Source organism: Pelobates fuscus, chromosome 6 (genome assembly GCF_036172605.1).
Source record: "Pelobates fuscus isolate aPelFus1 chromosome 6, aPelFus1.pri, whole genome shotgun sequence".
Classification (NCBI taxonomy): domain Eukaryota; kingdom Metazoa; phylum Chordata; class Amphibia; order Anura; family Pelobatidae; genus Pelobates; species Pelobates fuscus.
Genome location: NC_086322.1, coordinates 233,296,434 through 233,440,612, shown reverse-complemented (window position 1 = coordinate 233,440,612; position 144,179 = coordinate 233,296,434). Strand labels below are relative to the sequence as shown.

General features: G+C 43.6%; 3 protein-coding genes across 4 annotated transcripts; 2 read left to right on the top strand and 1 right to left on the bottom strand.

The window, feature by feature from the left end:
• The first annotated feature begins 8,690 nt into the window (after positions 1–8,690).
• On the top strand, positions 8,691–11,209 carry PRR15L (proline rich 15 like). The gene is made up of 2 exons (XM_063425374.1): positions 8,691–9,003; positions 10,464–11,209. The coding sequence occupies exon 2, from the start codon at positions 10,480–10,482 to the stop codon at positions 10,768–10,770; it is 291 nt and encodes a 96-aa protein (XP_063281444.1). The 5' UTR covers positions 8,691–9,003; positions 10,464–10,479; the 3' UTR covers positions 10,771–11,209.
• Positions 11,210–28,933: 17,724 nt separating this feature from the next.
• PNPO (pyridoxamine 5'-phosphate oxidase) lies at positions 28,934–110,604 on the bottom strand. Its single transcript, XM_063458854.1, has 7 exons — positions 110,381–110,604; positions 53,984–54,108; positions 53,736–53,835; positions 37,496–37,549; positions 30,561–30,689; positions 29,894–29,964; positions 28,934–29,818 (listed from the first exon to the last, which is right to left on the bottom strand). The coding sequence occupies exons 1-7, from the start codon at positions 110,522–110,524 to the stop codon at positions 29,659–29,661; spliced, it is 783 nt and encodes a 260-aa protein (XP_063314924.1). The 5' UTR covers positions 110,525–110,604; the 3' UTR covers positions 28,934–29,658.
• A 14-nt stretch (positions 110,605–110,618) lies between these two features.
• LOC134614740 (uncharacterized) lies at positions 110,619–122,788 on the top strand. Of its 2 annotated transcripts, none has more exons than XM_063458852.1 (7): positions 110,619–110,847; positions 111,286–111,451; positions 111,552–112,024; positions 114,824–114,897; positions 115,273–115,581; positions 117,908–118,154; positions 122,317–122,788. In XM_063458852.1, exons 2-7 carry the CDS (start codon positions 111,336–111,338, stop codon positions 122,571–122,573), a joined length of 1,476 nt encoding a protein of 491 aa, XP_063314922.1. In that variant the 5' UTR covers positions 110,619–110,847; positions 111,286–111,335; the 3' UTR covers positions 122,574–122,788. The 2 variants fall into 2 exon arrangements, with proteins under 2 accessions (XP_063314922.1, XP_063314921.1); XM_063458851.1 differs by having other exon boundaries at positions 111,275–111,451.
• The last annotated feature ends 21,391 nt before the right edge of the window (positions 122,789–144,179 follow it).

Here is a 144,179-nt window from a genome sequence, read left to right as displayed (position 1 = left end):
CAGGCTCCTTATATAGGCATATAACTCCTCCCATATTAAGCTCCACCCGCACATTCTCTTAACCAATCAACACAAATAAGAATTAACTTCCTGTTTGACCGCATGGCCTGTCCAGCACAATGGAGGAGGGGAATACTACATCCTGTATTCTCGCACATGCTCCGTACACTACTGATCGTATCTTGCCTCGTGCAACCAACTGATCGATACGTCAGCATATGCACGTACACATGCCACGTGGTAATCTCGGCCTACTAAATTTATTTTTACCGAGATTCCACCACACTAACTTAGAGGAAAGTTTATCCTACACTAGTAAAAGAAAAAGTATTACTGGTGAAAAAGCTTACATAATATAGTATAGAACACAGTCTGAAGACAGACTGAAAGTAAACAGGAAAAGACACAGGTCAAGGAGTACAGAAATATGGTAAATAAGAAGACAGAGCTAAGGTATAGGATTCCAGGGATCAAGTTAGTCAAAAACAGAGCAGAGTCAAAACCAGAAAACACACACACCACATAACAATAACACACTCTCTCTAGAAACTCAGACTATGCCAAAATGGAGTGGTCGGAGTGGCCTTAAATAGCCACAGGGATGTTCAATTGGCTCACACCAATTATGGCTCCAAAAGACACACAAACGTTGTCAATGACTGGACACAGACTAGTGTGCAGGCAAAAAACTAAGTGAGCATTCGAGCATATATGAGTTGTGTAAGTGGAGCGCTCAGTGTAAATTACGTCAGAATAATGCACAACGTCAATACGAGTTAACCAGTGGGGGGCTTTAGCCATGACTGCAGTGAAGGAATATGAAATGATTACGAGCAAAGCACAATAAAAGAAAATAATCATTATACTATGAACCGTGAGCATAAATACACCCATCTATTGGCTTATTGCCATGTATTGAAACACTAGCAAGTGAGAAAAAAATTAAAAAGGGGAAAGGGAGTATAATTTACTGCATTGCATAGGAGTCAGAGTAACGAAAGAAGGACCACAGGGAAGGTGGGAAGTCTGAAGAAAGGTGAAAATTAAGAGAAAATGATGGGCCAGGATGTGGAGTATATATTTATTCATTTATTTGATACTACATCTGTAACGGAATGCAATGTATCAGCATACGATATCCGTTGGTACATCTAGGAAATCCACAGTCAGAGTAGAAAGCAAGGCAATATCCCCAATCCTCCCAATAACCGGACGAAACACAGTTTGGGAGTCAACTAACTCTGTTTATTCACAGGCAGCGTATTTATGCAGTTCCCCATGCAAGGGGTTTCCATACAGATATTCCAGGGGATTTCTCCCAACATGCATTGTGACTTTCCCAACAGGCATCGCTGCACGAGAAGGATACTCCCACTAAAATGGACGATTAAGTGGATTATCCCCTCGTGCAGCAAAACCGACAATTGACATTAAAATACATAATTCCCGTAATATTCGGCCCTTTAGAATAACCGAACGTTCGGTAGATAGCTGGGGTCGGGGCGCACACTTTGTGAGAATACCGCTCCGATCCCAGCTGAATTGACCGAACGCCGCACATAATACATTTAAACATCAAGGTGAGTTTAAAAGTACCGAATAAGTACGGGACACATAATGTACCGAACGCGGTACTCCCGAACGCTCTGGAAGTCCAGCGGTGTTCGGATCACTGAGTAGCCGTTTCCAGTTCCAGGCTCTCGACGACCGAACACCGCTGCAGAGACAAAGGATCCAAGATGGCCGACCGCCGCATGGTCGGTAGTGGATCGACGGCCACCTAGGAGAGCCCTTAATTACCGATTGCAACAATGTTGCAACCGGTTAATTGGTGCCACACGACCTGTGAATGTGTGGTCTACCTGGGGAGTCCACATTCGTACGGCGAACGGCCAGGATAGCCGTGTTTCGTCGTACGAATGCTTTGTATGCTGGCGGCATACGGCTGCCAGCATGCGAACGGTCACAATACAATACACATACAGTCAACGGAACACGTTATACATTCAGCCTACGGACAACCTGCAATGAATATAGTTCAGAAGTGGCTAGGTTTGCCACAATGCTCCCCCAGAACCAAGCCGGCATACACAGTCTGATCCCAACGGATCGGCTTGGGGATGTCCGGGAGAGTACTCACAGATCACTTCTCGAGTTCAGTCTGTCTGGATAACCCGTCAGCGTTACCGTTTTGTTTTCCTGGCCGGTAATGGATGGTAAAGTCAAAGGGCTGCAGCGCCAAACTCCAGCGCAGCAGCCGGGCATTGTCTCCGGACACACGGTTTAGCCACACTAACGGGTTGTGATCTGTGAGTAAGGAAAAAGGTTGTCCGTACAGATATGGCTGCAACTTTTTAAGGGCCCACACCACGGCCAGGCATTCCTTCTCGATGGCGGCGTAGCTCACTTCCCGGGGTAGTAGCTTGCGGCTTAGATAGGCTACGGGGTGTTCTCCGCCATCGGCTCCCACTTGGCTCAGTACTGCCCCCAATCCAAACATGGAAGCGTCTGTGTGAACAAGAAATCTTTTAGTTGGATCAGGAGCAGTTAACACAGGAGCATTGGTGAGAGCTGTTTTGAGTTGTTGGAATGCCTGCTCACACTCTGGGGCCCAGACAACCAGTCGGGGAAGGTTCTTTTTGGTCAGGTCCGTTAGGGGTTTGGCCAGGGTGCTATAGTCGGGGACGAACTTCCTGTAATAGCCTGCCGTCCCTAAGAACGCCAGCACCTGGGTCTTAGTCCTGGGGGTAGGCCACTTTGCTACGGCCTCAATCTTGGCTGGCTCAGGCCTCTGCTGCCCACATCCTACACGGTGGCCCAGATACTGTACCTCGGCCATACCTATGTGGCACTTGCTAGGTTTTAGGGTTAACCCAGCCTCCCCAATGCGATCTAGGATCGCCCCTATGTGGTGTAGGTGGTCTTCCCAGGTCTGGCTGAAGATGGCTATATCATCTAGATAAGCACAGGCATACTCCTGAAAACCGTCCAGTAGCCGATCTACCATCCGCTGAAAGGTAGCCGGAGCGTTTTTCATCCCGAAAGGCATGACCTTGAATTGGTACAGGCCAAACGGGGTGACAAACGCCGACTTGGGGATGGCGTCATCGGCTAGAGGAATCTGCCAGTACCCCTTACACAGATCAATGGTAGTGAGGTACTGGCCCCGTGCCATCTTATCTAACAGCTCGTCTATCCGGGGCATCGGGTAGGCATCAGACACCGTTTTGTCATTTAGCCTCCGGTAGTCGACACAGAATCGGGTGGTGCCATCCTTTTTAGGTACCAGGACTACCGGCGATGCCCAGGGGCTATCGGAGGGTTCGATAACCCCTAGCTGCAGCATTTCGTCTAGTTCGGCTTTCATATGGGTACGGACTGATTCCGGAACCCTATATGGAGCTTGGCGCATAGGTAGCTGTCCCGGGGTCTCTACTCGGTGAGTGGCTAAAGGAGTGTACCCAGGTAAATTGGAGAAGGTAGTCCCTTTGGCTACAATCAGCGCCTGTACCTGGGCACGCTCCTGGGGGCTTAGCCGCTCCCCCAGCTGGACTCCCCGGGAAGGCTCTATCTGTTCCTCGGGTTCTAGTAGGTCAGGTAAGGGTAGGTTCTCCTGATCCTCCAAGGAGGAGGCACAGATTGCCGTCACATCCTCGATCCTCTCATGGTAGGGTTTGAGCATGTTCACGTGGAGCATGCGTCTCTTCCCTACCCCTGAGCAGGGGCCGATCACATAGGTAGTGTCGCATCGCTGCTCCACTACCTGGTATGGGCCTTGCCAGATGGCCTGCAGCTTATCGGTGCGGACGGGCTTTAAGATCAAGACCTTCTGTCCCACCTGAAAGCTGCGGTCCCTGGCTCCTCTATCGTACCAGCGCCGCTGGCGTTGCTGGGCCGCCTGGAGGTTGGTGTGTACAGCCTGGGTTAGCGCCTCCAGACGGTCCCTGAACTCCAGGACGTATGATATGATAGGGGTTTCGTTAGTGGGACTCTCTCCCTCCCAGTGTTCCCTAATCAAATTCAAGGGTCCTCGCACCCTCCTCCCAAATAGTAGCTCAAACGGGGAGAATCCTGTTGACTCCTGTGGAACCTCTCTATAAGCAAAAAGTAGGTGAGGCAGGAACCTCTCCCAGTCTTTGTGGGTCTCCCCGAACGTCCGAAGCATCTGCTTCAGCGTCCCGTTGAACCGCTCACATAGCCCATTGGACTGGGGGTGGTAGGCGGAATTAACTATTGGCTTAATGCCACACACCTTCCACAGATGTTGGGTAACTTCGGCCGTAAATTGGGTACCTCGGTCTGAGATGATCTCTTGGGGAAACCCTACCCGGGAAAATACCTTCATTAAGGCTTCCGCTACGGTCTCAGCGTGGATATTAGAGAGAGCTACAGCTTCGGGGTACCTGGTGGCGTAATCCACTATAGTCAGAATATATCTTTTGCCAGAGGGACTGGGTTTTGGCAAGGGCCCTACGATATCCACCGCTACTCGGCTGAAGGGTTCCGCAATGATGGGTAGGGGACATAGCCTGGCCTTGTGGCGATCCCCTCTTTTACCTACACGCTGGCAGACGTCGCAGGAGGTGCAATACTGGCGCACATCCTGAGAGATCCCGGGCCAGAAGAAGGCATGGGTCAAACGGTATCGGGTACGGGTCATCCCTAGGTGTCCTGACAAGGGAATGTCATGCGCAATTCTCAGCAACTCCTGTCTATATTTCTGGGGTACCACTAGCTGTTTATTAGTTAAGGTGACAGACCCCCCCACATCTTTTGCCGTGACCCGGTATAGCAACTCTTTCTCCCAGATGAACCGCTCCCCCTCTAGCCCTGCTTGGTCTGTTTGGGCCCTGTCCCTATATACTTGGAGGGTGGGATCGGTCTGGACTGCGGTCGCAAAAGTCGTCGGGGTATCCCAGGACATGGGGGTCAGTTGGGAAACAGGGTCTCTTACCTGAGCCTCAGAGTGTAACGGTGTAGCCGTGGTGCGAGCCTGTTGTCGGGTGGTTACGGGGTGTGCCTCCTGGTACGGAGTCTGGGGAATAAAAGCGGAAGTCATTTGGCCCAAGTCATTCCCCAGCACAACATCTGCAGGTAAATTCTGCATCAGCCCCACTTCCACAGTTCCCTCTCCCACACCCCAATCCAAATGAACCTTGGCAGTAGGTAGCCGGTATACTGCTCCCCCTGCCACCCGTACTGCCACTGAGCCGCCAGTGTGGGTTGTGCCTGGTACCAAATGTGGCGCAACCAAAGTTAGAGTGGCTCCTGAATCCCGGAGCCCTTGTACCTCCTTCCCCTCCAGGGTTACCAGCTGCCGGTGATGTTGTCGGTTGTCGGTGGCCCTGACCGACATTACCTCATGCAGCACCCCAAGAGGCTCCTCAATTTGAGCACTCAGCAATTCTTGGGTGGCGGGGGCTACCTGGTAATGGTGCGCAGCAGCCCTGGGTGCCAAATTTTGTCGCACTTGATTCCAAGCTTGCCTGCTCCTGTTTTGGGTGCACTCTCGAGAAATGTGCCCCCACTGTTTGCATGTGTGACACTGAATGTTCGCCCGACCGTTGTATCGGGAGGGGGGTGGTGGAGTATTCAGTGCTGGCCGGTGCAGGGGTACGGTGGGGCTGGTAGGGATAAAAGTATTGGGTGTCCCTGGAATCCTAGTGAGAGTCTTATTTTGGGCACCGTGATGCCTCCTGGCATCAAAATGCTGATCCGCCAATTTAGCGGCTTCGGGTAGGGTGAGTGGTTTACGGTCCCTCACCCATTCTTGTGCTTCCGGGGACAAACCATTAAAAAACTGTTCCAGCAGCATTAACTGCCTCAACTCCTCCATGTTTGTAGCGTTGCTGGCCTGTATCCAGCCTAGTGATGCTTGGTCCAGCTTGTGCGCCCATTCTGCATGTGAATCTTTCTCAGGCTTGCGCAAGCCCCGGAATTTCCGCCGGTACGCCTCTGGGGTAATAGCATACCTCTCTAAGATCGCCCTCTTTACCTTAGGGTAATCTTTGCTGTCCTCTCGGGGTACAGCACGGTAGGCTTCAGCTGCCCTACCGGATAATTTGCCTGCCAGCAGCGGCACCCATGTGGCGGGTTCCAAATCGTGCAAATCGCACAGCCGCTCAAAGTCCTGCAAATACCCATCAATTTCGTCCTTTTCTTCACAAAACGCTTTAAATGCGTGATGTGGGACTTTGGGCTTTACCTGTCCGTAGGTGGAGGCAGTAACAGACTCTGCCCTAGGCGGTGTTGCTGGTGTGCTGGTTGCCATCAGATAATCTTGTACATCCGATATCATCACGGTCATTATTTCCAGCGGTAATGGTTGTGGTAGGAACGCCAACCTGGTTCGTAGCTCTTTTTGGAATGGGGTCTCTTCCATGGCTGGTGGGGGTGTAGCGCTGCGGGCTTGGTCTCCCTCCATCAGTTCTGCGATCAGCACAGCCTTAGATTTGTTGCTGGCTATCTTACCCCTGGCTTCCAATAGTTCTTTTAAAGTCTGTCGTTTCAGTATGGTATAGTCAATCTCCATACGAATTGCCCTTGCTTTCCTTGTTCGGTAGTTCCAGTTTACACGAACGCTGCTTTTCGGCTGTAAGGTTCGGATCCCGTCGCTTGCCACCAATTGTAACGGAATGCAATGTATCAGCATACGATATCCGTTGGTACATCTAGGAAATCCACAGTCAGAGTAGAAAGCAAGGCAATATCCCCAATCCTCCCAATAACCGGACGAAACACAGTTTGGGAGTCAACTAACTCTGTTTATTCACAGGCAGCGTATTTATGCAGTTCCCCATGCAAGGGGTTTCCATACAGATATTCCAGGGGATTTCTCCCAACATGCATTGTGACTTTCCCAACAGGCATCGCTGCACGAGAAGGATACTCCCACTAAAATGGACGATTAAGTGGATTATCCCCTCGTGCAGCAAAACCGACAATTGACATTAAAATACATAATTCCCGTAATATTCGGCCCTTTAGAATAACCGAACGTTCGGTAGATAGCTGGGGTCGGGGCGCACACTTTGTGAGAATACCGCTCCGATCCCAGCTGAATTGACCGAACGCCGCACATAATACATTTAAACATCAAGGTGAGTTTAAAAGTACCGAATAAGTACGGGACACATAATGTACCGAACGCGGTACTCCCGAACGCTCTGGAAGTCCAGCGGTGTTCGGATCACTGAGTAGCCGTTTCCAGTTCCAGGCTCTCGACGACCGAACACCGCTGCAGAGACAAAGGATCCAAGATGGCCGACCGCCGCATGGTCGGTAGTGGATCGACGGCCACCTAGGAGAGCCCTTAATTACCGATTGCAACAATGTTGCAACCGGTTAATTGGTGCCACACGACCTGTGAATGTGTGGTCTACCTGGGGAGTCCACATTCGTACGGCGAACGGCCAGGATAGCCGTGTTTCGTCGTACGAATGCTTTGTATGCTGGCGGCATACGGCTGCCAGCATGCGAACGGTCACAATACAATACACATACAGTCAACGGAACACGTTATACATTCAGCCTACGGACAACCTGCAATGAATATAGTTCAGAAGTGGCTAGGTTTGCCACAACATCAATGTAAGTTGCTTGACAAAAGTTACCAAGGGGGACCAGGCAGAGAGATATTTTGAATATTTCTAGTTACATGTGGAACATTTTCCAACTCGTTTTTTTTGTAGTTTGGCTCACAGGCCTGAAATTTGCAAATCTCCCATTAATAATCTCCAACATATAGTTAAGAGAATAAATTTCTTATTAGTGATCACAAGTTGTACTATCAGTACTATCAAGGCTATTCATTAAAGTGTGAATTGTTGGGATGTCATAACAAAATTCATATTGTGTCTAATAAAATATTGGAGTTGTTTGCTGACACTTTTATCCTTCAGTAGGACCCAATCGACTATGTTCTGAGAATATTTAAAGGAAGAAAATAAATGAAACGTGGTTGAAATCAGCAGTGCTTTGGTTCTGTGATGAAGAGCTGGCCTTTCAGCCTGCTACACCTCTGCCCTTAGGCAAATCTTTTAATCTGTACATTTAGTGATGAAATCACCAACAAAATGAGGATGACAGTGTCTCTCTTAACCCTTTCATGACAAATTACATGTTAGAGCTGTAATTATAGGACAGACTTTGCCTAACCCTTTGTCCTGCAGGGGTTCAATATCAGAGAAACATTTTTCTGTGCAATGGTATGCAAATGTTTTTTTTCAACCCACATACGTATACAGTGTATACAATGTTTAGGCCACTACCTGACTGTTCTTTTTTGATTTATAACATGCTTAACCCCTTAAGGACACATGACATGTGTGACATGCCATGATTCCCTTTTATTCCAGAATTTTGGTCCTTAATGGGTTAAGGGGATTCCTAAGGTAGCAGTGCCAGACTCTATAGTGCAGCCATTTTGTGTCTTCGCATTGTTTAAGTTCTTTCCTCAGAACCTACATAAATAGATAATAAAGATTACAGATTATCCATATTGTTTTACATCTAAATTAAGTGAGGGTACAAAGTCTTAATTTACAATGTAATGCATTTCAGTGACAATCACTTGCCTGCTGAACTCTGTTACAATGTGACAGGTGTGTCCCTTCGTATAAATATTCATATTCTAGTTCCTGCTCTCTCCTGTTTGTTGAGTTGGGAGGGTCAGGTTTAACCTTCAGACAGCGAGATAGAGAGAGAGAGAGAAAAGAAAGAGACACCTGTACCAGGCTCAGATAGTCTTGTACGTGTGTGAGAGAAAATGTCTCAGGAAGACTGAGTAATATAAACAAAAAAATACCCTCTGCAATTCAAAGAGAAAGAGGGAGAACGAGAGACATACACCTGTAGAACTGGAAAAAGAGCCTGCTCTGTACCTGACAAGAGAGATAAAAGTCATCACAATACCTTTAGGAGACTACATGACACCTATCTTTGGAGAAACGACGTGGGGACCATAACAATTTGCAGAGTAAAAAAAGAAAACATTTAAATAAGGTAATGGTCCATATCTGCATTTTAGATCAATATACACATTCTAATTTGTTTTCCTTTAAATTTAACTCTGGTAAGATACAGGTTCAGCATGCTTAATAATTAATAAGTAAAAGGTAATAGGGTCATCAGGTATGGTGTAAAAATATCTCCATTCGTCCCTTATCCTGTTTTGTTATGCATGCCTTGATAACATAACCTATTTAAAGTTGGGCTTTCTATCATATGGTGATTAAATAAATATTATACTCGATACACTTTAAACCAGAATATTCACAGTCACAAAATGTAGATTTGGTAATTTTTTACAAAATACTAAATGTGTTAATTGATAAAGCAATGGGTTTTGGAACCAAGACAACTGGTAGATTACAAAAAGATCCGATTTAATGAGAATGTGAACTACTTAACGTATCAATGGTTTACTATAAAATAATGCTTCCAGTAAGGACAAGTGGGAGCAGAGAATTTATTAACCACATTATTATATTGTAAAGTGTACAAATTAGATAAAGCGAAATAAAATAAATAAATAAAGAAGTCCTACAGTAAGGCTGGATTGTAAGGTGCATGTAAGAAACAGGGAAGAGAAAGTCAATTATTCTACATTTTAGCGATTTTATTATGGCGATTCATTTGTATAATGACCACAGGTCACTTAACGCCTCAATGAGTACTCGGAGAGTATAACCAACTAAATGTTAGAGGCAGTGAAACCAAAACATAAGTTATAGAGGGCTCTTGCTTGCAAGATCATTTACAAATGGAAGCCAAGGATGGCCATTTGGAGAAAATGACGCAGTAATGCTGTCTTTCACCGTGTGAGATATTAGTTATTTTCATGTTCTACAAATCGTCAAAATATTCTTTTAGTTTTTATACATGAAGTAATAATTATACATATATTATCTTCATTGTTTTTTCCAATACAGATTATCTTCTGCCATCAATTTTTCAACTATTTTTTATTTCCCTCATCAATTCAACTTTTTTCCTTTCTTCCCTGCAATCGTCCAGTCCCATAAATAATTTTATCATTGCAAAATAGGCTACACTTAAAGATTATTACAGAGTACTGAGTCCTTAAAATATTTGTTTACAAGTGTATTGTAGAGGACTCATGACTCTTTGCATCTGATTATTCTATATTGTCTAGTTTCTTCATTCTCTGCTTAATATGTGTCTACAGTTTTCCTATTAATCAACAGTACACAACGTTTTACAAATAGATGTGGAATTTAGTAACCAAGCACATGTATGCATATTGATTTTAGGTTTCAGATATGTGGTACAAAGAATTTATGTTATAATTTGGAAATCCAGATGAAATCAGAGGGTTCATGGACATCTTTCTCAATGAGTCATATTGTGTTATTTCTCACTCATGAACAATGTAGAACTCTTTGTAATGAGAAGCTTCAGTTTATGCCTATCACCTCTCTATCATTTGTTTTTCTTCTCAGTCACTTGACTTTCCCAATGGAGGAGACTTCCAATAGCTGGTGGAAGCTCACATTTTTACGCAAGAAGAAATCCACTCCAAAAACTGTTTATGAATCCGTAGGGGAACATGCAGGAACCGAAAAAGGAGCAGAGGGAAACAATGGAGACAGCAACTACACTCAACGCCTGGAAAAAATAGTGGATAAAAACTCAAAGGGGAAACACGTAAAAGTGTCCAACTCAGGGAGGTTTAAGGAGAGGAAGAAAGTTCGGCCTGCACTAAATGATACTCCTGGAATTTGTCCAGAGCCTCCACCAGGCCAATAAGGAAGTGGAATCCCTGGACTGTCCATCAGGTGCTACTCTGGGCAACATGGCAAACCATCAAACTGTGCACTAAGCCCCATTCTACTTATCCATATGGCAGCTGGAAGATGATTGTCCTCAGCACTGGGAGGTATGCGTGTAAACCTTTTTGAAGGCCATAATATCCATTGAGGAAAAGCAGCCTTTAACCCGCTTTTTAAGGCAATATTATACTGATTTCGACACTGTTTACAGACGTTAACCTCCAGCACAAATATATAAAATATGTCAATTTTTCCCTTTGCACTTATATGGATGTATGGCTTTGGCCCAACATGCTCCTGCACATGGCCTTGTCTTCTTCAACATGTATCACTAATTAGCAGCTTTCTACTAAATCTTGTGTTTGCTGCTTATCAACAACCGTGTGTGCAGTAGTACAGTCTGACACACCAACACAAGGCAATCACTAACTCTTGAGTGTCCAAGAGAGGCCGGGCAGGAGAAGTTGGACTTCAACTCATAACTCTGCCAGTTGAAGCCACTTATTTCTCAGGAAGAGACATTTACATATGTCTGTGTGCATAACAGCATGTACAGTGTCCATGTGTGAGTACACGTGATTAAGATATACTGTGTTTAGTAGTGAATACTCAGTATATTACATATTCACATACTGAACCTCTGTGTCATATGTGTGTATCCAATATACATGTGGTGACTTAAGTCGATTATATGCTAATTGGCATGATAAGTGGCCAAACCTTTGTATAAATCTGAGTGTAAACTTATCATATGAAGAGAATTCAATTTTAAACCAAAAATGCAAGATTTCCTAAATTAAAAAAACAAACCAAAACATTTTTATTTCCTATTTTGACCTCTGTCCTTGTGTTAATGTATTTGATCTGTAAGTGGTTTCTAGAAGGGTCTGTAATATATTTCACAATTGTGAGGCACTGATTACTTTGTTAGCAATTATGTCTATCATTTCTAATATTAAAACAAACAGCGGGTTAATAATTAACTACCAATTCTTTTTGCTAGCAGTGGTTGTTTATTGATGTACGAACAGAGATTTAACTGACATCAATGACCTACCAGTATCTACATCACTTTAGAGTTAATGTTTTTACAAGTTAACACATATAATGTCTCCAAGGAACTAAGATGGCAGTCCGTAGTAAAAAACAAAAACGAAAATGTCTCTGATATATATCAAAGATGGCTACAATGTAAAAGAATGTTGTTGACATTTGAGTTATATCTTACAATTTTTTTTTTTATACAACTGTGGTGATGCATATTGAATACATCTACTGTATTTATGTGCGCATTTCCAGTACATAATTTAAGTATGTATACCGCCATGCTTCAAAAAGGATACCTGCGGGCAAGAAGCCATTGTTTTTTCTGCATAATATGTATGGGTGTATGTATATAGTTGTTTTGTATTTGCTTGTACAAGAAGCTGGGATAATTGTCCAGCTTTCTGGTTTTTAACATTTCTACTAGTAAATAAATTACACAGAATTGTATTGTTGCCTAGGTGAATGGTTCACATGTGTCTGTACGTTCTTCTTTTGGACATAATTGCTCTGCAAATTTCATATTCGTACCTGTAACTAGGCCAGACATATTTATTGATGACACCATTATGGGAATCCCTTTTTCCTGTCCAACACGTATGCCAACTACTGGTGCACATTAAATCTGGATATAGCTTGCGTGTAATCCAGATTCCTGCATGACTCATGCCTCAACTATTAATCTCCGTGCCATTTTTGGTTTTAAGCTTTTGCATGTACCCACGCCTGTTTTCATTTCTGTTTTCCTGTCGTTAATCTGTGTGGCACATTCCTGTAGTCCTATTATTGTTCAGTATACCTCATTACGGACAGTGCCCTTTCCTATGTATTCCTGTATGTCATGTTCCTTTTAAACAGATTCCATCAAGAACATTCTGTTTTAATTCTGACATGCAGTTTGGTTACAAAATTCAGATTGTAGATTATGATAACTGCAGACCACGTTGTGGCACATTTTTGAATATTTGAGTTTACTAATAAAAGTCAAATGGTCGACTAATAGGTTGCTTGACCTGAACCACAACTGTATTGTCTGTAAAGGCAATAATCCACAAATTTTCCACATGAGATAAACTAGGGCAGACTCTGCTCAGGAACACCATTCCACTTTACATGATTTCCCATGTTATTTCTAGGTTCTCATGTTCTGATGTGGCAGGATATCAGTGCACATAGTCTTGAACTGCAAATCGAAAGGACATTAAATCCATCGTCTTATGACATATCCCCTTTCCCAACCTCTTTCAGTATTACATGGTACTGTTTATGGACACTGTTAGAATACTGTGGGTTTTATTCTCTAAACTGCAATCTACAATAGTTTCCCCTTGCAAATTTGATTTTATCCTTAAGTTTATTTTAAATTAATGTTTTTTTCCATTCTAAGTCTTAAATACCTCCAACAAAATTATGTTCTCCTATAATAGGGACTCCAGATGTTGTGGACTACTTGCTTTGCCAGCATTATGGCTGTTAGAGCATTATGGGAGATGTAGTCCACAACATCTGGAGTGCATATACCAAAAAGAGGAAAAGTGTTTGCTCACTTGCTAGCTAAAGGAATCTTCGCTATATGTGCACTGAAAAAATTTACACATAGTACTTGCTATATATGCACAGAAAAAAGTTACACAAAGTACTTCTTGCACATATGCAGAAATTTAAAAAAAAAATGAACATCAATATAAAGGAGAACTGAGTGCACACACTGTAGAGAATGAATGCACACAGTGGAAAAGGCTGAATTGCAATGCAAAATATACTGGACGGGTACTGTGTGACCATTTGAATAACCCAGGGCATTTTAAATCGTGTATTGCACAGAAGTTCCTTAAGTAAATTAATTGGGTTGCAGAGTCAAAAACGTACAGTTTTATCACAAAGTTACCACAGTGCCCTGGTACAATTCCAGGATTTATATATCTTGACTTGCAGATTGTTAAACAGAGCAAGAATCAGGTAAGTAAAATGTGATCCTAACTTCCTACTAACATATAATCCGTTGACATAACGTGGTGCCTTTAAGTTGGCTGAGACTGTTAGCCAGATATTGAATTACCTCTGCAGACAGGAGCTGTATGCCAAACAGGTCAACTGCAAAGCTAGGAAGGTCTAGAAATTTGAAGCAGCGATATAGAGAAGGACAATCCTCCCTACCCCTTTCAGTATCTATGATGACAAGTTCTGGTTTATTCGCTAAAGTGTGAACTGTTATATATTTTAGGACATGACGTGACGTGGAGATTTTTAAAATTTTTTGGCTAATGTGGCATAAAATTCAAAATTACAGTTCACATTGAATATCCAGAATTAAAGGAACACCCCCAACACCATAAACACGACAGGCCGCTCTCAAACCATTCTTAAACAAAGTGCTCAAAATACAAAAAAAATACTACACAGGCCTGATAGTTACCGGCACAGTCACCAGGATAAATTTCTATTCGCCATTGCAGGATTTAGCACTGCTAAAACCGTTTGACTACTCATTAAAAAAGGGTACCATGGCTCTTCTGTTACAATAAACACTACAGTGTAGGAGGAAGTATAGGAGGAAACTTTCCCAATCTGAGATTCAAGGTGGTTTTTAGGGCTATATTAATAGGACACTCCGGGAAGCATAACCAGTTCATCTCACTGTGTTGCTTAGAGTCCCCTGGTGCTGTCCTACAGTTTAGTGTGCAACCATTTATGAATGGTTTGACATGAAATTCAGGTGCCCACAGGCCGGCCCATGTCTGTTGCTCAGGGTATTGCTTTCTCATTAACCCTGAGTAGCAATGGGTGGTAAGTCTTGGTATTGCTAAGGTTGAATACTGTTATACCCCTAGGAGACAGAGCCATAGGCACCAATGAACCCTCTTTAATGTCATAAGTTTTGAGCATTGTTTGATACTGAACAGTGGGACAATGTTGAAGCGATAGGGAGAACTTTGTTAGTTTGTAAATCACCTGTTTTATATTTTCCCAAAATGGGCGTATTAGCCTGCAGTGCCAGAACATATGGCCGGTCGTCCCCACCTGTACTTCACATCTCCAGCTGTAAGAAGTTGCATTAGTAAAAATATGAGGTAGCCTGTGTGGAGTCAAATACCACCTCATCCATATTTTGTATGTATTCTTAAAATGGTCTAGGCATTTTGTCGCCCCATTGTTCGGTAGAGAATTGTGTGTTTGGTTCCTCCTCCCATTTGAGCATATAGGAGAATTTGGATGGTTTGGTGTGTTCTAGCAAGGCTTTGTAGCAGAGTGCCAATGGTTTTGTGCCTTTCTTTAATCCCCTGTATAATTGGGTGATAACACTTCTGTCATTAGTAAGTGATGTCTGTATAATTACATAGTTACATAGCTGAAAAGAGACTTGCGTCCCTCAAGTTCAGCCTTCCTCACATATGTTTTTGCTGTTGATCCACAAGAAGGCAAAAAAACCTAGTCTGAAGCGCTTCCAATTTTGAAACAAACTAGGAAAAAATTCCTTCTTGACCCCAAAATAGCTGTCAGATGTCTCCTTCGATCAAGCAGCTATTACCCCACTAATTAGAAATTATATCCTTGTATGTTATGTTTTTGTAAATATTTATCCAATTGCAGTTTAAACATCTGTATGTACTCTGATAAAACCACCTCTTCAGGCAGAGAATTCCATATCCTTATTGCTCTTACTGTAAAAAAACTTTTCTTTGCCTTAGATGAAATCTCCTTTCTTCCAGCCTAAATGTGTGACCTTGTGTCCTATGTATAGCCCGGTTTATGAATAGATTTCCAGATAATGGTTTGTACTGGCCCCGAATATATTTGTATAATGTTATTGTAACGGATCAACTGGCACCCCGACTTGGTACCTCCGTTAATGGATGCTCCTAGTGCTTCCTGAGGACTCCAAGCACTCTGGCAGACACCACAATCACCGAATCCGAGAAACCTTTTAAATTCTCCCAAGCATATGAATGCTGTAGACCATTGAATAGGAACCATACGAATAGGCTTGTACTCCTAGCAGTCAACTGGAACAGCACTCAATAAATCCTTCCCCCCAATAATGAGACGACACATCACTTTGAGGGTAAAACAGGAACTCTGGACTGGCTCATCCAGCCTGGCTTTTATTACACTAATCCACATACAGGCCACACCCAGGGGGAGGCATAAAATAACCAATCACATACATGGTTCAGCCCACACATCCCCTCCCCTCAGATAACATTAAACTCAATTATCCGGTACACTTTTTCAGCCAAGTTCTGGATGTACCCCAAAACCCGGGGGTACACCTTTAAATCCAGCATCGCTGGATAGCCCTTATTCAGGGGGACAACATATTCAAAATTCAAGTAATTCGGATGAATGGTTCGTGAGATATGGGGTTCCAAAGATTTGACCGACCGCATGGGTAAAGTATCCGAAAACAGTTCCATGCATTTTGGCCCTGCGGTCGGTCACAAACAAGGGAATGAAAACAGGCGAATTGCCTGTGTTATAGAGCCTGGAGAGGGTTTGAATGAATTCCCTTGTTTATTTGGCTCTTTCTACCGAACGGCGGGTCATTCGGTAGTTTCCATACGAATTTCTGGAAGTATGGAGGTCTCAGCGGTGTTTGCCTAGTCAAGTGTCCGATTTTAGTTCCAGACACTCGACGGCAAAACACCGCTGTTCGGTAGTTTAAGATGGCCGCCGCCACGTGTTTGTTTCCCGAATGGCGGCCACCCAGAGGACAAAGACCACACTGCACTGATTGCCAATTACCTGTTTGCAACATTGTTGCAAACGGTAATTGGAGGCACACTCATTCCTGGGTGGTCTGGTTGTTCGGTAGTTTCACTCAATATACTGAATGGAGTGATTCTACCGAACAATCAGAATGCTGCATACAAATCACCCAGGATAAACTTAACACATCTATAAATACATATATAATATTACAGGCAGTACACTTGAATATGCTTCACAATCTTAAAAGGACAGTAGTCCCAAAAGTCCCAATATGTCCATAGATGCTGTTAAAAGGGCCAGTAGCAGCAATATACAGTACAATATGCCCCAAATAACCCAGGGGCCATAGTCAGTAGGTAGGAGGCTAGCAAACAGGCTTCTCCAGGGCCCAGTGGCGAGGTTGGTTTCGCCACATTTCTCCCCTTTTCCAAACAGACTAACAGGGTACCTGACCTCTTGCCGGTCAGTGCCCTTGTTAGTCCAGCAGCCCACCCACAAAACAGAAACAGCAGTACAGCCCACCCACAATAAATGGTTACTACACCTGAGTAATGGAAAAACTTGTCCAGGTCCAGGTGTCTCACCCCGGCTGTGTGGGGGACTGGTAGGCTGTTTTGGTGGGTTGCTGAGTGGGCAGAGACCAGCGGTACTCTGCCCTGGTGCCAGCACTACTACAGGAGTAGTCTGGTTGGAGCCTGGTTGCTGGAGACCGACTGTCTCCCCTTTGGCTAAACAGCCCTGTTGTGGGGGGGCAGGACCGACCGTCCCTACCCCCTGTGCTGGAAGTGCAGAGACCACGGTCCCATCTGCACAGGTGTGGGGCTTACAGTCTCCCCCTGGTACATTAAGCTGCCGCTGGGGAGAGGTGGTAACCAGCTCCTCTCCCATTAGAACACTCTGCCCATTGATGATCTGCCGCTGGGGAGAGGAGGTAACAATCTCCTCTCCCATGCCTACTTTCAGTCTTTGTGGAGGGAGACCGACTGTCTCTCCTCCCAATTCAGTGTCCTGCTGCTGGGGAATAGAGACTGGGCTCTCTATTCCCAAAAAATCACGCTGCTGCTGGGGGGTAGGACCAACTACCTCTGCCCCCTGTAACTCAGCCTTCCGCTGGGGAGGGAGGACGCTGCTCTCCTCTCCCTGCACTTCACACTGCCTTCCCGGCATATCACTCTGCTGCTGGGGGGTAGGACCAACTACCTCTGCCCCCTGTAACTCAGCCTGCCGCTGGGGAATGGAGACTGGGCTCCCAATTCCCAACAAATCACACTGCCGCTGGGGAGGGAGGACGGCCCCTTCAGCTCCCTGTAGCTTGGGCGCAGAGACCACGGTCCCATCTGCGCTGGTGTGGGGCTTACTGTCTCCCCTTGGTGTGCTAAGCTGCTGCTGGGGAGAGGGGGTAACAAACTCCTCTCCCTTACACACTTTCAGCCGCTGGGGAGCAGGGCTGACCCTCTGTACTCCCTGTAGGCAGGGCGCAGAGACCACGGTCCCATCTGCGCTGGTGAGGGGCTTACTGTCTCCCCTTGGTGAGCTGTGCTGCCGCTGGGGAGAGGGAATAACAAACTCCTCTCCCTTACACACCTTCAACCGCTGGGGAGAGGGGATAACAGGCTCCTCTCCCTGCACCGTAGACTGCCGCTGGGGAGCCAGAACGGCACCTTCAGCTCCCTGTAACGCACACTGCCGCTGGGGATCTGGGCCGACTGCCCAGCATCCCTGTAGGGCCGGTAGAGAGACCGCAGTCCCATCTCCACCTGCCATTGGTGGGTCTTCCCAGGACCAATCCGTGAGGCCCCTCAACATTTGTGAGTAAGGGCCACCTGCTTCCCCACCTGGCAACTCTGGTTGCTGCTGGGGATCTGGGCCGGCTGCCCAGCATCCCGGTGGAGTGACCTTGGTCCCATCTCTACCTGCCTGTTGTGGTTCCTCACAGGACCAGTCTATGAGGACCCCCACTTCGGGTTCCTCCCGCCGCCTCAGGGAAAGACGGCTAACCTCCTCGGATGCAGCCTCTACCCGGCTGCTGTAACGCTCCTGCTGCTGAGCATACTTCCTCTCTTTTGCCAACCGGAATTCTCGGTCCAGCCTTGTGTTTCGCTCGGCCATGACCTGGTTCCAGATCACCCGGCGTGTCTCCATGGGTATATCATCCCCATACTCAGCCACACGCTGCCTCACCTCGGCCAGCCAATCATCTCCAGAGCCAGAACCTTCCATACTTGTCTGCTCCCAGGGGTGCTGCACGACTGCTAGCGTTGCCCTCAATTGTAAATCCAAATGCACTGTGTCTCCGAGCTGCTTTACCTTGCACTAGGACGCCATCCCACCGCTGCCACCAATGTAACGGATCGCCTGGCACCCCGACTTGGTACCTCCGTTAATGGATGCTCCTAGTGCTTCCTGAGGACTCCAAGCACTCTGGCAGACACCACAATCACCGAATCCGAGAAACCTTTTAAATTCTCCCAAGCATATGAATGCTTTAGACCATTGAATAGGAACCATACGAATAGGCTTGTACTCCTAGCAGTCAACTGGAACAGCACTCAATAAATCCTTCCCCCCAATAATGAGACGACACATCACTTTGAGGGTAAAACAGGAACTCTGGACTGGCTACACACTAATCCACATACAGGCCACACCCAGGGGGAGGCATAAAATAACCAATCACATACATGGTTCAGCCCACACATCCCCTCCCCTCAGATAACATTAAACTCAATTATCCGGTACACTTTTTCAGCCAAGTTCTGGATGTACCCCAAAACCCGGGGGTACACCTTTAAATCCAGCATCGCTGGATAGCCCTTATTCAGGGGGACAACATATTCAAAATTCAAGTAATTCGGATGAATGGTTCGTGAGATATGGGGTTCCAAAGATTTGACCGACCGCATGGGTAAAGTATCCGAAAACAGTTCCATGCATTTTGGCCCTGCGGTCGGTCACAAACAAGGGAATGAAAACAGGCGAATTGCCTGTGTTATAGAGCCTGGAGAGGGTTTGAATGAATTCCCTTGTTTATTTGGCTCTTTCTACCGAACGGCGGGTCATTCGGTAGTTTCCATACGAATTTCTGGAAGTATGGAGGTCTCAGCGGTGTTTGCCTAGTCAAGTGTCCGATTTTAGTTCCAGACACTCGACGGCAAAACACCGCTGTTCGGTAGTTTAAGATGGCCGCCGCCACGTGTTTGTTTCCCGAATGGCGGCCACCCAGAGGACAAAGACCACACTGCACTGATTGCCAATTACCTGTTTGCAACATTGTTGCAAACGGTAATTGGAGGCACACTCATTCCTGGGTGGTCTGGTTGTTCGGTAGTTTCACTCAATATACTGAATGGAGTGATTCTACCGAACAATCAGAATGCTGCATACAAATCACCCAGGATAAACTTAACACATCTATAAATACATATATAATATTACAGGCAGTACACTTGAATATGCTTCACAATCTTAAAAGGACAGTAGTCCCAAAAGTCCCAATATGTCCATAGATGCTGTTAAAAGGGCCAGTAACAGCAATATACAGTACAATATGCCCCAAATAACCCAGGGGCCATAGTCAGTAGGTAGGAGGCTAGCAAACAGGCTTCTCCAGGGCCCAGTGGCGAGGTTGGTTTCGCCACAGTTATCATATCCCCTCTGAGGCGCCATTTTTCCAAACTAAAGAGATTTAAATTGTTTAACCTTTCTTCATAACTAAAATGCTCCATGTGGATGCTATGGGGTGGTTTACGCTTCAGAATCAAACATTTTCATGCTTCTTATAGTTTTTTTTCCCCCAACTTGTATTTTTTTTATATTTTCAAAGCAAGGTGGGGGTAAAGAAGGAAAAAGAGGGGGTTTAAGGAGGACATAAAAGTTTACATTCCAAGAATAGTATCACATATCCTTTAGAACAATACAGTAATGGAAATAACATCAGTTAACCAACACTGTGCAAAGCTTCCAGAAGTATCTCTGTCTGTCTGAATTCTTTATGGAGACAGAGACTTCATGTTTCTGCTTTGGTCGTTGTGGTGTTTTTTTTTTCTTTGTAGTCAAAGTAGTGGAGAGATATAGCTGTGACAGTCTATGTCATATACTGTATGGGATGTTCTAAACCATGTGACACCTATTGGCGTAGAAACGCACTTTGAGAATATAGGTGAATAAAGTGATGGTAGTAACCAAAAATAAATAACAAACCAAAGAAATAAAAACAGGGTATAAGACATCAAAAGTACCACTCGTCAGACAATAGCAGGTTCTAATGTCGAATACGGCTCCACCTCAATCACAAGCCTCTGTTCTGAATTTACTCTTTCCTTTTTTTTTTTTTTGACAATCAATTTTTATTGATATTTTCTTTTTTGTTATGTCAGCACATGGTTGGGTACAGAAACAAAGAGGGGACATGGGGCATATAAGATATATCACAGGTGACAACTTAAGTCTTGAGATGACAAACTGGTCAAGAGTGTGACAACCAAACATTGACATTGGAACATGAGAGCATAGTAGCTTTGGGAGAACAGCAGCATAGCTAATGTACATTTTATTGTGACTAAGGGTCAGGTGAGTGGTACAGCTGCCTTCTAAAAGTACCCCTAACCAAGGGGGCAGCGGGGGGGGGGGGGGGGAAACGGGATTGTGGGTGTTAGTGCAATCCCCGTACAAAATGGGTGAGTGCCCTGTCTACTAGAAACCGGAGCTTCTATCAACGGGTGGATGGGCTCCATTTAACTAGCTGAGCTAGATCAGATCCATGTATTATGTCTAGCCATACAACAGTCTAAAATATGGATAATGAAACAGAATATGAAAATTAGTAAGCACAGTTAAACTACACACAAAGAGTTCGGACTACAGCTTCACAGCTGTCCATATCCTCTGTATTCAAGTCCCAGGTGAGGAGGTCGGGATCTTCCCAGAAGTGGAGGGGACAGTTCTCTGTGGGTTTCGTGCCTGCGGGTTGGTTCGTTGTGCAGGGTCCGTATTCGGGTCAGTCAGTCCCAGTTTCAGTAAAAATTGTGGAGCTTCGGCCGGTGTAGATATTTTGTGTATAGTCCCCTCATGCGACACTACCAGGAACCTGGGTGATCTCCAGTGATATTCCATTCCGGCCGGTCGGAGCCGGTTGGTTACAGGATTCAAGGATCTTCTCCATTGCAGAGTAGCCCTGGTAAGATCTTGGTAGGAGGAGAGTGAGGAGCCTTCAAATGTTAGAGGTGACTTGCCCCGTAGTGCTGTCAGCAGGGATTGTTTATCTTGTGCTGTAGAGCAGCGGACTATGACGTCTCTTGTCACTGGCGCCTGAGCTTTGCCCGAGATTGGCAGTCGGTATATACCATCTAGGGAAAACTTCTTTGCTTGGTTTGGTGGAAGCACTGTGGCCACCATCCTCCGTATATAGTGAGGGAGCTCTTCGGGTGTGATCGGGCCGGGTATGCCCCTTATTTTCAGGTGATTGCGCCATGACCTGTCGTCTAGGGCCGTGTAGTGGAGTTCTAGGGCTTGTTGCGTCGCTTGTAGGGTGAAGACAGTGTCCGATAGGGTCGACAGGCCCCTCTTGAGGTCAGTGATGTCGCCCTCAGATGTTGCTACCCTGTCTATTACAGCTTGTAGGTCCGCTTTTATCCCTGCCACATCGGCTGCTAGTATGCCTTTTATCTCCGTGATCAGGTTACGAAAGTCACGTTGTGTGCCCAGGGCCGATCCCTCCGTGTCCCCTGCAGAGTGAAGTACCTGTTCAGAGGTCTGGGCAGGTTGTGTCCCTTCTGAGCAGTCAGGCACATTCTCGGGTCCCGCCGTCGCCGCCATTTTGGTCAGTGGCTGCTGCTGGAGCATGGGCCCTATATCTCTGGTCCCAGAGGGTCTTTCCTGGTTCTGCCTCTGTGTCCGTCGCCCCATGATTGGTGTCCGGTTATGGAGGGCAGTGGGCAGGTAAGCCTCACTGTCTGAGTCCTCCAGGGGCTCCAGCTAGTCAATTAATGCAGATAGGTCTAGGCTTGTGGGTGATCTGTAGGCCCCAGGCCTCCGCTTTTGTCGTTTTGCTTTAGCGGTGTGTAGAAACGGCATGTGGTGTCTCTTGGTGTGCTCCGTAGAGTGTGCCGGTGTTTATGCAAGCATTTGTGGGGTGAGTACCCCGAAAACCCGCAGTTTTTTCAGTTTTGCGATCAGAGCGATGCGAGATGGCGTCCACTTCAGCTCAAGGTTAGGCTCTGCCCCCCTACTCTTTCTATCCCCACTTTGTGATCTTAGTATGTGGACTCAAGGTATAGCATGGTCTTATCGCGGGTTTTGTTTGACCCCGAGTGGTATCGTTTTGGGAATTTCTCACACCAAGACGCCCATATGGCTTCTACTCTTTGTTGTTGAGATTTTGTAAATAAAGCCATGAATTCGTATGTGCAGTTGGTATGTCATTATCTATTAATTCTTGTGAGGTAGGACGTTTCTGACTTTTCCATTTGAGAGCTATTAAGTGTTTAGCTGCGAGAATTACATGTATGGCTAGGTCCCAATGAAACCAGGGAAATGTATTGGGGAACTCCATGCACACAGTGGCGTACATACCAGGGTCGCAGGGGTCGCGGCTGCGACCGGGCCCGGCCCACCAGGGGGCCCGGCCGCCCTGCGACCCGGTATGTACCCACTGTGGCCAGCCTCTTCCCCTGGGGGGCCCAGGAGCCGGCCACCTCAGGGCCCCCAGAGGCTGGCCGTGTTATCACCGGGCTGGCGCGCGCGCGAGGGAGCACTTTCCCCTGAGTGCTCCCTCTTCAGCTCCCTCGCGCGCCGCGTACTGATACCGGAGCCGGAAGATGACGTCATCTTCCGGCTCCGGTATCAGTACGCGGCGCGCGAGGGAGCTGAAGAGGGAGCACTCAGGGGAAAGTGCTCCCTCGCGCGCCCGCCAGCCAGATAACCCGCCCAGCAGCAGCACCACCACCACTGGACCCCAGGGAATCCCCTCTGCACTTCTAAAGGTAGGGCGGCTGGGGGGATTACATTTAAAAAAAAAAGTGTGTGTGAGTGTTTGTGAGTGTTAGTGAGTGTGTGTGTGAGTGTGTGTGTGTGTGTGAGCGTGTTAGTGAGTGTGTGTGTGTTAGTGAGTGTGTGTGTGTTAGTGAGTGTGTGTTAGTGAGTGTGTGTGTGAGTGTGTTAGTGAGTGTGTGTGTGTTAGTGAGTGTGTGTGTGAGTGTGTTAGTGAGTTTTAGTGAGTGTGTGTGTTAGTGAGTGTGTGTTAGTGTGTTAGAGAGTGTGTGTTAGAGAGTGTGTGTGTGTTAGAGAGTGTGTGTGTGTGTGTTAGTGTTAGAGTGTGTGTGTGTTAGTGTTAGTGTGTCAGTGAGTGTGTTACTGTGTGTGTGTGTGTTTTGTAAGTGAGTGAGTGTGTATGTCACTGAGTGTGTGTGTCTGTTAGCTAGTGTGTATGCGTCTGTTCATGAGTGTGTGTATGTCTTAAACACTTACCTTTCTCCAGCGCCGGACACCCTTGGCGCTGGGGATCTCTCAGCTCCGAATGCGCATGCAAACCGCCCATAGGAAAGCATTACTCAATGCTTTCCTATGGACGTTCAGCGTCTTCTCACTGTGATTTTCACAGTGAGAATCGCAGAAGCTCCTCTAGCGGCTGTCAATGAGACAGCCACTAGAGGCTGGATTAACCCTCAGTGAAACATAGCAGTTTTTCTGAAACTGCTATGTTTTCAGCTGCAGGGTTACAACTAGAGGGACCTGGCACCCAGACCACTTCATTGAGCTGATGTGTTCTGGGTGTCTGTAGTGGTCCTTTAAGTGTGTGTGCATCTGTATGCACTGGCGTACATACAGGGGTCGCAGCCCTGCAACCCCTGCAACCAGGTGCCCGCCGCCATGTGTTGCGGCCCTGGCCCTTGCTAAGTAAGCGCGGGAGGGGGGGAGCCACGGATAAATTTTCGCACCGGGGCCCATGGGTCGCGTGTACGCCACTGCATGCACACATATGTGAATGCTTCTTGTTGAATAGCACCGGTTGTTAAAATTTTCAGTAGAACCTGAACCTGGGTCCAAAACGGTTGGACAAATGAGCACACTCACCAGATATGTATGGGCATGCCTAGGGAGTGCATATATCTCCAGCGGTGATGGTCAATGGAGGGGTTAATCGTATGTAATCTATCTGGTGTCTAATAGCACCTGTACAGGAATTTTCTGTGTGCTTCAACATGATTGTAGCACCAGGTGACCTCTTTTAGACCATTCAGTAGCTTGATCCACACCTCCACATTACAGTCCACTCCACAGCCCCTCTCCTACAGCAACATGTACTTCTGTTTTATACTCTCATGTTCAGTTCTCAATTGGAGTGCATGGTAAAACAAAGACAATGCTTTGGGTTTGGTAGGAGTAGACCAGCATCCTAAATGCATACGATGGAGATCTGGAAATGAAGTGTCGTGTGTGTCCCAGCCCCGTTCTACCGGTTTAAAAGGGCACTGTTAAACTGGAGATAGTAGAAGATATAGCGGCACAGTAATGGGAAGGAAGCTTGTAGTTCAGGGAATGGCGTTATTTTATTGCCCTTTATGATTTGTGATGTGTATTGAATGCCCTGTTCTAGCCATGGGGTCATGTTGAGTTCGGGTATCAGTGCTAAAGGCAAATAAAGTGTAGGCGACTTTAGGGGATGCATGACTGAGTCCCATGTCTTAATGGCCAAGGATGTAATTGGGTAACAACGATGGGACGATCCTCTGAAACAATCGCCATGTCTCGGAGTGTGGTATGATTCCATGTCCACCCACTGAAGAGTACCCTCATCACTGTGTAGTGCTATGGCTTGTACCAATATTGTGGCTCTAAAATAAGCTTCTATGTTCGGGGCACCCATACTTCCCTGGTCATCAGATTGTTTTATCAGTTTGTAGGATAGTCTTGCCCTCTTTTTTCCCAAATAATTGACTGAATAGCATTTTGAGCATCTTTGTGAAAAAATTGTGAAACTTCTTATAGTTTAATGTCATCCCCACAATGCTTCTGTAATGGAATGCTATACACCACTGGAAAGTATGTTTAAAAAAACAAAAAACAAACAAAAAAAGCCCCCAGGGATTTAGGGCTCAGTCACAAATGCACCCTCTGTAACTCATTTTGTTAAGCCACTGAATCATATCCTGGTACAATGCATCACTAAAACGCTGCATATATGTAAAACGGTAACTGAGCTTTTCTTTGCAGTTTAAATTGATAATAAAGAAAAAAGGCGGGTCATTTTGTGACATTAATTCCTAACCCGCACTACGTTTTAGTCACAAAACTCTGAATTGTAGCCAACTAAAATCTGAATGGAAAAAAAGCTTGTCAAAATTTTACTATTTTGCATAAATGTTGCTATTCGAATATCAATTTGCTGAGATTCTGACTTTAGTGAATTACCTTGCGATTGCTGCTTTGGTTGTTGCAGAGAGCTCCAGGGAAGATCTTTAAATCCATGCTAGATTTGTCTATTAAAACAAATCACGCAGTAGGTGAAAGCTAACACCAAATACAATGAATACTACCACTTTAAATCTTGGAGGTAGTAGATGCTTTCACTTATAATCTGTAATAAAAGCATAAAACACAGACCATAGTGTAATATGTATGATCCAAGTATAATAAATAAGAACAAATCGGTCAAACTCACATGTTGCTGAGCCTATTAGTTAGCAGGCTCAGACTGTCAGCGCTATTTACAGGTATTAACCTCAGGCTCTCTGCTCCCAACAAGAATTATTCCTCCAAATCCTTTTCGACCACCTCAATGATCCAAACTAGATCAGGCATAAAACAATTTATTTAGGGAAAGAGTATTTCCAGAAAATGGTTAAAAAGAGTATAAAACATATGTAAAACAGCAGCACCAACGCATTTCAACCTTCAGCAGGTCTTTTTCAAAGTGCATGCTTTTTCGGACTTCTGGGTTCATCTATGTGTCATTTCTGCCTCTTTTGTCATGATGCTAGGTGTCCCGACATGATAACACATCTTAATTAAGGTAAGATCATAAAGTCTGCCCTTAATTCCGACATAGTCCATAAATAAGTCCATTTACACATATTAAAAATATCTAAAATGATCTAAACAAGATACCTACAAAGAGAGATCGATATTCAACACATAATTAAACACAATACTATGTATAACTATAAAAACTTTTCAGAAGAGAAAAATATGGGAGATAATGGTGATTAGTAAAAGAAAATATCTTTATATTGTCTAGAAAGACTAGATGGTTAGCATTTCGAAAAGAGGGTAAAATTATAAAATATATGTATATAAAACATATATAATACTTAAATATATATGTACATAAAAAATTATGTATTAAATATTTGTATATAGAATGAGAAATTTCAAAGTACACATTTAATCCTTTGGGGGTTATGGTGTCAAGGTTAAAAATCCATTCCATTTCTTTTCTATGCAGTTATTAAAGTCATAGAATGGCCATATTTTGGCCAAATGGACTCATTGGTGTTATGTTATTCACCACTTAGCATAATTATTTTACATTCACTTCTGTACTATAAACAACAAAAACAATTGACTGGAATGTGCCACTTCAGCCTGATAATAAAGTTCTTGACATCAGAAATGGAATTTCACATTGAGGAATATTGGTTCTTAAAAGGTTCTTGTGGGGGGAAAAAACAATACCAGATATAAATTCAGATTGACAAAAAAATGATCACATCAGCAGCTATAAGCTTCCCTATGTCTGTTAAAGTACTTTTACTATCCCGAGAGTCTGTACTGCAGGGTTCTCACAGTAGAAAGCTGACATCTAGAGGGCAACTCCCAGAGACCTCTGGTGTTACTATAGATCACTACTGTGTAATAAATTCTGTACTGCCATTGAAGTTTCTAAAAGCATCAAGATTTCATGAGTTCCTCCGTGGATTGGTGTTAGCTGATTGGAGAAGTTGCAATGCCTCGGAATTTTCAGCAACTGCAGGAACATTATGTGTGACCATTACCTGTCCATATGTGGCATTACCTATGTAACAATAAAAATAAATTTGTCAACTGCAGCCTGCGGTGCCCCTTTAATAGTAAACAATAATATTATATATATTCCCTCTGTATGTTTGCGTTCTCAGTCATTGAAATCTGCTTGCCATCTCTGACAGGGTTATTTTCGAAGGTGAGAATTGCTGGGTATTCAAAGCGAATTCAATATGAATTTAAAATTCTAAACCATAATTTCCAAATTAGGTATGTTGGCCCTAAAGGCTAGAATTTGCATTGAATTCCCACTTAAATGTATAACACTATAAGCATATGTACCTGCCACTTTTCTGGAGCCACAATCTTGTGTCAAAACTGTTTCATGTTTCTGATAAGAGCTTCCCAGGTTTATGAAAGTCTTGCATGAATGTTAATTAATGCTTACTTTAAGTGTGACCCACTTTTTCTAACCATATTATGTATATCACTTTTTTGACCGGTGCCAGTTAACTGATTTTGCTTCTTAGCTTAAGTTTCTGTATAGTCCTTTGTGAACCTTCTTTTGTGGCCTATTTTGTCACATTTGACTGCTAGGTCACTGGTGCAGCCGCTCCCTCAGAGAGCTTTATTACTGCCATATTCTACCTTCTCTGTTTGTACAAGGTGTTCCCAGTGACTCAGTCTCTCGACACGTGACTGCCATATTCAGTCTCTCTATTCAGTTGTCATGTTTCCTAAATGACAGTGATTCATAGATCAAAGGTCACGTCACCTGCAGTTTCTCTCTGTAGTTTAATGTAGTTTTCCATAGCATGTTAATGTAAAGTATCTAAGTGTTCACGTGCAACCAGTATGTATCGGAGATAATAATCTTCTGGGATTTATCTGCAGCACACACAAAAAAAAAAAACCCCAAAAAACCCTTCAACTTGTTATTTCTTTATTTTTACATTCAGGCCAGATATACCTAGCTTGTCTTGTAAATGTAGTTCTTTTAATCCATCTACTAATTCATCATTTGGACAAAATGCACTAGCTTATATTGTCCATAATCAAATTACTAATATTATGGCTTACAGGCTCCATAATGAGGACAGCTATTCTGATGGTAAATGTATCCCTTTGCCAAATATACATGTAGGGTTAATCACTAAAGTGAGAATTTAATGTGAATTCCAAATGTAAGGTCAACGTAGCTGAACAGGAAACATAGCAAGAGAATGATTACTGATAGCTATTTTTACCTTGAATTTGAAATTCACTTTGAATTCTCAATTTAGTGAATACTCCTAAGAATCAGCTATGTGTCCAGTTTGGTTACTTTGCCCTTAACCCCTTAAGGACACATGACATGTGTGACATGTCATGATTCCCTTTTATTCCAGAAGTTTGGTCCTTAAGGGGTTAAATGTGAAAAAAATGTTAAAGCCACTTTAAACTCTCAATTGAGTGAATGACCATGATGATGTGGGGTATCCCTTAAATGTTGTGTACCTTGTTATATCAGTACACCATAGTGGCTAAAAATAATGCTATGCATGCTCACCTATTATAGAACTACAACACCCATGATTCTTTGCTGGCCTTAAAACTTCAAAAACATGAAGAGAGTTATAGTTCTGCACCGCTGAAGTAATGTTAATATATAAGCTATTACAAGCCAGAGCACATTCTGTTCAAAGGTAAAAAAAATAATAGAAAGGCAACACACAATATTGTGTTCTCCATTTATTTTAACAAGTTCCTCTATGTGACAAGTGTTTTTTTTAACAGTTGGTTTACCAAAGCTTATTCAATATAACCTTTATCTTTTAGATATCTGTTCCCTATATAAACTGATTGCATGTATCCATTCACATACCATAACATCTAATTACACCATGTCAGTTTAAAGTACATTCTCAACGGCACAATATGAGGGTGGAGATACAGGGCCAATGTCACGTACAATGGTGGTTATGGCACATTGGCTCACATCACGTGAGGCACCACCAAGACTCAGCCCACAGAGGAGTTGATAGGTGTATATTCACTGTACAGGACAATCAAACACAATCATTTCGAGGTAGACACATCAGCGATGGGCACAGTGGAATCTCTCAAAATGGTCATCAATGGAATAAGTAGAATAACTTATGTATCCATGACATTATGGAGCAAGACGCTCATAAACCCAACCCCCTTCCCCTTTGTGTGTCCAGGGACTGTGCTCTTCTCCGTTTTGGCGGCGAAAAACAATACGATCATGCAGACGATTGGTCTGTCCCTGCCAAAATTCCATCACAGATGGGCGAATAATGTATCCTCCCCTGAGGAATAAGTGGGAAACACATTAGTATCTCTAAAGGAGATTTCCAGCCCAATAAAACAATTGTTAAACTCACCACTCAGGAGGTCTGGGCACCTCTTTCTCCTTGTACTCTTCCTCTAGCTCAGCATTCTTTGTGCGCAGATACTGTGGTAAACAAGTTATGTACAAGAAATTTGAAATTGCATGATGGGGGGGTATTCATTCTGAAAGGGGAATCTATTTCATTTTGACAGAAAAAAACAGCAAAAGGGAAGCGTGTCAGGTCAGTAAGTATGTGACTTTTGATGATGTAAAGGCATCTTATGTAATGGTGGAAGATCTTAATGATTTTAAAGTGCTGCAAACATACATTATTACTAACTTCCATTAAAAAAAATAAAAAAATAAAAATTACTTGCAAAATAGTGTGTAACACAGGGTGCCAATATGAGAATATGCGAGAATCCTAGTGGTGCACTGGAGTATGTAGAGGGAGCAGTGACTGTATTTGGACATATGCAGAGAGACTAAAGACAAGCGTATGGTATACGGAATATAGAAAAGTGACTGGGTGAATGGAGAGGAAGAGGTATGAGCATCTGAGAGAATGCAATGAAATGTGACTATATGAGTCTATGTAGAAAGAGATACTAGAGCACCTGATAAAATGAAGAGAGAGGAGTATCTGTAAGTAAATATGGTGAGAGGTGGTGTCTTGGAAAGCAATGACTTATAGAACCTGTATTACGTTGCCCACAAACCTCTCTGTCTGGAATAACTTGACTCTGTCTGCTCACAGCTGCTCCAATCTGGCTACTTTTGGGACGAGAGTGAAAATATTTGTTAGATTCCTCATCTGAAAGCTGCTCCACAGAACCCTCAATCCGAACCTAAATGAAAGCAAAACCTCATGAAAACCATATACTTTGAGTGATGGAAACCAGTGTGCATGATGCCTATGGGTGCACCTTATACTGTACTGTCTGTTGTTAATTCTTGCTTATGAACAGTTTGCTGCTATTTTGCACTCAATGAAGTTTTCAAAATATTAATAAAAAAAAATAAAAAAAAAATAGAATAAAAATATACTTTATCGTTATCAAGATGTACAATGTCTGTATTATCCTTGTTCTGAGAAATATAAAGAATGGAAAAAAGTGCACAACATATATACACCTGTTAAGAGAAGCTTTATGTACAAAACTGTATGTGTATTAGTGTATAGGGCTGTAATTTTGTCACCGCTGCACTTAACAAAAATAAAGAATTTCTTAAAAAAAAAAAAAAGTATACTTTAAAACGATTGTGATCATATTTAGTTGCGGTCCATAAATTAAGGGTATTTATGATCCTGATGATATCTTTATGATATACATGATAATATCTTTATTACATGTCTATTCAAACTTCAGTACTTGCTTCAGGGCCAGACATAAATAAAACAAAGTTCATCTTTTTTTTTTTTTTTTTTTAAACATTCCTCTTTCTGATAACCCATTCATTTCAAAGGCGACTGTTTAAGAAGTGTCGTGTTCTGGCTGATGTGATAGCACATTGTACCTTAACATGTGGTTTAAAATAGTTATCATAAATTAGCTTTGTTTAATAGAACAGCTCTGTGAGATGATAATAAAGTTAGCCAGCAGAATACTCCAAATAAAATACTCACTGGAAACTAGCTTTAACTGATACCTGAAAAGTGTATGTAAGAATTTCACAAGCATGCAGCACAATATGTCTTTAATTGTCATGGTTACATTATTTGGGTCACGTATGTAATATATCAGGTTTTCTTCTCTGGGTAAATTAGGGCATTTTATTCTGCAATCTTCTGTATGCTCCATGAAAATCCCTTAATTTTATTTAGATAATCACGGTTTCTCCATGTACCTTGGACACTTTTGATAAGAAAAAATCCATGTGGATTATCTTTATTTATTAACCACAGCTTCCTCCTGGGATATGAAACTCCCTCTTTAAGCTTGATCAGGAATGGTCTTTGTGGAAGGGTATACATGCCAATCTTTGCATATCGTAGCCTTTCCACCCTGCTCCCAAAGTGGTTTCTTGGCTGCTACCCTTCCGCAAAGAGCATTCCTGATCAAGCTTCTACAGACTGTAGAATGCTCAACTTGGCTTCCCAATGAAGCTGCTAGATGCTGAGCCAGGTCCTTGCTGGACTTCTTTTAGTCTCTCAAAGAAGTAACTCAGACGCTTCTCATCACATATTGAAAGTTTTCTTGGCCTTCCAGTCCTTTTTTGTCCATGACCTCTCCTGATTCTTCAAATTTATTTATAACAGCTTGAACACCACATCTTGAGTATCCAGTTTGTTTGCTCGTTTCCCTTCGAGAGTGGTCTTATATACATAATACATACAAATTTCCTGTATTTTTCTGGTTGTATTCTTTTTTTTTTTTTATCTTTAATTTTTAGGTGCGTAGGGATACAAACTGGCATGTGTTGCCACAACAGCAGGCACACACAAATAAAACAAACAGGGTAAACAGTGTCATTGCAAGCAAATACGGCACCAATGTTTTGCTAGTTTGTTAGTAGATTCAAGCTAGATACACATGTCTAGCTCAGATATAATAAGATAACAATGCATATTAAACCACTAGTGTTAGTAGTGATAGGCCTGTCTAGTTGTAAGGGATTTAGAGGCGAGTCAGGTATCACGCTACGTGTTGTGTTACAGGCTTTCCTAGTTAAAGGAATTTCTATATGGTTACGGATGCTTACGCCTAGAACTGTAGGTGGCAAGAAATTAAATTAAGATTAGTCAAATAGGAAGCAGGCTAGTCTAGCAATATAAATGCTATTTGTGCTGATCTAGATCGCAAATTTTAAATTTACAGCTCCAAGTGGGTTGCATACAGTAATAAAAGAATACCAGCAATAAGCGGGTGGTTGAGCAACGAAATAAGGAGGGATGACTTAAAGCATGATAGTATTGCTTTTGACTCTCTCACTAGGCTAAATGCACGGGTATCAGGCCTGTTTTCATTGAGGTTAAGGCGTCAGCCCACTCCCATTATAGGTAGGCCCAGTGTGGAATTCGGCAGTCCGTAGGGGGTTGCGGCCTGGCTTTGTCGGATTAGGGCCCCATCACTCTGGACTTGTAGGTCTATCTTACTGGTTCAGGCGCTAAAAGTTTGGGTCGGAAAAGCCCACATATGCCGTTGCTGGTGCAGGTGGCTTGCAGTTTTCTGTTCAAGCAGAAGTTGGGGCACGGCATCCTGTCGCCGTCTGTGTTGGAGCGTGGTTTCCCGCCACGGGTGAGGAAGCATGGCTATGTGCCGTTGCAGCTGTTGGAGTGCAACCCTCCGCCTTCTCGTGAGTTGGAAAGGGGTCGAGTCCCTGGTAATCCACGGCTTGAGTGTGTGTGCTGGGAGAGGGACAGGATGCTGCCGAAACTTGTGTCCCTAGGGCGGCCTGTCAGGTAGGCTGGTTTGTCTGCGAGCTTGAACTGTAGGCCGCAGCAAGGTTGTCACCAGTCCCCTTTCTAGTTGGGCCCAGAAATTCTGGAATATTGCCTCTAGTCTCTGCAAGGGGCACACCGTATCGTTGCTTTCTGCAGCAAAGGGCAGAGTTAGGCTCTGCGCCGGGAGGGAAGGCCATTTTGACATGCGTGGGTATGCACTCTGTGGTTGCAGGAGCTGTCCTAAAATGCTTCAGGATTGCGAGATTCAGCCCAGCAGGGACGGGATAACCCTCGCCGGTCCAGAGGGAGTGGGAGGGGTTGGAGCGAGGGTGGCTCGCATGGCGAACTTGAGAGCGGGGAAGTTGGCTGTCCTTCCCCTGTCCTGTCACCCTTAGGCCTCAGTGAGCTTCCCCTGTCTCCCCGGCGTCGGAGGGTTTCAAGAGAGGTATTGGCGGATTCTCCATGGCACCCCCACTGTAGGCAGCGTGAGATCACCCCGATTTTGCTGCGGCTTGCAACTACCCCCAACAATCAGTGAGCCAAGCGGGAGCTCGCCCTATATATATATATATATATATATTGTAGATATTGTAGCCATATGAGTCCAGTAATGCAGATGTAAAAAACAGATAAAATTTGTATCTTGTAGGGGCTGGGCCAAACTGCTGAACAAGCCAACCGCATGTCAGCCGAGCTCCGTATATTGCCGCTGTATTTTAGCAATTCCAAGCCGTTTTCACTGCCCAATAGATGGGATACCGCTGCAGCCAGCAGCAATGGGATGTAAGCTGAAAAAACAGAAACCCGATCGGGCACGAATATCGAAGACCTCTTCAGGCAAACACACGGAGCATGCAGGCCCAAGATGGCCGCCGTCATAGATGGGTTTTCACACTCTTCGGAGGAGTCGATGCTGTGGATGGGTGCTCCCAACCAACCTCCCCTTCCACGACCCCAAACAGCACCACAGAATGCAGACTCTAATCCAGTGACAAATGCCACTCTGAAGGAGCTGCTACATGGCCTCCAGCTCACCGTACAGGCTGACACGGCCTCTCTTCCGGCTAAACTAACTGGCTTGGTGAGCAGATTGGGGACAGTGGAGACAGCAGCAGACCAAGCTCAAAAACTTACCACTCTCTCCAACGAAGTGCAGACTCTAAAGGCACAGCAAACAGCCTTTGAACACCGCTTTGCACTGATTGAGGATGCCAGACGCCAAAATAACCTCAAGGTCCGAGGTATCCCAGAGGAGATCCCAGCTGCGGAGCTCCCGCATTTAATGAGCTGAAACAAGCTAAGAGCATCAGGTTTGATGGGATACTCAGAATACCGAAGCATCGGAAAGCTCCAGGTACCGCTTCCAGAGATCTGGTGGTCACATTCAGCAATGGTAGGGAGAAGGCAGCAGTACAGGCAGCAATTAAGGGGGCTTCTCCACTCTCTTTCGAGAATATTGCGCTCACGTTTTACGCCAACCTATCTGGGGACACCATGAAATGCAGAAAATCCCTACAGTCCTTCACCACACTGCTACGCACTCACAATATTCCATACTGCTGGAGATCACCGCGGCTACTCCACATATCGAAAGGGGACTCTGCCCACACTGTCCGAAACCTGAAGGAAGCTGCAGCCATCTTTGAGACCCTCTGCCTTCCACGAGATTTGCTAACCCGGCCTGGATCAAGCAGCGCCACGACAACAGCACACATCTGGGACCCCGCGAGAGTTATCCCGTTTGTACTATAGAGGGCCCACTCGGAAGCATATGCTGCAGCCACAACCTCAGGCGGTACTGGACTTTCCTTTCCTGGTGGTATAGTGGATGTGAGTAAGTATAAAACAGAGGAGGGTGCAGGATTGGGGGGAGGGAGTATTGGCAGGGGTAGGAGAGGTTGGTGACACCTATGACTAGGAAAAGAAAATTATGGGTAGTAGGAACACACACACCTATATTAGAAGGGTCCTGCCAATTCATACAATGACTTACTCACTAAACGCCAACCTCAAAATGTAAAGTTTGATTAAAAAAAACATCTGACTTACAGGTGCCTTATTCCAGGACCATATTTAACCTTGCACCACAGAGAGCCAGGAAAGGAAGGATTTCTCAAGTAAGTGCGTTAATCTCATATGAGCAAAAAAATATAAATATACAGGCACTCTTTTATCCGTATTTATGCAAAGTATCAAGGTGGCCCATTAACCTCCTAATAATAGAATACGATAATTGATACTGCATTCAAAATAAAGTAGAACAATAGTGTTGTATTTAATTATTGATAATGAATCAATTTCATAGATATTTAAATATATACAAAAAACGTGAAAAAATAGATACTGTAAATCACATGTAACCTATAGCAACCAATGAAATATCATGAAAAAAAACACAGAATCCTTACAAGAGTTAATTCATAAATGTCTAATGAACGTTATAGTAGCATGAGGAATTCCCAATCTGGAATATTGACCAATGTTGACAGAAAAATATGTACAATATATACAATAGTGTAAAAAATTGAGAAAAAATAGAAAAAATTAAAAAATCCAGAAAAAGAAGAAAAAAAGAGAAAAAAAGAAAAAATGAAGAAAAAATGTATATACAGTCACCAGTGTGTACACACTATTGTATATGGGTGGATCTCACCAATATGTCCTGTTGTAAAAAAGGGGAAGATCCAATTCCAAATGAAGCTGTCATGCTGTATGTTGTAGACTGTTCCTCCTCTGTTAGTATAAAGTTGTGCTTGGCAGGTACTTGGCAGGTCCTGGTCAAATATATCCAGACTGCAGACTCTTTTAAAGGATGGACGGGCTTCGCGCTCGGGACCCTTCAATGGCTGAAGGGCCATTGAAGGGGCCATTGAAGGGGCTGAAGGGTCCCGAGCGCGCAACCCGTCCATCCTTTAACCCCTTAAGGACACATGACATGTGTGACATGTCATGATTCCCTTTTATTCCAAAAGTTTGGTCCTTAAGGGGTTAAAAGAGTCTGCAGTCTGGATATATTTGACCAGGACCTGCCAAGTACCTGCAAAGTACCTGCCAAGCACAACTTTATACTAACAGAGGAGGAACAGTCTACAACATACAGCATGACAGCTTCATTTGGAATTGGATCTTCCCCTTTTTTACAACAGGACATATTGGTGAGATCCACCCATATACAATAGTGTGTACACACTGGTGACTGTATATACATTTTTTTCTTCATTTTTTTCTCTTTTTTTCTTCTTTTTCTGGATTTTTTCATTTTTTCTATTTTTTCTCATTTTTTCCACAATTTCTTCCACTATTGTATATATTGTACATATTTTTCTGTCAACATTGGTCAATATTCCAGATTGGGAATTGCTCATGCTACTATAACGTTCATTAGACATTTATGAATTAATTGTTTCCACTATTGTATATATTGTACATATTTTTCTGTCAACATTGGTCAATATTCCAGATTGGGAATTCCTCATGCTACTATAACGTTCATTAGACATTTATGAATTAACTCTTGTAAGGATTCTGTGTTTTTTTGCATGATATTTCATTGGTTGCTATAGGATACATGTGATTTACAGTATCTATTTTTTCACGTTTTTTGTATATATTTAAATATCTATGAAATTGATTCATTATCAATAATTAAATACAACACTATTTTTCTACTTTATTTTGAGTGCAGTATCAATTATTGTAATCTCATATGAGCAGGCATCAGGTTGCTAGAGTAGAACCTACCAAAAAAGGGGTACACTGGCTCAAGCAATGCAAAGTCCTTTACTGTTACAATATCCCCATTATTTTTGCCCAAAACAGGTGCTTTAAAAACAAAACAAAACAAAAAAAAAACTATTGCATTTTGTGAGCTTTGGAGTTGGTGTTTAGTGAGTGAGTTTACTAGATCTTGTATGTACCTCATAATAAACCATAAAGTGGAACCATAACCATACTGAAGGTGGAATCATCTATAAGTATCTCCAGAACCCCGAGATTGCGTTATTTTCCCTTATCTCTTCACCAGTACCTACACCCAGCATTCTTGAATTTTTTGTAGAAGGCATAAATAAGGAAAATCCACCCACACACAGAAGCAATCCTTGCATTCACATGATCAAAAACAAACATGGAGATTGATACTTTAGGCAAAGCAATTAGGCTAGATACATACAAGTGTGTGCATTATTATTAAGTCAAATTAACAGACTTATGAGGCAAGGATCTTCATCAGGTCAAATAAAACAACTGATGAAACAGAAATCATTTTACCTGTCGATTCAAGGGCTCCCAGAAAAAGAGAAGAGAGGCAACAGGGTTTTCTTCCTGCAGAGACAAACATACAACTCTGAAATATACACAGAGAAAACCCAACAAGTGATGCAAAATATTCATAAAACATAAATACATCAAGTATACCTGTGATACAATTATAAATTCCTACCAATAGAATATGCAGAAGTGGAATCCTGAACATATTTACACAACTGATGATTTCACAATTTAGGTATTCAGATGGCAAAATTGGTAGATGTACACCAGTTCACATTGACAATCAGAGGCTTGCTGCCAAGTGGGGCATAGGACCAGATGTCATCTCAGTGTTGGTGATAACTTTTAAAAAAAAGTGCATTGAAGTAGGGCTGAATGCAAAATATGTTGTTGACTTCTTGCTCTGAGCTAGAAATTATTGTATCCTAATGAGCTGCCTGCAATAAGTCAGGTTTCAAACTCTAAAGTCAAGGTAGTGAACTTTATACATACTGACATCCTCAACTACGGTATATAACATTACAAATATCTGGTCGGTTAAATGGACACTTTAAGCAACAAAGCTTAAAGTGTCTTCTCCAGGGCTGCACCTTTTCTGTGGAACTCCCTTCCCTTCTCCGTTAGACTTTCACCCAGTCTCCACTTCTTCAAAAACATCTTTGAAAACACACTTCTTCAGGACAGCATATCATCTAAACTGGTAGCGGGTTTTCATCCCCCCATGACTCCTCTCCTGCAACTGTAAAAAATAACCTACTAAGTTCTCAGTGAATACTTTTCTAGCAAACTATTTCATTACCCCTACTTATACTCTTTGTGTCACTATACCCCACTCCCTTTAGCATGTAAGCTCATTGGGCAGGGCCCTCAACCCCTTTGTTCCTGTGCGTCCATTTGTCTGGTTACAATTACGTGTCTGTTAGCCCACCCATTGTACAGAGCTGCGGAATTTGCAGGCGCTATATAAATAATAATAATAATAATAATAATGTGGTGATTTTGGTGCTAAGACTCTGTCCCAGCAGTCTGACAATTGTAAACAGTGATACATGGAAATGTTTAAATTTTTCAGTCAATATTCCTGTCAATCAGCAAGTCACTAGAGGCACTTCCTAGAGTTTGTCATCTTTGTCATCTAGACCGTCAACAAAGGCACATTTAAATAATTGAAAGTCTTCACATGTGTTCTTATCAAGCATAGCATAGTCTTGCAAAAGGTTGTAAATGCTTCTCATGAGAAGCAACTGATTGGCTGAACATGGTGACTGCTAAGCATGCCTGGTAGGTCCCCAATGCTTCTCTATAAAAGTACTAGATTGGGAATAAGATAACAAGCTAAATGCAAGGAAAATTAACATTAAAAACAAATCTATTTATTTTTAATGTTGGATTATCCCTCATTCTTTACTAATGAACTCATTACACACAACTGGGTTAAGATTACCTTTTCAGCATGAAAAGTTAACATGCCCCTTACCATTTTTATTCTGCAAGGTGTTGTCCTAAACCTGCCAAAGAGCTTATTTGCATAAAAATTTGGTTTTCATTCCATTCAATGTTTACTTTGTAATCCTTGAGTCTTACTATTTTTATACTTTTTTTTGTGTGTGTGCTACGATTTACTCAGGTTTTCTGTACCACTACATAGCTACATTTTGTACTATGAATGGTCTACTTGAGATACAAGTGAATAATCTGGAATGTAATGAGCTCAGCTGCTAGAGTAGTGTTTCAATAAAAAAATAATAGTCGTGTTGAGTGCTCTTATATACTTTCTTTGTAGTATAAGGGCCTCCAAAACCATAGTCCAGTATATAGCAAAAGTAAAAATGATGGTCCATCACACTTTCAAGAGGATATGTATCCTACTCAATTTTCCCAACTGAGAACTCAGAATTCTATTCCCAGAATCATCCTTTAAATAATCATCCTCTCACTTTACATACTAGGATAAAAATTAGTTTGCAACATGGATGCTGAGAAATGAACCCACTGCAACGATTTTTAACCCATCTGTGTGTAAACTAAATATATATGCAAATTCACAGACTACAGGTGAATTAGCAACTGATTTGCATTTTGTGACCAGACAAAAATGATGTTTTTTATTTAATGTGGCGAAACCAACCTCGCCACTGTGAACTGGAGAAGCCTGGTTGCTCGCCTGCTCCCTTTGGACTATGGCCCTGCAGGTTAAACCGTTTATTTTCCCTGCAGAAAGGCTTATTCATGCCTTTCTGCCGGGGTGTTCGGTAGATTCCAACTACCGAACGGGGGGACCACCGGGGAGCTGGAGTGTGCCGCCAATTGACCGCCCAGAAGCTGCGGTTAACCGCAGCTTAATTGATGAACGCTGGGTGGCCTTTATTAGTTTGCCGAACATGTGGCAGTGGCCATTTTAAGTCCCGAAAGGCCAGCGGTGTTCAGCACTAACACTGTGGAACTGAAAACGGAAACTTACTTGCGCGAACACAGCTGAGTCGTCCGCCCCCTGGTTCCAATTCGTGCCCTTGGTGTCGAACACCAGTTCAGTCGGTACTTTGGGATATGTGGATATGTTTTAACCCAGATAGCTATGCCATGGAGCCTATTCGTGTAATTATAGACTTTGGCTCCATGGCAATTAAACTGATCTGATCTGAGTGCCATTCACCTAATAATGCGCGCTCAGATCTAAGCTATCTGGGGATATGTAGAAATGTGTGTTTTGTGTGTTAAATGTATCAGTATGTAATTTTATGTATTTTACTGTCCTTTTGTCTGCCATGTTGGTAATGGAGTTTTGCCTCTGTCCTTGGAGATAATTAGATTCTTTCCCCAATTATCTCCAGGCCAGAGGGGAGGGATTGTGAGGCATTGTGTGAGGTAACTCATGTGTGATTGGTGTATTGTGTAATTGTTGTAAATCCCTCCCTTGCATGGGAGAATCCTTTAAGACAGTTGTGTGAATAAATCAGGGAGTTCCTGCTTAACCCTCAAAGTGAAGTGTTGTCTCATTCTGGGGGGGAATTTGACTGTATGCCGATTGCCAGGAGTGTAAGCTGTTCGTATTGCTTTTCCTGTTCGCCTGCTTCCAGGGTTCGTGTGTCTCTTGTTCGAGAGTTGGGGGATTCGTGCAGTTTGGAGTTCGGGAGGTTGGTGATTGCAGTAGCTGCTGGTCTATCTGAAAGGGGATTATCGCCTAAACGGTTTTTATCCCCTTTTAAAAGAAACGGTCCGCAACATTTAACACAGCAAGTGTAATTACATATCAACAATTCAATTCCTAATTCAGGGCTTGGTAAATTATTATTAGGCAAACATGGTATCATGTTTCTATAAATGAGGAATGTTGTTGGCACTGTCTCTCCATATAACACAGTGAGTGAGAAGAGCTTACACCTCCTGCAAACCTTAGACAGTCAGGCAGAGTTTTAGTGAGACAGACCTAGGGCCTTCTCTCCAGTGCTGCCTTGCAGAAACCATCACCATGCGGTAAGTCCAACCACAGTAATTACAGGTAATTGGAAAATTGCTGCTGGAATAAAAGTGTCATTTATTAAGTCCTCGGAGTAGGGGGAGAATTGATCGCTGAGTGGCATCTTCACTAGCTGCCAGGAACTTTAAAAAGTCATTATGGCCTAGCATGTCCTTGTTAGAGATCTGTATTGATGAGATGTCAATGATTACATTTGCAGTGAATACCTAACTTCACATTCTGTCTGTATCACCACCTGGAACCAGCCAGTGTCAAAATCACAGAAGAGTGCCACCCACATTTTATTGTCATCTGGTGGGGGTATGAGATGCTAACTATTCTATAGCCCTGACCAAGAAGCCTAACTAGCCATCCCTATCCTTACCGCACCCTAATACACTACTATTATTATTATTATTGGCATTTATTTGGCGCCAACAGATTTACAATATTATAAAAGGGGGAGATTTTACAATAAATAAGACAATTACAAAAAACTTACAAGAACGATAGAGTGAAGAGGACCCTGCTCAAATGAGCTTACAGTCTATAGGAAGTAAATAAAGCCTGGGCCTTATTTTCTCTGCAGGGGCATTGAGGAAAATCTCTCTCACTGAAGGAATCAAAGGAAAGGTGTATCATACTGTTTTTATTAGCTAAAAATCCTGTAGAACTGGAATTAGGACAGATGACCTCTCACACACAGTAAGATTTTCAAGAGCTGATATTAGATTGCGTAAGTTATTATAGCTGGTATTATTATAATGTCCCATTATTATAGTACATATAACAATTAAAGGTATCAGGGAACACAACAACAGATGTGTAATATAAGGCTTTGTTAAGCAATAATAAATAATATGAGTATATGAAGCAATAAAACCATTTAGAAAAAGAAAAACCACTAATGAAAATAAAGAATGACTAATGCACCATTTAGGGGGCTTACCCACCTTCCTTACAACTAAAGTAGAGATTCCAGTACTGAAAGATACTAGACAAACAAAAGTCCGAATAGAGGGTTCTGAAATAGGAATGGCCCAGTGTAATTCCAAGTGTAGGTGAAATCACTTGACATTATCCTACAGGATACACCTTGCAACCTCCAGATGTTGCAGCCCCCTACAGAGTAGTAGACCAGTCAAGCACAAGTTGATTATTTCAAAATCCTCTTTTCAAATTCATGAACTTCTCGATCTTGCATGGGGCTCTCTTTCTCCACAATAGTCAGGTACCTGATTGAGGTTCCACTTTGGAGTTACATCTTGCAGATAGACGACTTCTTGTGAGGACTCTGTGGGCTGCCCTATTCAGACTTTTGTTTGTCTAGTATCATTCCCTACTAGCCCTTTAGATGTAAGGAAGGGGGATAAGCCCTTAAAATGGTGCTTAAGCTACCATTGAAGGGACTCTTGGACTAGACCTATGCCAGTTATGCACACTGTGTGCCTAATACGAGGCTAGAAACAGTTTCAGTTCATTTAATTGTTTAATTTTGTTTGAGGTTTTCTCTACTTTTCTGTTGCACTCACCAAGCCCTGCACTACCTCCATACATCCCCGAGTGACAACACATATGCGCGCCCCGGGCGGGGGCACCCCGGATGGCCTCTTATGGGCCGGTGGCAACGGGCGCGGAGAAGCGGCACCACCTGACCCCCCCCCCAACAGCAAACTTCAGCCACACTAACCCACACCAGCAAGTAACTCACCATCAGCCACCAGATCATAGGGGACACATAGCCTGCATGCTGCCCTAACATCCGGACTGCCCCCCACAGGGAGCACTCCGTGGCACTCCTATAGACCCGAGACCGAGGGTCCACAGTGGACACCCACTCCACTCCCCCTCCCCCTCCCTCGAGACCGGGGGTACCCACCCCACCACTACGACTAACCGAGGAACAGAAACCCCATACTTAGTGGGCAACCGAAAGTCACTACGAATCCTCAGACCACCCCACTGTAGACCGTCAGTCCACCCTGGCACACAAACTCTAGGGTTTACCATGCCAAAGTTGTGGCAACATAATTTAACCCACCGCGGTATTCGAGCATGCGGTTGCCTAATGCTTACTAATACTTGGGCAGCCCTTAAAATAAAAATAAATAAATAAATAAAAACAGTGGCGGCTCTAGACTTTGTGAGGCCTTAGGCGAAACTCAAACTTGAGGCCCCCACTAACACCTAAAGTTAAAAATAGGGGTTGCATTGTGTGTATAAGGTGCTGTTGTTGTATTTAAGGACGAGCTTGCAGCGCTGGATACAGAGAGCTAGTCTCTGTATTCATCGTTCAGAGGCTTGCAGTGTAGCGGCTCCCTGTGCCGCCGCATTATGATCTCTCTGACTGTAGTTATGGCATAATATGCAAACTAACTTAATTTGCAATAAACAAATTTAATTAGCAATTATGCCAATCGTTTATACATGACTGAGGGGTATGGTTACATAGCCTTGCAGTCGTGTATACATAAGTGCCGGAATATGTATATATGAGTGTATCTGGCATTGTCTACCTATGTGTGACAGGGTTTGGGGTGAGTGTTGCACAGTTGGAGTACAGGATTGTAAGGGTTTATGTAATAGGGTGAGTGTGGCAGGGTGAAGGGGGTGAGTGGGACAGACTGATAGAGGATGAGTGACAGGGTCGGGGGGTGAGTGTGACAGTGCAAGAGAAGGTGAGTCTGACAGGGTTGATGGGGGGGTTAATGCAATAGGGTAGGTGTGGCAAAGCAAGGAGTATTGCAGTGGGTGAGAGTGACAGGATTAGGAGGGGTTATGTAAGTTTGGCTGGGTGTAGGGGGCGGCAGTGTGTGGGGTCTGAACTGTTTGGGAATGGTGATAGTGTATGTGAAGGGGATGTCAGTGTGTGTGGTAATGATAGGGTCCGGTTGGGGAATGACAAGGTGTGCGGTGGAAAGTTGTGACAGTGCGTGTGTGTGGGAAGGCTGTGATTGGGTGGGTGTGGGGTGACAGGGTAGAGGAGCTGTGAGAGGGTAGGAGACTTTGACAGGACAAGGGGTAGTGGGGGGGCTGGAGCAGGGGGTGGTGGGGCAGGTGGTGGTAGGGGGGCTGTGACAAGGTAGTGAGGTGGTAGGAGGACAGTAGGAGGGCAGAGGGTGGCTGGGGCAGAGGGTGGTAGGGTTCCCCTGGGGCAGGGGGGTTATGACAAAGCACGGGGTGGTAGGACGGCAGTGACAGGGTACGGGGTGGTAGGGTGGCTGTGACAGGGGGTTGCAGGAGGGCAGTGACAGGGTACGGGGTGGTAGGGAGCAGAAGGTGGTAGGGTGGCTGTGACAGGGCAGGGGATGGTAGGGGGCATAGGATGGTAGGAGGGCAGAGGGTGGTAGGAGTACAGTGACAGGGTAGTGGGGTGGTAGGAGGGCAGAGGGTGGCTGGGGCATAGGGTGGTAGGAGGACAGTGACAGGGTAGTGGGGAGGTAGGAGGGCAGAGGGTGGCTTGGGCAGGGGGTGGTAGGAGGGCAGTGACAGGGTGCAGGTAGTAGGGAGCAGAGGTTGGTATGGTGGCTGTGACAGGGCAGGGGATGGTAGGGGGCATAGGATAGTAGGACGGCAGAGGGTGGTAGGGTGGCTGGGGCAGGGGGTGGTAAGAGGGCAGAGGGTGGCTGGGCCAGGGGTTGGTAGGAGGACAGAGGGTGGCTGGGATGGTAGGGGGGGCTATGACAGGGCAGGGGGTGCTAGGAGGACAGTGACAGGGTAGTAGGAGGGCAGAGGGTGGCTGGGGCAGTGGTGGTAGGGTGGCTGGGGCAGTGGGGGGCTGGGGTGGCTGGGGCAGTGGGTGGCTGGGGCAGAGGGTGGTGGGGGGGCTGGGGTGGTAAGAGGACAGAGGGTGGCTGGGGCGGTAGGTGGGACTATGACAGGGCAGGGGGTGGTAGGAGGACAGTGACAGGGTAGTGGTGGGGTGGCTGGGGCAGTGGTGGTAGGGTGGCTGAGGGTGGCTGGGGCAGAGGGTGGTGGGGTGGCTGGGGCAGAAGGTGGTGGGGTGGCTGGGGCAGAGGGTGGTGGGGTGGCTGGGGCAGAGGGTGGCGGAGTGGCTGGGGCAGTGGTGGTGGGGTGGCTGGGGCAGAGGGTGGCTGGGACAGTGGTGGTGGGGTGGCAGTGGTGGTGGGCTGGCTGGGGCAAAGGGTGGCTGGGGCAGTGGTGATGGGGTGGCTGGGTCATTGGTGGTGGGGTGGTTAGGGCAGAGGATGGCTGGGGCAGAGGGTGGCTGGGGCAGTGGTGGTGGGGTGGCTGGGGCGGTGGTGGGGTGGCAATGGTGGTGGGGTGGCTGGGGCAGTGGTGGTGGGGTGGCTGGGGCAATGGTGGTGGGGTGGCTGGGGTGGTGGTGTGGTGGCTGGGACAGAGGGTGGTAGGAGGGCAGGGTGGGGAGCGGAGGCATACCGTAGGATCCCTGGTGGTCCAGTGGGCGGCCAGGCTGTTTCCCTGGTGGTCCGGTGGGCTCCCTTTACGGTCTGCAGCTCCGCCGGGTGCAGAGCTGCAGACCACGTGGTAAGTTTAGTCTCGCGATCTCAGCCAGTCAGAGCGTTGCCGTGGTAACCCGCGGCAACGCTCTGATTGGCTGAGATCGCGAGAGCCACTCGGTCTGCAGCTCTGCGCTCGGCGGAGCTGCAGACAGGCTGGCTCTCCCGGGCAGGCATAGGAGGGGCCTCGCACCCGGCGGCATTAAGGGCAAGCCGCCGGGCACCCTCCTGTGTCGGGTCCTCGGTCTCTGACCGAGGACCCGACCTGTCACACTGCCCTAAGGCGATTTAGGCGGCCGCGAGGCCCCCATAAATCGCCTAATTAGAGAGCCGCCTCTGAATAAAAAGGCAACCTACCACACATACAACCTAAAATGTAAACTCTGTAAACAGCGCTGCTCTACCAACATACTAGGCTGTTGCTTGCATGTAAGTACCTCTTCTCATATTTAACCCCTTAAGGACCAAACTTCTGGAATAAAATGGAATCATGACGTGTCACACACGTCATGTGTCCTTAAGGGGTTAATTATAACAAAAACTAATCTTCATGTCATCACAAAAAAAACATAAAATGTGCTTTATGTTACCATGTCGTGCCTTACTGAACCGTTGTTTACTGTTAGATTGTGAGTACATGCTCTTGGGGCATGACAAACGCATATGTAACTGCTCTTTTCTTGCAAGCAAAAATAAAGAATTGAAAAAAAAAAAAAGGTGCATAAGGTGTTCTTTCCTTTTAATAGTGGCCTGTCTTTTTCTATATGTTTTATTACTTTATATACTAATATTATTTATTAATGTTTAATAGAGCACTATATTATACATCTATTGTTGTGCTCCCTGATACATTTTACTATTATATGTACTATTCTCAAGAAATCCTAATTATCAGAGGAATCTACAAGTCTTATAAAATACAAACCTATAGTTTGAATTATCTTACTACTCCTCTACAGGAATATTGGTGTACAGTACATATGTGGTGGAATCTCGGTAAAAATAAATGTAGTAGGCCGAGATTACCACGTGGCATGTGTACGTGCATATACTGGTGTATCGGTCGGTTGGTTGCACGTGGCAAAGATACAATCAGTAGTGTACGGAGCATGTGCGAGACTACCGGATGTAGTATTCCCCTCCTCCATTGTGCTGGGCAAGCCATGTGGTCAAACAGGAAGTTAGTTCTTGTTCGATTGATTGGGTAAGAGTATGTGTGGGTGGAGCTAATTATGGGTGGAGTTACACGCCTATACAAGGAGCCTACACTATTGTCCGGGGCTCAAATCTTGTTGTATTTTGGTGACATTAGTCCCTCTGAGTCCCGTTCGGTGAATCGAATAAAGAATCTCTTCCTTCCTGAAGAAACCTGTGTCCATCTCTCTGTGCTTGGCTTCCGTCAGTTTCTCCGGTATCATTTGGTGCATTGGCCGGGAAGCTCATCGTTCAACGGTAGCTGAGAAGCAGAGGCGTGAGACGGTCTATCTTTGCCCACGTTCTCTACGGCTGCACCCCTGAACTTCTGCGTGGACCTCCCTTCGTCTCGGCGCCACTGGTTTGTTGTCCAGGAGATCATCGGCCTCTACGTAGTAAGTGCTGGGGTGTCCCCGTCGATGAGTGTGAACTCAGGTTCAGGAACGAGGAGGTAAGACGACCGCTGTTTTAGACGGTGGACCCACTAGGGGTATTGGATACCGATTGTGCGGTAGGCCCATAAGGGGTTATTTGGAATCTGCCCCCTCCAGTGGAGGGAAGGAGCGACGGCGCACCGCTCAATTAAACGCCCTGTAGTCAGCCCGTTTAATTTTGGTTTGGAGTCAGGCGGGGTTCTGGTGTAAATAGCCCTAGCCGGACACCGGTGTCTTGTCTAGACTAGCGTTCTAGGGTGTATATTACGTTCGCTAGGTCGGAGGGACCGGGAGACTAAGCGGCGCCTGTTTAAATGTGGTTCGCTAGATCTCAATCTATCTTGGCTAAGTGGGAAGGCGTGTAAATTTGGAACCCACTAGACTATTGATAGAGTAGATAGACTAAGAGGGTACTGTTGTAAATTCCGCCCCCTATTTCTCTATATGTGGTGCTTGGGCAGTGTGGCTAACCAAAACATATGTAGATAGTTTTAGTTAGTCCATCAAGGTACTGGCCAATAGATTAGTTGGGAATTGTATATGTGTTAAAGATTGTTGTAGTAGCGTGTATATCTTGCTAGATAGCGTGAGCTCTGCCGTCTAGCGAGAGTGTGAATAGTGTGTAACTGTATTATAGCGCACGGTACCATAACCATGTATAATTACTGATACTGTAAATAAGTACTAATAACTGTCGTCTATGTTGTATGTTTAACACCATAACCACTACTAATTGAACTGTGACTTTAAATTGTACTTTAACCACTGCTAACCGTACTATAACTACTGTTTGTAAAGACGATGTTACTGGGGTATGTTATAGACGGGTAATTCAGATATAGGGAATTATAGCGTGGGTGACCGTATAGTTTCGCCAAAGGGCACAGTATTAGTTACTTAGTGACTGGTGTAACAGCTGTGTGTGTACGGGAATTCCCTGAGTGTTTTGTTGTGTGCGTTTCGCTTAGTAACTGTACCACGTGGTGCTGTTGCCGAGGGAACGGGTGTGACCGTTGGAAGAGTGTTTCTTTAGTTTCTGTTGGAGACGACGCTTCATTGTTAAGTATGGGCGCGTCAGATCCAACGATTTTGGATCCCTTAGGATGTATGTTAAAAAACTTCAAAAAGGGATATACTGTATGTGATTTTGGGGTCTCCAGCACGCCTGACTACTTTGTGTAGTAGGGAATGGCCTACGTTGCCGCATGGCCACCACGTGGCAGTTTGGATCCAAATCTGATACAGCGTGTACACGTGGCTTTATCGGGTAGGCCTGAACTTTACGGCCAGTTTCCATATATTGATTGTTGGAGGCAGGCCGTAAATGACTCGCCAAAATGGATCAGAGTATGCCACGAGGAACAATGTCGCCTCATGGTGGCCAGGACTTGCTTGTCCACTAAGGCCGTAATCACGCCCATTTTGGACACGCCCCCTGAGTCTGAGATCCCCATGCCGCCCCCTTACTCCTCCTCCACCGGAAGAGGAGGTGCTGTTGGAAACGCTCCTCCCCTTGCCCCGTTGTCCCCACCTACTCCCTCCTCTAGCTCAGAGCCCAGCCCTCTTGTTTCAAACCCTCCCCTTCCGATACCTACTTCCGTTAACTCCACTTACCCAGATCTGGCGCCATATCTAGTTTCCGGTCAGGCTCCTCCTAGCCCGACCCGGAATATTCTACTCACTAACCTTCCCCTTAGTAAAGCGTCCCCATCCCCTTGTCTTACTACCCCTCAACCGGAACCCCTAACTGACGTATCTCAACGAAGCCCCATACTAACCCGACAAAAGACTGGTACCCTACAACCCCGACATTATCAGATGCCTCTTCGATTGACTCCTGGCCCGACACACATTAACGGTGACGGCCAGATACAATATGCTGATCCAGTCTTCGTCTATGTCCCTTTTACAACCACCGATCTCTTTAATTGGAAGACCCATAACTCCTCTTACACCGAAAAGCCTCAAGCCATGACGGATTTGTTTACCTCAATAGTCCAGACACACAATCCCACTTGGGCTGATTGCCAGCAATTGTTGATGACATTGTTTAATAATGAGGAAAGGACAAGGATAAATCAAGCGGCAATTAAAGCGCTGGAAGAAGTGGCCCGTGCACAAAATCAGGCCAACCCGGCAGCATGGGCCGCAGCCCATTATCCAAACACCGATCCAAATTGGAATGCCAATGGCGCAGATATGGTCCATTTAAAAGCTTACAGGGACGCTATTATTGCTGGTATGAAAGCTGGAGGAAAGAAGGCGATTAATATGTCTAAGACGGCTGAGGTATTACAGAAATGTGATGAATCGCCCAGTGTCTTTTATGACCGATTATTGGAGGCATACCGTTTGTATACCCCCTTTAATCCAGAGGCTCCTGAGAATTCCCGGATGGTTAACTCTGCCTTTGTCAGCCAAGCCTACGGAGATATAAAGCGCAAGCTACAAAAGTTAGAAGGGTTTGTAGGGATGTCCATAACACAACTAATGGAGGTAGCAAATAAGGTATACATAAATAAGGAGACAGAGACAAAGAAGGAGGAAGAGCGTAAGATGCGTAGAAAAGCAGATATGCTAGCGGTGGCCATCGCAGGCGTAGATAGAAGGGAAAAGGAAGTGTATAGGGGAGCGGATAAAGGCGAGAGTAAATGGAATAGGGAACACTTGAGTAGGAACCAATGCGCATATTGTAGGGAAGAAGGGCATTGGAGAAGTGAGTGTCCACAAAGGGAACAGTATGAGAGAGACAGACCTAGGGCAGGATATAGTAATTATAGAGGCAGAGCGAGAGGTAGAGGAGGTCCTGGAGGGAATAGTGGTAACAATAGAGGAAGTGTTAGTGGAGATAGGTACTACCCAGCAGCGCAGAGACCCCGCGATAGAGAAGATAGGGACTTTGTGGGGTTGGCTGACACAGTCATGGAGGACTATTGATACCGACCGGGCTCCATCCCCCTTGGCCGAGCGGAGCCTATGGTCGATGTAGCAATAGGGGGAAAAAGGAGTGCTTTCATGATTGATCCTGGTGCTGAACATTCGTGGTGACTGACCTAGTTGCTCCTCCATCTGGAAGAACTACCACCGTAATAGGAGCAACTGGAAGGAGTGCTGCTAAACCGGTTCTTAAAAGTCGACTCTGTACATTGGGAGGCCACGTAGTGAAACATCAATTCCTTTATATGCCTGAATGTCCAGTCCAACTGCTAGGACATGATTTGTTGTCAAAATTACAAGCACAGATAACGTTTCTACCTAATGGAACAACATCTTTAAAGTTCAATGGACCTTCAGGTATAATGACAATATCCGTAGAGTGGAGGAAGAAGAGTGGCGACTTTATACAGTGTTGACTAGCCAAAACCCTAAGAGTGATGAATCCTTGTTCAATATACCAGGAGTGTGGGCAGAAAACAGCCCACCAGGACTTGCTCGCAATATTCCACCAATTCGAATTGAACTGAAACTTGGGGTTTATCCAGTGAGCTTAAGGCAATATCATATCCCACAAAAGGCCAAGAAGAACATACAATCTTATTTGGATAAGTTCATAAGCTATAAAGGTGGCCGAAGTGACTCCGTGGATTCATCACTCCAGGGTTAAACCAGCATCAGTAGATTCTTGGCAAGCTACACCAGATCCAGAGAATCCCTGCAAGATCCGGTTAAAGCGCACGACTCAGTCGGAGTGACGAGGAGATATTGGGATTTCAAGTGTGTTTAAAGAGATCAGCAAGTAAGTGTTTTGACGCCCATAATAAAGCCTGACCACTTACCCACGTGACATAGCCAGGGTGTCTTGAAGGGACCTCTGTGAAGAGACCTCTGTGAAGGGAAGAGAGGACCTGCAGAACTCCATTCCTTGCAGCCCTTACATCCTGGAAGCTGAGGTGCCATCGCACGGACGAAGAATGAGGATGAAGACGTCGAAAGAAATGCTCTTGATAATGTATATATTTGTGATTTTAATTATTCAGGAAGGTAGAGGTACCGACACACCTGGCTGTGAGGTTTGCATTAAGACTACTATAACAGGTAATCATATTTCCCAGACCCTTATTTGGCACTCACAATATGAGTGTAAAGGATATGTATCTAGGTGTAGATACTTAGGTATAGATTATAGTGTATGCCATTTAGGAGTAGGAGAACCTAAGTGCTTCAATCCAGAGTATCAACCCCGTACAATTTGGTTGACCCTCCGGAATGGAGACCCACAGGGGACCCTAATAAATAAAACAGTATTAGAAACCGTACATTCTTCGGGTGTTCTGCTATTTGATGCATGTAAAGCGATATCAAGTGGTAGAAAACCGTGGAATGTATGCGGGGATCTTAAATGGGAAAGAACGTACGGGTCCAATGATAAGTATATTTGTCCCAGTAGTAAAAACAAGTATGTAAATCCAAACTGCCCAGATAGGGATTATAATTATTGTCCATATTGGTCTTGTGTGGGGTGGGCAACTTGGGGACAGACAGTAGATAGGGATATGATTGTTACTAAGTTGCCTACCAAACCATATTGTAAGTCCATGGAGTGTAACCCAGTCCATATACTTATTAATAATCCCGAACAATTTATAGATAGGTTCGGAAACTTATTTGGGTTCCAGATATATGAGACGGGTTTGGATCCTGGGACAATGTTATTTATAGGGATAGAGACCGATGCCATGGCATCCCAGACTCGTCAGGTTTTTCATTCTTTTTATGAGGAGATGGGTGTGGAGGATAAGGTCCCCCATGATGCTGGAGACCTGTTTGTTGATCTAGCTGAGAGTGTTGCTGGTGGTCTTGGTGTGACCGGCTGCTGTGTGTGTGGAGGTGCTGGCGTGGGAGACCAGTGGCCCTGGGAGGCAGGGGAGGTGGTGTATTCTGGTTCTGAGACAGTTGGACAGATGGTATCTTCTCGGGCCGATTGTCGGGTGAGTGTTGGAGGTAGATCTGAGTGGCGATTGGGGACCTCCATTGTAGGTTGTGTTTGCAGGGCAGGGAGGGGAATGATGTTTGATACATCTGTGGGAGAGTTGACTTGTCTAGGGCAGGGAGCTTGTGATGATGGTGCAGGGAGTGCAACCTGGTGGTCGGCTTCAGGTGTCCCAGAACCACCTAACCCGTTTGCAAGTTATACCAATTTAAAGGACGTATGGTTTGATCTATCACATCTAGTTGGAAAGCCCCGGCAAATTTGTACTGGATCTGTGGTAAGAAAGCCTATTCGGAGTTACCACAGGACTGGGAAGGGGCATGTGTGTTAGGTATGCTCAAACCATCCTTCTTCTTGTTGCCTATTGAAACAGGAGAGACTTTGGGAGTTAAAGTATATGATGTGAATCATAGGAAGAAAAGGGGGCCCCTAGAGGTAGGTACCTGGGAAGATAATGAATGGCCTCCTCAGCGTATTATAGATTATTATGGGCCAGCTACATGGGCAGAGGATGGTACTTTTGGATATAGAACCCCAATGTATATGCTCAACCGTATTATAAGGTTACAGGCAGTGGTTGAGATAATTACCAATGAGACATCGCAAGTGCTCAATCTCCTAGCGAAGCATAACACTAGGATGAGGACAGCCGTTTACCAAAATAGATTAGCTTTGGATTACCTATTGGCAGTAGAGGGAGGTGTATGTGGGAAGTTTAACCTAAGCAATTGCTGTCTTCAAATAGATGATGAAGGGCAAGCAATAGCTGAGCTTACTAGCCATATGGTTAAACTAGCGCATGTGCCTACTCAGGTATGGAAAGGGTATAATCCAAGTAGTTGGTTTGGTAATTGGTATGAGCAGTTTGGAGGACTTAAGGCATTGGTAGGTGGAGTCATGCTAATCTTAATGCTGTGTCTTCTCTTACCATGTCTTGTTCCTTTGGTAGTTAGATCTGTGCAGGGCATTATAGAAAATATAGCAGAAAGAAAGGCTGCTGCACAGATAATGGCCATATATAGATATGAGGCTCTAAATCAGGGAACTAGTACAGGAAGAGGAATGTTGAGGGATTCATGTCTTTAGGGAATCGCAAAGTCTGGTCTGGTTCATGGCAACCTGAGGTATAATGCAAACTATGGTTAAAGTGATGTCTCTGGAATTGTGAAAATATCAGAAGCATCAAAGGGGGGAATGTGGTGGAATCTCGGTAAAAATAAATTTAGTAGGCCGAGATTACCACGTGGCATGTGTACGTGCATATACTGGTGTATCGGTCGGTTGGTTGCACGTGGCAAAGATACAATCAGTAGTGTACGGAGCATGTGCGAGAATACCGGATGTAGTATTCCCCTCCTCCATTGTGCTGGGCAAGCCATGTGGTCAAACAGGAAGTTAGTTCTTGTTCGATTGATTGGGTAAGAGTATGTGTGGGTGGAGCTAATTATGGGTGGAGTTACATGCCTATACAAGGAGCCTACACTATTGTCCGGGGCTCAGATCTTGTTGTATTTTGGTGACATTAGTCCCTCTGAGTCCCGTTCGGTGAATCGAATAAAGAATCTCTTCCTTCCTGAAGAAACCTGTGTCCATCTCTCTGTGCTTGGCTTCCGTCAGTTTCTCCGGTATCAATATCCTCATTATTATAGAACCGAGAAAATGGAAAAACACTCTTTCTTGCTTTTCCGATATCAGTACAGCATGTATGTATGCACTCTGCAGTTTAGATGGCAGATATTCTTACCAGCTCTATTCCTTTCCTACTCCCTCTGTTTGTGTAAAATCGAAAGCCATCGGAACCAAATCCTTTCAGGAGGACCATGCGGGCTGACGGTTTCCCATCCCTAAAAGAAAATTGAAAATGTAAGTAAGAGATGAGCAGAAGCAATGATTCAGGAAGGAAAATGATACTAGCTTAAGGTGGCTTGAAATGTAAGAGAGTAGGTAGGCAAGTGGATATTAACAAAGAAATAAAAAGTGATGAAACAGCACCTGGTGGCTGTGGCCAGACACATTGCATTTGGCTCTGCAATGCCTGAACATTGAGCGACCTCTTGGAACCAGGAATTAAACTGAATAATTGGATCAAGGGAAGCTAGGTGGCTTTCTTCAAATGCCTGGAAGGGAGACAGATGTACAAAAAAAAAGGTTAGCACACACACTATAATAAAGAGAATTATATAACAAAAATAATTAAAAAAAATTAAAATACCGTTGGAGACCATTATCATGTGTAAGAATATCCAAAGCTTATCCCTAGAGAACCAATGTAAACTCTACAGTTCTCATTAGCCAATCAAAATGTTTGAAAACCCCCCTCCCTCCAAAATCCACAAGACCTGTTTCCCATGAGGACAAGGACCGTTTTATGTTATTTGGAACATGTACAATTTCTACATCCGCTAAACATCCCAAACCAGATCATTCTTTGTGACTATTTCTTAAATTGAAGGAAAAAAGACTCTTAAATAACAAGCACAACACCAGGTATATAAAAATTGCCACATAGCAATAAAATAAAATCTAATGTTAATAGCATAAGCGCTTATCTTGGAGGCTATTTCACTACATTTGTCAAATCTAATTTATTTCACAGAAAACAATGGTTGGGTAACTTTTTGTGGACATATGAATATAGAAATATAAATTAATATGAATACTAAAAGTTTTCAGGCTACAGCACAGTGTTTGAGAGAAAGTTAATTAATATCAAAATTAGCTACATAGGGACAGCGCTTGTAGTGTTTTCATGTACATTCCTAACACATATGCATGCAAAGGAAAGCAGTTTTCATCTTGATGTCATGGGATCATTTTTACAATGCAATGTGAGTGTGATAAGCGGTTTGCAGAATTAAATCACATTTGGATGAAAGGTATCCCTTTATTTGCAACCCATAAACAGCAATGTTTGACTATATGATGCATAATCAAATGTTGCTGTTTATCGGTTTCAAATAAAGGGATATCAAATGTAATATAACGAGCGCAGGACATTACCTTTTTTTTTTTATCCCCATCTTTTTATCCTACTCTAAATTGTGAGTCATTTGGCATGCTCTAGTTTATGTCTGAATAGAAGAAAAAAATTAAAAATGTATTTAAAAACACCACATGCAAGAGTTCAAGTATCACGCCGGGCACTATTACATCATAAGCAGTTTGAGAACAGTGTGATCTCTTGTTCTTCTTTAGAGTAATGCATTTTTTTCTGATCTCTTCCTTTCAAAGTATGTTGTACCATTATCGAACAGGAGTTATCATGAAACTTCCAACTGTAATAAATTAAAATTTGCATAGCAAAATGAAGGACAAAATTGTTAAAGGAACACTCAACTAATTTAAGTGATTATGGTGCTTGGAGGTCCTGGGCAGTGTCTTACCTTAAGGAGATAAATAGTTTATGAGTGCTTACACCCCAAAGAGCTCCCAACAGGGGGGGCGGAGCCAACTGAGCAACTGAGAGGACGCATTTCTCGGAGCTCCGTCTCTGACCTTCACAAAAACTGAGATATATGGTGGAAATCGGGCCCAAAACCTCCCCACAAACAACCCAAGCACAGGCTGAAAGACCATGAGCAGGAAATCCAAGAAGGCAAAAGCCGAAAAAAGCCCCCATGGGCAGGAAATCCAAGAAGGTAAAAGCCGCAACAGGCCGCATGGCCCAAAATGGCGCAGCAAGACGACCTCTCCTCCTACTCTTCAGAGGATTTAGCCACCGACATCCTGGAAGGAGCATCCTACAGGCACCCACCGGACAGCAGACAGGTACCCCCAAAATCTGGGGACCCGGTCACAGTCGACCAACTCAAGGCAATGCTGGCGGAACTCCGCAAAGATTTGGCGGCAGACATGGCCTACTATAGAAAGGCCATTGAAGGCGCCACAACAAAAATCGCACAGTTAGAGGCCAGCTCAAGCACCCATGACACAAGGCTTCATGCAATTGAACAGAAAGTTACAGACCTGGTCAAATGGCAAACCGCTACCAATGACAGGCTTGATACCATAGAGGACCAAAGAAGACGCTACAACTTAAAGCTGAGGGGGATACCGGAGTCAGTAGGCCTGGATGACTTAACCCATTACATCAGGCGCCTCCTCGAAGTCCTGCTCCCACCGAAGCGGGTGAAAACCATGAAAATTAATGGCATGTTCAGGTTGCCGAAATCACCCCGAGCACCGACAGCGGACCTCATACTGAGGTTCCAAACACTAGCTGACAAGAACTCGCTCATGACCGCACTGCGGGGAAACCCCCCCCTACTGTTTGAAGGGGCATCACTGACAGCATTCCCAGATCTGACCAGGAACACGATAGCCTGGCGAAACGCCCTACAACCCCTTCTACACCATTTTCGGGCCAGAGAACTCCCATACAGATGGGGCACCCCTCGTGCCTTATCATTCACTTTCAACGGGTCTACATATAAGGCGCAAGACAAACAGGAGCTTGAAATTCACCTGCAAGCAACAGGCATCCTTCAAGTAGCACCGGCGACCAGACAGAGCATAGCCCAACTGAACCCAGATAACATACGGGACTTTACCCCATGGAACTCCTCCAGAACCTCCCCAGGCGGATCGCCCACCTGAGGTACCACCGACAAGCCAACTTAAAGTGACTCTCCCCTGTTTCCCATTCCACCATCCACGCAAACGGAACGTCCCATGAAGCCAGAGACTCAATCTCAGCAGAACCGCCAACACCTTTTTAATATTTTCTTTAATAATTTATTTTGTGTTTTCTAACATGCTCACATAATGACGCACTGCTTTTCCTAACGAGACCCACTTAGTGTAACCAACACTGCCACCACCATATAACCCGCAACACCTAGTGGCTGACTCAAATAGACTGCATACATGTGCAAAACGCCACAAACATACCACAAGTACCCACACAGGGTGGCAGCTGCCTACCAAGCAAAGATATCACTAAACCACACTACACCACAACACCCTCATCCTCCCTCCCCCCCCCCTCCTTAGATCACTTAGAAAACGACTACATTGAACAAAGGCAAAGGGGGTCGCCCTCCAGGGCAGACACATAGAGAGCAGCACCACGCTCACATCAACCCCACAAAGGGCACTAATGGTACCACTACAAAGTTTTTTTTCTCTAGAATTAACCTTATATTATAAAAATGTGCATAGATATGAAAGCCATAGCTGTTGTAAATGTCTGATAACATCGTGAACACGAGCTGTTGTGGCCAAGTTTGCACCATTGTTACCTATGTGCACGCAAAAATAAAGAATTAAAAAAAAAAGAAAAAGGGGCTCCCAACAGCACCCATTATCCTCCCACTGGCTTAAATGTGGAAGTTGGGCGCTTGAGATAGGCTGTAGGTGCTCTATGCACACTGAGCAAAACTTATATAATATCAAAATTGGCATATATAATATACACATTATGTTAGTTGAAATGTGTTTTTTGGAAAGTACTTTGCATCTTTTAACAATATGCCACTGACATAGAATATAAATGCTCTCTAAAACTATAACTATTCAGTATACATTACTTTCACCGTCACAGGTTGCAATACCTCAATGCACCCAGCATGGGTTTGTTGGCTGCTTTCTGGGACTAGGCATTATAGAAGTGTACAAGCATACATCACTTGTCATAAAGACAAATTCCTCTATACATCCACATTAACACAATATATCAATCAAATTACATTGTCTACCCCAAAGGGACATTGTCATCCACACATTTGTTATAAAAGCATACTTCAAATATTCTTTAAAAAAATTTTTTTTTGTCTTTTTGAAGGATAAATGCTTATTAGTGTATTTTTAGCAGCACTCTTTAGACAGTCCATTTATCATCTACGTAGCAAAAACTAGCTGTATGGATCTTGTTGGCATGTGGAAATTAGCATTATTAAATAGGCTAACAAGTGGGGGAGGGTATATAACATTTATAGCACATTTTATTCTATTACTCATATATGTAGCACTCTAGGGAATTACAGACAATGAGGAAAGCAGAAAATAATAATTATTTTCCCTTGGAAATTTTTTTTTTTTATGGGATCATGAGCCAAAATATTGATTTGTTACAGGGACGTGGCTGACTGAGAACAGCACCAGACGTCTTTCCATGGAGCTCTGCTAAGGCCCCACGAAATAGAGACAAAAGCCGCAAAGATTTTAGTTTACCAAGCAAATACTTACTAGTACCCCCCAGACGACACAATAGGGTGCAAAAAATGCAACGGAGCGCAAAAAAAAAGAGCCATCGCGCAAAAATTTCCCGTCTGCCAGATCTTACGCTTTCTTTTGTAAAGCCTGCACCGCAACCACCAGCTAAGAGGGCGCCCGAAACTCAAAATGAACTGGAGGCCCCTGAGGACTTCCAGAAGGGAGAGGAGTCTATTGCCTCACCTACCCCGAGTGGAGTTTACCAGCACTTTGAATCAGATGAGGACTCATTCCTCCCAGCAGCACTTGCTGTGGCTGCGTTTTTTTTCAAAAAAAATTTTGTTAAAGGGGCCCGGTCGCGCTATAACACGGCCACAGCGCTGACCGGGCCCCTGAAGATATAGGGCCCATCGGGTGGCCCTAAGTGCATGGGCCTCCTGATGGACCCCATCAGCGTGCGGGCCCTGGTGCAACTGCACCAGCAGCAGTTCCGCCTCTACACCTGGGGCCCGGGCGGCCGGGCCCGTGACAACCGTCATAGTTGACACCACCTGATGGCCCTGATCCACTTCGGCAGGGGGCACTGCCCTATGATGGTGAACATGGCATGCAAGCACCATACTCTAGTTATCATCCGGCTGTACAGGTTGCATAACAGCACACAAAATACCACAGTTTCCCTAACCGGGCTACACCCGATGAGTCTCTTCATTGTTGTCCTACTATATTTACGGTTCTATATGCTAAGGAAAATATGTTTTGTTTTCCTTTCTGTCTTTATTTCCATATATTGTTTCTTTCATTTCCCCATGCACATCATTTGTTGATTGATCTGAATTGATAAAAAGTGATAGGTTATGATGTATACTATGTTAATAATAAGACACAAATTGAAAAAAATATATTGATTTGTATGATTTTTGCTATATATTATCATTATATTTAAAAAGTATCAACAAATTCTGTAGCGCTTTACAATGGGTGGACTAACAAACATGTAATTGTAAGCAGACATGATTGAGGCACAGGACATGGTTGAGGGTCCTATGCAATGAGCTTACATGCTAAAGGGAGTGGGTCAAAGTGACACAAAAGGTAAGGGAAGTACAGTATAGGGAAGTAGATTGGTAGAATAGTATTCAAGAAGACTTAGTGTGGTTTTTTTTAATGACAGTTTCAGGAGATAAATCAGTTGGGAGCCATTAACAGTTTTTAATTGATATGCTTTTGTGAAAAAGGGAGATTTTAATGATGTTTTGAAGGAGTGGAGAGTGGGTGAGCGTCTAACGGAAAAGGGAAGGGAGTTCCACAGGAACAGTGCAATGAATATAAATTAGAAGATTCTCTGTACTTCACAATGCCAAGATTCAAGATAGCGGTCAGGGCAACTCTAACTCATTCATATTAAAAAGCATATAACTAAATAACTGTAAATTCAAAGCATCTCTATGAGCAGATGCCTACTGGCCACGGCTGTGTTTGGCTTGTGTTGGCTCTATCCCTGATCTGCTTGTCCCTTGACAAGCTCAGCCAATCTAATGCTTTCCTGTGGGAAAGCATTGTGATTGGCTGACATTAACACTTCTGATGATGTCAGTCAAGCAGGTAGACCAGGGGTAGAGCCAGTACCAACAGGCTGGGTAAGGGTTTACTATATGTAGGTGTAACGAAAATATACCCCAACACGCAGGATTCAACTCAACAGAAGACAACACAGAGGGGAGTTACGTCTACCGGACCTTAGAATGGCCGGACTCGACGTATATGAGAGGAGTACAGAGTCAGGAGCGATCCGAGGTCAAGGGCCCAAAGAGACAGCGTAAACTAGGACTAGCCGGGGTCTAGTACACGGTAAACAGCAAGCCGGCAAACAGAACAGATAAGGATAAAGAGAAAACGTAGTCAGAAAAAGCCAAGGTCAAGTACGAAGGAACACAACTGAACACAAAAAGCGCTAAAGGGAACTGAAACAGAAACCACGATAGGGCAAGGAACTAAGGGAAAAAGGTGAGTATAAATACCTTAACATCTATTTTGATTGGCACCTGTCACATCCACGCCCCCAAAAGGTAAGTGTATGAGGAGTGTGGCATGACAGGGACCAATGAGAGTTTTTTGCCAATTTAGGCTCCCACTGTCCCTTTTAGAGCGCGCCCGAAACCCGCGGTGCGCTCTTAGAGTCAGGCGGTGTCAGGGTACCTGAAGTCTCTACCTCCGAGAGAGGTAGAGACTTAGACGTTCATCCGTCCGGACGCCATGTTTCCTCTGTTCCTCGCGGTCGACCCGGTCACACAAACGCCGGCCGCGAGGGAGTCTCTTCCTTTTGTAGCATGGTGCCCGGAGGCCGACGTCATCACGCCAATCCGGAACGACCTGTCACTCAGTCCGAGACAGACTAATCAGGTTTCGTCGGAGGCGTGTCTATCCTCTCTAGCCAGGGTATTTAAACATACTTCGCCCTGTTGCTCATTGCCCTGTCGTGGTTCTAGCCTGTCTAGTCACACAGTGCTCTGGTGTTTCTCAGTTATCCTTTTGGTTTCGACCCGGCTTGTTTCCTTACTCTGTTTACCTCCGTTATCCTTGACCCGGCTTGTTCCTCGCTTACCTGTCTTCTCGTTCCCTCGACCTCGGCTTGTCTCTGACCATTCTCTATACTCTCTGTACGTTAGCCCGGCCATTCTAAGGACCGGTATACGTACCCTGTACCTGTTTGTACTTTGCGTGTTGGATCCCTGTCCCGATCCTGACATTACGACAGGGCCAATGGATCCTGCAGGTACAAACAGTCAGGTTGGTTCCTCTGATTCCAGGTTTGACGCCATGGAACACAGAATGGACCAAATGGCCTTAGCACTACAGGCATTGTTGTCTCGTGCTAATAATCCTCCAGAGGAGACGCGTCCTACTCCTATTTCCTCTGTAGGTTCAGGCCTAGAGGTAGCTACTGTAGGTGCCTCTTCCCGTGTTACTCCACCTGTACGTTATGGTGGGTCACCTGAGAAGTGTCGTGGTTTTTTAAACCAGATCAGCATTCACTTTGAATTGCAACCTCGCTCCTATCCTACCGATAGGGCAAAGGTTGGGTTTATTATCACCTTACTCATTGAGAAAGCTCTGAGATGGGCTAACCCATTATGGGAGAACGATAACCCGTTGGTATACAATTATACTGCCTTTGTAGCTGCTTTTAGAAGAACTTTTGACCCCCCTGGTAGAAAGGTCAATGCAGCCAGATTACTGTTGCGCCTGAGACAGGAGAACCGAACATTAGTGGATTATGCACTAGAGTTCAGGTCTCTGGCGTCAGAAGTTAAGTGGAATGAACAGGCTTATATGGATGTATTCTTGAACGGGTTATCAGATGTTATCCTTGACGAAATTGCTACTAGGGAGCTACCAGAGAATTTAGAGGACTTAATTTCGTTCATTTCTCGTATTGATGAACGTATAAGAGAAAGACAGAACACTCGAGAGAGGAACCTAAGACCTGCCTTTAAATTAGCACCCGCATTTCTAAGTCCTGAGTCCAATACCTCACTGATTCCTGAACCTATGCAGATAGGCAATACTCATCTCTCAGAAGAGGAGAGACTGTACAGGAGAAGGGAGGGATTGTGTATGTATTGTGGAGTCAGAGGTCATTTACGCCTGAATTGTCCTGTTCGCTCGGGAAACGCCCGCACCTAAGTTTCTCTAGAGGACAGGCCTTGGGTGTTTCTATTTTGTCCTCTACGCATAATTACAAAAATCACAGGCTTTTACTACCAGTTTCTTTAACATGGAAGAAGGAAGTACTTAAGACCGTGGCATTGATAGATTCCGGCGCTGCTGAGAATTTTATCGATCAAGCCTTTGCCACTAAGCACACTATTCCTTCCCAGTTAAGAGAGACCCCCTTGGCCGTTGAGGCCATTGATGGTAGACCACTACTCGAGCCTGTTATTACTCGTGAGACTATATCCATGAGCCTGTCTGTTGGTATCTTACACGAGGAGAGTATATCTCTTATGCTTATTTCGTCCCCTTCCGTTCCCATAGTCCTGGGGTATCCATGGTTAAAGAGACATAACCCTACTATCGATTGGGAGTTAGGGGAGATACTCTCGTGGGGCCAGGGTTGTCAGGAGAGGTGTTTACAGAAGGTATCCCCTTTGGCTGTAATTTACACACCTGACACTACTACCCAGCCTAAAGAGAGACAGATACCTCCTTTGTACATGGACTTAAAGGCAGTATTCGATAAAAAGAACGCTGATACTCTACCTCCACACAGGTCCTTTGATTGTAAAATTAACCTATTACCTGGTACCATGCCTCCTAGGGGCAATGTATACCCTCTATCCACTAAAGAGAATGCTGTTTTAGAGGAGTATATTCAGGAGAATTTAGACAAGGGATTTATCAGGAGATCCTCATCTCCTGCCGGGGCTGGGTTCTTTTTTGTTAAGAAGAAGGATGGGTCACTCAGACCTTGTATCGATTATCGAGGGTTGAATAAAATAACCATCAGGAATGCCTATCCTATTCCCTTGATTACAGAACTCTTTGATCGGTTAAAGGGCTCTAAGATTTTCACCAAGTTGGACCTCAGAGGGGCGTACAACTTGGTGAGAATTCAGCAAGGTCATGAGTGGAAGACAGCGTTTAATACCCGCTATGGTCATTATGAGTATACGGTCATGCCTTTTGGTCTCTGTAACGCACCTGCAGTTTTCCAAGATTTGATTAACGAAGTTCTTAGGGAATTTCAACATGATTGTGTTATTGTCTACCTGGATGACATACTCATACACTCTAAAGAGATTGAGACCCACCATCGACAAGTCAGACAGGTATTACACAAACTTTTACAACATGGTTTGTACTGTAAACTTGAGAAATGCAGTTTTGACCAGACCCAGATAGACTTTCTTGGATACGTGATTTCTGGGGAGGGCTTTAAGATGGATCCTGACAAACTCCAGTCTATTTTAGATTGGCCATTGCCTCAGGGACTCAAAGCTATTCAGAGATTTATTGGCTTCTCTAATTATTATAGACGCTTCATTAAGGGCTACTCGTCTATTATTGCGCCCATCACCAATATGACCAAACAAGGGGCGGATACTAAGACATGGTCTACTGATGCTCTAGCTGCTTTCAAGAGTCTCAAAGAACTTTTTGCTTCTGCTCCAATACTAGTCCATCCGGATACGACCTTACCGTTCCTGCTCGAGGTCGATGCCTCTGAGACAGGAGTTGGGGCGGTTCTGTCACAAAGATTGGGGGTAGATAAACCATTGCACCCATGTGGTTTTTTTTCTAGGAAACTTTCGGGCCCTGAGAGCAGATATGACATCGGCGACAGAGAACTCTTAGCAGTCATTAAAGCCTTAAAGGAATGGAGACATTTATTAGAGGGAACCTTACACCCTATTACTATCCTGACGGACCACAAGAACTTGTCCTACATTGGGGAGGCTAAGCGCCTGTCCTCTAGGCAGGCTCGTTGGTCCTTATTCCTGACTCACTTCAACTATGTGCTGACTTATAGACCTGGTTCAAAAAATTCTAAAGCCGATGCCTTATCTCGCCAGTATGAACCTTCTACTGTACCTGAGCCGGTTCTTTCCTCTATAGTTCCGAAATGCAATATTGTTGCTAATACGAATCTCAGGATTCATTCTCCGTTACTGGCCGAGATCGTTAAGCTACAACATTTAGCACCTAGACAGACTCCTGTGGGTCGACATTTCGTTCCTCCTGCTCTTCAACTGGAACTGTTGCAGTGTTTCCATAACAGCAAGATGGCGGGACATCCTGGTATTCGCAAGACTTTTGCGTTGATCTCTAAGGATTTCTGGTGGCCTGCTTTACGTAGGGATACTAAAGATTTCATCGCTGCATGTGAGGTTTGTACTAAGACCAAACAACCTCATACGCTTCCTTGTGGATTCCTGCACCCCTTAGAAGTTCCAGAGAAGCCGTGGTCCTGCTTGGCCATGGACTTTATTGTCGATCTACCTATCTCTAAAAAACAGACTGTTATCCTCACCGTGGTTGACAGATTCACTAAGATGGCACACTTCATTCCTCTGCCTAAACTTCCATCTTCTCCCGAATTGGCCGAGATATTCGCTAGGGAGATTTTTCGCCTACATGGGATACCCTCTCAAATTGTGTCTGACAGAGGTTCCCAATTTATTTCCCGTTTTTGGAGGTCCTTCTGTTCGCAACTTGGTATCAAATTGAACTTTTCTTCTGCCTATCACCCTCAGTCTAATGGAGCTGCTGAACGTACCAACCAGAAAATTGAACAATATTTGCGATGTTTTGTTTCCGAACACCAGGATGATTGGGTCGGTTTGATTCCTTGGGCAGAGTTTGCACACAACAATCTCGTTTGCGATTCTACTCATTCAAGCCCCTTCTTCATGAATTATGGCTTTCACCCGTCTATTCTTCCTTCGGCTTCTCCTTCCCAGGGGGTGCCGTCGGTTGATGTTCATGTTGCTAATTTGAGGAAGTTGTGGGATCAAACTCGGCAAATCCTTACGCACAATTCTATGCTGGTTAAGAGACATGCTGATAAACGTAGAAGGGCGGCTCCGCTCTTTGTTCCGGGTGATAGGGTATGGTTGAGCACGAGGAACATCCGTTTAAAGGTGCCCTCCATGAAGTTCGCTCCCCGTTATATTGGACCTTACAGGGTGTTGTCTCGTATCAATCCAGTTGCGTATCGTCTAGCTCTTCCTGATACCTTACGCATCCCTAACTCGTTTCATGTGTCGTTGCTGAAACCTCTTATTTGTAACAGGTTCTCCTCCACAACAGCCCCTCCTTGTCCTGTTCAGGTGGAGGGTCAGGAGGAGTATGAGGTTAACTCTATTATTGATTCTCGTATCTCCCGGGGGAAAGTACAATATCTGGTCGATTGGAAGGGATACGGTCCTGAGGAGAGGAGTTGGGTACCTCAGGAGGATGTTCATGCTCCTCGTCTCCGCAGGGCGTATCACTCTCGCTTTCCATCTCGTCCCGGTTCTTTCCGCCCGGTGGGCGTATCTGAGGGGGGGGGTACTGTCAGGGTACCTGAAGTCTCTACCTCCGAGAGAGGTAGAGACTTAGACGTTCATCCGTCCGGACGCCATGTTTCCTCTGTTCCTCGCGGTCGACCCGGTCACACAAACGCCGGCCGCGAGGGAGTCTCTTCCTTTTGTAGCATGGTGCCCGGAGGCCGACGTCATCACGCCAATCCGGAACGACCTGTCACTCAGTCCGAGACAGACTAATCAGGTTTCGTCGGAGGCGTGTCTATCCTCTCTAGCCAGGGTATTTAAACATACTTCGCCCTGTTGCTCATTGCCCTGTCGTGGTTCTAGCCTGTCTAGTCACACAGTGCTCTGGTGTTTCTCAGTTATCCTTTTGGTTTCGACCCGGCTTGTTTCCTTACTCTGTTTACCTCCGTTATCCTTGACCCGGCTTGTTCCTCGCTTACCTGTCTTCTCGTTCCCTCGACCTCGGCTTGTCTCTGACCATTCTCTATACTCTCTGTACGTTAGCCCGGCCATTCTAAGGACCGGTATACGTACCCTGTACCTGTTTGTACTTTGCGTGTTGGATCCCTGTCCCGATCCTGACAGGCGGGACACGTGACCGCTTCTCGCGGTCACTGCCCGCCTTCCTGTTGCAGCCGTCGGATGAGCCGCACGCGGCTCGTGCAGCAGCAGGACCGCGCGCGGCTTGAACAGAGGACCCCGGCCGGCCCCTGGAAAGGGTAAGGAAGTCGACCTCTAAGGAAACGAGAGTCAAGAACGCCAGAAACTTCAAACTCCTCATGACCCTCCACAGAGACAGGAGGGGGAGGAGGAGTATGCCGGGTATAGCGGTTGCGTACGTAAGGCTTCAACAACGAAGTGTGAAAGACATTAGGAATACGCAGATTCTTAGGAAGACCCAAGGCATACGAAACAGGATTAACTTTATGCAAAATACGATAAGGACCAATAAAGCGGGGAGCCAATTTCATAGAAGGCACGCGGAGGCGAATATTTCGCGTGGAAAGCAAAACCCTGTCCCCCACGACATAAGTAGGAGCCGCCCTGCGATGCTTGTCAGCCTGCACCCTCTGGCGAGCAGCGGAATCCACCAAAGAACGCTGAACCTGCTCCCAAGTATTACGCAAACCAGCCAAATGCTCATCCAGAACTGGCATGCCCTGTGAGGAGAAAGCAGCCGGAAGAACAACGGGATGCTGGCCATAGACAACGTAAAAAGGACTTTTGCCGGAAAATCATGAGTAGCGTTATTCCGAGCAAACTCAGCCCAAGGAAGAAGGTCAGCCCAATTGTTCTGATGGTGGGATACGAAACAACGAAGGTACTGCTCCAGAGATTGATTGGCACGTTCAGCAGCTCCATTAGACTGGGGTCTGTAAGCGGAAGAAAATGAGAGGGTAATACCCATTTCCGAACAAAAGGCTTTCCAGAACCTGGAAATAAATTGGCTACCCCTATCGGACTCAATAGATACGGGAATGCCATGCAACCAAAACACCTCTCTAGCGAAGATAAGTGCCAGTTCCCTAGACGTGGGCGAAGAGACACAAAGTGAGCCATTTTGGAAAACCGATCTACTATCATTAGGATAACTGTGTTACCATTCGAAGGGGGTAATTCAACAATAAAATCCATGGACAGGTTAGACCAAGGTCTCTCGGGAACGGGTAACAGATGCAAAAGCCCACAAGGAACTCTACGAGAAGATTTCATACAGGCACAAGTAGTACAAGCACCTATATAGTCGGTGACATCCTTGCGTAAGTAATCCCACCAAAAATACCTAGAAATAGCCGACACCGTTTTGGAAATACCAGGATGTCCAGCAGTTTTAGTGTCATGATACAACGACATAATATCCCGTCTCTCGGGAACATCAACGAATAGTTTATCAGTAGGCCTCTCGCTAGGTGCCATGCTTTGTTTCGCTTGTATGGCCTGCAAGAGGGACGAGGAAATAGATAAAATAGTAGTAGCTATTATCCTGTCTGGGGAAATGACAGGAGTAACATCAATCTCCTGTTTGTCAGCAGTTTCGAACTGTCTGGACAGAGCGTCTGCTTTAGTGTTGCGATCACCTGGCCTATAGGTGATAATATAATTGAAATGAGACAAAAACAGTGACCACCTAGCCTGCCTAGAAGACCATCTTTTAGCCTCACTAAGGTAGGATAGGTTCTTGTGATCCGTAAATATGAGGATGGGATCCTTAGTTCCTTCTAACAAATGTCTCCATTCTTTAAGTGCTAAAATAATAGCAAGGAGTTCGCGATTACCCACATCATAATTCTTTTCTGCTTTGGACATTTGTTTGGAAAAGAAGCCACAAGGATGCAATGGCTTTTCAGGCGACTCTCTTTAGGATAAGACAGCACCTACCCCGGAAGCATCAACTTCAAGAATGTAGTGCAGTGAGGGGACAGGATGCTGTAAAATAGGTGCAGAGGCGAACGTAGGTTTAAGAAATTCAAAAGCCTGAAGTGCCTCTGGAGACCAGACACGAGTATTGCCGTCCTTTTTTGTCATACGGGTGATAGGCGCTACAAGAGGAAAAACCTTTAATAAAGCGTCTATAATAGTTAGAGAAACCAAGAAAATGCTGAATGGCTTTCAAACCTTGTGGTAGAGGCCATTCTATGACAGCAGAAAGCTTCTGGGGATCCATACGAAAACCTTTAGCGCAAATCAAATACCCCAAAAACTGGACTTCGGATTGGTCAAATAGACATTTTTCCAGTTTACAATAAAGACCATTAGCAAGAAGGGTCTTCAGAACTGTTGTAACATGTCTGTGATGAGTGTGTAAATCTGTAGAGTATATTAATATGTCGTCCAAGTACACAATTACAAATGTGTGAATAAAGTCTCTTAAGACGTCATTAACAAATTCTTGAAATACTGCTGGGGCATTACATAGACCAAATGGCATAACAGTATACTCGTAATGGCCAGATCTAGTGTTGAATGCCGTCTTCCATTCGTGGTCTTTCTTAATACGTATTCAATTTTATGCACCTCTAAGATCCAATTTAGTGAATACAGTAGCATGTTTGAGCCTGTCAAATAATTCCGTGATTAAAGGTATAGGGTATGCATTTTTTTTTTTTAATTCTTTATTTTTGCTGTGCTTGAGATAACATACGCATGTCAGCAACGCCACAACAGCATTTGCATACATTTTAAAAACAAGTATTCATTAACAGCTGTATGACATTCAGATGTAAAGCACACTTTTTTTTTGTTTTAAAGTCGATGAAACCTGTTAAATACATGCTGGGTATTTACATCCGATATCAATCGATTGGTACGTTACGGCATTCTTAAAGCATATCAAACTGCTGCGCTTTGATATCAGGTTAACCCTAGATTATCTGTGATGTATCTGAAATCTAGCTGGCGGCTCGCTCATGTGCCAGTGTGTGTTTCAAAGGTTGATAACAGAGATGGCATTAGTGTGATGTATAGGTATTAAAGGTACAGTACATAGTTGAACATAGTGTGGACAGGCTTAGGTACTGTTGTGCTGTGTAATGCTGGCTGGTAGTTTGAATGCATGTCTATTGGGTGTGTGACAAGATTTGTACGATAAGCTATACCCAAAGGCTTAGTATATATTTTATGAATTTATTTTTAACAGATTGACTATTGTAATCTACTGCACTGTACAACTTTGAATCATATTTAAAGATTGTGCTTAATCTTTGCCTCTTATTTTATTTTTTCAAAACTATCCTGTAGTCTTGTCATGTTAGAGTGCATTGTTTACCATATTTGGGAATATTTAGGGACTAAAATGATAATGAGGTAAAGAGTCTGATTTAAAATTAGCACGAAATTGACAATTCAAGGCAACATTTTCCGACATGCACCACATTTTAGCCTGCCTTGCTATGCAAGGTAGTTTTAGAATTTGCCATGCAAATTTTCCATCATATTACTGTAACGCTTGTTAGGAAAACTCATTGCGCCGGCTTATAGGAAAAGATCAGCTGACCCAGTTTTGTGAAGGACTAGTTGCGAAAATAGCTCAAGGTGTCATTCTGAACATCTTCATACCTAGTCAGCACAACACTGGGGCTGTTTTTTATCTTATAAGATTAAGACCTCGATTTAGAACTGTTGTATAAGCCTTTCAAATGATATAATGTTTTTGAAAAAAGACAAAGGAACGAGCTAGGTAAGTGCAGCAGGAAATATGTGGTGCATGAGAGTATGGTGCGCTTCGTTTAGGCGCTATCATGCACTGCAGATTGTATGAAATAAAATAAAATAACACAAGAAACGGTAAGTACTGTAAAAAAACTAGCATGCCTTTTCCCCCGGGCCCCCTTTCACTGCTGACATTAAGACATGGTGGGGAGTTGCCTGAGGGTGTAGGAGTGATGGTATCAACAGAGGAAGTAAAAGTAAAAATACAAATAACAATGAAAATGAGTGCAATCAAATAGGTGAAAAACGAATACTTGGTCGCCAATGAGTGATATCTTGTGCTATTAGATCAGGCTGAACTGGAATTATGAGTAATGTGAATCCCGTGGCCCATGCGTGGTAGTCTAGGGGGGTAGTCATACTAGATGCTATCAACATTTATACTAACTGTGGGTCACTCACATTCAGACTACTAAATATTGGTAGCTACAGTAGGAAGTCCATTTCTAAGTCCAGTGAGCCTTCAGCCGTGCACCGCTAGTTTGACGATCTGGCACCCGGCCCAGTTCAAGTGGTAACAGCGACGTATGGGTCGGGTGTGAGTCCTTGTGGTACGAATGGGACAGTTCTAGTCGGGTCCCAGCCGTGCTGCGGGGATGTCGGGCTTTTCTGGCCTGTTTGCTTGAGGGAGTCCATAGGTAGGCCCAGTGAATGCAGGAGCGGTGCTGCATTGCATATGTCCCAAATCTGGTGTGAGACCGATCCCTGCTGGATGGTGAGAGTGTGGGACGGTCTCCAGCGGTATCTAAGGCCTTGTTGGCGGAGAAGTGTGGTTAGTGGTTGGAGGGAACGTCTCCACGCCAGGGTGCCGCTGGAGAGGTCGGCATAAAAACTCAGCGCCCCGTTTTCGAATTGTAGGGGTGTCCAGCCCTGCAGGGCATCCAGTACTGCTGTTTTGTCCATTCTGTTTTGGAATGCAATTATGATGTCCCGGGTGGCCCCGGTAGGTGCCTTTGGTGATTTGGGGACTCTGAAGAGGTAGTCGGGGCGTATGTGGTCTGCTTGTGCTGGTGGTAGGATCATTGCGAGCAGACGTTGAACGACCTTCGGTAGTTCTGCTTCGGAGATATCCTCCGGGAGTCCCCTGACTTTCAGGTTGTCACGCCGTCTAGCGTCTTCGTGCTCGGCCATGCGGTGTTCTTGTGAGCGTTGCTGTAGCTGCAGCTCTTGCACGGTACGTTTGAGTTCCCCTATGTCCCGGGTGTTTGTTTCCATTCGGCCCTCCATTGTATTTAGGCGGGTTGTCACCCCTTTGAGATCACCTCTCAGTGCAGTGATATCTTTATGGATGTCGTTATGGTGGTCCGCGAGTATTTGCTTGAGGTCCGACACTGTCACTGGTGTGGAGTCTGTATCGACGTTGGTCGGTTGTGAGGGCCTTCCTGCCCTGGGAGCCGGTAAGTAATCTTCTCCTGAGAGGTCGTCTGAGAAATCAGAGCAGCCTCCATGGAGCGCCGCCATGTTGTGTTCGCTTGCTCCTCAGGCCTGTCTCCACATGTCTCCTATGGTGAGTCCCGGGTTGTTTTTTTCCAGGTTTGGCTTTTTCGTTTTGCGTCTCATAGTATTAGGGGGGTGCTGGGGGTCTCTGTCGTGGTTTAGGGGTAGTTTGTGAGGGTATTTTTTCAGTTTTTCACTCTTGTGCCTCGGAGCTCTGGAGTTTTGCGGCCGCTTGGTTTGGCTGTCAAGCTCCGCCTCTCAGGGTATGCATTTTTGATGGTGATTTTATTTAGACCTCTATAAATCGATACACGGTCTTAAATCATCTTCTTTCTACAAAGAAGAACCCCGCTCCAGCCGGAGAAGAGGATCTCCTAATAAACCCCTTTTCTAGTGATTCCTAATATACTCCTCCATGACACAGTTTTCTTGAACAGATAAAGGGTACACCCTGCCCTTTGGAGGTATAGCGCCAGGCAATAAATCGATAGCACAATCGTAGGGTCTGTGAGGCGGTAATTTGTCAGCCTCCCTTTTATCGAAGACAGTCTTGAGAAATAAGTACTGAGGGGGTATAACAGTAGACAAAGGAAAGTAGTAGGAACAGTAATAGAGTTCAAAGGGGTGACTTCAATAGTACAAGACTCGTGGCAGGTTTCGCTCCATGATTTTATTTGTCCTGACTCCCAGTCGAAAATGGGATTGTGAGTACGTAACCATGGGTACCCTAACACGACGTGAGAAGAGGGAGAGGTGATGACCTGGAACCGAATGGTTTCAAAGTGTAAAACCCCTGTATACGTCTGTAACGGTACAGTTTCATGAGTAACAACTGGAGAACTTAATGGTCTACCATCTATGGCCTCAACAGCCAAGGGTATCTCCTTCTCTCTGATGGGAATGTTGTTTTTCTTAACAAAACCAGAGTCTATGAAATTTTCAGCTGCCCCGGAGTCAACCATGGCTTGTATGTGCTCAGCTATGCAACTCTCTCCCATATGCAAAGAAACAGGGAGAAGCAAACGGTTAGGATGCAATTTAGGAGACTTAGATATCACACCCAAGGCCAGTCCCCTATAAGGTCTTAGGTGCGAGAGTTTTCCGGAAGGAAGGGACATTCTTTTACCATATGGTCTCTCCTACCACAGTATAAGCAGAGTCCGTCCCTTCTACTATGTAATTTTTCAGTATCAGAGAGTTTGGCAACCCCTAATTGCATGGGTTCCTCCTCAGATACTTTAACACTCTCAGGTTTATCAACTCTGGGGTTAATAGGTGTAACCAAACGTCTATTCCTGTTTTTAGTATAGAGCCTGTCACTAATCCTATTATCTATATCAATGAGGTAGTCAATAAGGTCCTCTAATGCAATAGGAAGCTCCTTAGCTGCTACCTCATCCAATATAGTGTCAGATAAACCGTCCATGAATGCAGTAGTTAACCCATTGTTGGTCCAATCTACCTGAGAAGCAAGGGTACGAAACTGAATGGCATAGTCTGCAACAGACCTAGAACCCTGTTTAATTCTCATTAATGATCTGGCGGCATTCTTTGACCTTTTAGTTGTGTCAAAAGTTCTACGAAAAGCTGTAAGGAAACTATTGAAATTATGCACCATAGGTCCATTAGCCTCCCAAATAGGATTAGCCCACTCGAGTGCTTTATCGGTAAGTTGGTGCATAAGGAACCCCACTTTAGACCTATCTGTGGGAAAGGAACGTGGATACATCTCAAAGTGGAATTCTATTTGATTAATGAAACCTCTGCATGTCTTAGATTCCCCTCCATACCTAGGAGGAGGTGTTAAATGGGCCGAAGTATTAGGCAAAGTAGATACTTCAGGAAGAAGGATTAGTTGTGGTTGCTGGAATAGTTCTAGATAAGAGCGTCTGGAGAGCCTGGGCTATCTGATCCATACGGTGATCCTGCTCTACGAATCTAGCCTCATGAGAAGCCACCTGCTGAGCTAAATCTGCGGGGTCCATGGCCCTATCGTAATGTAACGAAAATATACCCCAACACGCAGGATTCAACTCAACAGAAGACAACACAGAGGGGAGATACGTCTACCGGGCGTTAGAATGGCCGGACTCGACGTATATGAGAGGAGTACAGAGTCAGGAGCGATCCGAGGTCAAGGGCACAAAGAGACAGCGAAAACTAGGACTAGCCGGGGTCTGGTACACGGTAAACAGCAAGCCGGCAAACAGAACAGATAAGGATAAAGAGAAAACGTAGTCAGAAACAAAGCCAAGGTCAAGTATGAAGGAACACAACTGAACACAACAAGCGTTAAAGGGAACTGAAACAGAAACCACGATAGGGCAAGGAACTAAGGGAAAAGGGTGAGTATTAATACCTTAACATCTATTTTGATTGGGCCCCTGTCACATCCACGCCCCCGAAAAGGTAAGTGTATGGGGAGTGTGGCATGACAGGGACCAATGGGAGGCTTTTGCCAATTTAGGCTCCCACTGTCCCTTTAAGAGCGCGCCCGAGACCCGCGGCGCGCTCTTAGAGTCAGGCGGGACACGTGACCGCTTCTCGCGGTCACTGCCCGCCTTCCTGTTGCAGCCGTCGGATGAGCCGCATGCGGCTCGTGCAGCAACAGCAGCACCGCGCGCGGCTTGAACAGAGGACCCCGGCCGGCCCCTGGAAAGGGTAAGTACCGCCACAGTAGGGAAGAAAAGGGGAACCAGGGGGGGCTCTATGGTGTTTTTAACACTATAGGGTCAGAAATACAGGTTTGTGTTCCTGACCCTATTGTGTTGCTTTAACCCCTTAAGGACACATGACGTGTGTGACATGTCATGATTCCCTTTTATTCCAGAAGTTTGGTCCTTAAGGGGTTAATGACCCTCCCACATATATTGCCTTAAAAGAGAACTGTCAATTCTCGAGAATTTACACTATTGAAGGAAACAAGGAAAATCATATACCTTCTAACCGTTTTTACACACGATACTCCATATCCTTTTTTTTTTTTTTTTTTTTTTTTAATTCTTTATTTTTGCATGTGCATATAAGTTACAGACAAGTGTGCAGGGCCACGACAGCTGCTGCAGGCATATTCATGGCATTTCAATGAGTGGCATTTTGATACAGCACATTTTTTTTTTTTTTTTAACATGAAACAGCAAGTTTTTTTACATTCTAGACATGCATATGACATTCCTAGGTACTTCTAGGTTTAGTAATATATTTAGTGGATTATCATTTAATTGTCAAGCTAGGACCGCAACATTACTATCATATTATTAGGATTAGGTAGTCGCTATGAAACAATGTTAGATTAGATTAACCATGCTAGTGAACAATAAGATTAACAGCATTGAAACATTACAGTAGGGTTGGTTAGATCAGGATATTAGTGAACTTAAAAGTTAAAATTATTGCATGCTTATATAACACAAGTAAAGGGTAACTAGCAGAGACATTTAGGTACATGTAAGTGAGATTAGACGGGCATTAGGTAGCATACAGGTAGACAACAATCTGCTCACAAGATAGAGGAAACACGTTGCTTAATGAGATGCATATGATGGTTCTGCACTGTGTAACAATAGATAGGCATATCAAGCTAGGAGGTCACATTATTATATAATTATTAAGCTAGTGTTGCGGGCTATTCTGGTACATCTTGCCTTTAGATACAACGCGGAAGGATAAACCCACTGAAGCCCCCCATTAACGTTAACATGTCACTTATGAAAGCTGCCTCAGTAGGTGAGGGATTAATAAGGTAGCAAGGTTAACTCTAATAACAAACATGCTTTTGAGATTTCAGTAGGTGACAGATATCTAAAGACAGGCTGATTAAACTGACTAGTTGGGTACCACTAGGTATTACTCATGAGTACTTTAGTATTGGGTTTGCAGCCAGTCATGTCAATAATGAGCAATATGCATTGTAGAGGAAGTCCAGGAGCCAGACAATTGTCACCAGGAGAGGTTTGGCTGTTGAGCCTGTGAAATGCCCGTTGGGGTTCAGCCGATGCCCATCGGGTGCTGGATACCTTCCATGTACGAATGAGGATTCAGTTCCTTTTTGGCTGTGCCTCCCCAGCCCCCGGTCCCAGCGCAGTCCGGTGTTCCGGATTCACAGGTTTCATTGCTGTGTGCGTCCAGGGCTCGTGCACGAGTCTGGTTGAATTCATGCTGGTTGAATTCGGGTGAGATGCCTCTTCACCCGCAGTGTAGTACACTCCCTGGGGAAGAGGAGTGTTGGGGGGTTCTACCCTGTGCGGCCCTCTGCTCTGAGGTAAGGTGGCTGCCCGCTGTTTTTGTTCGACAGCTCTGGGGCTGTCGTCAGGTGTTTCGCCTTCTCCTCCCCACCATCCGTGCAGCACCAATGTTTCGTCCAGGGTCTGTAGTTCTCTGTGTGATAGCACGCGGGATGGTGTTCTGTGGGGTCTTTGTGATGATGCCTCCGTGGAGTGATATGCCCAAAAGGCAGCAAACAAGCGATCAAGCCGATCTGCGAGAGGGGTTAGTGGAGTGCTGGATGCGGGGCTGCACGTGGCGTCCGCCATAGTTGCGAGTGCCGGTCCAGCGGTGCAGGTATAGCTCTGCTAGTGCTTAGTTCAGGCTGTGGTTGCTGGGATGTCCCTCACCGGCAGGGGGGGGGGGGGGAAGGAGTTTGCTTGAGATGCCCCCGGGCTCGCGCGCCACAGTCGGCGAAGGGATCGGCCGCCTCCCCTGCGCCTTCCGAGCAGGCCCCCGTAGGCCTCAGATCTGTTTCCAGGTAGGAGCCGCCTATTGCGGTCGCAATACTTGCTGCTTGTAGCCGCGGTGTTAGCCCTCTATTTTCAGGTTAATAATTTGTCGAGATATAGGGTTTGAACTGGAATTTCGGCTAAATATGCTCACTTTTAGCTTGGAGCTCCCGTGATGTGCGACCGCTCGGCATGGCTGCCAGGCTCCGCCCCCCACTCCATATCCTTTTAAACATTTAGCAAGTAACATTGTAAATTAGGATAGATATATATATACAAAATCAATGTTTTGACCCCAGCGGGTCTTTTTCAAGATTACTTGAGTAATCTTGAAAAAGACCCGCTGGGGTCGAAATATCGATTTTGTTTGCTGTATGCCTAATTATTAATTAAATCACATCGCACTTTACAAAGACCTGAGTGTGCACCCTGGATTTCTTCTGTTTATATATTGGACACATTTGGATTGCACCCAGGCAGTTGAACTTTAAATCCTGGTAAGGAGAGTGCCAAGATATATATATATATATATATATATATATATATATATATATATATATATATATATATACATATACACACACACATATATATATACAAACATACACACACACTCACAACACACACACACATACATACATACATACATACATACACACACACACACACACACTGCCTGGCCAAAAGAAAAATCGCCACCAAACAAAAAAGGTAACATGCTATAATATTTATTTGGAGCACCTTTAGCTTTGATTGCGGCACGCATTTGCTGTGGCATTGTTTCAATAAGCTTCTGCAATGTCACAAGATTTATTTCCGCCCAGTGTCATTATTACATAGTTACATAGCTGAAAAGAGACTTGCGTCCATCAAGTTCACCCTTCCTCATATTTGTTTTTTTGCTGTTGATCCAAAAGAAGGCAAAAAAAAACCCCCAGTTTGAAGCACAATTTTGCAACAAGTTAGGAAAAAAATTCCTTCTTGACCCCAGAATGGCAGTCAGATTTATCCTTGGATCAAGCAGTTATTACCCTACATTGAAAGATTATATCCTTGAATATTCTGTTTTTGCAAGTATGCATCTAGTAGCTGTTTGAACATCTGTATGGACTGATAAAACCACTTCTTCAGGCAGAGAAATCCACATCCTGATTGTTCTTACAGTAAAAAAATCCTTTCCTTTGCCTTAGACGAAATCTTCTTTCTTCCAGTCTAAACGCATGGCCTTGTGTCCTATGTAAAGTCCGGTTTGCGAATAGACTTCCACACAATGGTTTGTATTGGTCCCGAATATATTTGTATAATGTTATCATATCCCCTCTCAGGCGACGTTTTTCTAAACTAAATAGGTTTACATTTGTTAACCTTTCTTCATAGCGGATATGTTCCATTCCTTTTATTAATTTTGTAGCCCGCCTCTGCACTTTTTCTAGTGCCATCATTTCCTTCTTTAGAACAGGTGCTCAAAATTGCACAGCATATTCAATATGTGGTCTTGCCAGTGATTTATAAAGAGGCAAAATGATATTTTCGTCCCGAGAATGAATGCCCTTTTTCATGCATGACAATACCTTACTGGCCTTGGCCACTGCTGATTGACATTGCACATTGTTGCATAGTTTGTTGTCTATAACAATTCCCAAGTCCTTTTCATGTGTTGTTATCCCTAATTCACTTCCATTAAGGGTATACATTGCTTGTGTATTCTTTACGCCGAAGTGCATAACTTTGCATTTTTCAACATTAAATTTCATCTGCCATTTAAGTGCCCGGTCCCCCAGTCTATCTAAATTTTTCTGCAGCAAAGTAATATCTTGCTCACATTGGATTATTTTACAAAGTTTTGTGTCATCTGCAAACACTGAAACATGACTTTCAATGCTTTCTTCAAGATCATTTATAAATGTTAAATAGAAGGGGTCCCAGAACAGACCCCTGAGGGACACCACTTGCCAACAACTCTTTGTACTCTGTTTTTAAGCCAATGTTCTACCCAAGAACAAGCATTTTCATCGAGACCGATTTCCTTGAGTTTGAACACTAATCTATTGTGTGGAACTGTATCAAATGCCTTGGCAAAATCCAAATAGATCACATCCACTGCAACACCCTGATCTATACTTCTACTTACTTCTTCATAGAACGCAATCAAGTTAGTTTGACATGACCTGTGCTTCATAAAACAGTGCTGATTTTTGCTGATAACCATGTTCTTCTCAAGGAATTCTTGAATATTATCCCTAAATAACCTTTCAAATATTTTACCAGCCACAGAAGTTAAGCTCACATGTCTATAATTTCCAGGCAAGGATTTTGAACCCTTTTTGAATATAGGAACCACCTCTGCCTTCCTCCAATCCTCCGGAACACTTCCTGAAAGAAAAGAATCTTGAAAGATTAAAAACAGAGGTTCACTTATTTCTACACTTAGTTCCTTAACCCCTTAACGCCGTTACGGCGTTCTATGCCGTCGCGGCTTTAAAGGGCTTTAAAGCCGTTGCGGCGGCATAGAACGCCGTAACGGCTTGCAGCCCCTGGAGGTCCGGCGTACTCACCTCCGCCGCAATCCTCTTCTGGGGGGCTGCCTGAGAGCCCAGGCAGCCCCCCTCCGGCAAATGAGGCCCCCGGGGGCCATGTGATCGCTCTCAAAGAGCGATCACATGGCCCCCTATAGCTGGCTATGGATCTGCCAGCAGGGGGACTGTCTAAAATATTAGACAGTCCCCCTGCTGGTAGGAAAGTATAAAAAAAAATTAAATATACATGTTAAAATAAAATAAAAGTATTTATATATATATATAATATATGTATATATATAATATATACATATTATATATATGTAACGTCATACGTAATGTATTTTAATATTAATATTAGTATATATATTAGTATTAAAATACACTTAGAATGACGTTACATATATATATAATATGTATATATATTATATATATAATAGATCTACATATATATATATATTATATATACGTATAATTACAATAATAAATAAATAAAATAAATAAATAAAATATTGAAACACAATTTAAAATAAATTATATATTCATATGTAATTTAATTCTAACTGTATTTTTTTTATTAATATATATATATATATATATATATATTGGAAACAGAATACACTTAGAATGACATTCTATATATATCTATCTATATATAAAATACAAATAACCGCAAATATATATATTATATATATAGATAAATACATATAATTACATAAAAGATTACATTAGTATACACGTAGAATTTAAATACCTATAAATGCATATATATTAAAATTCTATGTGTATATTTAAGTAATTTTTTAACGTAATTATGTCATTTGATTAATTAAAATTTGATTGACATGCCTGACAACACAGGGAGAAAGTGCAGAGAATTTAATCCGCAAGCACTATATTTGACCCTGTAACTCTCCAAGACACCATAAAACCTGTATATAGGAGGTACTGTTTTACTCGGGAGACTTCGCTGAACTCAAATATTAGTGTTTAAAACTGGTAAATTGTATTAAAATGATGATATTTTAAGTAAAAGTGACGTTTTTTGCATTTTTTACAAACAAACGGCACTTTTATGGACTATATTATTGTTATAATATGTTTTACTGTTTTAAAACACTAATATTTGTGTTTAGTGAAATCTCCCGAGAATAACAGTACCCCCCATGTACAGGTTTTATGGTGGTTTGGAAAGTTAGAGAGTCACATATAAGGCTTGCATTTAATTTTTTTGACATTGAAATTTGCCAGATTAGTTATGTTGCCTTTGAGACCGTATGGTAGCCCAGGAATAAGAATTACCCCCATGATGGCATACCATTTGCAAAAGTAGACAACCCAAGGTATTGCAAATGGGGTATGTCCAGTCATTTTTAGTAGCCACTTAGTCACAAACACTGGCCAAATATTAGTTTTTTGCTTTTTTCACACAAAAACAAATATGAACGCTAATTTTGGCCAGTGTTTGTGACTAAGTGGCTACTAAAAAAGACTAAACATACCCCACGTTCAATACCTTGGGTTGTCTACTTTTTCAAATGGTATGCCATTATGGGGGTAATTCTCATTCCTGGGCTACCACACCGTCTCAAAGGTAACATTACTAATCTGGCAAATTTCAATTTTAAAATGGAACGTTCTATATTTGACCCTGTAACTTTCCAAAACACCATAAAACCTGTTAATGGGGGGTACTGTTGTACTCGTGAGACATCGCTGATTACAAATATGTGCATTTTGTTGCAGTAAAACCTAACAGTATTATGACATTTACAGCTAAAATGTGAGGCGGAACTACAAATTAAAAAAAAAAAAAAAAAAATTCTCACAGTTTTTTTTAATTTTATTCATAATAAATTGTTTCATATATAAATATTTTATATGAAATGAAAGCCCTGTTTCTCCTGAACAAAATGATATATAATAAGTGCATTTAATATGAAAGAGGTGAATTACGGTTGAACAGACATATAGCGCAAATTCCAGTTTTTGTTTACGTTTTGTTTTGATCAGAACGTGTACTATTGACTCCGTCCTGAAGGGGTTAAGTACACGTGGATGAATACCGTCAGGCCCTGGAGCTTTGTTTATATTAACTTTCTTTAGTTGCTGCAGCACCTTGTCTTGAGTTAACCAATTACAATTATTCTGCAAGTTTTTAGTAGCAATCATTTGCACATCTATTGCCATGGGTTCTTCCTTAATATATACGGAGGAGAAATAGTTATTTAAAATTCCTGCCTTTTCCTGGTCTTCATGAACTAACAGCCCCGTTTCAGTTTTTAGTGTACCTACACTTTCATTTTTGGGTTTTTTAGAATTTATGTACTTGAAAAATGCTTTGGGGTTGGTTTTGCTCTCTTTAGCTATCATTTTTTCATTTTGAAGTTTAGCAAGTCTAATTGCCTTTTTGCACGCATTATTTGCTTCCTTTTATCTTTTATAAGATGCATCTGATTTGTCCGATTTAAATGCTTTAAATGCCCTTTTCTTATTTTTAATCTCTTGTTTTACTTCTCTACTAAGCCACATTGGTTTTAATTTGTTTCTTTTATATTTATTTCCCAATGGTACATACTGAGAAATGTACCTTTCTAATATTTGTTGGAAGATGATCCATTTATCCTCGGTGTTCTTTTCACTAAAGAGTTTATGCCAGTCAATATATTGTAAAGCTTCCCTTAACTTATTGAAATTTGCCTTTTTAAAATTATATGTTTTAGTATACCCCATGTGCTTTTTTTTTTTGGAGTTTATTTCAAAAGGACACTATATTGTGATCACTATTTCCCAAGTGCTCACCTACTTGAATGTTGGTCAAAAGATCAACGTTGTTTGTTAAAACCAGGTCCAGACAAGCGTCCATTCTAGTTGGTGCTTGTACAAGTTGTGACATGAAGGTGTTATTTAACAAGTTTAAAAACCTAATTCCCTTTCCTGAGCTACTAGTCCCTCTGTCCCAATTTATGTCCGGGTAATTAAAATCTCCAATAATTAAAGTGTTACCCAGATTTGCAGCTTTCTCAATTTGCTCAAACAGCTGTTGTTCCTCGTCAATATTAACATTAGGTGGTTTATAACATATCCCAACCAATAGTTGGTTTCCCTTCTTTTCCCCCAAGCAGATATTTACCCATAAAGCTTCCACATTTTCCTCATCGCATTCCATTTGCTTAAGATTTGGCTTTAAATCATGGTTGACATACAAACATACCCCACCACCCTTCTTGTTTTTCCTATCCTTCCTAAATAACATGTACCCATTTACGTTAACTGCCCAGTCATGTGTCTCATCCCACCATGTTTCAGTTATGCCTATTATATCATATTGTTTAGTGTATGCTAATGCCTCTAGTTCCCCCATTTTGTTATTTAGGCTCCTTGCATTAGTAAGCATTCATTTAATATCATGCGTCACTTGTATATTTTGTGAATTACCAACATTACATAGCTTCTCTGTTCTGATCTTGCCCCTCCCCCCGTCTCCACCCCCCTTATACTGTGCTAAAGCCCATCTCCTTTCTGTCCTATCTCCATTTTGTAGATTGCTATGACCCTCCCCCCCTACTAGTAGTTTAAAATCTCCTCCAACCTTCTAGCCATCCTATCCCTCAGCACTGCAGAGTCTCTCCCGTTTAGGTGCAATCCATCACTACTATAAAGGTTGTACCCAATCGCAAAGTCGGCCCAGTGCTCTAAAAACCCCAAACCCTCCTTCCTGCACCAAGACTTCAGCAACGCATTAAGCTATCTAATCTCCCGCTGCCTTTCCACTGTAGCACGTGGCACTGGTAATATCTCAGAGGATACCACCTTGGAGGTCCTTTTCTTAAGTTTGCTACCTAATTCCCTGAAATCATTCTTTAGGACCTTCCATCTTCCTCTTACTTTGTCATTGGTACCAACATGGACCATGACCGCTGGGTCATCCCCAGCCCCTCCCAATAATCCATCCACTCTGTCAGCAACATGCCGGACCCGAGCACCCGGGAGACAGCAAACTGTCCGGTTGAGCCGATCAGAGCGGCAGATTGCCCTATCTGCTCTCCTAATGATAGAGTCCCCTACCACCACAACCTGTCTTGCCTTCCTTACATTTCGATCCCCACCCATACTAGGGGGCTGTTAGAAGTAACAGCTTCCTCTAATACAGCTACTCCTGAGCTGATGCTCCCAACATCTTCCCTCAAACGGGCAAATCTGCTAGGTTGCACCAAATCAGGACTAGCTAGCACTTTCCTCTTCCCTCCCCCCCTGCTTCCTCGCCCCACTGTCACCCAGCTACATGCCTGTTCCCCATCTGTCTTATCTCCGCCCTCTCCACTACCTGTCCCCACTAAACTCTGCTCAGTGAGCAGCAGACTCCTCTCAAGATTGTCAATCTCCCTCAAAGTTGCGATTTGCTTCTCGAGAGCTCCAATCTGAGCTTCCAGAGAAGCCACTCGCACATAACCATCACAGAGGTATGGACCCTGGACGGGTACATCCAGGCATCCATACATGCAACAAGATGTGCATTGAGTTAAACCAGCAATCTTGCTAACACTCATTTCCCCAGATACAGAACAATTAAACAAAAAAAACACAACAAAAAAAAAAAATTACCTTGATAGCTTAACCCCTTAACGACGCAGGACGGTTCAGGACCGTCATCGGCATTTTTCCCTTGCCGACCGACGACGGTCCTGAACCGTCCTAAATTTAAGAGGTTCCTCCCCCAGCGGCGATCGGCGGTGCTCCCGGTGTGGGGAGACTGCCTGCAGCCCAGACAGTCTCCCCATGGCGGATTAGGACCCCTGTGGCCATGTGATCGCCCAACAGGGTGACCACATGGTCACAATAGGTGTCCATGTGTCTGCCTGCAGGGGGACTGTCTGTGCTGACAGGCAGTCTCCCTGCAAGTGTAAAATCAAAAAAAAAAATTAAAGTTATAGTTAATAAAAAAAAATTATTATTACATATGTGTATATATATATATATATGATATATAGACATATATTATACCTATATAATATATGTCTATATATCATATATATAATGTCATACTAAGTGTATTTTTATATTAATATGTACATATATTAATATAAAAATACACTTATAATTAAATTACACACGTATATATATAATAACTATATTATTATATACTATATTATTATAAAATACAAATAATAAGTAATTTAAATTAAATTAAACATGTAAAAATAATAATAAAAATTTAAAAAAAATTATATATCTATACGAAATTTTATTCTAACTGTATTTTGATATTAATATATATATATTTATATCAAAACACACTTAGAATGAAATTGTATATATATCTATGTATATATAAATAAATAAAAAGAATACGAACTATTCATATGTCCATATACAAAATTACATAAATAATTATATAAATATACACGTAGACTTCAAATATATAAATATGCATATATATTTAAATTCTACGTGCGTATTTATGTAATATTTTTACATAATTAAGTTATTTTATTGATTGCAATTTAGGGGACCTGCCTGCCAACCCAAGCCGAAAGTCCAGAGAATTTAATTTGCTGTCACTGTATTTTACCCTGTAACGTTCTACGACACCCTAAAACCTGTACATGGGGGGTACTGTTTTACTCGGGAGACTTTGCTGAACACAAATATTAGTGATTCAAAACAGTAAAACATCGCGATGCCAAGCCAACTTCCATGAGCCCACCGTCCGTATCCTTACCTTGTTGGTAAACTCATGACGCGGGTATCACCCACACAGAGAAGGGAACTAGACAACCAAAACTGGGACACAGAATAGCTGTGGAGGACTACAGTATTTTTAGTCCCTATTTCCCTTACCCCCCCCCCCTTTTCTCCCTCTTCATCTATATCCCCCGTTCCCTCTTACCTCCGCCCCCTCTTCCCTCTCTTTCCCCTTGCTGTACAAGGGAACCTCATAATTACAAAAACCTCGCTGGAATTCAGGGATACAAATCACTGTATATGCATATTCCAATATGTCACCCTTCCATTACTCATGTTACTTATGTACTGTAATAACTGACACAGCTGTTATGTGAAGTGGGCTTCTGCGTAAGCCTAAAAGTTGTTTATTGCACTCCCTTTCCTGCCGAGTGAAAAAATAAAGAATTTAAAAAAACAAAAAACAGTAAAACATATCACAGCGATGATATTGTCAGTGAAAGTGCCTTTTTTTGCATTTTTCACACACAAACAGCACTTTTACTGATGATATAATTGTTGTGATACATTTTCCAGTTTTGAAACACTAATATTTGTGTTCAGCAAAGTCTCCTGAGTATAAAAGTACCCCCCATGTACAGGTTTTATAGCGTTTTTGAAATTTACAGGGTCAAATATATGGGTCAAATATTTTTACATTGAAAATGGCCAGGTTGGTTACGTTGCCTTTGAGAGCGTATGGTAGCCCAGGAATGAGAATTACCCCCATGATGGCATACCATTTGCAAAAGAAGACAACCCAAGGTATTGCAAATGGGGTATGTCCAGTCTTTTTTAGTAACCACTTAGTCACAAACACTGGCCAAAATTAGCGTTCAATTTAGTTTTTTACTTTTTTCACACACAAACAAATATGAACGCTAACTTTGGCCAGTGTTTGCGACTAAGTGGCTTCTAAAAAAGTCTGGACATACCCCATATTGAATACCCTGGGTTGTCTACTTTAAAAAAAATATGTACATGTGGGGTGTTATTCAGCGATTTATGACAGATAATAGTGTTACAATGTCACTATTGATACATTTTAAAAATGTATGTTTTGAAACCGCAATATCCTACTTGTACTTATAGCCCTATAACATGCAAAAAAGTAGCAAAAAGCATGTAAACACTGGGTATTTTTAAACTCAGGACAACATTTTGAATCTATTTAGCAGTTTTTTTCATTCGCTTTTGTAGATGAGTAAAAGATTTTTCACATAAAAGTCAAAAAACATGTATTTTTTTCAATTTTTCATCATATTTTTTCATTTTTTAAAAATTAAATTACATGAGATTATATAAATAATGGTATGTAAAGAAAGCCCCTTTTGTCCTGAAAAAAACAATATATAATTTGTATGGGAACAGTAAATGAGAGAGCGGAAAATTACAGCTAAACACAAACACCACAAAAGTGTAAAAAGATGCCTGGTCGCAAATGTACAACATCGCAAAAACAGTCCGGTCCTTAAGGGGTTAAACCCCTTGTTAGTTTTAACTCCTGGTTTTCTAACTCCTACTTAATAGAGTCTGCTTTCAAGTAATGTGAGAACGCTCAGTGAGTTAGGGGTGTGCCTTTATGGGGATACAAATCCCACACAGGTGCAATTAATGAATACTCCCCCAATCAATCAAGCAGCAGCACAAAAGAGGGGGAAAAACAGAACACAGAAAAAAAAAATTGTAAAAAACAAAACTTTTTTTTTTTTTTACTTTACCAACTGAACCAATTAAACAAAAATAAAATACACACCACTCTCCACAGTATGCAAACCACTCCAAGCAACTCCTGGTTTTCAAACTCCTACTTGAAAGAGTCTGCTTTCAAGTAATGTGAGCAAGCTCAGTGAGTTAGGGGTGTTCCTTTATGGGGATACAAATCCCACACAGGTGCAATTAATGAACACTCCCCCAATCAGAATTATGTTTTCAAGAATATTTATATGTGTGTGTAGTGGATGAAGTGAGAGTATTTGATTGTGTGTGTGTGTGTGTGGTGGATGCAATGTGTTTGTTTGTGTAGTGGATGAAGTGTGTTTGTGTAGTGGATGAAGTGTGTTTGTGTAGTGGATGCAGTGTGTTTGTGTAGTGGATGCAGTGTGTTTGTGTGTAAATATGTGCGGTAGGACCCCACCCCCCATATGTTCCTCTCCCTTATCTTTTAGTGCCCCCACCCCAGTGTTCCCTTTCCCTTCACTTTACCTTAGTGCCATCCTTTAACGTTCCTCTCTCTCCCCCCTCATGTTCTTTCCAACATTTCCCTGTTCCATAGTGCCCTCCCCCCCCCTTACTGAAAAAAAAAACCCAAAACAATACAGAACATAGCTAAAAGTTACTTTAATGCCTGTGCTGAGGCCACATTATCCCTCAAGCCTGACCCTCCTTTGTTGATGTCACTACCCCTTGCTGGGAAGATGGGGGAGGTGGGCACAGAGTGCAGGTTGAGGGGAGGAAATGGCATACCATCATTGGCTGTCTGGCACAAGCATGCTGTGAGGTCTAGCGCCAAATACCAAATTTGCATATCATTTACGTTAGCCAGCTAAGAACTCTTACAGGCTGGCTTATGATGCTCCAATGACGTAGTCTTAGGTGGAATTACACATCTGGTAGAGGAAGAGATCAACTCTGTATGTGCAGTGTTTCATAGTGAACATAAATCAGTGAAGCTGTCATTTTGCTTGGAGTAACCCTTTAATCAAGATACACTGATCAGCCACAACATTAAAACTACCTGGCTAACATCGCGTATGTCTCCCATGTGCTACCAAAACAGATCTGAGGCGTTAAGGCATGTATTCCTCAAGACCTCTGAACGTGGCCTGTTGTATCTGGCACCAGCCTGTTGTATCTGGCACCAAGACATTTGCAGCAGATCCGTTAAGTCCTGCAAGTTGCAAGGTAGGGCCTCCATGGATTGGATTTGTTTTCCAGCAAATCCCACAGATGCTCAATTGGATAGAGATTTGAGGAATCTGCAGGCCAAGGCAACACCTTGAACTCTTTGTCCTGTTCCTCGAACCATTCCAAAACAATTTTTGCAGTGTGTATTATCCTGCTGAAAGAGACCACTGCCATAAGGGAACAACACTGCCTTGAAAGGCTTATGTGGTCTGCCACAATCTCTAGGTAGGTGGTAAATGTTAAAGCAACATCTACATGAATGAGAACCCAAGGTTTCCCAGCAGAACATCGCCCAGAGCATAACACTGCCTCTGCCACCCTGCCTTCTTTTGGCATCCTGCTGCCATTTCTTCCCCAAGTAAATGATGCACACACACCCAACCGTCCACCTGGTCTAAAAGAAAATGTGATTAATCAAGCCAGGCAACTTTCTTGCATTGCTCTATGGTCCAGTTTTGTTGCTCACATCCCTATTGAAGGCGCATTTGGCTGTGGACAGGGGTCATCATGGGCACTCTGACTGGTCTGTGGCTGTGCAGCCCCATACACAGCAAACTGTAATGCACTCTGTGTTCTGACCTTTCTATCATGGCCAGAATTGTGTTTTTCAGCAATTTGCAATCCAGTAACCCTTGTGTGTGAAAGGAGCAGATGTATTAACCTTCGCTCCCTCATGTATCAATGAGCCTTGGACGCACATGACCCTGACAACAGTTCACAAGTTCTTCCTTGCACCACTTTTGGTAGGTAACCACTGCATATCGGCAACACCCCACTAGATTTGCCATTTTGGAGACGCTCTAACCCAGTTCTGTAGCCCATTTTGGCCCTTGTCAAAGTCACTCAGATCTTTTCACTTGCCCATTTTTCCTGCTTCCAACACATGGAATTCAAGGACTGTTTACTTGACAGGCGCGATTTTAACTATATAATCAATGTTATTCGTTTCACCGGTCAGTGGTTTTAATGTTGTGGCTGGTCAGTGTATAAGTATCTATATTGATGAATTGTATTGACTTAATTGCTTTATTTCTGCAGAGCTCATACCAATGATAGGGAACCAAAAAAGGCACTCTGCTTCAGGGCAAAGATTTAAAAAAAACAAAACAAAAAAACAAACAAACAAACAAACGGTTTTGATTTCTACACTTATTTTTATTTCTCATTCTTCACAAACACATATTTGTTAAAAGGGACACTATAGTCATTAAAACAACTTAATAAAGCAGTTTCAATCTATAGATCATGCCCCATGCAGTCTCACTGCTCAAGCCTCTGCCATTTGGGATTTAACCCCTTATGACCGGAGGGCGTACTATTACGTCCTTTTAAAAGCGGCTCTAAACGCCGCAGGGCGTAATAGTACGCCCTCCGTTTTTTTGTAACTTACCCGGTCGCCGGCGATCCCACGCCGGCGATCGCGGTTGGGGGGACTCCCAGGGAGCCCCCCGCGGCACGTCCGCCCTCCAGGAGCCCTCCCGGCCATGTGAGAGTGAGGTCCTTGCGAGGACCTCACAATCACATGGCCGGGTTAGCTGCCTGCTGCATTGCCAGCAGGGGGACCAACTGTAATGACAGTTGGTCCCCCTGCTGGCTGAAAATCAAATAAAAAAATGTTAAAACAGTGTAAAAAAAAATAAATTGTATACTTAGATCATATATATATATATATATATTAAATATATATGATCTAAGTATATATATATACACATATACATACACACACATACACCGTCTAGGTGTATTTTAATATTAATATATATATATATAATTATATATATATATTAATATCAAATTACACGTAGACTGATATACAGAAATAAGGTATACAAATTATACCAAACAAGTGGAGCGCTCTAAACAGTAGAGGGGTTTACTCACCCCTTTGGTACAGTGACAGTCTTGAAAAACTTGAATGTACATATAAAAGGAAACAAGAGAAACAAAAATATAGTGCAGATGTTCCAAAATGGATAATTGGTAGTAAGTAATGACTGAAACCACTCACATGGACAGGAGCCTATATGGTATTGGCTCCGTAAAAGGATCCTTTATGCTTTTAGGGCAGCAACACACCCCTTTATCCCAGGTAGTGTCCCTCCAGGAGTATACAACGAGAAGAAAAGCAGAAAAACAACTGTGTAGAATTGCACATACTATAATGGTATTTTGAAATATAAATAGTTGTGCTCACCTTCTGCAGAGCCCTGAAATCCCGGCTCTGAGGTTGATAAACAATGTGCTACTTTAGAGGGGGAATAGCACTCTCCCCAATGGAGTTCCTGATGGCTATAAAGGACTTTGGACTAAAGTATAAAATAGTAAATAACATTTATTGTTAATACATTAAAAACAAAATAAATGGGTACTTAGAAAGTAAAAAGATCCAATAAAAGTCCAATAAAAAGTCCAGAATAATCAGCTAAACGCGTTTCACTCTATGAGCTTCCTCAGTAGGCAGCTACTGAGGAAGCTCATAGAGTGAAACGCGTTTAGCTGATTATTCTGGACTTTTTATTGGACTTTTATTGGATCTTTTTACTTTCTAAGTACCCATTTATTTTGTTTTTAATGTATTAACAATAAATGTTATTTACTATTTTATACTTTAGTCCAAAGTCCTTTATAGCCATCAGGAACTCCATTGGGGAGAGTGCTATTCCCCCTCTAAAGTAGCACATTGTTTATCAACCTCAGAGCCGGGATTTCAGGGCTCTGCAGAAGGTGAGCACAACTATTTATATTTCAAAATACCATTATAGTATGTGCAATTCTACACAGTTGTTTTTCTGCTTTTCTTCTCGTTGTATACTCCTGGAGGGACACTACCTGGGATAAAGGGGTGTGTTGCTGCCCTAAAAGCATAAAGGATCCTTTTACGGAGCCAATACCATATAGGCTCCTGTCCATGTGAGTGGTTTCAGTCATTACTTACTACCAATTATCCATTTTGGAACATCTGCACTATATTTTTGTTTCTCTTGTTTCCTTTTATATGTACATTCAAGTTTTTCAAGACTGTCACTGTACCAAAGGGGTGAGTAAACCCCTCTACTGTTTAGAGCGCTCCACTTGTTTGGTATAATTTGTATACCTTATTTCTGTATATTTGTTTTTTATTGTGGGTAAGGGGTATTCCACTTTTAGTGTTGAGCAGCTTTTACATTTTGGGCACTGTAAAGAAACACTTTCTATCTCTTTATTGAGGTAGTTTTCTCTATTTTGATTAAGATACACGTAGACTGATACTGATTAAATATATAGAAAAGGACAACGCTGGCTGAAAATGGAACAAGTCCATCCACCAGAGATGTAGTGGTTGGTAGATACTGTGGGGCTTAACCCCTAAGCGAATGAAGAAACAAATGGACTAATAGGTGGCAGATGTAGAAATCAAACTGCCTACCAAAAAAGACCAAGTATCTAAATATAAAAAGCTCCTCTGGTCTAATACAGAGCTAGTACAGAGAGAGCTTAAAAACAAAAAAACCCTTTAATAAACCCTCATGAGGGATAAACTCATAACAAAACAGACAAATAGGTAAAAAGGATTTGATCAATGGTTGTAGCAAATCTAAGATAGTGAGTCACTGCAGTAAATACAAAGTAACATGCAAAGTTGCTGGATATTGTTACACTGCTAGTGATCAAACCAAATTAGATACTATAATAATGGGGTACTAGATAGTCCATAGATACATAATCTCTAGATATAACAGGACAAAAAAAACCCCAAACACAGAGAGTAGAGAAAAAACCTAGAGAACTATACAATAAATCAAAAGGTGCAATAATGAAAAAAATAAGTGCACCTAATCAAACCTATACAGCTATAGGAGATTTGGGGGAAAAGGAGTCCCTAGTATAGTGGTCGTAATAGGCTAGTACAGTGATGGCGAACCTTTTTGAGCCCGAGTGCCCAAACCGCAATACATGCCAAATGTTTTTCCTTAAAGTGCCAACACGGCAATTAAACCTGAATATTGAGGTTTAAGTTTAGAAAAAACAACTCGGACTGTTGTCCGAACTAATTAACAACACAACAACAGAGAGTTCAATGATACAAATTTTAAATAATGATATAAATAAATAAAATTAAGCTTATATTTATTAGTATCTCCAACAAATGCAATAAATACACACACAGACTGCTGAATACATACACACAGACTGCTGAATACACACACAGACTGCTGAATACATACACACAGACTGCTGAATACATACACACAGACTGCTGAATACATACACACAGACTGCTGAATACACACACACACACACACATAAGACTGCTGAATATAGAGACTGATGAATACACAGACAGACAGTCTGCTGAGTACACAGACAGACAGTCTGCTGAGTACACAGACAGACAGTCTGCTGAGTACACAGACAGACAGTCTGCTGAGTACACAGACAGACAGTCTGCTGAGTACACAGACAGACAGTCTGCTGAGTACACAGACAGACAGTCTGCTGAGTACACAGACAGACAGTCTGCTGAGTACACAGACAGACAGTCTGCTGAGTACACAGACAGACAGTCTGCTGAGTACACAGACAGACAGTCTGCTGAGTACACAGACAGACAGTCTGCTGAGTACACAGACAGACAGTCTGCTGAGTACACAGACAGACAGTCTTCTGAGTACACAGACAGTCTGCTGAGTACACAGACAGACAGTCTGCTGAGTACACAGACAGACAGTCTGCTGAGTACACAGACAGACAGTCTGCTGAGTACACAGACAGACAGTCTGCTGAGTACACAGTCTGCTGAGTACACAGTCTGCTGAGTACACAGACAGTCTGCTGAGTACACAGACAGTCTGCTGAGTACACAGACAGTCTGCTGAGTACACAGTCTGCTGAGTACACAGACAGTCTGCTGAGTACACAGACAGTCTGCTGAGTACACAGACAGTCTGCTGAGTACACGCACACACACTGCATTGAGGGGTGTGTGTGTGTGAGAGGAGTGCTGTGTGTGTGAGGGGTGCTGTGCAGTGTGGGGGGTGCTGTGCAGTGTGGGGGGTGCTGTGCTGTGTGGTGAGGTAGGGGTGCTGGGCGGGGGGTAAGGGTGCTGTGTGTGGGGGGTAGGGGTGCTGTGTGTGGGGGGGAGGGTTGGGGTGCTGGGTGTGGGGGAGGGGAGGGGTGCTGGGTGTGGGGGAGGGGAGGGGTGCTGGGTGTGGGGGAGGGGAGCTGGGTGTGGGGGAGGGGAGGGGTACTGTGGGGGGGTAGGGGTACTGCTGGAGGGTAGGGGTACTGTGTGTGTGTGGGGTAGGGGTACTGCTGGGGGGGTAGGGGTGCTGTGTGTGTGGGGGGTAGGGGTGCTGTGTGTGGGGGGGGTAGGGGTGCTGTGTGGGGGGGTAGGAGTACTGCTGGGGGGTAGGGGTGCTGTGTGTGTGGGTGGTAGGGGTACTGCTGGGGGGTAGGGGTGCTGTGTGTGTGTGGGGTAGGAGTACTGCTGGGGGGTAGGGGTACTGCTGGGGGGCTAGGGGTGCTGTGTGTGTGGGGGGTAGGGGTACTACTGGGGGTAGGGGTGCTGCTGGGGGGTAGGGGTGCTGTGTGTGTGGGGGGTAGGGGTACTGCTGGGGGTAGGGGTGCTGTGTGTGTGGGGGGTAGGGGTGCTGTGTGTGTGGGGGGATGGTAGGGGTACTGCTGGGGGGTAGGGGTGCTGTGTGTGTGGCGGGGGTAAGGGTACTGCTGGGGGGTAGGGGTGCTGTGTGTGTGGGGGGTAGGGGTACTGCTGGGGGGTAGAGGTGCTGTGTGTGTGGGGGGGTAGGGGTACTGCTGGGGGGTAGGGGTGCTGTGTGTGTGGCGGGGGTAGGGGTGCCGTGTGTGTGGCGGGGGTAGGGGTACTGCTGGGGGGTAGGGGTGCTGTGTGTGTGGCGGGGGTAGGAGTAATGCTGGGGGGTAGGGGTGCTGTGTGTGGGGGGGTAGGGGTACTGCTGGGGGGTAGGGGTGCTGTGTGTGTGGGGGAGGGGTACTGCTGGGGGGTAGGGGTGCTGTGTGTGTGGGGGGTAGGGGTACTGCTGGGGGTAGGGGTGCTGTGTGGGGGGTAAGGGTACTGCTGGGGGGTAGGGGTGCTGTGTGTGGGGGGGGTAGGGGTACTGCTGGGGGGTAGGGGTGCTGTGTGTGTGGGGGGTAGGGGTACTGCTGGGGGGTAGGGGTGCTGTGTGTGGGGGGGTAGGGGTACTGCTGGGGGTAGGGGTGCTGTGTGGGGGGTAAGGGTACTGCTGGGGGGTAGGGGTGCTGTGTGTGTGGGGGGTAGGGGTGCTGTGTGTGGGGGGGGTAGGGGTACTGCTGGGGGGTAGGGGTGCTGTGTGTGGGGGGGTAGGGGTACTGCTGGGGGTAGGGGTGCTGTGTGGGGGGTAAGGGTACTGCTGGGGGGTAGGGGTGCTGTGTGTGTGGGGGGTAGGGGTACTGCTGGGGGGTAGGGGTGCTGTGTGTGTGGGGGGTAGGGGTGCTGTGTGTGGGGGGTAGGGGTACTGCTGGGGGGTAGGGGTGCTGTGTGTGGGGGGGGTAGGGGTACTGCTGGGGGGTAGGGGTGCTGTGTGTGGGGGGTAGGGGTACTGCTGGGGGGTAGGGGTGCTGTGTGTGGGGGGTAGGGGTACTGCTGGGGGGTAGGGGTGCTGTGTGTGTGGGGGGTAGGGGTACTGCTGGGGGTAGGGGTGCTGTGTGTGTGGGGGGTAGGGGTACTGCTGGGGGCTAGGGGTGCTGTGTGTGTGGGGGGGGTAAGAGTACTGCTGGGGGTAGGGGTGCTGTGTGTGTGGGGGGTAGGGGTACTGCTGGGGGCTAGGGGTGCTGTGTGTGTGTGGGGTAGGGGTTCTGCTGGGGGGGTAGGGGTGCGGTGTGTGGGGGTGGAGGTAAACGTTTTGAAAAAAAAAAAAAAAGTACATTAAATTATCTTCTCCCCCCCCTTCTTACCTTTAATGAAGGGGGGGGCACAGTCATCCCTGGTGGTCCGGTGGTGGCAAGTAGTGCTTCCGGTTCATGAGGCAGGGGGAGACAGGGGAGGGATCTTTGAAGCAGCTCCCCTGTCCTCCCGCGCGATGCTGTGTGGAGCGTTGCCATGGTAACGCGCGGCAACGCTCCACACAGCCTGCTCGCGGGAGGACAGGGGAGCTGCTTCAAAGATCCCTCCCCTGCCTCCCCCTGCCTCCCGAACCGGAAGCAGAGTAGGCGCCTGCCATTTCGGGCAGGCAGGTGCCTACTCTGCAGTGATGGCAAACCTATGGCCGCGTGCCCACAGAAAGGGCCCGGCGTGCCACCTGTGGCACGCGTGCCATAGGTTCGCCATCACTGGGCTAGTATCAAAACTTCTGTCTGGTATAAACGCCAACAAATCCTGAATGGAATTATCCACTAAAGATGAACGCTCAACGCGCGTTTCGGCGAAACAAGTCGCCTTTCTCAAGAGCAGTTTGCACCGTGGATCGGCGCCTCTTTTTAAATGTGCTGAAGCTCCACCTCTAGCCGTGACATAGATGAGTCTCGGCGAATCATCAGGCTCCCTGAGAGAAATGGGCGGGGGAGCTAATACACCTCCGTGAGTGTTGAGGGGATTTAACCCTCACACGCCCGGGATTTTACAGAGTAAATTGCACTCACATGTAAGATAAATCGGGCTGTGAACAAACACAAATATTCACCGGGTATACGCTCAAAGTCTAGCGAGAAATATAATTTGCACAGATCAAATAGGCATGTTAGTGCTGTGAAATTGGTCATATGTATATTAGTATCAGCACCAAAGTGGCCAAATATAAATTAAATAGTTAATGCAAGGATAAGTGTTAGTACATTCTAGTCGGTAACATATATAGTGAAACACCTACCGTTAACCAGTACCACTTATTATCGAATTATAGCCAGACAGGGATAAAATTAACCCTAAGCACGCCAGTCAACAAAATCTGGGTAGTGTATTAAGCACATTTAGGGAGGCAGCATATAATGAAGAAAAATAAAAGTGAGTATAAACAGATAAATGGAACATATATAAATAAAAAGTATGCCCCATCCTGCTAATCCGAACAAGGAGGGGAATTAAATATTAATTCTACGAGGATTTTTTTGTAGAGAATTGTGATGACAGAGCCAGGAATTGGAGGAGTACTCCATTACATGTAACATGGCATACAGATAAAATGAGGTGACAGTGGGCAATAAATATTGCCATGTGATGAGGACTAGTAGTAGTCGTAAGCGGACAGCAGGCTACTAGTGCCAGATTGCTAATAAACAGGCAAAGAGAAGAAATAGTAAGATTGAAAAAATAAATCAAACTAAATAAAGGGGGCAAAGGAAAAGCCTTCATTGAGGCCCTTAGGTTGCAGCGTTTTTAATTGGTAGATCCATGAGCTTTCCCTTTGTCTCAGGAATTTATCGTAGTTACCCCTACGTTTGTCCCTTCTCACCAGTTCCAGTCCACAGAATCGGAGACCCTGTGGATTACCCGCATGGTATTCTTTTAGGTGGCGGCCAATGGGGGTATCAGTGGGTAGTTTAGGAGATCTTACATGCTCCTTGATGCGTTCCTTAAAGGGTCTAAAGGTTTTCCCCACGTACAGTAGGTTGCAGGAGCATGTGAGGAGGTAAACTATGCCAGCGGTGTTACAGTTAAAGAAGGATTTTATCCTGAAGGTCTTTTTTCCTGCACTGTCCAGGACAGTCTTGGAATCCCGTCTGATGAATTTACATGCCACACAGCGGCCACATTGGTACGAACCCACCGTGGGAGTATGGAGCCAGGTTCGTGTAGGTTGGAGATGAAAGTGGCTAGGAACTAATAAGTTCCTAAGGTTTTTGCCTCTGCGTGCGGTCATATCCACCCGTGGACCTAGAACCTTTTTAAGATGAGTGTCCTCCAGTAGGAAAGGCCAGAATTTCTGAATCTCAGACTTAACAGCCTCCCAGCCTGAGTCGTATGTGGCAATCATACGTGGAGCCTGAGTTGTGGTAGTGGTATCTAGTTGTTTTGGGGATAAAAGAATACCCCTATCTACCTCCAGGGCTCTCCTGTAGGCTTTTTTTCAAACATTTGTTGGGATAGCCCTTTAATTTAAACTGTTGTCGGAGTAAATCAGCTTGAGATTTAAAGTCTTCGATATCACTGCAGTTCCTCCGGGCTCTAAGATATTGCCCGGTCGGAATGCCACGTTTCAGGGGTGGAGGGTGGAAACTATCCCAGCGGAGGAGACTGTTGGAGGCGGTGGGCTTTTTGTACAGAGTGGTGGTGATGGTATTGTCATGAATTGTGATAGTGAGGTCCAAAAAATTGAGTTTATTTCCACCAAACTCTGAAGTGAAATGTAAATTGCACTCATTGACATTGAGTGCAGATACAAAATTATCAAAAAGTTCCCTGGTGCCCGTCCATAGGATCAAAATGTCGTCTATATAGCGAGCCCAGTGGTGAATAAATGGCCTATATATTGACAGGGCATCAGATGCAACAACTACCTCCTCCCACCAACCCAAGTGGAGGTTGGCATACGATGGGGCACAAGCCGTCCCCATCGCAGTGCCTTGTACCTGATGATAAAATTTCTCATGGAAGAGGAAGTAGTTGTGGTGGAGAATGAACTCTAGCAACTCTAGAACAAAAATAGAGTGATCATTAAAGTCAGGACTCCTTTTGTCAAGATAAAATTTAGTGTGTTGGATCCCCGCCTCATGTGGTATGGAGGAATATAGTGCCTCCACATCAAGGCTACACAATACCACTGATTCAGGCACTTTAAGGTCTGATAGCCGGACTAAGGTTTGCTTTGTGTCCTGTATGTAAGAGGGTAGAGATTCAACAAAGGGACGTAACACCTTGTCAAGATATATGCTACCGTTCTGGGTGAGGTTGTCAACCCCAGAAACAATAGGACGTCCGGGAGGGTTGGTCAGACTTTTGGCAAGCAGTAGAAGGTAGCTATCCTGGGGTGTCTATTGAGAATAAACTCATATTCACCCCCGGATAGCACCCCTCCACTGCGGCCCCTGTCCAGAATTACCTTATAGTCATATAGAAAGGTATTGGTAGGGTCTGTTTTTAAGAGGTGATATGTATCCCTGTCTTCTAGAATCTTTAGGGTCATTTTTATATAGTCAGAGGAATCTAACATGACTATATTCCCTCCTTTGTCGGCTGGTTTGATTGTAATTTTAGTGTCCAATTTCAAGGACTGGAGCGCTTTATTCTCAGATTTTGTCAAGTTCATGTTGGGAAAAAAATCAAGGTTCTTATGGTCAATGTTCTCAATAGCAAATTTGACTGACTCTAAGAAGAACTCAATAGTTTTAAAACTCCCCAGGTTCGGTGTAAAACGACTCTGAGGTTTCAAATTGGTTTTGTAAGGAGTGAGATTAGTGTCACTCTCATCCAGGAGAGATATTAGGGTCATGAGACAATCATAGTCTTTGTCAAAGAGCCCCAACTCCTTCAATTTTTTGTCAGTTCTAATTTGATGGTATTTACACAACGCTAGTTTCCTAACGAATAGATGCAGGTCCTTGACCCACATGAACTTGTTAAAAGCCGGAACCGGCACAAAGGACAGGCCCTTAGACAGCACACTTGTCTCATGAGTAGATAGGGAGTGAGTTGAAAGATTAATAACTTGTGGAGTTGTATTTAGAATCGCCTTCTCCTTGTTGCACCTCTCCCGCGGCCCCTGTTGCGAGTGTGGTAAGGTAATTGACGTGGTAGGGGGTCGTCCAGATGGCCTATTTCTAAAAAATTCACACCCTTCTTTAGAATACCCCTGGAATTGCCTTGATTAGATGTACCTGAGTCAGAACCTGAGGGACCAGTTTGTGTTACTTTTTATTTATATATGTTCCATTTATCTGTTTATACTCACTTTTATTTTTCTTCATTATATGCTGCCTCCCTAAATGTGCTTAATACACTACCCAGATTTTGTTGACTGGCGTGCTTAGGGTTAATTTTATCCCTGTCTGGCTATAATTCGATAATAAGTGGTACTGGTTAACGGTAGGTGTTTCACTATATATGTTACCGACTAGAATGTACTAACACTTATCCTTGCATTAACTATTTAATTTATATTTGGCCACTTTGGTGCTGATACTAATATACATATGACCAATTTCACAGCACTAACATGCCTATTTGATCTGTGCAAATTATATTTCTCGCTAGACTTTGAGCGTATACCCGGTGAATATTTGTGTTTGTTCACAGCCCGATTTATCTTACATGCGAGTGCAATTTACTCTGTAAAATCCCGGGCGTGTGAGGGTTAAATCCCCTCAACACTCACGGAGGTGTATTAGCTCCCCCGCCCATTTCTCTCAGGGAGCCTGATGATTCGCCGAGACTCATCTATGTCACGGCTAGAGGTGGAGCTTCAGCACATTTAAAAAGAGGCGCCGATCCACGGTGCAAACTGCTCTTGAGAAAGGCGACTTGTTTCGCCGAAACGCGCGTTGAGCGTTCATCTTTAGTGGATAATTCCATTCAGGATTTGTTGGCGTTTATACCAGACAGAAGTTTTGATACTAGCCTATTACGACCACTATACTAGGGACTCCTTTCCCCCAAATCTCCTATAGCTGTATAGGTTTGATTAGGTGCACTTATTTTTTTCATTATTGCACCTTTTGATTTATTGTATAGTTCTCTAGGTTTTTTCTCTACTCTCTGTGTTTGGGGGTTTTTTTGTCCTGTTATATCTAGAGATTATGTATCTATGGACTATCTAGTACCCCATTATTATAGTATCTAATTTGGTTTGATCACTAGCAGTGTAACAATATCCAGCAACTTTGCATGTTACTTTGTATTTACTGCAGTGACTCACTATCTTAGATTTGCTACAACCATTGATCAAATCCTTTTTACCTATTTATGTCTGTTTTGTTATGAGTTTATCCCTCATGAGGGTTTATTAAAGGGTTTTTTTGTTTTTAAGCTCTCTCTGTACTAGCTCTGTATTAGACCAGAGGAGCTTTTTATATTTAGATACTTGGTCTTTTTTGGTAGGCAGTTTGGTTTCTACATCTGCCACCTATTAGTCCATTTGTTTCTGATTAAATATATATATATAAATAGTGTTATATATATATTTATAAATAATATAAAAAAAATATGTCTTATTTTCTCCCATTTTTTCATATTAAATTATGTTTCATAGCTAAATATTTGATATTAAATGAAAGCCCTGTTTCCCCTGAATAAAATGATATATAATAAGGGGGGGTGCATTTAATATGAAAGAAGTGAATTACGGTTGGACAGACATTTAGCGCAAATGCCAGGTTTTGTTTACATTTTGTTTCGTCACAACTTGTACATTTGGCTGCGGTGTTAAGGGGTTAACCCTTTAAGTCCGGCGGGCGTATATTTACGTCCTTTTAAAAGCGGCTCTAAACGCCGCAGGACGTAAATATACGTCCGCCGTTTTTTTTTTAACTTACCCGGTCGCCGGTGGTCCCACGCCGGCGATCGCGGTTGGGGGGACTCCCAGGGAGCCCCCCTGCGGCAGATCTTCCTCCTCCGGTCCCTCCCGGTCATGTGAGAGTGAGGTCCTTGCGAGGACCTCACAATCACATGGCCGGTATAGCTGGCTCAGGCATTGCCAGCAGGGGGACCAACTGTAATGACAGTTGGTCCCCCTGCTGGCTGGAAATCAAATAAAATAATGTTAAAAGTGTAAAAAAAAAAAATATATATATACTTAGATCATATATATATATATTATATATATATGATCTAAGTATATATATACACATATACACACATACACATACACCATCTAGGTGTATTTTAATATTAATATATATATAATTATATTTATATATATATATATATTAATATCAAATTACACGTAGACTGATACTGATTAAATATATATATAATTATTGTTATATATATATTTATAAATAATATAAAAAAAATATGTAAATACGTAAAAAAATTTAATTAAAAAAAATTAAAAATAAAATATTAAAAAATATATAGATGTGTTTTATTTCGTTCTAACTGTATTGTGATATTAATATATATATATTTATATCAAAATACACGTAGAACGAAATAATATATATATCTATATACATAAATATATACGTATATATCACTATATATATACCTATATATAAATAAAAATATTAAAAAATACCGTATATACTCGAGTATAAGCCGACCCGAATATAAGCCGAGGCCCCTAATTTTATCCCAAAAAACTGGGAAAACTTATTGACTCGAGTATAAAACTAGGGTGGGAAATGCAGCAGCTACTGGTAAATTTCTAAATAAAATTAGATCCTAAAAAAAATATATTAATTGAATATTTATTTACAGTGTGTGTATAATGAATGCAGTGTGTGCGTATATGAGTGCAGCGTGTGTGTATGAGTGCAGCGTGTGTGTATGAGTGCAGCGTGTGTGTATGAGTGCAGCGTGTGTGTGTATGAGTGCAGTGTGTGTGTGTGTATGAGTGCAGCGTGTGTGTGTGTATGAGTGCAGCGTGTGTGTATGAGTGCAGCGTGTGTGTATGAGTATGAGTGCAGTGTATGAGTATGAGTGCAGTGTGTGTGTGTATGAGTATGAGTGCAGTGTGTGTGTGTATGAGTGCAGTGTGTGTGTGTTGCAGAGCCCTGGTGGGGGGTGGGCAATTTTTTTTATTTTTTTGAGAATTTATATAAATTAAAAGTCTTCTGGCATTGTCATTGGGTAAAAGCATCCAATGCTGATGTCAGAGTTCTTTAAAATTGTTGTTTTCATTTCAGTACAGCTCTAGCAAATGCAAAACTCACATGTGAAAGTAACAATCACAGGAACAACAGTGTATAGACTTAAAGATCCCCCTTATTATATCTGATTACATCTGAATTTAATTATTATTATTTATTATTATTATTTTAATTTAATTATTATATATTTTTTTATTATTATTTAATTTAATTATTATATATTTTTTTATTATTACTATATAATTTTTTCGGCCCCCCTCCCAATGCAAATTGCCATAATACAGACCTTGACTCGAGTATAAGCCGAGTTGGGGTTTTTCAGCCCAAAAAATGGGCTGAAAAACTCGGCTTATACTCGAGTATATACGGTATATATATATATATATACACGTATATATATACACACATATGTATATATATACATATATTAATTCTACACATATATTTATGTAATAATTTTACATAATTAGGTATCCTAATTAATTACAATTAGCGGGACCTGCCTGACAACCCATGCCGAAAGTATAAGGAATTTAATTTGCTAGCACTATATTTAACCCTATAACTTTCCAAGACACCATAAAACCTGTACATGGGGTGTACTGTTTTACTCGGGAGACTTCGCTGAACACAAATATTAGTGTTTCAAAACAGTAAAATGTATTACAACGATGATATCGCCAGTAAAAGTGAAGTTTTTTGCATTTTTCACGCACAAACAGCACTTACACGGACGATATTACTGCTGCAATACTTTTTACTGTTTTGAAACACAAATATTTGTGTTCAGCGAAGTCTCCCGAGTACAACAGTACCCCTCATGTACAGGTTTTATGGTGTTTTCAAAAGTTGCAGCGTCAAATATAAGGCTTGCGTTTCATTTTTTTCACATTAAAATTCTCCAGATTGCTTACGTTGCCTTTATGACCCTATGGTAGCCCAAGAATGAAAATTACCCCTATGATGGCATACTATTTGCAATAGTAGACAACCCAAGGTATTGCAAATGGGGTATGTACAGTCTTTTTTAGTAGCCACTTAGTCACAAACACTCGCCAAAATTGGCGTTTTTTGCATTTTTCACACACAAACAAATACTAACGCTAACTTTGGCCAGTGTTTGTGACCAAATGGCTACTAAAAAAGACTGGACATACCCCATTTGCAATACCTTGGGTCGTCTACTATTGCAAATGGTATGCCATTATGGGTGTAAATTTATTTCCTGGGCTACTATACAGTCTCAAAGGCAACATAACCAATCTGACGAATTTCAATTTCAAATGTAACACGCTATATTTGACCCTGTAACTTCCCAAAACACCATAAAACCTGTACATAGGGGGTACTGTTTTACACGTGAGACTTTGCTGAATACAAATATGTGTATTTTATTGCAGTAAAAGCAAACAGTATTATGACATTGACAGTTAAAATGTCATGTAGAACTAAAAAAATAAAAAAAAAATCTTATTTTCTCCCATGTTTTTCATATTGAATTATGTTTCATAGCTAAATATTTGATATTAAATGAAAGCCCCGTTTCCCCTGAATAAAATGATATATAATAAGGGGGGGTGCATTTAATATGAAAGAGGTGAATTACGGTTTGACAGACATATAGCGCAAATGCCAGGTTTTGTTTACATTTTGTTTCGTTCACAACTTGTACATTTGGCTGCGGTGTTAAGGGGTTAAATCACTTTGTTTATACAGCCTTAGGCACACGCCCGTACATGTGACTTACACAGCCTTCCTAAACACTTCCTGTAAAGAGTCATATGTTTATTTATTTATTTATTATTGCCATTTATATAGCGCCAACAGATTCCGTAGCGCTTTACAATATTATGAGAGGGGGATTTAACTATAAATAGGACAATTACAAATAAACTTACAGGAACAGTAGGTTGAAGAGGACCCTGCTCAAACGAGCTTACATTCTATAGGAGGTGGGGTGTAAAACACATTAGGACAGGAATTTACAATCAAATAAGGTGGGCTGCCCTTTAGGAGAGGGCAAGAGACAGGTATGTGAGGTAAGGGTTAGTCTTGGAGGCCATAAGCTTTCCTAAAGAGATGGGTTTTAAGGCACTTCTTAAAAGATGCAAGACTAGGGGAGAGTCTGATGGCGGTAGGCAGGCTATTCCATAGGAAGGGAGCCGCCCGTGAGAAGTCCTGCAAGCGTGAGTTGGCCGTACGAGTGCGGACAACGGACAGGAGGTGGTCACGGGCAGAACGGAGAGACCGAGAAGGGACATACCTATGGATCTGTGAGGAGATATAAGAGGGGCTAGAGTTGTTCAGTGCTTTATAGGTGTGAGTTAGTACCTTGAATTGACTCCTATAGCATACAGGAAGCCAATGTAAGGACTGGCAGAGGGGTGAGGGGTGAGAGAAACGACTAGAGAGGAAAATCAATCTAGCAGCAGCATTCATTACGGACTGTAAGGGTGCAGTACGGCTATTGGGGAGACCAATCAGGAGAGGGTTACAATAATCCATGCGGGAAATTACTAGAGCATGGACAAGCTCCTTGGTAGTATCTGGTGCAAGAAAGGGGCGGATGCGGGCTATGTTTTTAAGATGGAATCTACAGGATTTGGCAACATGCTGGATGTGAGGCTCAAAGGTGAGACCAGAGTCAAGTATGACGCCAAGACAGCGCGCTTGCAAGGATGGACTGATGTTGGTACCACAAACTTGGAGGGAGAGCGAAAGAGGAGGATCAGTATTAGGAGGAGGAAAGACAAGGAGCTCAGTTTTTGAGAGATTGAGTTTCAGAAAGCGGGAGGACATCCAGTCAGAGATGGAAGAAAGGCAAGCAGTGACACGTTGCAGGACGGCAGGGGAGAGGTCCGGGGAGGAGAGATATAGCTGGGTGTCATCACTGGATCTGCCAGCAGGGGGGCTGTCTGAAATATCAGACAGTCCCCCTGCTGGTAAATAGTGTAAAAAAAAATATTAGACATGTTATAAAATAAATTAAATGCATTTTTATATATATAATATATGTATATATATATTATATATATACATATTATATATATATATATATGTAATGTCATACAAAGTGTATTTTAATACTAATATTAGTATATATATTAATATTAAAATACACTTAGAATGACGTTACATATATAATATGTATATATATATATAATAGATATATACACATATATTATATATATATATATATATACGTATAATTACAATAATACATAAATAAAATAATTAAATAAATAAATAAAATATTGAAACAAAATTTAAAATAAATTATATATTCATATGTAATTTTATTCTAACTGTATATATAACTATATATATATATATATATATATATTGGTAACAAAATACACTTAGAATGACATTCTATATATATCTATATATAAAATACAAATAACCGCAACTAAATATATATAGAGAGAGAGAGAGCGAGAGAGAGCGAGAGAGAGAGAGAGAGAGAGAGAGAGAGAGAGATATAAATACATATAATTACATAAAAGTTTACATTAGTATACACGTAGAATTTAAATACCTATAAATGCATATATATTAAAATTCTACGTGTATATTTAAGTAATTTTTTAACATAATTATGTCATTTGATTAATTAAAATTTGATTGACGAGGGGCGTGGCCTGACAGCTCAACTGAACGGTCGCATGAGCTGTTAGCTCCTCCGTGAAACGACCCTCCACAGCGATTTTCATAGCAATAATCTGCCTATACTAACCACCGAAACGGACAGGAGGAAGAAGATAACAGCATGGCATTGAAATCAGCCAAAAAACCCAGGCACAAACAAACCGTGCTGCATGTCCAGGATCTATCCTCGCCGCACCTACAGGCCCAAAATGGCGCCGGAATGCCGAGATCCCCAGCGGTGCGCTCTGACACCAGCGACCTCACCTCGGTCTCGGAGCCGGCGGCTGCACCAGCCACGGATCTTTCAATCCACAAAATGCTGCAGGCAATGCAGGCATCAGTGCAATCGGAAATGTCCAAAATGGCGCGGGACATTAGATCGGACATACAAGCCTGGGGGACAGGACGTCCCGTCTAGTGGACAAATCGGAGGAAATAATATCTGCACACAATACCTTGGCAGATGCCTACACAGAACTAAAAGAGCAACTACATCGCCTCACAGAAAAAGTCTCTTCCAACACCTAGTCCCAGACCTTACACCGAGGGACTTCCTCATTGACCGCATACACAGGCTGCCTAAGCCGAAGTCTCTGCCTGCGACGGTCCCGAGGGACACAATAGCAAAGCTGCACTACTTTACCACTAAAGACTGCATTATGAGCCTCCAGACGCACACAGGATCTACCAGAGCAATTTGCAGCAGTCCAGCTCTACACGGATCTCTCCGCATCCACGCTGTCTAAGCAGAGAGAACTTACCAGCATTACCAAAGCCCTACGAGACGCAAACGTCCTATACCGCTGGGGATTCCCAGCCCGCCTGATTGTACGGCGCAATGGCGTAGAACGCCATATTACCAACATCGAAGAGGGAAGAAGATCTCTAGCGGAGTGGAATATCGCCCTACCACCGCAGCCTGACAGAGACACCCCACCTGAACGCAGGAGACCCACGTGGAAAGTGCCGCACGATTGGAATGTTGCAGCTTCAGCTAAGTGACTCTCACACCAACATTTACGCTGCCTTCCCTTCCATACATGAGGGCATATTGGCCCGACACTTTCCCTGTTTCAAGACTTAATGTGTTATACTTTTTTTTTTTTTCTCACTTTTTCACTTTTAAGTACTAGCCTCGCAGATTTGCTCTATTTTTATCTGTGGTTTTCCTATACTTTTCTTAAGGGCTACTGGCAGTCTATTTTAGAATGTTTTTGTACTTGTGCTACTAACTAAGTCGATGGGGATGGGGTGGTTGACAAACGATGTATATATTAGGCCTCGCAGCCGCGGCGGGACTCTAAAATCGGATCCTCTTGCGGCGGCGATGCAAAGAGTCTGGAGCACGTCTTATACCACACAACCACGGCTACCTCTGTGGAATGCCCCATGCCGCAAGAAATGTTAACTGCTAATACGGCAGGGTTCACGAAATTCCACACTGCCCCCCCCCCCCGCAGCCTTATCTAGTTGTAGCATCAACCCACGGGATCAGAGGCCAGTACCGAAAAACACCATGCCTTAGAGCAGAAGTTAAGTTCTGATGGCTATGAGGGCCGGCCACGGTGTGGTTTGCCACAATTTCCCCCACCAGGCTCAGAGGAGCCATGTTTTTACCGTCTCAGCCGCAAGGCACTCTCTCTGACGGCCCTTTGTATATAGTTTTTATCACCCAGTTCTCATACCAAGAGTCCCCCTCCTGGTACTCACCCCACTACTCCAACTCTCCTACCCCACTATGGTATCACATAAGACGCAAGACACCCGCCAAACTGCAAATAGTGATCTATGCACAACTTGACCACGCTATAATTCTGACAGGGTCATATAATACTGGGCGCACAAATTTGCTACCTGTCACTTTCCCGATAAGAAAGAAACTTAGCCTCTCACCACTTCGCCCCTACGACCTGCGCTGCACCACTCTACTGCTACTCTCGCAACGAATTTCACGACATACCAACTACAACACCTTTATACCTCCAAATTACAATAGCCACTCGCCCCGCACCGAGCTTAACACAGCCGCCCGCCTTCATACACATTGATGACACTCAATATCTTGTCCTTAAATGTTAAAGGACTAAATACACCACACAAACGACGACTAACACTGGATGAAGCGAAAAAGCACAAGGCCCACATAGTGTTTCTCCAAGAAACACACTTCAAATGGGGACACCGTCCCAAGTTCGGTTCTAAATTATTCCCCCACGACTATCACTCATGCTTCAAGACGAAAAAGAGAGGGGTGTCCATACTGATAAGCAATTCGGTGGCATTTTCCCTTATCAAAAAAATAAGTGACAGACAGGGGCGACATCTCCTACTCCAGTGCCTCATTAACAATGAGCCCTATACATTTCTCAATATATATGGCCCACACACAAACCAGACGGAATTTCTAGAAACAGTGTTTGCCCTGGCCACTATCCATAGACTCGGGGAACTCATACTGGGAGGCGATACTAATTTCCTCCTAGATTGCTCCCTAGATACTACCTGATCGCACACAATTGCCGCATCATCAGCACGCACACTCAACAAGGCTACCTCCTCGTTTTGTCGCCTAATCTTAAATAATAACTTCCTTGACCCATGGAGGATTCTCCACCCCTTGGAACGGGATTACACGTTCCACTCTCCGGTGCATAATACCTACACGAGGATAGACAGGTTCCTTATACCTTCCACGACAATACACAGAGTAGTTAAGACCCAAATTGGTTTGATAACCTGGTCAGATCATGCCCCTGTAATGCTGACCATAACGGAACAATTCCCCGCAACAGGCAAAGGATCTTGGAGACTGAATGATTCCCTGTTAACAGACTCGACACTCACAGAACAACTTACAGCGGACATCACCTCCTATTTCTGTACAAATTCAACCCCTGACGTAGACATAACGACCATCTGGCAGGCACACAAAGCAGTTATACGCGGACTCCTAATCAGAGCAGGTAGCTATGCCAAAAAACAAAGACTCAAAGAATATACTGCACTAATCTCAGAGATCACAAACCTCACGCACAAAAACAAATCAGCCCCAACACAATCCCTACAACGCCAACTATTAACATTACAATCCAAACTCAGGGACATAGAACTTAGGAAAACGACTCATATGCTTCAGCGCTTTAAATATAACTTTTTTACGCAAGAAAACAGGGCCGGGGCGTTGCTGGCAACACGACTCAAAGCACGCACAGCCAACTCAAAAATAGCTTATCTCACTGACAAATCGAAACGCAAACTTACGAACCCTCAAGACATAGTGGAGGTGTTTGCAACCTACTATAGCACGCTATATAATCTCAAAGACGACCCTGACACCACTCCTCCACCTAAATCGGCCATAGAGGATTTCCTGGCTAAGGCGAACCTCCCCAAATTGACACCAGACGATATAACCTCCCTTTCTGCACCATTCACCATAAAGGAAATAGAAAGAACAATTCAGCACCTCCCTAAACACAAGGCGCCTGGCCCTGACGGATACACAAATTTTTACTATCAAACGTTTGCATCCACTCTATCACCTCACTTGCTCATACTATTCAACCACTGTTTTGCTCAAGGTGCCCTGCCCCCTGAGATGCTGAGAGCCCACATTTCTACCCTCCCGAAACCAGGGAAATCTCCAACGCATTGCCCCAACTTCAGGCCCATCTCCTTGCTCAACAGAGACGTCAAATTATATGCTAAGCTCCTAGCCAACCGCCTCTCCAACATACTTCCAAAGCTTACCCATAATGATCAATCTGGCTTTGTGAAAACCAGACAGGGCTCGGACAATACCAGAAAAATCCTGAATATTCTAGCACATACAAATGCCAACCGCGGAGAAGGCCTCCTCCTAGCGCTAGACGCGGAGAAGGCCTTCGACAGGCTTAATTGGGACTATATGAGAATGGTCCTACAAGCTTTTGGCTTTACACCCCCACTACTTTCTGGAATTATGGCTCTATATAACGGACCATCGGCACAAGTAGGAAATGCAGGTTTCCTGTCCACCCCCTTCAATATTTCTAATGGTACCAGGCAAGGTTGCCCTCTCTCACCTCTGCGATTTGTTCTTTGCCTGGAACCGCTGGCCTATGTCATCAGACACCACCCTGACATTAAAGGCATGTCGATAGGCACATACGAGTATAAATTATCTATGTTCGCAGATGACATTTTCTTGACACTAAGCAACGTAGAGACGTCCCTGCCGACCTTACTACGACTTTTAGGCGAATATGGTGTATTATCGTACTATAAATTAAACCAAGCCAAGACCCAGGCCCTACCTGTAGGCCTACAACGAGCCACGATTACAGGGCTGGTTGAGGAATACAGATTTGACTGGCGAAAAGACCACATCACATATTTGGGGGTAAAAATAGCGCCCACAGTGGACCAAATATTTCATTATAATTATAGACCACTAATCCTAAAGTGCAAAGCGGAATGTAACAAATGGAAACCAGTGAAACTGTCTTGGTTAGGCAGGATTAATACCATCAAAATGGTCCTAATCCCAAAACTACTATACGTATTCCGTCTATTGCACATACAAGCCCCGCCTTCCTTTTTTAAAACTCTTCAGCAGATAATATCCAAATTTATCTGGGATTCCCGAAGACCCAGACTATCACACCGCACCCTACAACTGGCCACGGCAAAGGGCGGAGTCGGTCTACCGGACATACACGCCTATTACAAAGCAGCTATTTTAGAAGCGGCTGTAAAGCTGCACACCCACAAAGGAATACACCAATGGGTAGATATGGAGGTGGCATACTCCGCTCAGATGCCTCTGGTTGACATCTTGTGGACCCCCACACCCTACCGGCCCAAAGTCAGATCCCTACTACCGACCACTTTACTGACCCTACGTCACTGGGACGCACTACATCACAAACACAATCCTACCCACAAATTTCACCCTCGCACGCCATTGTCGGCATTTAAGGCAATCTCACCTTGGCTCTCACTTGGCTCCTGGGCCAAACTGGGAATTACCCATGTAAACCAAGTTATGCAGGGTAACCTCATTAAATCCTTCCCAGACCTACAGAAGGAATTCAAGCTCGCTAATTCATCAGTGTTTGCCTACTTGCAACTTAAGGGTATAATTTAATTTCATGTAATGCGAGATCCGGCGCCCTCAACCCCGGGTTTCAAAGACTGTATGACAGATGCTGGCAAGCTCCAAACAAACACAAATCTCTATCCCTCTGCTACCAGTTGACCCTAGAGGCCACAATCATGGTTACCCCGAATTTTGTGACCCAATGGCTCAAAGAGAGCGACGATTTATTAATAGAAGCTGAAGTGTTTGCATCCCCACGGGCTCTCACGGGCCTTACACGATGCTACTCCCATGTGGAGGCTCACAAAAAATTGGTATATAGGTGGTACTTAACACCCCATAGACTCCACTCGATGTTTAACAAGGTGCCTCTCTATTGCTGGAGATGTGGGACCGAGCAAGGCACAATGCTCCACATCTGGTGGGCATGCCCACAAATACGACCCCTGTGGATAGAAGCACAGGCTATCCTACAATCTCTGGGTATCCCGTCGCCACCTCTAGATATCCATACAGGCCTGTTCCTCTCATACCCGCACTCAACTCCAAAATATGTGAAAAGAGTGATGGCTATTGTTGTTCTGGCAGTAAGAAATTTAATAGCGACTCATTGGAAACAACCCCAATGTCCCTCCCGAACCCAACTAATAGACAAAATTCAACAGTACTACACATATGAAAGTATGTCAACCAAATCTGCCGCACAACCAAAAAGTTTCCAGGGGGACTGGGCATCATGGCTAGCCTTCAGGGCTGACTTGGCCATGGTTCCACCACCCTAAGCCGTTACGGCACTAACCAGGAAGAAGCCAACCCCTCCCTCCACACCTAGCAGACCCTGGAATCCCCGTCAAGAGTACTGACCCCTAGAGATATAAATTGACCCTCTAAAGAAGTAGGCATGGTCAAGGCACTATTGACTCCGTCCTGAAGGGGTTAACGACTTGCTAGACCCTGCAGGAGCCTCCTGTATTTAAAGTTCAATGTACTGAACAGGAGGAAAAAAAAAAAGTTAAAGGAACACTATAGGGTCGGGAATAGAAATGTGAGTCTGCAGCGGCATGATCTATACACAGAAACGGCTAAAGTAAAATGTTTATTGTCTATATATCTATATATATATATATATATAGATATATATATATATATGTGGGTGTATTCAGGCAGACATGGTGACAGCTGCTAACCTGGGTCAATCTATCCCTGCCCATCCTCCAGGCTCCTCCTACTCTAAGATCATGACCTATTACCTCTTCATCACTCCGGTAACTCTTCCGCATCGACCCTAAATCCATGACGTCACTTCCAGTCCGGCCACCGGCTGCTCGGGCCACCGGAAACGGCTGATTGGGGCAAACGGCGCGTGACAGCAACGTCCTAAATCCCCGCAGCATGAAGCTTTACAGCATGACGTCACGCGTCAGTACAAAGTTGAGAGGGGGAAGGAGAACCGAGGTCAGTTGTCGTGGATACGAGGACGGGGGCGGGGCCTGGCCGTGCTCCGTACGCTAGTGGCAGAGCGTCACGTGGTGTGAAAGAGCTGCATCGCTCTAAGCAAACAGCCAATACGAGTGACGGCGAGGGCGGAGCCAGGTCCCCTTCTTCCAATCAGATAGCGAGGGCAGCGTGAAGGCAACCAATGAGCAGTTGAACGTGTTAGCGAGGAGGCGGAGCTAAGGATCCGGAAACAGCCACCGATGTAAACAGACACATGGAGGTGAGAGAACAGGGGAATGGGGGAATGAAGGGATTAAATGAGGCTTTATCTATCAAAGGGCTAAATGGGAGAGAGACTGGACACGGAGACATTGCTGTAAAGCACAATAAAATGAAGGCCCTTTAAATGGAGTCATAATGAGGAGAATGTAGTCTGCAGACACATATTACATGAGAAACCACACAGCTATAAGCAATATGCTAATTCTACATGAATCACCATGGAAACCAGTGAAGTGTTATTATTTTTTATTTCTTCACATTTAGCACTTTGCTCTGCAATTACTTTTTATACATTATTCTCAGTATCTCCTGGTTAATTTAATATTTCATTTAAACAGCTGTTCTATTATGTGACTTAATATCCTTTGTTTTGCTCTCTGTGAGCCCACATTGCTCAGTTTCTAAATGTGTCCTGTTTTCTTGAGGACCCTGGCAGGAAACTCCAGATATCCCCTTGGTGAGAATATGTAACTTCAGATTCTGCAAATGGATTTGACCGCCGGATACTCGGATCAAAAGTTTGAGAAACCTGATCCTATACTGCCCACTGTCCCGTATCGCTCACATCAAGATGGCGGCACACCTGGAATGCAGATACCTAAGTTAGTAATGTTATGTGTTACTTATGACCTTTAATTACACAGATATTCAACATATATCGACATATTTATTAACTATTCTGTCCCATGTGTTATCTTCTAGCGGTACTGTCATGCATAGCTCTGATGAGGATTCTATCTCCAGGAAGCGACAGCGAACGTTAAATGGTCTAATTTCTTACCCCACCAGATGTTCAAGTGCCTCTTATGTTGAGAACCAAAGGTCAAGTGACCACCATGTTGTGTCTACCAGCAAGGCTAGAGATCCTAGAATCATTACAGGTCACATTGTGCAGGGGGAACAATGCTGGACTCCACGATCTGGGAGCAGAGTGACAGCCCTTTATGCAGAGCTTGTGCGGGAACTTGAAGCCCAAGTGGCAGAACTGCATCAGATCCTGGCTTCTAAAGATGATGCAGCTGCTCTGAAAGAGTGGAAAATACAGGAACTGGAACAGGAGAACCAGGCGTTAAAGCGACAGATCCTGAATCTAGAAGAACAGAATGATGCCTTGTCCCACAAGTTGCCAGGTAGAGAGGAGGAACGACTCCATACTCCAGAAAGCCACTCTGTTGGTGAGGATCTAGATATATTTGTATTATATGTGTATTATTTATTTAATGAATTCTAGACTAGAGCTGATCCATTTTGAATTCATAATATAGATAATGCATTAAAAATCCACAAAGTATATGGAAATAATTTATAACAAATATACACTTGTCTTTAGAAGTTCTTATTTTTGAAGTTTTCCTGCATTGTTATTGAATTCCTCTCAGACCACTATTTTTAATCTACTATTAGTTCTGTCCTAAAACTCGTACAGCTTGCCGCAATTGGCTTATTTCTCTGATACCAAAAAATGTCCACCCCTTTACGTGTGGGTCATATCATCATCATCATCATCACCTTATGATGCTCTGGGCGGACACACTGTGATGTGGCATTTTTTCCATACTTTTGCATGTGCACTGTACCACAGGAATTAAACACATTTGTATTGACAGCTTCAAGTAATATACTTATTAAAATAATAGACAAGCCACTGTGGTACTTTTGAAAGCTATAAATGCCAGTAGTTTATTTTTTTAAGGTGTCTGGAGTGTCAGTTTAATGGGTTGCATACTCACTAATTATCAGGAAAATTTATGTAACTACTTCAAAACCTTATCTGAATACATGGTCAAAAGAAGAAAACAATTTAGCACATTGAAAAAATACAAATTACTTGAGTTAAAAAAACACCTAGATCCATTAATACTGGTTACAATAATACATTGTAATAATGATGATGATAATAATAATAAAGATAGCATTTTAAAAATATAATATTTTCATTGATTAAAAAACAAAAAAATTAATGATGGTGTCTATACACATTCCTTTGCCAAAAAATACATCTAATATAAATCCAGTCACTTTTGGGTTAATCAGGAAATATTAGAAATTTTAGGCCAAGCAATCTTGGTTAGTAAAAATAATTCTCACTTCATGAATATATAGCCAGGTTGTATGTGAAAACAGATGTTTAAACATGTCATACCTGATCCTGTTTAAACCATGAGAAGAAAACAAACTTACCGGTAGATACGTTTTAAACAATGGATTTGTTAGAGAATTGCACAAAATGGACTAAATTAGTCTAAAAAGATGCTAGTTAAAAAAGTGTTCATACAGTTCTGAAGAAAAGTTTAGGCCTGGATAAAATGGCATTGGGTCAGTTTAGCTCAAGTGGTCCAATAACTGTACATTATCCAAGTGGTCCAATAATAGTTGCTTGACCATTATTTTTATTTATTTTTTTGTTAAAACCCGAAGTTTCTGTTTGGTTTTTATTTAACCATAGCTGCCATCTTTGTGTCATGACATACAAGGAGTTTTGGTTATACATCTGATTACAGAAGTCTCAGTATCTCTCAGCTCAGGATGGTCCTAGGTCCAAAAACTGATCTCTAGAGCACATTACAAGGTACATGGACATATGGAAGATGTATGTAACCAGTGGAGTCTTAAACTCTATTACAACATAATGCTACCATAGACAACCTATGAAAGCTACAGGTTCTTGTCTGGCTCCCACCAGAGATATTCAACCCAAAAGAGTAGGGAAATGTTTATAAACTGTACTTTCTCACCTCTATAAAAAGAAAATAAGAGAAGTCTCAAAACTTAAATGTTCTGCACACACAATACACTTACTTACTGAGGTACCCCCTAAGGATATTTAAGACTGAAACTTAAACCCTTCTCTTTATAAATTGATCCTAGTGTGGAACTTTCAGCGATCTTTAGCATTACATTAAGACTAAAGTACAAAGTCCAAGGAACATGAGTGTGCAAAATGTTTAAACACGCCTTGTAATGTAGTGATCAGTTTTTGGTCCAAAGAGCTAAGTTATTGAGATTTACATAAACCTCTGTATAACCATAATTTGTGGTGTGCCATGACGCCAAGATGGCCTCTATAGTTAAACCAGGTAAATAAAAAAAATCAATACCAATACATAGAGATAATCACTCCAATAAAATTAAGTTGCTTGACTGCTTTTCATATTCCTGTGCCGGACCACCCCATTGCAATAATTCCCATTATATTATAGACCCCTTTAGATTTTAATTTCTCTTATAACATTTTAATTTATATCATTTTGGAAAACGTACAGGTTGGCACTTTAGTAATGTAAAGAATAAAACAACAAAAGTACAGTGGGACCTCGGTTTACGAATTTAATGCATGCGTTTCTTATTGCGAAAAATTTGTAAACTGAAACACAGTTTCCCAAAGGAATGCATTGAAAACCAATTAATCCGTTCTGGAGGTCAGAAAAAAGTCACAGCTGAGAAATACACTAAAAAGTCCCAAAACAACTGCAAACCATTTCCAGAATGGCTCCAAAACTCTATGCAAAAGCCGCTCCACACTCGACGCCACGTGCTTCACACATACTCTAGCATGCAGGGGGCGGTGCTATAAACCTCCCAGGTGCAATGCATCCTGGGGAAACTTGCTTTGTATTGCGAAAAAAATTGTAAACCGAGGCATTATTTTCAATGGATTTTCATTTGTAAACCGAAAATTATGTTAACCGAGGCGTTTGTAAACCGAGGTCCCACTGTATTTCCAAATGTGTTTTGTTACTATGTCAGTTTAAATAGCTCAGTATTAGATGCTCATCATTGCGTAACTGATAAAAAGTGATATTGAGCTGGATAACCTATTTACAGCCATTTGTAATTGTTTGGTATATGGGATTGCAACCCTTTGGGGGAAAAATAAACTTTAACTTGAAAGTAAATATTGTTATTATAATTTAGCACTGCAGTGAAATAAAAATATAAATGATGAAAACTGAATGTTTGTTTTTCTCCCATAGCTGTCAATGAGAGTAGTACTACTTCTTTTCATAAAACTATGACTGGATTCTTGGAAACAAGCACTAGCTCACAGGTAAGTAATAAAGTTGTATAGTTATTTTTCATCATCCTTCTAGTAGGAAAAAAAGAGGGTCAATCTGCCTCAGTCACATCTTCTTGGCATGAAACTGGACTTCGTGATATTATGAGTATGCTTGACATATATGTGAACTAGCTGACTGATCATCATGGAAAAAGTAGTCCATTTCTGCAATTCCACATTTAGCTGTCACGTCCATAGATGTTTGTTACCATATAACATTGCTGCATAAGGGTATAATTAATGGGTTGTTTGAGTAAAGCTCTGGGAGATGCTGTTGGGATGATAAGGCTATCCATAAATTGTTTTTTATTTTCAAGGAGTAGTCGTCCGCTGTTGTTTTAGGGTCTTCTTTTTCTCTATCCTCAGCTTCCTCCACCACAAGTATTCTCCACTCTTCACCCATCCACTGAACCGAAAAGCTCCATGTCAGAAGTGACAGCATCTCCTGTTCTGCACTCCAAAACAGAATCTGTAGATGCAAACCTACCAGCAGAAGCTTCTGGCACCCACCCAGATGGAATGCTCAGGGTCACTGGGGTGTCTAGTGGTTTCCAATACTGGATGAAAATGGATGAAACTGGAGAAAACACCATTCCCGAGTCTTGTGTTCTTTGGGAGGAGCCCCTGCAGGAGACCTTGCCAGATGGAACTCCAGCTTGGGCATCACCCATAGAGGTTGGTACAGATATATCTATGATGTTATGTTAGAATGCTCCTGGGCACTTGATTACCCGACTGTACATAAAGTAATTATTGTTTATTTATTTTTTCATTCTCTACAAAGTCTGTGCACACATACATTACAATAGATATGGTATGTTTATAGGCATCAGAGGCAAAGCATATGCATTGTACATACATTTTGAAAGGACCCATTCTGGTACAGAATTTTCATATTTTTACAGAATAAATGAGGTCAAGAAGCCTTACTTAACCAGGCAATGGAAATAAAAGGGTAGGAAAGAAACCGGGAAAAAGTTACCCTTGGGTAAAAAGCAAAGGCCAATGCTGTCCCAAGCTAACTCCCACCATTTCTAAAATGTTGTACCTAAATGTACCACACTTTAGGATATGAGGCGGTAGAATTATTAATAATAGCTTTAAGTTCATAATTGTAAGCTTTAATTGTGTTATTTTATGTTGTTTACAGGTGTAATATGTCTTGCATATCCACAGTCTACACATCCTCCATATCAGTTAGATTTTTACAGAAGCAGCGCAGCCTTTTTTTAATAATAGAATGCAACCTTTCAAAACCACACTGATTCCCAGAATCAATTTCTCAAAAATTGTTTTTTTAAAAAGTGCATACATTCTGTCACACCACAATAACAGTTATAATAGATTAAAGAAAATTTATTCATATTGTAATTTTTTTTTTTCCTGGACATATCCATGGCAACATCAACGTAGCTCTCTCCACTTTGTTGTTAAGGACAGGAAATTAAAACTTTAAATATACACCCATATTAAACTATCCCTTAGTCTAGCGCCAAGCTCCTAAAGAAAAATACAGTGCGAACATAGGGTAGGTATCCCATGCTGCCTTGGATCTATACAGGAAAAGCATATTAAGGTAGGTATAAAATAATGTTCCTAATTCCTGGCCTACCCACTGCAGTATCACTATAGGGTAATATCCACACTAAAAACAAAGGGAGGGACCAAGAAAATACATACAAATGAAATACTTTATTTAGAAAAGACTGGGGCTATTTCGATATCGCAACATTGCAACATACCCTCTTCTGTGTTGTTGCACTAAATCTCCACAATATTTGCTCTCCTTTTTTGAAACCTGCTATGCCCAAGAAGGACCCCTCCTAGTTGAGATATGCAGGTCATGCATAGCAGTATTTGTATTGTGGGGAGTTGTACCGTGTTTGACCTCAACACAATCTTTTTGGTACCCAGCTCTATAGTCTCTTCCTTAGATCAACATTTAATTCCATTTGCTTCTTCTTGCTAGTATCCTCAACTTAAATGGAATTGATAAGAAACACCCACTTAAGGAACAATTTAAATTTCCATTTTCTATACATAGACAGTGCAACACTAGATTACATGTATGTAATGCTTTATTTTAAACACATACACAATAGGGCCTTGCAGGTGTCTATTTCCTTTGCTTGCTTTTATAATTGCTTTGCAACAAAAACAAAGGATATGAGAACGGACAGAGGCTTAGAGAGACTCAGTAGCTTGCCTTTGGTAAATCCCCGCTTAGTTCTCAAAATAGTTTTTGCTCACTTGTGCCATTACAGTGAGCGCATATCTGAAGCATAACAGACTGATCCCACCTATAATGGCAGTCCAGAACCGAAATGCCAACAAGTTCTCTTTGTGTGAGAGATACAGCAGCCCCAGACAATTTTTTTGGTCTTCTTTGGGCCTTGTCAGGGAGGTGTAGCTGGTTCCCCCTAGGCACAGTGAGCACAGGGTCCAATGTCTGGATTACCCGTAACTTGGGGATATCCAAGTTAATCCAATGCAACAAAAACAAAGGATATGAGAACTCTGAGAATGGGCAAAAGCTTAGAGAAACTTAGTAGCTTACTCTTCGGTAAATCCCCATCAGGTCTTTATTTCAAACACATACACAATAGGTCCTTGCAAGGGTCTATTTTCTTTGCTTGGTTTTATAAATGCTTGCACTGTATGCTTACCGTAGTGCAGTAGTATCTAGGGCCATATCTTTCAAATTGTTATTGAATTTGTTTCACCAGTTATTGTTCCTATACTTCATACATTACCTGATCCATGGCCAGGTGTTTGTGTCTATCTACCTATCTACTTCTCTTTTAGATTCAGTGCTGGCAATGGATCTGCCAGGCTTGCTGTGGCAATTGACTTTTTTTTACTTGTCTAGTAGTGTAGGATTTCAAGTTTTGTAAGATATATATATATATATATATATATATATATATATATATATATATATATATATATATATATATATATATATATATATAAATATAAATGTATTTGTGTCTTTCTTTAGGGAAATGGGCGTCCTAAGCTAGAATTGGTTCCAGCTTCTGGAGTGTATATAACTTATCAGCAGCTAGAGGATCTGTCCCATATTCCTCCAGATAAGCCCAAGCTCATGACTAGGAGACTCCTTGACTACTTCTTTTCACGGGAGACGCTGGCCAGATCTTCTGCCACAGGACAGCGCATTGCTCACAATAACACCACTATGGAGAAACCACTACGCCTTCCAGACCCTGTAGTAACTGTAATTAAAGGTAAGAAGACTCTTGTGTTTGTTTTCTGTGCTGATTTTTCTTGCAATTTGTAATAAACCAAAATATTGAATTAGGAGACCTGAGGCTACAGTCAAAGAGCATAACTAGTACTACTTGGGAACGTTGGAACCATAGCATCCAGCTAATGCAATTACTGCTGCAATCTCTCAGTTTGAAATTGATTGCCATGTTTATTATGTGAACAAGCTCTGTCTATGGAAAGGTAAAATAGTAGAATTCATTAAGATTGTTTCAGACGTTTTGTGCTGTTTCCTATGAAGATTGGTCAAATAGATTTCAGTAGGTGTAGTTATGCTGGCGTGTTCCCATCAGTGTAAACAAAATTGCTATTTTTGAACTTGGATTCGTGGATTATCTGGTAATAAAGATGTCAGCTCACAGCAGTGATACTTTTCCTATGAGCTAAATAGCTGCTAATCTTGACTGATAAACATGCACTTTGTGAAAAAACTGCATACAGTATGAGCAATACCCGACATGTAAAATGAAAGTGGAAATCTTTTCTGGCAGAATATTTTTTTGGTGGCATTGTCATTTTTTCCCCCTATGCTTTCGGTTTACTATTTTGCAATAATGCATTTCTTTTCAAAAGTGTTGCTCTTATTGCCAGCAACATTTTTCAAGTCATTTGAAAAACCGTTGCAAAATAGTGAGCAATCGGTTAGATAACTGAAAATCCGCATAATAAAAAGACAGCGATACAGAGAGACCAACGGATATTCTTGAAGTAGTAATACTCCATGTCTCTCTTGATTTTCCTCATCCTCTAATCTGCAGCCAGCAGTTCAGCTCCCACTGCTGTCAGTGGGCTGAGTGCATACTAAAGGGCAGAGGTCAGTCAAGGTAAATACTAGAGGAGATTTCAAATGTTCTTTTCTACATAGTGGTGTGAGTATGTAAAATGGGAGGAGTAGCCAATGAATTGTGCCTGCTGATTCTTCTGGTTTCCATGGGGACTGTACCTTTTTAAAAATTATTATTATTTAAAGGGACACTATAGTCAACCAGACCACTTCAGCTCAATGAAGTGGTCTGGGTGCCAGGTCCCCCAGGTTTTAACCCTTCAGATGTAAACATAGCCGCTAGAGGCGCATCTGCGATGCTGGATGCGAAATTCAAATCCAACGTGCAGAACGTCCATAGGAAAGCATTGAGAAATGCTTTCCTATGGACTGTTTGAATGCGCGCACGCAGCTCTTGCCACGCATGCGCATTCTGCTCCACTCGGGAGCTGACGTCAGCGGGGGAGGAGAGGTCACCAGCGCCGAGGGAGCCTGATGGTGGGGGGGACCTAAGGGTAATATAGTGTCGGGAAAACAAGTTTGTTTCAGTCACAGGGGAAGGGGGGGATTGAAGGTGAGGTTAACGGCTAGAGGGTTATTCCATGTTATATGTAAAGCTAATATACCATGATCACCTGTGCTGAGGCCACATATGGTATTCTTGCTTCTCTGAGTTGTTTGGTTATTGGATTCATACATTTCTGCCAAAGCAAGGTTGAGCAGTGTAGATCATAGAAGAATGTAAGTGTGAATGTGTCTCAACATGATAAGGCCCATTACCCAGTAGTGTAGCCATGAGACTTTTCTTATCAGGCAGTTGTCTGGAAGTGATGTCTCTAGGGCTAGTAGTAGGTTCTGGGTTGACTTATTAATTCTGTAGACCCCATCTGTAATTCCAAGTTTATTCCAACTTGCGAGTTAAACGTTTATTACACCATCAAACATGTCCTCCATACTCCCCTCAAAGCAGATCATGTATGGAGCATATACATGATCTGGAGGACACCAGGTATCTTTAAAGTGTCAGTTCCTCCGTGGAGGTGGAGTCTAAAATTACCTTGAACTTTATATTCTTCCTGCTACCCCTGTCATCAAGGTTGTCTATTCTTAGTATTAGATTAGAATGTATTGCTTGCATTTGTTGCACAGTTTCCTCAAAAAAATGCAAACTTTGTCGCAGGTTAAGGATATTCTCCTCAAGTGCTTGCACCTCTTCCTTTACCGCATCTAAGTCAGCAGTATAGAGTTTCTTGTATGTTTGTTAATAAATATATTGCTTGTTAGCTTGGGCTGAACCCTCTAGCTCCACTAATGGGTTCAGAGTAACTGTTACTGGGGTCCATAGCCAAGGTATTAGAACTTAGTCAGCCGTGTCATCTTTCGACACAGAAGTTTAGGCCTCAGAGTCATTTGTGTCTGCCTCCCTGGTGCAATGGGTGCAGATAAGCAAAGTGCTGATATCAGTGCAGTCTTTTTTTTTTTTTTTTGGTTTCTGAGATCTATGATGCATTGCCACTAAAACTAGTGCCTGAGCACACAGGATAGCAGGTAAGTGCTCTGGACTGCTAGGCCTCTGAGAAGTTTAGCCACTACTTGTATGCCGCCCACACGACAGACCTTAAAAGACTCCACTAAAGCTTATTTGCCGACTGGTGAAAATACAAAAGGCATCCAGCTACTTTACAAATCACCCCACTGCAAATGCAGACAAAGTTTAGGATAGATGGTCAGGGAAACCGAAGATATAAAATACTTCGAACTGCAGGGGCAAGGAGATATGGTGTCTCGCTGTCAGGCACCGCCCACCAATTGCGTCACTTTTGGTACGTCAGACTACTTTTTAGAAAATAACTCAGATAAAACTCCCAATCAGTGTGAAAAGGTTGGAGGGGTGAGTAGCTAATGTGTCCAGGTTAAAGTGGATCTGTTACAAAAAATAAACTTTTATCTAATCTGCTTCTATATAGTTTCCTGTGTCTGAATTATTCTTATTTTATTCCTGAGCATTCGACTTTTCATAAAATATTCAACAATGGGTGGCATATAAAGCTCCCACAATCATCAGTAAAATCAATCCCACAGAAGGGGAAACAGCAGATATCATGGGCAGAGAAGAACAACATGGTTATGTTCAGGCATTGAGATCCAGCACAATCGAGAAAAGATACAAAATATAAATAAAGGCAAGTGGCAAGAGAGGGAGTACAATTGTTAAGTTACAGTGAAGTAAGTAAATGCAAAAGGGGAAAAAAGACAGGTCTGCTTTAAGCTGAAAAACCTTCAGGCTAAAACTGCCCAGCAATTAAAGGACCACTCTAGGCACCCAGACCACTTCAGCTTAATGAAGTGGTCTGGGTGCCAGGTCCAGCTAGGGTTAACCCATTTTTTTTATAAACATAGCAGTTTCAGAGAAACTGCTATGTTTATTAATGGGTTAAGCCTTCCCCCAAATCCTCTAGTGGCTGTCTCATTGACAGCCGCTAGAGGCGCTTGCGTGATTCTCACTGTGAAAATCAAGCAAGCGTTCATAGGAAAGCATTTCCTATGCGACCGGCTGAATGCGCGCGCAGCTCTTGCTGCGCGTGCGCATTCAGCCGACGGGACGGGGCGGAACGGAGGAGGATTGGAGGCAGAGATCTCCCTGACCAGCGCTGGAAAAAGGTACGTTTTACCCCTTTTCCCCTTTCCAGAGCCGGGCGGGAGGGGGACCCTGAGGGTGGGGGCACCCTCAGGGCACTATAGTGCCAGGAAAACGAGTATGTTTTCCTGGCACTATAGTGGTCCTTTAACCCCTTAAGGACCAAACTTCTGGAATAAAAAGGAATCATGACATGTCACACACGTCATGTGTCCTTAAGGGGTTAATCAGGACTTAAAAAATATATATATATTTATATCAAAATGTTAAAAATCTAGCATTTTGGTTTTCAATTGACTACAGTTATTTTTTTTTTAAGGAAATAACTTGTGTACATGTGAGACTTAAAATGACAATGAGAGAAAACGTTTGGCTTTTTCTAGATTTTTAGCAGTGTTTCACAGTTATTCTCTGAACTGTGTAATGCATAAATACAGTTTTATTTATATAGGGGAATTTAAGAAAATAATTTTGCTGCCTTTTTTCAAAAGGAAGCAGCATTCAACTTTGCATTAAAAACCAAGCTCATCATTTTAATCCATTTAATTGGCATTACTTGGACTTTTATCAAAGTCAAGACCACTTAGTGCTCTTCTTTGTGGAATCAATCTCAGTGGCAAGACATCATGCATCAAAATAACTGTTTATGTTTATGTCTAATATTCAGTTTCTAAATACATCTTTGTTTTTTTTCTAAACTGCACTGTCCTTTTATTAATAGCATATGTTACAAGAACCTGTGGTCGTGGCTGCAACTTTAATGCAGTGATTAACAGTAAGTGTGGAACATCCCGAAGAGCTGTGAAAAAAATGTCTATCCGCATTGACTGGACAGAGGCAGGCGGGGGCAAGCATTGTCCAAGGACTGCATCCATTTCATCAGCACCGAGGGGACAATTTCTAAATGAAAAGGCACTAGTCCCTAGTGTTAAAGGAACAGAGACTTTACTGCCACAGAGTGTTCCACAGAACAGCTGAGCAGCACTTTTTGTGGCCATATTTTGGTCATCTTGGACTACAGAACAGTTCTCACAAGTCATACCTCCCAAATTGGATGCTATACCTCTTTTCAGTGTATTTGAAGAGAAAGGACAAATTGTGAATGGATTGGATAAGGCTTGGGATCTGTCAGTGTGCATGACTAAACTCTTGTAAATAACAAGTGACAAACAGAATAAAAAATTTGTCCTTTTTTATTTTTTTTTATTTTATAATATATATTTAATGTGAATATTTGACTGTTGTGGAAATGAAATATTATCCTGATTTCTTTAAAAATAGTAAAATGTCTATTTACTTTATATAGCTCTCAATCAGCATTTATCTAGGGCCAGGGAGTTTCCCTTAGTCATCGAATAACACCCTCACTAACAAGATGGCGCTGGAACCTGGGGGAGACCCGCAAGGTACCAGTGACCTCACACCCGGTAGGATGTGCAATGAATCAACCACTTAACCCCTAACCAATTATTGATGTATAAATCAATGTTATCTCTGACAATGCTTATGATGTAATTGTGCTTTATAAGGGGTTGCCTGCCCCTCTGAATAAACATTCCTCAAGTTCTTCATTAACCTGAAACTTGTGTCTGGTGTGAATTACTTCAGGGAGCGTGCACGCATTGTTTCTTAATTTGGCCAGGGGCAGATACACAAAATAATCAATTTATTGATTGATTTCCACTTCATTTGGCGCCCAACGTGGGGCTCCGGAGTTGCCGGTTCGGAGGGCCGGAAAACAACGGACCGGAGCGGACCTCCGGAAAGTGGGACAACCGTAGCCTGATCACCTCCAAAATACAGCCGTTGCCTGTATTCTCCTGTTTTGTGCCGGTCTGCCTCCGCGTCCACTTCCGGCTTCCAGAAGGCTACAAGACAGGTAAATTCTTATCCGGAGCCTCTTTAAACGAACCTGTCGATTGTCTATCTGCCTCCTGAGTGTTTGTGTGTATGTGTGTGACGGCCGGTGTATGAGTTTGTCTTTTTTAAATTTTAGCATGACTGCCTAGCGGGCAGGGGACGCAACAGCCATTAGTGTCTGGGAACCACCCTGATAGAGGGTTGGGTTTTTTGTATTGTTTGTTAGCCAAATTAGTGGCTGGGAACCACCCTGATAGAGGGTTGGGTTTTTTGTATTGTTTGTTAGCCAAATTAGTGGCTGGGAACCACCCTGATAGAGGGTTGGGGTTTTTGTATTGTTTGTTAGCCAAATTAGTGGCTGGGAACCACCCTGATAGAGGGTTGGGTTTTTTGTATTGAGTTAGCCATTAGAGGCTGGGAACCACCCTGATAGAGGGTTGGGGTTTTTGTATTGAGTTAGCCATTAGAGTCTGGGAACCACCCTGACACAGGGTTGGGGTTTTGTGTTGTGTTTTACCGTGATTATTACTGTGTTATGGTTGACGACCCAGAGAAGGGTCGGGTGACAGCCTAGAGAAAGGCTGGGATTATTCATGTATTGACCTGACTGGATCGGGGTTATTTGCTGTGTTTTACTGTTTATATGCGCATCGTTCTAATATGTACATGGCCATATTACTTTCTGTTATTCTGTGGATTTTGTTCAACTGTTGTTATAGTGTGGGAACCCTAGGTGTGTGTGTGTATTGTGTGGTTCGCTCTAGATTCCGGGGTGTACACACATCTCTACATATGTGATTTCTGTAAGTGCCTCTTGCTTAGCCTTGCTACGTTCATCTTCTCCTTTGTGCTATACCTTTCTTCTGTTTGCTGCCCAGAGCTGTGTTAGTCGCCCACGCTCATCTACGCTAGTCAGTGATCACCACCTCGGGTGAGCGGACTCCCTGTGACTAGTCTACTTTGGGGAAGACGCACAGGACTTTGGTCCTTGTGGCAGTCGAGCACTGTAGACACTTCATCCTTTCTTCTTCCTCTTCCTGTCTCTGTCACGGAGCACTCTCTGTTTAGCTAGAATGGGGCAGGAACATGCTAGACCTGCTAAGGGACTTTTAGCTTGTGATATTGTAAAAGAGAGAGCAGGAGAGGAGGCGGTGTTGAAGATGAGGAAGATAGCCAAGGTTTGCAATTTTCAGTTGTCACCCAGCGGTAGACTACAGCCAGAGTTTTGGAGGAAGTTACTCATTGACAAAGAGGGTTTACTATTAGACCAAAATTGACTAAAATTGTAGAAGCTTGGTATCGAGTCGCTAGAGGACTCAAACGGGAGGGTTGGACGGAGGAAGAATTAGAGTTTGGGGGACAAACGATTTATGTGTATCATCGAAATGATTGTATTAATGATGTGCCCCCGATTGCCCCGCGGCCACCGCCCTATGTTGGCGCCCAGAACGTATCGAACGACTCATGCCCTGCCTCCCCTATCGATGCCCAACCACCACCCCCTCCAAGAGTAGGGCCCGCCCCTACTCCCCTGTGTCCTGTACTCGGAGCTGATGGAGCCTACTATTACCCCGTCCCGTTACATTCCCCCATCCAGTTGCCTCACCAGTCCCCTCCAGTACCCGACCCGATCTCGCCACTATCCCATTCTCCATTCCCCTCTGATATCCCCTTCTCTCCACCACCATCTCCGTGTCCTCTCCCTCCCCTACAGACTCCACCTGTCCCCACGGCTCCCCCGCCAGTCCCATTGTCCACTGTCCCTGGTTCCGTCCCCTCATTCCCCGTTACGCCCGGAATTACCACTCCTCCTCCTCCTCCTCCTCCATCTCCTGACCCTCCTTCTCCTATTCCTCCTCCTACTGATCTGTCATCCCTTCTCTCATCCTTCCTCTCTGCCTCGTCCCAACCTACTACTACTCCTCCTCCTCCACCTCCTGACCCTCCCTCTGATCTGTCATCCCTTCTCTCATCCTTCCTCTCTGCCTCGTCCCAATCTACTATTCCCCCACCTCCTGACCCTCCTACTGATCTGTCATCCCTTCTCTCATCCTTCCTCTCTGCCTCATCCCAACCTACTATTCCTCCTCCTCCACCTCCTGACCCTCCCACTGATCTGTCATCCCTTCTCTCATCCTTGCTCTCTGCCTCGTGCCAACCTACTACTCCTCCTCCACCTCCTGACCCTCCCACTGATCTGTCATCCCTTCTCTCATCCTTCCTCTCTGCCTCGTCCCAACCTACTATTCCAACTCCTCCTCCACCTCCTGACCCTCCCACTGATCTGTCATCTCTTCTCTCATCCTTCCTATCTACCTCGTCCCAACCCACTACTCCAACTCCTCCTAGCATCTCTCCTACACCCCCTCCCGTGGACCCGACCTCACTCCTCTCCATTCTCTCTAACCTAGCCCATCCCAAGACTCCTACTCCTCCTCCCTCCCTTCTTCCTGAATCTCTCCTCGTTCCCTCCGACCCCTTATCTGTATTGACCTCCGCCCTGTCTGCCCGTCTTCTACGCACAGCCCAACCGACAACGACCCCTGCCTCCTCTATGGCCCTAGTCCCGTATTCCCCTGCCACGGACCCAAGTTTCCCGCTCATGGTGGTCGGCTCGGACGAGCCTGCCACCGCAGATCACGCCTACGCTGTTGGCAATTCTCCAGCAGCCTCAGGCTTCCACCCTACTACGTCGCAGATGGTCACTCCCCGTGTCCCCGGACCCTCAGCTATGCAAGCTCCTGTCTCCCTTGATGTAGCCTCCTATCATGGTCTCCCAAACACAGTTTCCCTTGTGGATGAGAATAGACCCCTACCGAGACAGGCCCCCTCCGGCTTGCATCTACAGGTGCCCCCGGCCGCTGAAGGCGCCCCACCGATGTACGTTACATTTAACCCGTCACAGGCTGCCACTCTAGTTACTTCCCTCCCGCACCCTGAAAAACAGCCCATGCCATTTTTCCGAAGGTTGGCTCAGATACGCAAGACATATTCCACTGCCTGGCGGGATCTATACAGCCCATGTGAAATTAAAGCTGGTGATGCATATTGCCCAATTATGGCAAGGAGTTTCAATGATGCTCCTCTCACTACAGATATGGACTTTCAGTCCGGAATTACTTTTTGTGAACAACTTTGTGCCTGGGCCCAAGATAAACTGGCTGACCAGGCCACTTGCATAAATGATATTGTCCAGGACAAGATTGAGTCCGTAGAAAAGTATCACTCACGTCTGACCCAAACATTTTCTGACCTAGGCTTCAGTGTTTATAATAAAGCACACACACAGATGTTATCCGCTGCTTTTGTGGCCGGTCTAAAAGAGAACATTTGTAAAGGCTTGATACTTGCACGTCCCGAGTATAGAATAATCTCCCTGGATACTCTCTTGTTGGTTGCTAAAGGGTTGGAGTCCGTGTTACAGCCCACACAGAGGAGGAATAGCCCCCTGATGCTCACTACCCCTGCTCCAACTCCTGTGCCCACTTCTGCTCCCCAGGTGTACCCTTTGCAACCGACACAATCCCCCACCCACTACACGCAGGGTAGTACCCCAACTAGACCAAGGGTTTGTTTTCACTGCCACTAGGTTGGACATTTCAGAAGGGAATGCCCTAGTTTCAGAGATATCAGGCAGCCATCCCCACGATTCTCAAATCCTGCTGCCCCTGTTTTTGGATATTCCATATGTTCCTCCTCCTCCTGAATATTCCCAAGCCCCACCGCCACTCCCACCAGCTCCTGCTGATGGGTTTTGTGGCAGTGACTCTCAGGATGCTCGTTCTGCCCATAGGCAGATTCGTGCAGCTCGCCCAGTCTCCCAGATTAGTCTACCGTCAACCTCTAAACGACATTACACTGGTCCTGACCACGCCCATTTGGATTTACTACAATAGGTAGCAGGCAAGCCTGTGTCCAGTACCCCTGCCATGGCAGTGTCTACAGGGGAAAGGGGGGAGCCACTTGCCACAGTAGTCCTCCCCATTGAGGGACATCCTACCACCTTTTTAGTTGACACAGGTGCAGCCCGCAGTGTTCTTAGAGAACAAGACCTGCCAGATCCATCTTGTTTATAAGATCTCAATGTTTCCTGTGTTGGTGTACATGGTACTCCCCGCAGCAATCCTTTAATTAAGCTCCTACGTGTAGACTCTGATATCCTCTCACGATTTGTTGTTTCCTCCACCTGCCCCATTAACCTCTTAGGTGCTGACATGTTGTCCCGCTTACAAGCTTCTATTACCTTCACTGCAGATGGTGAAGTACAATTACTCACGCCCCTGTCACGTAAAGACACTTCTGTTCTATGTTCCCTACCCCTGCTAATACACCTCACGTCCCCCAAAGATAAAACAAGGGTCATGGATACCCCCAGTGCTCTGGACAGAATTCCTACTAAACTTTGGTCTACAGGCCCTGATGACATAGGCCGCCTGCGGGTCCCACCAGTGATCGTCACCCTCTTTCCAGGAGCCGCCCCTCCACGAAGACCACAGTACCCACTGAAACATGCGCAAGCACTTGCCATCTCCAAACAGGTTGATAGCCTCCTAGCAAAAGGTGCCATCATAAAGTGTGTATCCCAGTGCAATACTCCCCTGTTCCCTGTTAAGAAGAAGACAGGGAAGGGCCAACCAGACCTGTACCGCATGGTCCAAGATCTCCGAGCTGTCACCGTCCGAGACACAGCTGTAGTCCCTAATCCACATACCTTGTTGTCACAAGTTCCGGCTAGAGCTAGATTCTTCACAGTGGTTGATCTTGCTAATACCTTTTTCAGTGTACCACTGGATCCGTCCTGTCAACATCTATTTGCCTTCACTCATGACCGCCAGCAATACACATGGACAGTTATGCCACAAGGGGCGCAGAACTCCCCCACTCAGTTTGCAAAGGCCATGTCCACGGTTTTGGAAACATGGCAGAAGACACATACTGACGTGGTTTTGCTTCAATATGTTGATGACCTGCTCCTTTGTGCGGATGACCTTTCTACCGCCGAACGAGAGTCTGAAGATCTTCTGTGTTTCCTGGCTAACGAAGGTTGCAAGGCTTCTAAGTCAAAATTACAGTGGTGCCGGCCCTCAGTGGTCTTCTTCGGACACTGTCTTTCCCATGGCACCCATCATCTTACCAGAAACCGAATCCTTGCTGTTTTGAATTTGCCACTATCATCTACTCACCAATCTCTACATGCCTTTTTGGGCCTGATCACGTATTGCCGGTCCTGGATACCCGAGGCTTCTCAGCTCATGCAACCATTATATGATGCCTTAAAGAATGAACCATTCTCTCTCTCACCACAGGCGGTTGCTTGTTTTTCAACACTCCATAAGGCAATTTCTTCCTCTCCTGCCCTGGGACTCCCCAACTACCAGTTGCCATTTAAATTGTTTGTTTCCGAAAAGATGGGGCACGCTTCGGGAGTCCTTACCCAGACTCACGGGACACGTCAGAGACCAATTGGTTACTTCTCGTGCATGCTCGACCCCGTTGCCAGGGGTAGCCCCTCATGTCTGCGTGCCATGTTTGCTGCCAGCGCATTACTGGACAAAACCAATGACTTTGTCCTTGGACATCCTCTGACTGTCCTTGCTCCGCATGACATTTCAGCCATCTTACAACAAGTACAGCCCAAACATCTTTCCTCACAACGCCATCTACGTCTACAGACTTCTCTCCTGCTACCTGATAACGTTACTCTCCAGCGTTGCTATACCCTGAATCTAGCCACTCTTCTGCCACTTCCCAAGGGGGGAGTGCCACATTACTGGTAAAGTTTAGACATCAACCCTGATGTCCGGACCGAATTCCAGGTACCTATACCCGCAATTCGACATGATGAACAACCCGAGAACCTATTGCACTGCACATTGTGGTTCAAAGACACCCCAGGATCTGATCCAAACTATGAGGAAGAATTATTCCACTTAGTGGAAATACGTATTACACTGACAGATTTATTATGGGATTCCGAAGGCAACATGGTCTCACTGGTTCACTTGCCAATGGAGACAGCGCATCTCTATCACCACTGGGATGTGGCTGTTCCTCACGTTTCATTCACTAAATCCCCAGAACTCGCATGGGAAGACTTGGGCCCACTGGCCAAATCTTGGAGCACTGCAACACAAGACCAACTCACGTTGACGGGAGTTAATAAAAGGATAATTAATTGAAATACAGTCAGTTATCCTCGGTATCATACTGAAATATGTGAAGACAGGACCCAGAGGCCCCTCATGATTGCTTTGAACAGATGAAGATGGAAACTACTCACTTACCAACTGTGCATGAAATCACCTTACCAAATCCAGATCGCACACTATTTGTGGATGGCTCCCAATTTGCTGATGAATTTGGACTATACCATACTGGGTATGCAGTCACTACAGAAACCCAAATATTACAGGCTGCTGCACTTCCACCATCGAAATCAGCTCAAGAGGCCGAACTAACAGCACTCACTGCGGCCTGTAAACTGTCAGAAGGTACACGTATCAACATATACACCGATTCAATATACGCCCTGGGCGTAGCGCATGACTTTAGTCTAATCTGGAAGACTAGGGGTTTTCTCACAGCCACTGGCACCCCGGTGAAGCATGGGGTAGCTATTGAAGAATTAATGGATGCTCTATTACTGCCTAAGGAAGTAGCTATATTGAAAGTGAAAGCACATGGCCGGTTGAACTCAACGGAAGCCCAGGGCAATCATCTGGCAGACCAGGCTGCCAAAGCAGCAGCACGACAAGGATGGGAAGTGGACAGAAGAGTGGCCTCCACAGAGACTCCCATTTACACTATGCAGACTCTACCCACAGATCTTAGACTTCTCAGAGAACAACAAGCTGCAGCAACCCCCCAAGAAAAGCAGAGCTGGAAAGACAAGGGGGCGATCCTCCAAAATGATGTCTACACTATTAACCTCAAGTTTTGTTTACCCAAAAATATGTATCCAGCCGTTGTCCAATGGGCCCATGGACCAGCCCATCTGTCCAAGCACCTGATGAACTCTTTAATTGACAAATACTTCGAAGCACCCGGTATTACTACCCTGACACAGAACTATTGCAGATCCTGCACAATTTGCGCAAAATGTAACCCCGGGAAGATTATCAAAGCTGCTCCTAATCACCTGGCTAAACCACTGTACCCCTTCCAAAGGATTCAAATTGACCATATCCAAATGCCAAAGAGCGGACGGTATGAGTACGCACTGGTCATAGTGGACATGTTCTCGGGTTGGCCAGAAGCATTTCCAGTTGCCAACCTTACGGCAAAGACTACAGCTAAGCATCTTCTCACGGAAATAGTTTGCCGGTATGGAGTACCGGAAGTAATCGAAAGTGACCAAGGAACGTCCTTCACTGCACTATTAACCAGGGAGGTCTGGAAAGCACTGAGGGTGACCTTTGCCTTTCATACTCCATATCACCCACAGAGTAGCGTTAAGGTAGAACGCATGAATGGCACACTGAAGGCCAGAATGCTAAAAATGTCCCAAGAAACTAACATGCCCTGGCCTGAGAGTCTCCCTTTAGCATTGTTCAGTGTACGGTATACCCCAAGGGGGAAATATAGTCTGTCTCCCTACGAGATTTTGTTTGGTACAGCACCCAGGCTAGCTTGTTATTTCCCACAACAACTTCAAATCCATGTTACTGCTCTCTCTAATGCCTAATGACCAAAATCCATGCCTTCCGCACAAAGCTTGCCATCAAGCTATTCACCTTCTTCCTGCACCTATCCTACTCACTATCTCCAAAATAGGAGATAGTGAGTAGGCGCTTCCCAAAATGGAATTAAGGTGAATATAGAACAGTGATTGATACAGCAGTGTTTCCCAGACACTAAATAAGAGTAAATATTGGTAAAGAGTGTGTATCAAAACCACGTAGGGAGGGATAGTCCCAAAAACAAGTGTAGTGGTAGTAAATAACCATAAAATACAACCTGAACGTAGGCAGATGGCAGAATATTATCTACAAGATATAAGTATAAAACATAACATAGTGTATACTGTGTAATACAAATGTATACTGATTAAAGATGGACTACCACTCACATTTGACAGAGCCGTATCAGGCTCTGTATAGCAGGCTCAAAGGTGCCAATTCAGGCTAACGAAACTCCAAGGGATGAATGGAAAAATTCTGTAGTGAAAAAAAGTATATATTTATTTAAATGAAGATAAAATAAGCAAATGTTTTTTTGGTCTTTGTGTATTTAAAACATAGTGTTTCAGCACATTTTGTTAATAAGCATAGAAGCGATCCATCTGTATTATCTTTTATGGCTATTTTTAAGAAAGAAAAAAATTGGAGGGGTGAAAATAATGTAAAGGAGTTGGCAAAAATAGAGAGTAAATGGATTTTTGATGTGGATTGTTTATTTCCAAATGGTTTAAATTTAGATTTTGAGTTCTCATGTTTTATAATAATTTGTATTTTTATTTATCTGTGATATATTTTTTAATTTTTTAATCAGTGTCCTTTTTCATATCTTCTCTCCTTTTGCCCTGCTTTGCCAGCTCTTACACCCTATTTATATGTATTTTGTTTTACACTGATTCTTGTTGATACAAGTGCTTAATATATATGGAAAGTTAGTTATTTTTTGAACCACTTTTGTGGCTCTTCATTTGCTGGATTCTGTTTTATTTACATCTCTTTCTCTTTATATTATGAATTGTCTTCGAAATACAAATTTTCTTCGATACCGGAAATGTTCTTCCTCGTGGCCAGTTTGATCAGGTTCCCCCTTATTACAGCCTTATGCGCCGCCCATACTGTGCTAATGCTCACGTCCGGGGTGGTGTTTTCCGCAAAGTAATCTGTTATAGCCGTGCAAGTGTTCTCCGTTATCAACGGGTCCCTCAACAACGATGTATTCAGTCGCCATGACCAAGGACTCGCCGTACATAGATTACCAAGAACGATAGAGACATCAGCATGGTCAGACCAGGAGATATTTCCGACCTCAGATCTCAAGAGCCTGGATAAACCCGTCGCGTTAACCAAGAAAAGGTCGATCCTAGAGTAGGTTCCATGAGGGGCCGACGTAAAACGTAAAATCTCGGTCCACCGGATGTTGCGCCCTCCATACATCTACCAAACCCGTAGTGCGATAAAAGCCTTAAGCAGACGGTCTTGCCCCCCCCCTACCATGTGACCTCGGGCCCCCGTCTCTTGAGCTTCTATCTATCGCCGGGCACGGGGCAGCATTAAAATATCCTCCCATGAGGATCATGCCATGCGGCAATGCGGCAACCTTTCCTCGTATCATAGTCCAAAATCCAGCGTCCGGTTGATTCGGGGCATAAATATTTATTAAATGAATGATGTGGGAATGTAAGGTTCCGGATACGATTATGTATCGTCCCTCTGGGTCAACATCTTGGGCCGACGTCTGGAAGGGGCAAGAGCGTTTAATTACTATGGCCACCCCATTCCGTTTACGATGTGATCTAGCTTCAAAGGAGCCCGTATAGACATGGTCTCTCAATCTAAAAGTAGCCTGTTTGGGGAGGTGAGTCTCTTGTAAGTAAGCTATGTCCGAGTTCATCCTTTTCAAGGCTCTAAACATAAGACGTCTCTTGTTTGGGGCGTTAAGGCCCTTAACATTCAGAGTGGTAAGTTTAATCGCCATCCAGAGACATGGTGAACCCTGCTAAAACAGCATCTCCCTTGCATAGATTAGTAAACTTTAATCGGACATTAGGGCTACTCCAAGGAACCAGCCCCCCGTTCGCCACCCCTGGGGTCCAAGGAAGGAAGGAGACAGAGGAGAAAGGAAAGGATAGACAAAGAAAAAGGAAAGGAAAGAATAACAAAAAAAACATCCGGACTACGTCCGATGCAGGGAAAATTCTGGTCTTATTAACTGCCAGAAAACAGTGGGTAGTGTGCGCCCACTTCCCCCTCACGAGCAACACGCGGAGGGAACTGAGGATCCCTAAAGCCCCGCCCTCACGCGCCCCACAAATTCTACAGAGACCTCTGCATGTCACTGCTAGTCATCCCCGTGGCCGTCCTGATCTCTCTCTACAGTATAAATTACTGCGGTAACCTCCTCATAGTGTCTTGGGTACCCATAATTGGAATCCCATCCCTCTGCCCTCCCCATTCTTATAGGTAGGAAACACACCCTGTCCCCAACCATACCCTACCCACCCCTCTAGAGTCAGTGGAGGAGGCCCCTGCTCAAGACAACTTCAATGGGGTCCCATCAATAGACTCACATCCCCCTCTCCATCTCTGCCCAAATGGGCGGAGAATTCACCACCTGTCAGCAGTATGCTTCCCTACCCAAATCCCAATCGGTCAGTGGTCTAAAGTGTAAAGTAAGCGAGGGAGGTCCATCTAATTTTTGAGGCTACAAGAGGGCATCCGGGATAGAGGAGGTGTAATAAGAACCCCCCACCATCCTCCCTCCCTTCTGCTGACGATACTAGATATGAGATGTATTGAACTGCCCCCCCCCCCACCCTCAAACCGTAAAGAAAAGTAACAAAATATACAGCCATGTTCGTAGTAGGTTACGTTAGGTCGTTTGCCTGGTGTTTTTTCCTGTTATTTTTATTATGTTTGTAATATTTGTGCTTTCTAATGTCTTGTTTGTTTTTTTGTTTTTTTATGTTTTCGTTGATTTGCTGTTTTTAATTATTATCTTTGTCTATTTCCCCCCCCTTTTTTTTTGTATTTACTGTAATAATTTTTTTTTATTATTATTATTTATTTATTTATGTATTTATTTGTTTTTGCATTTTCTCCCAAACATAACTGCCCGTCTCTAGTCCCCGGGGGCGCTGGTATCCCAAGCCCCCGAACGGCGGGGCCAATTCTGCGGCAATGTGACTACAAGAGGAGACACAAGGGCCAAAAGGAGCCCCTAGGGGGGAACAGAGACACCAGATACGAAACAACCAACACTTAACAAGGAAATTTTAACAGACCCGGAGTGGAAGAACAGGCCCCTCTCGTGCTGAAAGTTCTTCACCAGGGGAGTCCCACAGGAAGCCAGGCCAAAGTGCACAGCTGCAGGAAAGCAGGTAAGAACTGTACCCCTTCCCCCTCCCAAACCAGGCAAAAAGTGGCCAAAGTGAAGACCTCACGTCCCGGTAGACCCCCCCTCGTTGGCGGTGCGGTACTGGTGTTCCCTGTATCCCCCATGCAACGGGAGGCGGATATCCCCCAAAGTCCCAAGCTAAAGGCATAACGGTGAGAAGGGGAGGGGGGACGCCCCAAAAAAAACAAAGCAAAAACAAGGACCCATTCCCGTAACGTGGGACCCTTCCCCGTCCCCCACCCCAAGCAAAAAAGGAAGGACATAGAAATCAACCTCCCACGGGCCCTATGCCATCAGGGAAGAGAAAGGGATGGGTCGCCATCGGCCACACAATACGATACCATCCGTAGCTATCGGCGTCCTCTCGGTCCTGTTCCCTGCCACTCCGAGGGCATCTGAGGAAGGTCCTCTGGATACATTGCCAAGGTCGGAAGGCGCTTGAATGCCAGGGCCGCTCAGCAGACAGTGGGGATCCCCTCCCGGTGTAAGAATGTGAGCCCGGTCTCCACGGAACACCATTAACTTGAAGGGGAATCACCATGCATATTTGATGCCAGCATTCCGTAGTGCTTCAGTAATAGGCCGCCAGTCCTGTCTGCATTGTTGTGTGGAGGAGGCCAGGTCGTGAAAGAGGGAAACCACCTTACCAGCATACCATATGGGCGCCTCGCGGCTCTTCTTCATAAGTGCTTCCTTAGTGCGGTAGTACAGGAAGCGGATAATGACATCTCGTGGGGAATTGGTGTCGTTCCTTTGGCCCCTTAAGGCTCTGTGAGCCCGCTCCATGTGCCAGTGTTCCTCCGGTACGTGTGGGAGCAGTGGCTTCAGGATGGTGAGTAGAAGCCCCTGTAGGTCCTCATCGGCGCCCTCTGGCAGGCCCCTCAGGCAAATATTATTTCTCCTGGACCGGTTTGCCATGTCTTCGAAGGCGAGGTCCATGCCCACCATCTGCGCTGACATGCTGTTCACCCTCTCCACAACAGCATTGTGGGCCTGTGTCGAGGCCTCCACGCGGTCCTCAAGTTTCGCGGTGCGTTCTCCCAGGGCCCCAATCTCGGCCTGTAGAACTGCTGTAGACTTAGCTATTTCTCCCGCGAAGAACGCCCTCACCGCCGCTAATTTTGCAAGGACTGTGTCCCGGTCATCTGGGGAAGCCTCCCTGTCAGCACGAGGTGAAGCCTGCGGGGTCGCGCCAGCGCCATCTTGGGTCCCCAGGCGGCCCTGTTTTTGCGCCGACATGAGGTCGAGAACCGTGCCTCCAGAGTCGGTGCCCCTCTTCGGCTGCTTCTTGTAGAGCCTCTTTTCCATCCCAGGAACCTCATCGGGGTAAATATTAGGTAGAAAGGTCGCTTTTGTTAGCTATTAGGGCGCGTTTCGCCGGGAGCTCTAGTGAGACACGTCTAGTCTCATCGACGGTCAGACCACGCCCCGGATACCCCCTTTTTATATCACTTGCATTTGGGTTCCACCCCCTTATAACCAGGAGTTTGCTTATTATTTTATCTTCATTTAAATAAATATATACTTTTTTTCACTACAGAATTTTTCCATTCATCCCTTGGAGTTTCGTTAGCCTGAATTGGCACCTTTGAGCCTGCTATACATAGCCTGGTACGGCTCTGTCAAATGTGAGTGGTAGTCCATCTTTATTCAGTATACATTTGTATTACACAGTATACACTATGTTATGTTTTATACTTATATCTTGTAGATAATATTCTGCCATCTGCCTACGTTCAGGTTGTATTTTATGGTTGTTTACTACCACTACACTTGTTTTTGGGACTATCCCTCCCTACGTGGTTTTGATACACACTCTTTACTAATAAACACTGATTTGCCAAAACTACTCTAACATGAGTTTTATATTAAGGGACCTCAATTGTTTTAATATATTCATTTTAATGAAGCCCATGGAACAACGCAGTAGGAGGAGTGGGCCTTGACAGAGCCAGGAAGTGGGCAGGTGCTAGTGTTTGGGGGTTGGATTAGTTTAATGGAGCTTGGGGGCGGAGATAGGGAGTATAAAGAGCAGCCATTTTAGAATAGGGGCCATTTTAACCAGAGCCTTTCTTACCTGTAAATTGTCCCACCCACCCTCCCTCGGTTTAGCAGTTCCGTTTCAGTCACAGCGGCGGAACAGGGCATAGTAGAAATTGGAATTTGGCGTAGAGTTTGGACTGGACAGGCCGAGGTGTAGGCCTGATGGAATTAAGGACTGGTTGGTTCTAGCTCTTCGGTGGCGACGAACCTGTGGGTGTAGGGGTGTCTGAGGTACACCCCTACAGTTAACAATATGATGTGGGGCCTCTTTGGTAGGCCGTGTTTCAAGTGAATTGTTATTTGTTATATATTGTTCAATTGGTAGGGTCATTGTCAGGGGTACTGTGTGGGGGGTATAGTAATTTAATGTATAGTTGGACAATGACCCTAAATTATGTTAATTATGTTAATTTATGATAATTTAATTAATAATTTAATTAATAAAAGCTGTGGACTTTATACTCCAACAGAATTAACTGTGTCCGTGTCTTATTTAGTTTAAGGTTATAGTGCAAGACGAATATCGTCTGTACAAAGGTTTATATAAAAGTTTTAGCACATGCCGAATAACGTCTGTGCAAATGTCATGTGAAGGGTGAGGGGATTTGTTTTTTTCTTAAAGTCTTATTTTCCAGGAACAAAAATATATGTAGTAAATTTTTCTGGTGATTAAAACACTCAAACTGAAATTCATGTACATTGGTGCAATTGGTAAAGTACATGCCACATATATAACCAAATATCAAAACAAAATATAGAGACTCCAAGCAACTCTATAACAGTGCTGATCTTTATTGGGTAGCAAATACCCTTATCTCAAAATAAATGAGATAACAAAAGCATGTTATCTAGTAACATGTAAATAAGAAAGTATACATGTAAATATATTGCTATAATAAATTGTAAAGAAGTCACATCATTTGTTTTAGCACTTGTGGTTTTCCGTATTATTGAAACTGTAAGTGAAACTCTATGATCTACCGTATATACTCGAGTATAAGACGAGTTTTTCAGCACATTTTTTGTGCTGAAAAACACTCACTCGTCTTATACTCGAGTCAGTTGTCTGTATTATGGCAATTTTCATTGCCATAATACAGACAAGGACCGGGGGCTGTCAGGAAGCTGTAACTTACCTTCACCGCAGCTCCTGTCAGCTCCCTTCTCTCTCCTCCGTCCGTGCAGCTCCCAGGTCAGCTTCCTCTGCAACTCTCGCGAGAGCCGCGGGGTCAGAGCGTTGCCACGGGTTACCGAGGCAACGCTCCGCGCGGCCGCAAGAGTTGCAGAGGGAGCTGACCTGGGAGCTGCACGGACGGAGGAGAGAGAAGGGAGCTGACAGGAGCTGCGGTGAAGGTAAGTTACAGCTTCCTGACAGCCCCCCTCCTACAGCCCATCCACTGGACCACCAGGGAGTGAAAAAAAAAATAATAATAAAAAAAAATAATACAAAAAAATAATAACATAAAAAAATATATAGATTACAATAATAATTAAATAATAATAATAATTAATAAAATGCCCACCCCCACCAATGCTCTGCACTCACACACACACACACTGCACTCACACACACTGCATTCATACACACACTGCACTGCATTCATTATATACACACACTGCATTCATACACACACTGCATACACACTGCATTCATACATACACACTGCACTCATACATACACACTGCACTCATACATACACACTGCATTCACACTGCACTCATACACACACTGCACTGCATTCATTATATACACACTGCACTCATATACACACACTGCACTCATATACACACACTGCACTCATATACACACACTGCACTCCATTCATTATATACACACTGCATTCATACACACACTGCATTCATACATACACTGCATACACACTGCATTCATACATACACTGCATACACACTGCATTCATACATACACTGCATACACACTGCATTCATACATACACACTGCATTCATACATACACACTGCACTCATACATACACACTGCATTCATTATATACACACTGCACTCACACACCGCACTCATATACACACTACACTGCATTCATTATATACACACTGCACTCATACAGACACACTGCACTCATATACACACACTGCACTCCATTCATTATTTACACACTGCATTCATACACACACTGCATACACACTGCATTCATACATACACACTGCACTCATACATGCACACTGCACTCATACATACACACTGCATTCACACTGCACTCATACACACACTGCACTGCATTCATTATATACACACTGCACTCACACACTGCACTGCATTCATTATATACACACTGCACTCATACACACACTGCACTGCATTCATTATATACACACTGCACTCACACACTGCACTCATATACACACACTACACTGCATTCATTATATACACACTGCACTCATACACACACACTGCACTCATACACACACTGCACTCATATACACACACTGCACTCCATTCATTATATACACACTGCACTCATACACACACTGCATTCATACATACACACTGCACTCATACATACACACTGCATTCACACTGCACTGCATTCATTATATACACACTGCACTCACACACTGCATTCATTATATACACACTGCATACACACTGCACTCATACACACACTGCACTGCATTCATTATACACACACGCACTCATACACACACTGCACTCATATACACACTGCACTCATATACACACACTGCACTCCATTCATTATATACACACTGCATTCATACACACACTGCATACACACACAGCATTCATATACACACTGCATTCATACACACACACACACACACACACACTGCATTCATTATATACACACACTGTAAATAAATATTCAGTTAATATAACTTTTTTAGGATCTAATTTTATTTAGAAATTTACCAGTAGCTGCTGCATTTTCCACCCTAGTCTTATACTCGAGTCAATAAGTTTTCCCAGTTTTTTGGGGTAAAATTAGGGGCCTCGGCTTATATTCGGGTCGGCTTATACTCGAGTATATACGGTAATTATATTTGTGTTTTTGTCAACTGCATTATTAGATCTTATGGTTTTGGTATTGTATGGACTTTGTGATGATGGTAATATTACCTATTACTCTCTAAAGGGAGGGGTGCTGAATTATAGACTGCAGCCTGTGAGTGTAACTCCTTACAATCTTGGGTAGCTTAGGAGACATTGAACTTTCAACATAGAGATGCATTGAATCAATGCATCTCTATGAGGAGATGCTGATTGGCCAGCACTTTTGACAACCACCCCACCTCCTCGGCTGAGATAATCAGAATTGACAATCTCAGCCAATCAATAAACTTCCTATGAGAAAGTGTTTGATTGGCTGAGATCATAAATTCTGATTATGTCAGGCAAGGAGGTAGATCATGGTGGGGCCAGTGCTGGCATACAGAGTTTCATGAACTAGGTGATCTTCGCTAAGCAGCACACCCAAGCGTGTAATGACTGCCATGAGATTCTAAATCAGGAAAAATGTAGTCTGTGGAGGGATGAATTATGCTTTAACATCTTGCAGTCTCCGATTACTCTGGAGTTTACAGATATCATAGGCATGCTGTCTGCCTAACAGCATAGAATCAACTACAATGATATGAGCTGTTTTCCTAGACCTTTAGTTCAAGTAGAAACAACATGACATTGTAGAATATACTGTATATCCAGTAATTTCTGGCAGCAATGTAGAGAATGGCCTTTCCTCTTTCAATGAGACCGTGATCATGTGCACAAAGCAAACTCCATTGAGAATGGCATGGAACGTGATTGGACTGAGCAGAATTGTGATTTCACTTTATGGAAACACATTGATGTATCTGTGCTAAGCTGTGAAAGAATTGCACATTGGTGGTAGCAGCACAAACTTTCTCTTTCTATCCTATTTACTTTAAGCGCCTGAATACACAATAATTTCTCTTCTTTGTTACATTGATGATGAACACTGACAGGATTATTCACTAAAATGAAAATTTAAAGTAAATATTAAATTAAAGGCCAGAATAAAGAATATATTCAGACACAATGGGCTATACAGAAGCAGATTAAATTAAGGTTTGTTTTTTTTGGCGACAGATCCACTTTAATTTAAAAACAAAACCAGGAAAGGAGGTGGTATTAAATATCTACTGTAATTGGTAAAGAGTTAGGAAAGGGTTTCGAGTTGCTGAAATTTACATGTGGGTTTGGAGTAGTGGTGGTGAGCTAATTCACTATTTAAAACCATGATTTTGGGATGAAATATTTTTGACAGGGAGGTGTTCATATACTTAAAGCTATGCAATGTAACGAAACATGGTTTGTGTTATTGCTCTCAGATGTTCAGCTCTTGCGAAAAAAAAAAAAGTCTACACTCTACAGCAACTCCTTCATCCACTTCAACAGGAAATGAACTGCAAAAAGTCAAAGATCAAAATTTATGACCTGCGTGTTTCCACAGGAATCTATAACAGTTGTGTCTGATTATATGTGCACGTGCTTAGATCCATGTCAGTGGAACCACTTGCATCTGTAAAAAGCACACATGTATAATATCACTTCCAGTTGATCGTAAGCTCCATTTAACCTGGTTGCCCAACAGCAGCCCACGTCATTGCTCTGGCAAATTCCCCATTAGTCTTCCTCCTAACAAGCAGGGCATTTCATGCTTGTCTATCTGAACCTAGCCACAATTATTGTGAGTACATTCCACTTCAGTTCAGCCAGAGCTAAATTAAGGTCGCCCTATGGCCCCAGACAGGGTGCCAGATTGGTCCCCCACATAAAGTCTGAGGCTCTGTTTCTGAGAGTGGTACATGTAGTGGCTGAACACTTTTTGCACAGCGATGTGAAACTCGTTCAGTTTCCTGTTTTTAGTTTTCTTTTTATTCCCTCCCCTCTCTTTTTTTATGCCCAGTGCAGAGATGTGTTAGCTAAATTTTTTAGCTTATTATGGTGGGCATGCTCACAATATAGCAATACATCTACTAAAAGGATATTTGTTCTCCAGATATCTTTTTGAGTGCAGTACTGCTACTTTGTGAGAATTTTCAGAATTGGAGAAGCATTGCTACAGGAAAATAGAACTTTGATCACATCTACAGCCATGTTGGAGTTGTAATTTGTTACCTGCTCTTTTTAAGATTTTTTTTTTATATCTATTTTCATTAGTATTCATTAACAAATCTTCCTATTTGGGGTAGTGGCACATACTTTTTCTTTTGTGACCTGTGTATGTACCTCAGGGTGTGTGTATCTCTGGCATTGTGTACCTGTGTATGTGCCTGAGCATCCTTGTGCTTGAATTATATATATATGTCAGTGTGCATGTGTATGTATTTGTCTGGGAGGGTATATGTATTGGGTAATTGCTTGTCTTGTGTTGTGTGTGTAAATGAGGCTGCTTGTGTTTTTTCTGTGCTGTGTTTTGTGTGTGGGAGGTGACTGTATGACGTTGACTATCTTTAGGGGGTGACTGTGATACAGTGAGGGGGTGAGTGTGACATGGTTGAAAGGTGAATGTTACAGGTTTAGTGTGTTAGGCTGTGAGGCTGGTGAGTGTGACCAGGGCCGGACTGGGGATACAAAGTGATACCGGAGAAACTGACGGAAGCCAAGCACAGAGAGATGGACACAGGTTTCTTCAGGAAGGAAGAGATTCTTTATTCGGTTCACCGATCGGGACTCAGAGGGACTAATGTCACCAAAATACAACAAGTTCTGAGCCCCGGACAATAGTGCAGGCTCCTTATATAGGCATATAACTCCTCCCATATTAAGCTCCACCCGCACATTCTCTTGACCAATAAATACAAATAAGAATTAACTTCCTGCTTGACCGCATGGCCTGTCCAGCACAATGGAGGAGGGAAATACTACATCCTGTATTCTTGCACATGCTCCGTACACTACTGATCGTATCTTACCACGTGCAACTAACTGATCGATACGTCAGCATATGCACGTACACATGCCACGTGGTAATCTCGGCCTACATTCCCCCCTTTGATGCCTCTTGATATTTCACAATTACTTGAGGCATCACTTAACCTTGGTTTGCATACACCGCAAGTTACCATGAACCAGACCAGACTTATCTATGATGTGAATCTTCAACACTCATCTTCCTGCATTGGTTCTCCCTGATCTAGAGCCTTATATTTATAAATTGCCATTATCTGTGCAGCAGCCTTCCTCTCTGCTATATTTTCTATCAGGCTTTGCACAGACCTAACTACTAAGGGTATAAGACATGGCAGGAGTAGACACAACATTAAAATCAGTAGGACTCCACCTACCAATGCCTTAAGCCCTCCAAACTGCTCATACCAGCTACCAAACCAACTACTTGGATTGTACCCTTTCCATACCTGAGTAGGCACATGTGCCAGTTTAACCATATGGCTAGTAAGCTCAGCTATTGCTTGCCCTTCGTCATCTATTTGAAGACAGCAATTGCTCAGGTTAAACTTTCCACATACACCTCCCTCTACTGCCAATAGGTAATCCAAGGCTAATCTATTTTGGTATACTGCTGTCCTCATCCTGGTATTATGCTTCGCTAGAAGATTGAGCGCTTGTGAGGTCTCATTAGTAATAATCTCAACCACCGCCTGTAATCTTATAATACGGTTGAGCATATAAATTGGGGTTCTATAACCAAAGGTACCGTCCTCTGCCCACGTGGCTGGCTCATAATAATCTATAATACGCTGGGGAGGCCATTCATCATCTTCCCAGGCGCCTATCTCTATGGGTCCCCTTTTCTTCCTATGATTCACATCATACACTTTAACACCTAAAGTCTCACCTGTTTCGATAGGTAACAAGAAGAAGGATGGTTTGAGCATACCCAACACACATGCCCCTTCCCAGTCCTGTGGCAACTCCGAATAGGCTTTCTTACCACAGATCCAGTACAAATTTGCCGGGGCTCTCCAACTAGATGTGATGGATAGATCAAACCACACATCCTTTAAATTGGCATATCTTGCAAACGGGTTAGATGGTTCTGAGACATTTGAAGCCGACCACCAAGTTGTATTCTTTGTATCATCATCATAAGCTTTTTGCCCTAGACAAGTTAATTCTCCTACAGAAGTATTATACATCATTCCTTTCCTTGCTATGCAAACATAACCTATGATGGAGGTCTTTAATCTCCACTCAGATTTACCTCTAACACTCATATGATAATCGGCTTGTGAAGATATTAATTGTTCAACTGCCTCAGAACCGGACATTACCTCCTTTGCTTCCCAAGGCCATTGGTCTCCCATGTTAGTACCTCCACACACATAGCAGTTGGTAACATTAAGACTACCGGCAATACTTTCAGCTAAATCAATGAACAGGTTTTTAGCATTATGGGGGATCTTATTATCTATACTCATTTCTTCATAGAAGGAATGGTATACCTGATGAGTCTGGGAGGATACCGTATCAGTCTCTATCCCTATAAACAATACTGTCCCAGGGTCTAAACCCGTCCCATATATTTGAAACCCAAATAAATTACCATATTTATCTAAGAACTTGTCGGGGTTATTTATAAGTATATGGACTGTATTGCATTCCATAGACTTACAGTATGGATTGGTAGGCAAC

What these genes read in the sequence shown, in the direction of transcription:
- PRR15L (XM_063425374.1), top strand. Translation starts at nt 10,480, where the DNA reads ATGGAGGAGACTTCCAATAGCTGGTGGAAGCTCACATTTTTACGCAAG.
- PNPO (XM_063458854.1), bottom strand. Translation starts at nt 110,524, where the DNA reads ATGCTGCGGGGATTTAGGACGTTGCTGTCACGCGCCGTTTGCCCCAAT. An exon ending in TGTCTGGCCACAGCCACCAG is followed by an intron (nt 53,836 to 53,983) that starts GTGCTGTTTCAT and finishes ATTTTCTTTTAG; the next exon opens with GGATGGGAAACCGTCAGCCC. An exon ending in GTAGGAAAGGAATAGAGCTG is followed by an intron (nt 37,550 to 53,735) that starts GTAAGAATATCT and finishes TTGTCTCTGCAG; the next exon opens with GAAGAAAACCCTGTTGCCTC.
- LOC134614740 (XM_063458852.1), top strand. Translation starts at nt 111,336, where the DNA reads ATGGATTTGACCGCCGGATACTCGGATCAAAAGTTTGAGAAACCTGAT. An exon ending in AAACAAGCACTAGCTCACAG is followed by an intron (nt 114,898 to 115,272) that starts GTAAGTAATAAA and finishes CTCTATCCTCAG; the next exon opens with CTTCCTCCACCACAAGTATT. An exon ending in TGTAGTAACTGTAATTAAAG is followed by an intron (nt 118,155 to 122,316) that starts GTAAGAAGACTC and finishes TTTTATTAATAG; the next exon opens with CATATGTTACAAGAACCTGT.